Raw genomic sequence first — 144,179 nt, forward strand, 5'->3', positions numbered from 1 at the left:
GATGTCTGCGCTTCTGGATCATGTTTAGATACGGCTTCTTCTTTGGACTATAAAGTTTTAGCTGGCAACGGCAGATGGCACGGTGAATTGTGTTCACAGATAATGTTCTCTGGAAATATTCCTGAGCCCATTTTGTGATTTCCAATACAGAAGCATGCCTGTATGTGATGCAGTGCCGTCTAAGGGACCGAAGATCACGGGCACCCAGTGTGGTTTGCCGGCCTTGACCCTTACGCACAGAGATTCTTACAGATTCTCTGAATCTTTTGATGATATTATGCACTGTAGATGATGATATGTTCAAACTCTGCAATTTTACACTGTTGAACTCCTTTCTGATATTGCTCCACTATTTGTCGGCGCAGAATTAGGGGGATTGGTGATCCTCTTCCCATCTTTACTTCTGAGAGCCGCTGCCACTCCAAGATGCTCTTTTTATACCCAGTCATGTTAATGACCTATTGCCAATTGACCTAATGCAGGGGTGTCAAACCTGATCCATAAAGGGCCTTGTGGCTGCAGGTTTTCATTCCAGCCATGCAGCAGCACACCTGACTTGGCTCATTCAATCAACTGAACTGTCTTCACACAGTCAAATACTTGCAGCCACACCCACCCTTGATTAAAGGGTGGGTGTGTCAGTTGATTGAATAAGCCAAATCAGGGTGCTGCTGCATGGCTGGAATGAAAACCTGCAGCCACACGGCCCTTTATGGATCAGGTTTGACACCCCTGACCTAATGAGTTGCAATTTGGTCCTCCAGCTGTTCCTTTTTTGTACCTTTAACTTTTCCAGCCTCTTATTGCCCCTGTCCCAACTTTTTTGAGATGTGTTGCTGTCATGAAGTTTTAAATGAGCCAATATTTGGCATGAAATTTCAAAATTTCTCACTTTCGACATTTGATATGTTGTCTATGTTCTATTGTGAATACAATATCAGTTTTTGAGATTTGTAAATTATTGCATTCCGTTTTTATTTACAATTTGTACTTTGTCCCAACTTTTTTGGAATCTGGGTTGTATAACTGAAGTCAGTCAAGTAAGCGGTTCTTTCCTCTGGCCCAGCAGAGAGTTGGTGCTAGCCTGGAACCAGTTTTTCTGGCCCCAGAGCCAGTTCTTTGTCAGTGGAAACAGAAAACCCGGTTCCAAACTAAGCACTGGCCCTGAACCAGCCCTGGAAATGCTTTGGTGGAAAAGGGGCATCAGTCATGTTTTTGTTTGTGTACATTAGCATTTGAACTATTTGTTTCCTGTGTCTGTTAGTTTACGATTAGCATGCTGCTAGCTAACTAACATCACTTGTCAGTGTTAGCTGTGATTGCTGATGCAATCTTGCTAACCGTGATTGATGTTCCAACATTCTGTTCCTGTCTTGTGGGCTTGTCCTTGAGGCAGCAAAGTGCATTAATTCAACGTTATTTTGACATTGGAAGAGTCAGTAATGTGTGTGGTATATTTGTATAAGTTAAAGGTTCTGACTGCAAAGTTGAATTCTCGGCCAAATTTTCTATTTCTATGGCTGTAGGAGTTTTGATATGTTGCGCTGCTGCACACATACACACTGTTACCCCTTTTTCACCAAATCAGTTCCAGGGCTGGTTCAGGGCCAGTGCTGGTGCTGGTTCACAACTCGTTCAACTTGCGAGCCAGCTGAGAATCAGTTTGCTTTTCCATAGCTCGTGGTGCTAAGGGAAGCCACATCATTACATCGCTGTATACGTCAGTTACGTCGTTGTATACATCATTACGTCGCTGTATACGTCAGTTACGTCGCTACGTTTGCATAAACCTTGGCGCAAATATCGAAGCAAAAACAACACGGAAGAAGCAGCAGCAGCAACAACAACAACAATAATAATAATGGATGACTTCACATTTGTACAGCTGCTGCTTCTCGGCGCTTAAAAATGGCGATCTTTCACGGTCTTGTTATTGTTGTTGGTCTTAACAACTCCGCCCCCCCGCTGACGTAAGCGGTTCTTTCCTCTGGCCCAGCAGAGAGTTGGTGCTAGCCTGGAATGGGTTTTTCTGGCCCCAGAGCCAGTTCTTTGTCAGTGGAAACAGAAAACCCAGTTCCAAACTAAGCACTGGCCCCGAACCAGCCCTGGAACTGCTTTGGTGGAAAAGGGGCATGTGTATCCTGTGTGGAAATGTTTTGCTGATTAATAAATGTAAATGTTTTGTCCTGCATTTTACGATTCTGGAGATTGCCAAAGCAAGTGAGCAACAATATCACATGACCACTGTGGGGCATGTTTGACCTACTTTAACCAAAACAAGTCGGTGTGGGCAAACATGACAGACTCAGCTCTCCCTCCAGCTAAAAGTCAGCGGAAAAGAAAAGAAAAGGAAAGCTTGCCTAGTGAGTGCAACTGCAAAATAGTGCAAGGTTAGATAACATAATTTTTCTGGACAGATAACTAAATCTTTCTAGCTAGCACTTAGCTATCTTAGCCTTAGAGTGCATGGGCTTGACTCCACAGTAGCGAGTATGGAGTTACACACCTAATGTTTTTATCCTACAGAGAAAGAAATGAGAACACAAAAGCAGGAACAGAGAAAAGATATAAATATTTGTCTTTTGTTTCATGGATCTACTCATGAATATCAACCACAAATTACAACCCCGATTCCAAAAAAGTTGGGACAAAGTACAAATTGTAAATAAAAACGGAATGCAATCATGTGGAAGTTTCAAAATTCCATATTTTATTCAGAATAGAACATAGATGACATATCAAATGTTTAAATTGAGAAAATGTATCATTTAAAGAGAAAAATTAGGTGATTTTAAATTTCATGACAACAACACATCTCAAAAAAGTTGGGACAAGGCCATGTTTCCCACTGTGAGACATCCCCTTTTCTCTTTACAACAGTCTGTAAACGTCTGGGGACTGAGGAGACAAGTTGCTCAAGTTTAGGGATAGGAATGTTAACCCATTCTTGTCTAATGTAGGATTCTAGTTGCTCAACTGTCTTAGGTCTTTTTTGTCGTATCTTCTGTTTTATGATGCGCCAAATGTTTTCTATGGGTGAAAGATCTGGACTGCAGGCTGGCCAGTTCAGTACCCGGACCCTTCTTCTACGCAACCATGATGCTGTAATTGATGCAGTATGTGGTTTGGCATTGTCATGTTGGGAAATGCAAGGTCTTCCCTGAAAGAGACGTCGTCTGGATGGGAGCATATGTTGCTCTAGAACCTGGATATACCTTTCAGCATTGATGGTGTCTTTCCAGATGTGTAAGCTGCCCATGCCACACACATTAATGCAACCCCATACCATCAGAGATGCAGGCTTCTGAACTGAGCGCCGATAACAACTCGGGTCGTCCTTCTCCTCTTTAGTCCGAATGACACGGCGTCCCTGATTTCCATAAAGAACTTCAAATTTTGATTCATCTGACCACAGAACAGTTTTCCACTTTGCCACAGTCCATTTTAAATGAGCCTTGGCCCAGAGAAGACGTCTGCGCTTCTGGATCATGTTTAGATACGGCTTCTTCTTTGAACTATAGAGTTTTAGCTGGCAACGGCGGATGGCACGGTGAATTGTGTTCACAGATAATGTTCTCTGGAAATATTTCTGAGCCCATTTTGTGATTTCCAATACAGAAGCATGCCTGTATGTGATACAGTGCCGTCTAAGGGCCCGAAGATCACGGGCACCCAGTATGGTTTTCCGGCCTTGACCCTTACGCACAGAGATTCTTCCAGATTCTCTGAATCTTTTGATGATATTATGCACTGTAGATGATGATATGTTCAAACTCTTTGCAATTTTACACTGTTGAACTCCTTTCTGATATTGCTGCACTATTTGTCGGCGCAGAATTAGGGGGATTGGTGATCCTCTTCCCATCTTTACTTCTGAGAGCCGCTGCCACTCCAATATGCTCTTTTTATACCCAGTCATGTTAATGACCTATTGCCAATTGACCTAATGAGTTGCAATTTGGTCCTCCAGCTGTTCCTTTTTTGTACCTTTAACTTTTCCAGCCTCTTATTGCCCCTGTCCCAACTTTTTTGAGATGTGTTGCTGTCATGACATTTCAAATGAGTCAATATTTGGCATGAAATTTCAAAATGTCTCACTTTTGACATTTGATATGTTGTCTAGGTTCTATTGTGAATACAATATCAGTTTTTGAGATTTGTAAATTATTGCATTCCGTTTTTATTTACAATTTGTACTTTGTCCCAACTTTTTTGGAATCGGGGTTGTACATTCCTGCGACTTAAAACTCTCCGAGGTTGATGCAGAGTCATGATGTTTTCCACACGTCGCCATCTTGGTGTGACGCAGTTCCATAGTTATGCTAATTAGTTAAAGCTCCTCCTTCGCATTTGGCTGTTTCCTGTTTCTGTAGGCCTGTACTATTTACCTCAAGAGGGAGGAAAACAGTCCCAAAATGGAAAAAAGTGATCCTCAGCACATCAAAATGATCACATCTCGTCTGCATGATATTGCTCTTGCAGGACAGAGGAATATGCCATGCACAATAAAAAAAAAAAATTCAGATGACTTTGCAGTACCTTTAAGTGTGTGTAGGTTATTAATGTAGATGTTGTGGCAGTTCATGATGTATTTGTGCAAGTTTGAGTCCCAGTGAGACACCAAATTCCTCTTCTCATCTCATCTCATTATCTGTAGCCGCTTTATCCTGTTCTACAGGGTTGCAGGCAAGCTGGATCCTATCCCAGCTGACTACGGGCGAAAGGCGGGGTTCACCCTGGACAAGTCGCCAGGTCATCACAGGGCTGACACATAGACACAGACAACCATTCACACTCACATTCACACCTACGGTCAATTTAGAGTCACCAGTTAACCTAACCTGCATGTCTTTGGACTGTGGGGGGAAACCGGAGCACCCGGAGGAAACCCACGCGGACACAACATGCAAACTCCACACAGAAAGGCCCTCGCCGGCCCCGGGGCTCGAACCCAGAACCTTCTTGCTGTGAGGCGACAGCACTAACCACTACACCACCCTGCCGCCTAATAATAATAATAATAATTGCTAGCACTATGATGACCTCTATTAGCCCGCTTGTCATGGTGTTTCCTGCCAAAGCTGACTATTTTTATTTCCACCCAACCTACATAACTATGAGTAGTGTGTGTGTGTGTGTGTGTGTGTGTGTGAGAGAGAGAGAATGAGTGTGTGTGTGTGTGTGTGTGTGTGTGGCTGCTGCTTCTTCTGTAATTGGAGCCGCTCCTGAAACACACACACTTGAAATGAGCCGCCGTGCCGTGAACAGCTGGAGTTGAGGGGTTTGCAGCGCGCGCGCAGTCACCGGGTTTCTCCTTTAACGGGATTTGGCGGAAGCGGATTAACGGATTTAAACTCGTCTAAAACACCTGTTAATAACTCGTTTCCGGTTCCGTTGGTGTGTGCTCGTGTGCCATGGAAGCGCTGTTCGAGTGCAGGGTTCAGTTCTTGGACGACACCGACCCGTTCAACAGCACCAGCTTCCCGGAACCCGCGCGCGCGCCGCGCTACGCCTTCCGCCGGGACGCAGCGCTCGGAGACCAGCTGGCCGCCGTGCACGCGCTCCTGCGCCCCCCGCACAAGGTCAGAGCGCGCGCGCAATAATAATAATAATAATAATAATAATAATAACTAACAACAATAATAATAGATTGTGTTGTAATAAATCTAACGGTTAATCCCTGTACCATATAAACAGCATTATACAGGAGGCTAGATCATAATGTCATTAAAATAAGGTGGTTGTTTTTTTCTGGACTTAATATAGTGCACTACAGATAGTTGATCAGTGGTGTAGGGGTTAGCGCTGTCGCCTCACAGTAAGAAGGTCCTGGGTTCGAGCCCCGTGGCCGGCGAGGGCCTTTCTGTGTGGAGTTTGCATGTTCTCTCCGTGTCCGCGTGGGTTTCCTCCGGGTGCTCCGGTTTCCCCCACAGTCCAAAGACATGCAGGTTAGGTTAACTGGTGACTCTAAATTGAGCGTAGGTGTGAATGTGAGTGTGAATGGTTGTCTGTGTCTATGTGTCAGCCCTGTGATGACCTGGCGACTTGTCCAGGGTGTACCCCGCTTCTCACCCAGAGTCAGCTGGGATAGGATCCAGCTCGCCTGCGACCCTGCAGGACAGGATAAGCGGCTACAGATAATGGATGGATGGATAGTTGACCAGATTTGTCCTTGTTTGTTAATTTTGATATCACAATCTAAAAATATCATCCGGTTCTACAATATTAAAGACACACAATATATTCAAAAAAATCAACCCGAACACAAATAAGTTTGTAGACCTCAGAGCAGGTGAGTGCTCTCTCCTGATGAGGACATATCTGTGTGGACAGCGAGGAAATGAAGGACTGAGTAAAGTTTTCTGACATCTTCAGGACACAGGAGTTTCCACTTCTTCATGGTTTCTCAGGAACATGACAAGCTGCAGGGATTTGGGTTTTTTGTCTTATTAACTGAGGGCAGCACAGTGGTGTAATGGTGAGCACTGTCACCTCACAGCAAGAAGGTCCGGGTTCGAGCCCCGTGGCCGGCGAGGGCCTTTCTGTGCGGAGTTTGCATGTTCTCCCCGTGTCCGCGTGGGTTTCCTCCGGGTGCTCCGGTTTCCCCCACAGTCCAAAGACATGCAGGTTAGGATAATTGGTGACTCTAAATTGACCGTAGGTGTGAATGTGAATGGTTGTTTGTCTTTATGTGTCAGCCCTGCAATGATCTGGCAACTTGTCCAGGGTGAACCCCGCCTCTCACCCATAGTCAGCTGGGATAGGATCCAGCCCTCCCGCGACCCTGCACAGGATAAGCGGCGACAGATAATGGATGGATGGTCTTATTAAGTGCACAAGAGACTGGTAAGGGGACGACTGTTTATAGCTGCTATAACACAAGTGACAACATTTCACCAATGTTCCACGACCAGAGAGTGGGGATGAGTTTCTGATTTTGTAGACTGTGTGAAATTCGTTGCAGGTCACATCACGTTCATACTGCATTGGAGAGTATTTACTCTACCCTCTTACCACAACGTGAGTTTCTCAGCTTGGCACATATACTGACCTTCAGACTTCACTTTTTCTGTTAGTATTTTTTGCAAGGAGACATGAGACACTGAGGGGAAACATGGGACACAAATAAAATCCCTAGCTTAATCCTACATGTTTAATTTTTATTTATGATTAACCCCTGTCCCATATAAACTGTATGAACACACAGTGGTGGTACAGCGATAGAAACATGTCAGTTTACCCTTAAGCTGACTCAACTAAACAGTTCTATTCTCAAGAAGGGATGAAATCAGTTTAATCCTCATGCAGGGACACGCCCACACATCTAACAAACATTTTAAACAATTTTATATTTGTAAACCTCAATAAAAAAAAAAAAACTGTAAAATGAGAATTGTCCCAGCTCTCCCCATTTGGACATTTTGGAGAAAAAATCCTTAAATGTTTTCCCCCAGAATTTCTCATCTCATCTCATTATCTCTAGCCGCTTTATCCTGTTCTACAGGGTCGCAGGCAAGCTGGAGCCTATCCCAGCTGACTACAGGCGAAAGGCGGGGTTCACCCTGGACAAGTCGCCAGGTCATCACAGGGCTGACACATAGCCCATGTTTACATTAGACCGTATCAGCGGATCATCAGATTAACGTTTTTAAAATGATTAGTGTGCACACAGCAACGCCAATACACGATTTGCGTGCACACAACAACGCCAATACACTGATACGCTCGGCTCCGCAGGCATCCTGCGCTCCAAATCACTCCGCCCTGAACAGCGAGTGCCCTCTGGAGGGTGCGCACTCCGACCCTGCGCAGCTCACAGAGCGCGCGAGTGAAGTGCACAGCTTGTGATTCGGGACTGAGCCGCTGTGTGTGTGATCCCAGCGCATATCACTCATCACTTGCAAGTGGAAGGATGGCAAGCCTAAAGACAATCATAACTACACATTGGGCAGTATTTGCATCAGTATTTGCAGTATTTTCATACTTTTATACTCTTTAATGAAAGGTGATACAAGGCGGAAGTCCGCACCGTTTTTCAGCAGTCGCGTCACATGACCAACGCCAGCGAATCAGGAAGGTGGATGTCACAGTGACGTTGTCCAATGACGACGCCAGCTACAGCTCAGCACAGTGTATCCGTGTATCTCAATGTTTACACAGCACCGGATCAGACACGATCTGGATTGAATACGTGGACGCTGGCGGATTCCCGTTTCCCGGCGTTTCCAGGCGGTTTAATGTAAACGGACAGTGCATCCGCGAAGAAAACGAGACAGATATGGTCTAATGTAAACTTAGCCATAGACACAGACAACCATTCACATTCACACCTACGGTCAATTTAGAGTCACCAGTTAACCTAACCTGCATGTCTTTGGGGGAAACCGGAGCACCCGGAGGAAACCCACGCGGACAACATGCAAACTCCGCACAGAAAGGCCCTCACCGACCACGGGGCTCGAACCCGGACCTTCTTGCTGTGAGGCGACAGCGCTAACTACTACACCACCGTGCCGCCCCCCCCCCCAGAATTTAAGTTTAATAAATAATACTATATCTGGTAGCTCGAGGCTACAGACTTTAATTCCTAACAAATCCCCAATTCTCCAGCGTGCATTACACCATAGAGTGGAGGTGGAGGAGAAAATACATGTTTTGGTTGATAAAATATTGAACTGCATGAACCTTACTGCAGTGTCCAACTTCACGGCTCCAAAGGAAGGAGGTCACTCTCAGGGGAAAATCAAATTTCTAATGGAATCTAAAATGTGATTGGGAGAAAATAATTTATGGGAATATAAACTGTCCCAAGTCTCCCCGCTCTCCCTTCACTTTAAACAGATAAAAAAAATGATGTGTTGTTCTTTAAAGGGGGCATGCCATACACATTTGGATTATTCTATATTAGTCCCTGAAATGCTTTTGTAAAGTTTTTTTTTTTATTGAAAAACACCTTGGTTCTTTTTCTCGTGCAGTCATATCCTGGTATAAAACCCTGTCGGGTAAGACAGGCTGATTTTACAGGTGTGCCATTTTAAATTTAAATAAGTAATTGCTCTGATTGGCTAACTTGTTTAAAAGAGAACTGTGTTAGCCACACACTGTCCACCAACATGTGGGATTGTAACTGACCTCTGAGGGGCTTCTCTGCAGGATTACCACCGTTTCAGAATGATTAATTTAACTCACTTTTGAACCTCATGTTTTAGTGACAGTGTTCATTTTCTTCACAATACTTTCGCAAAACAACAGTGGATAAACTATCCTACTCGCAGCAGGGCTAACATGTAACATAATCTATACCATCGAGGAACTGGCTTGCGAGCATAGTCATGAGTTTACACTTTAAAAACCTCAGGTTTACAGCTGACTGGATATGGCTCGGCACTGCTTTGACAGTAAGCCTGTTGACGTGCTCAGGTTACGATGGAGTTGGTGGAAGGTGATGGTGTAAACAGTAAACAAACTGTTGTGCTGTGAAATTAGATGTAAAGCTGAATATGCTGGCTGTACTCATGGACTACCTTCTGATGTTACATCTTCACTGAGTTAGCTGGAGGGTTTCTTAGTTTCATGACATTAGCATATTTATACTTGCTGTCAAAAATAGGATTAACTTTAATTTACACCAGCTTTGATGGAAAACAATCCAAACAATGTTCTGAAGCATACCTTCAAGATTGATTATTGCTTTCAGGCAAAACAGACTTTTCCAAAAGCCTTTACACAGATACTTGCCACAAACATTCAGGTTGAATCACAGCGAGATTAATGTTTTTCTACCAAAGTGACACCAAAAGACTGTAAACAATTAACACTCGAAATGACATGAGCTAGTTTAACTGCTTCCCAGGTTTTAGCAGCCTGTTCCTGAGCTCGCCCATTAGATACCATAACTATGACATGGAGTAAAAGAAATGCCATGGAATTGTTTTGCTACAGTTTTTATGTTGACATCCAGGTGCTTGGGTACATATGAAACAAATATTCACAAATTATATTCATATCATACTAACATAGCCTGTGTGCCTGATAACATTGCTAACACTGGGGAAGCTAACTTGCCAGGCTAACCTGAACTAGTAACTGATAACTACCTGAAGTTTGGGAGTTGTTTATTACTCTAAGGCCGAATCCCATTTCACCCCTTGGACAAACCCCTTGGCCCTTCCCCTCCATTTTGCGCGTTCACGTGAAGGGGTAGGGGTATCCCAATCCCAGTTAACGCGGAGGGGTAGGGGAAGGGGTAGGGCTTCTGTACCCCTCCAAACGGAGATTTTCCTGGAGCTGACTCCGAACGAAGGGGTTTGAGTGATTTCCCACAATGCCATGCGGATTTCAGCGAGATTTCATGCGGATTTCAGAAAGATGGCGGTTCCCGTGGCGAAAGATTGTCATAAATGTATTTTCTCCATTATTTACGTGTTTTAAGTTGTTATCCAGAGGAAACACGCCGCTTGATTTGCTTTCGAGCTGAGAATGAGCAGCGATTTCTGAAATCCAAGCTGCTGCTAAAAAGCTTTGGGAGTGAGTATTGTTTTCGGTTGCTTGACTGCGTACGTTTTGTTCTGTTATTCTCGCTTTTATTGTTTACATGAGTGTTCTGACACCTCGTTCTGTCGGATGTGGTGCACGAAGCGCCAAATATCCCATTCAGTGGTGTTAGTTAACAAATCACACCCTGCCAGCAGAGATCTCTGGCTCTGACTGTAGCGGCTGGTCGCAGCCAATGACGCATTTGGTCGCGTTTTGCTAACGTAAACGCTGACGGAGGTACGCGATGACGTATGCGATCGTTGAAGGGCTATCCCAATACGTAAGGGTTGAATTTCAAGCCCTATCCCTTGTAGCTCAGTTTCAAGGGGAAGGGCCAAGGGGAAGGGGGAGGGGTAGGGGTAGAAATTAGAATTGGGATTGGGCCTAATACTGTGGTCAATTCAGATAATGTAGCCAAGCAAACTGTGTTTATCAAACTACATGTTTTATCTAAGTTTAGCGTCATGAAAAGACTGTTAATGTTAGCTGACTGGCTAATGTTATCTTAGGGTTCAATCCAAAAGGAGAATTTTATTACAATATTCAATACAGTGTTTACCATTTAATGTTTTGGACTTTTGACCATTTTACTTATGGTTGGTGGACTGGAGCTTGACTCCACCAGAGTCTGCACAGCTCCGTCTTTCAATATCAACTTGTAGCAAAGCTCATCTGAAACGGCCCAAAGGTATTAAAAACTTAAACTGTCTTCAGGGAAGTGCACCAAGCACAACACTAATGTGAGGCTGAACTTATCAGGGACGGCCCCAAAAATAAAGTTCAGTTCCTCTTTTCAAGTATTAACTTACTTTGGAATTCTGTGCAGACTCTGATTTTCTTTTGTGCATCCTGGAACAGCACATTGCACTTTCTCTCCATGTCTCCACTTCTTCTATCCAAGGAACCTTTTGCTGAATGATTAGATTGCTCCTCCCCATCAGCTTGCTGTGGGCAGTCATATGTTAATGAGGGGTGGTACCAGGGAAGTTTCTACATAGGAATAAGACACTTTTCTAACTGGTCTGCTCTTTGTGAATATTTTATTTCTATGGCCTTTACAGACTGGGAAGGTAATAGTCCACTTTGAGAGTGTCACACGTGCACATGTTGGCTGACTGTCATGCCCACCTTGAACAGCACGTGCTACGAATTGACTCACATGTGCGCATCTAATGACTCACACCGACAGCAGATTAAGGTGCAATCAGCGCGCATAGATAAGGATGCTTAAGATTGACTCACTTTGTGAAGTATTTAGTTGTTGTGACACATTACTGAGCCATATTTACATACTGTTCTCCTAGTTTCTGATTCCTGTTCCTGGTATTTGGTTCTGTTTTTGTCTGTGGTAGTCTGTGCCTTACACAGCCTATTACTTGTTTACCATTCAAGATTTATGCCTGCCATTTTGGATTGTTTGCCTGATTTTGTCGTATTCTTAATAAATATCTTCTGCACCTACATCCGTCTTCACCACCCATCCCTGACAGAATACATTGCTGCTATATGGATGTCGTGGAAGATAACCAGCATGCCCCTCTATGCCATGCCTGGATTTCCGTGTCTCAGCCCCTAGCCGTGTTTTTCCGACAGTGACTTGGTATAGACACCCCGGCACCCTATGATGGGGTGGAATATCACCCAAAGGGATTCACCTTGCAATGTGCCTTTTTTATGCTGATCTGCAGGAGCCCAAGCCTCCAGAGCCAGTCTGGGTCAGCTGCATGATTAACGGGCTCACGGGACGAGCACACCAATGGGACAGTTTCCTCATCAGAGTAGAACACCCTTGCCTATGAAACTCCCAGTCATTTCAGGTCATTCTCTGGTACCTGTATGAGGTGTTGGAGAAGGAGGACCCCCATGAATTTTTTTTTTTGGGGGGTCTACAGTTTTAGAGGCCGATGCAGTGGAGAAGGCCATCGCTCCAGAGCCAGTTCCATAGCTAGTTCTAGAGCAAGAGTTGGTGCCAGAGGTAGAGCCAATGCCAGAGCCAGTACCAGTGCCAGTGCCCGAACCAGAGCCAGTGCAAGAGCCCGAGCCAGAGCTGGAGTCAATGCCAGAGCCAGTGCCAAGGCCGGCACCAGTGCAAGAGCCAGAGCCCTCACCAGAGCAAGTGCCCAAGGCAGCACCCGAGCCATAGCCAGCAGCTGAAACAGAACCAGAGCTGGAGCCAACATCAGAGCCAGTGCCAATGTCAGAGCCAGTGCCAATGCCAGCACCAGCACAAGAGCCAGAGCCAATACAAGAGCCAGTGCTCAAACTAGAGCCAGAGACAGTGCCAGAGCCAGGACAAGCACCCAAACCAGAGCCAGAGCTGGAGCTATCACCAGTGCCAGCACCAGAGCAAGAGCCAGCACCAGAGCCTGTTCCAGAAGCGGTACCAGAGGCTGACAGGGTGGCCTCTGCCCCAGACTTCAATGAAGATGTCATCCATGTCCACTCTGGAGCTCAAGTCCTGCCCAGAGTCCATGTCCAGTCCCAAGCCAAAGTCTTGCCCAAAGCCCATATCCAGGTCCTGTCCGGAGCCGAGCTTAGGTTCAAGCCCATGTCCAGTCCAGAGTCCAGGTCCTGTCCATAGCCCGAGCCTGAGCCAAGAATCCAGTGCCATGTTGGCCCAGAGCAGAGCGCTGAAGGCATGGCATCCAACGTCAGGCCCTCATCCCTGGGGCCATTAAGGATGGATTTAATTTTTTTTTTTTTGGGGGGGGTTCTGTCACACCTGTGCTCATTGGCTGACTCTCATGTGCACTCTGGATAGCACGTGCTACGGACTGACTTGCGTGTGCACTGCCAATGACTCACACCGGCAACAGATTAAGGTGCAATCAGTATGCATATATAAGGATGCCTAAGACTGACTCACTTTGTGAAGTATTGAGTTGTTGGGACACATTACCAAGCCATATTTACGTAACATTCTTCTAGTTCAGTGGTTCCCAAACTTTTTGGCTGGGGACCCCCTTTTGGACTTCAGAATATTTTTGGGACCCCCTGACATCGACCCCCCCCACCACCACCCATTATGCAGTGTGTAGTATAGTAATAATAACCATAATAATAATAATAATAATAATAATAATCAGACGGATATTAAAGTTGCTATTTTTTATTCACAGAAGAGCATTATCCACAAAAGAGCATTGCACATCATAATAAAACAGAACATTACACAGAACATCAGAATATTTTTTCAGTGACTTGTGTGTGCTTGCTTTTCAGTACAGAGTTTTTCAAATCTTGGTGATAACTGTGAGATCGCCACCCTTAGTTCGTTTTCAATGTTCAACTTTGCCCTGTATTTGGTCTTGATGGAGGCCACTGCAGAAAAGCCCACCTCACAGAGGTAGGATGTGGCAAAAGGGAGGAGTATGGCCACAGCCTTTCCACCCAACAGTGGGTAGTCTTTTTCCACCCCAATCCAAAAGGTAGACAGTGACTTGGCCCTAAACTGCTGTTTGTATCCTATGTCTGAGGTCACATCAATGAACTGTTCCTGTTCAGTAACACTGAGATGAGCAGGTGGCCTTGTATTGAAGGGGTCTGTGATCCATTCATAGTGTGCCAAATCCATAACAGGAAAGTACCTCTGAAAATGTTGTTGGAGGGCAAAAATGTGTGAACGAATGCATGGCATGATTGTGTTGTGACTGTTGGTGTTATGGAGAAATGAATGCAAGTTCTGAAAGCAATCTGTTGTTCCCTCCTCAATCATCTTTCCCCACAGTTCCAATTTCCTTGTAAATGACTGCATTTTAGCGACAAGCTGAGGGAGATGGGTGTTGGGTCCTTGCATTTGCAGATTCAGTTCGTTCAGTTTTTGGAAAATGTCACTGAGGTAGGCAACTGTCATCAGGAACCGTTTGTCGTTGTAACAGAGTGCCAGTGCATGATTCTCCTCCTTGAGAAAAATCCGTATCTCCTCTCGTAGCTCAAACACCCTGTTCAATACCTTCCCACGTGACAGCCATCGCGCTTCGCTGTGAAACAGAACTGCCGTGTGTTTGGAGCCCATTTCTTCACAGAGAGCAGCAAAGAGTCGAGCTTTAACAGGGCGCGTTTTGATATAATTGACAGTGGCGATTGCGTCCGTCATCACCTTGTTCAGTTCGGGACTCAGCTGCTTCGATGCCAACGCTTCTCGGTGAATCATACAGTGGGTCCACTGCACATTGGGGGACACACGCTTTATGAGCGCTTGTAGCCCACTGCGCTTCCCAGCCATAGCCTGAGCCCCGTCCGTACACACTCCAACACAGCACTCCCACTTCAATTTTGCCTCTTGCAAATAAGTGTCAATCACTCGGAACAGTTCATCAGCAGTGGCTCGTGTTTTCACCTCCTTGCAGAATAGCAGATCCTCTCTCATGTCCTCTGTATCAACGAAACGGATGTACGTGATTAATAAACAGTCTCGGTTGCTGTCAGTGGCTTCGTCGACCTGCAGAGCAAACCGGGTGCTTGCACGTACTCAGTCGGTGAGCTGCTCCTCAATGTCGCCAGCGATGTCATGTATGCATCTTCCAATCGTATTATTTGAGAGGGGGATCGCCCGTAACTTGTTTGCTGTTGCCTCATCGACCATGGACCCCCACTTTGGGAACCGCCAAAGTGCAAGAAGCCACACACAGAAGCGGAGGAGGTGATCCTGCCCTGTGCCATTGAAATGGTGAGGACCATGGTCGACGAGGGACCATCTAGTTCATCACTGACCTTGGCATAATGGTCTCCAATGATTTGTCCTGGTCAAAGCACATAGAAGTCACTGTTTCTAAAGCAAACAAAATTCTTGGTCTCCTTAAGAGAATCTGCTGGGACATACGACACTTCAGCATCAGAAAGCTGCTATACTGTGCACTGGTCTGGCTGAAGCTGGAATATGGTAGTAGTTTGTGGTCACCTTACACTACTAAGCATCGAGCCCTCTTAGAGAACGTCCAGTGAAGAGCAAAACATCCTATCCTCAAAACATGACATATGTTACTGTTGCCACTATGGAGGTTGCATGCTTGCGTGATGTGTCTGTGGGAATGGGTTTGTGAGCCAGAATGTGTTTTGAACAGTGTTCTGCATTTTTGTTTAGTGCTATTGTGGTGAATGGGAGATGTCTTTTATTTTTCCTCCAGGTGCTCTGGTTTCCCCCACAGTCCAAAGACATGCAGGTTAGGTTAACTGGTGACTCTAAATTGACCGTAGGTGTGAATGTGAGTGTGAATGGTTGTCTGTGTCTATGTGTCAGCCCTGTGATGACCTGGCGACTTGTCTAGGGTGTACCCCGCCTTTCACCCATAGTCAGCTGGGATAGGCTCCAGCTTGCCTGCAACCCTGTAGAACAGGATAAAGCGGCTACAGATAATGAGATGAGATGAGTATTGGGGAAATTAAGGGACCTTCATAAAAATGCATGACATGCACAGTGTTGAAGATGCATAGATTCTATACTTGTCTACTTCCCAGGATGTATAACGTACTGCAGTGTTAGGATTTAGTACAGTGAGATTATCAAGTCTACTCTTGTTTTGTTGGTAAGAGGAGATGAAAACTGAAAGTAGAGATTAAATTTCAGAATTACATGAATTAAGTATCCATTAAATCTGCCTGCATTCTCCACACAGTTATGTCTGGTGGGACTCGAGCTTATAATTCACTCGCCTATGGCACCAGAACTGCCTCTGTCCCTGTGTCACATTGATATGTTTCATAAACAGGAAGACACATCCACAACATGTCCTCTTTCATCAATAAAACCTGTACTCATCAGATCACAAGACTCTAGGCCGTTCACACCCAGCCCCCAGTGACCCACACCAACAGGGTAACTCAACGACACCTTAGGATTGCTTTTCATCCATGAGAGGATAAATACCTGATACTCCCTATTAATCAGACAGAACTGAAGAAGCCTTTTGGATGAGAGGTGAAACGTCTTCAAGAATCTTCAAGCAAGTCCAGTTGCTCTCTTTTACCACCCACAGATCACTGTGGTATCAGAGGAATAAAATACTTGGGTACATACTTTTATAGGAAAATAATCAATACTGATGTGATAACATGAGCTCCACTTCATTACCCCACCCTGGTACTGATCATTTTCTTGTAAGCACATGACTCCCAGAGGTTTGTTTCCTACGGTGGTATTCAGTGTGCGGTATTTGTGCTGATAAACAGAGCTTAATTCTGACTCTGTGGAATTAATTACTCAACTTGAACTCAGTGACTGCATCCTGTCAGAAGTCTTGAAGAGCAGGAAATCTGCACTGCTCCAGCCCCTGCATGAACTCCTCTGCCTCTGCTGGGAACAAGGATACATCCCCCAGGATATGCATGATGCTAATAACTACAGGGGAATCTCCCTCCTTAGCACTGTCGGGAAGGCATTCGCCCATGTTGCTCTGGCATGCCTGCAGACCCTAGCCTCCCAAGTCTACCCAGAGTCCCAGTGTGCCTTCTGAGCTGGCCGGTCAACTGTGGACATGATCTTCTCATTACACCAGCTGCAGGAGAAGTGTCAAGAGCAGCAAATGCCACTCTTCACCATCTTCATCAACTTGACAAAGGCGTTTGACCTGGTCAGCTGGAGCGGACTCTTCAGACTACTGCAGAAGATTAGTTGTCCTCCCCAACTGCTTGCAGTTATCACTCCATTCCATGAAAACATGCACAGCACAGTTTGCTTCAGTGGTGCAATATCTGAGGCCTTCCTGGTCAGCAGTGGAGTAAAGCAAGGTTGTGTCCTTGCGCTGATGCTCTTTGGCATCTTATTCTCCATGCTCCTCCAGTATGCCTTCAATGATTGCAGCAAGGGTTCTACATTCACACCCAGGCTGACAGCAAGCTTTTCAACATCGCCCGCCTTCGTGCAAAGACCAAAGTCACAGAGGTACTCATCCGTGAGATGCTTTTTGCTGATGACACAGCTTTGACATCACACACTGAAGATGGTCTGCAGCAGCTTGTCAGTCGCCTCTCCCATGCCTGCCAGGAGTTTGGATTGACCATCAGTCTGAAGAAGACAAACATCATGGTGCAAGGCACATTTGCTCCTCCAAACATCGCCATCGATGTGCAGAGCCTGGAAGTAGTTGAGAGCTTCACGTACCTCGGGTCTAGTGTCCCCAGTTCGCCCTCCATTGATGCAGAGGTGAACAACAGGATCGCCAAGGCAGCAGCAGTTATGGCTAAGCTAAACCAGAGAGTCTGGAAAAACCCCAGCCTCACCGAGAAGACCAAACTGCGAGTCCATCAGGCCTGTGTGCTAAGCACACTCCTCTACAGTAGCGAGGCATGGACCACATATGCCAGCCAAGAGAGGAAATTCAACAGCTTCCATCTGAGGTGCCTCAGATGTATTCTACATATCCGATGGCAGAACTAGGGGCCCAACACAGAGGTCTTCAAACACGCCAAGATGAGCAGCATGCTCGCCATTCTCAGCGAGAGGCATCTTCGTTGGCTCAGCCACCTCAGGAAAATGGACTCAGGCCACATTCCCAATGACTTGATGTACGGCGAGCTGGCAGAGAGTTCACGACGGGCGGGAAGACCACGCGTGAGCTACAAAGATGTCTGCAAGAAAGACATGAAACTGTGCAGCATCAACATCACCACCTGGGAACAATGTGCAGATGATAGTGCAGCTTGGCACCTTGCCATCAGAAAGAGCATATAGAGAGCAGAGGAGACAAGAAACAAAAACCTCGAGGACAAGAGTACGAGAAGGAAGGAGAGAAAACAACAGCCTTAGCAGGCATTGCCGTTCATCTGCAGCAAATGCAGCAAAGATTGTCATTCATGGATTGGACTGCACAGCCACTCGTGAAGATGTAAATAAAAACATATCTGGACACTACACCATCAGCAATCATAGATGGAAGGATGCCAACGACTTTTATAGGATCAATCAACGTTGATGTGATAACATGAGCTCCACTTCATTACCCCACTTTGGTACTGATAATTTTCCTGTAAGCACATGACTTCCTGAGGTTTATTTTCTACCTATGTAAATCACGGTGGTATCCAGTGTGCGGTATTTGTCCTGAAAAACAGAGCTCATCTCCGACTCTGTGGAATTAATTAATCAACTTTTAAAGGTGTTATCTTAAAAATATCCATCCATCCCCTGTAGCTGCTTATCCTGTTCTACAGGGTTGCAGGCAAGCTGGAGCCTATCCCAGCTGACTATGGGCAAGAGGTGGGGTACACCCTGGACAAGTCACCAGGTTATTGCAGGGCTGACACAGAGACAAACGACCATTCACACCTACGGTCAATTTAGAGCCACCAACTAGCTTGACCTGCATGTCTTTGGACTGTGGGGGAAACTGGAGCACCCGGAGGAAACCCACGCAGACACGGGGATAAAATGCAAACTCCACACAGAAAGGCCCTCGCCGGCCACTGGGCTCAAACCCAGGACTTTCTTGCTGTGAAGCAACAGTGCTAACCACTACACCACCGTGCCGCCTCTTAAAAATATGCATTTTTAAAATATTTCTATTTTTTCGAGTCCTAATTTCCTGTTACTTTCTGTCATAATCCTTCTTTTCCCAGTTTCATTTTCCACTTTTTCCCCTTCGTATTCTCACTTTCTTCGCTTTTCTTTATTTCTGTTCAAGTTTAATACTGCATGTGTTAATTCATCTACTGTTTCAATTAGTTTATGTTGGAATCGTGTGCGTGTGTTATATGCTGTCAGTGCACTCTCATGTTTGTGTGTGTGTGTGTGTGTGTGTGAGATATGCTGTCAGTGCACTCGTGTGTGTGTGTGTGTGTGTGTGTGTGTGTGAGAGAGACAGGTGGGGGTGTGATCTGAGATTTGAGAAGAGCCCGATATAACCCCAGGCGTCACATTTCCTGACTGAACACAGTTTAAAGTGTTCACAGAGCTCGTGAGTCAGCTCACACCATTACACCATCTTTATTTTTAATACAAATATAAAACAGTTCACACATTTTACAGAGTTAAATGAGGTAGGACCAAAATTTAATGGGTCTCTGTTCGTTACAGAGTGTTAAATAAGAGCAAGGCTGAGTGCTTCAGTGAAAGTTTCTCTGTACGTGGATCAGTTTTAATTTCCCTGAGGGAACCTGCCCAAAGGGATCAATAAAGTTCTAATCTAATCTAATCTAATCTAATCTAATCTAATCTAATCTAATCTAATCTAATCTAATCTAATGAGTGCTCGTGCAGATTATCCTTCACATCATCGACATGTTTATAGGAGAGTTTCCTATTTTCATTAGTTTTATATTTTCCCCTAATGTTCCTAAAATTATTGTTAATTATTTATTACCTTGTAGAGAGACCCGGATGTGGGTGGAGCACAGAAGCATGACAGGCGGTTATTTGCGTTCTTAATTATTTTCTTTATTGCTGCTTTTCAGCACACAACTCAAAACTCTCTCACACACACAGGCTATTATCGAGCCCTCGGCGCCGACCTCCCCTTCTCACTCTCCCTTTATCTGGCGCGGTCACTGGAGGAGACACACAAACACATGTTAATTGACAACAGGTGTAGTGACACGACCACTCACCTTCCCTGACTCCGCCCTCCATTCACAGACTGATGCTTGGCCACGCCCCCGCTGCCACATACCCCCACCGCCCAACTCAGGCCAGGGAGCCGTCCGGCCTGAAGCTGAATCCCCCCCCGACAGGACAGGAAGTCCGCCACCACCATCTGCGCCCCCGGCCTGTGGACCACCTCGAATTTAAATGGCTGGAGGTCAAGATACCAACGGGTGATCTGCGCGTTGGCATCCTTCATGCGGTGGAGCCACTGGCGGGGCATGTGGTCTGAACAGAGGGTGAAAGGGCATCCCAGTAGGTAGTACCGGAGGGCGAGGACTGCCCACTTGATGGCTAGGCACTCTTTCTCTATCGTGCTGTACCTGCCTTCCCGTATTGACAGCTTCCGGCTAAGGTACAGCACAGGATGCTCCTCCTCCACCGTCTGGGACAGAACGGCCCCCAGCCTTCTCCGATGCATCTGTCTGTAAAATAAAGGGGAGAGAAAAGTCAGGGGAGTGTAACAGTGGCCCCCCACATAGTGCAGCCTTTACCCTAGAGAAAGCCTGTTGGCATTGCTCCATCCACTGGACTGGATCTGGTGCTCCCTTTTTAGTGAGATCCGTCAGCAGGCTGGTGATGTCTTAATAATTAGGTATGAACCTACGATAGTAGCCAGCCAGCCCCAGGAACTGTCTCACCCCCTTTTTGGTCTTGGGCCTCAGGCAGGCCGCAATCGCTGCCGTCTTATTAATTTGCGGACGCACCTGCCCATGGTCTAAGTGGAAACCCAGATACCGTACTTCCACCCGCCCAATTGTACACTTCTTTGGGTTATCTATGAGACCCGCCCGCCTCAGCAACTTTAGGACGGCCCTAAGGTTTTTGAGGTGCCGCGGCCAGTCATTGCTGTATATGATAATATTGTTGAGGTACGCGGCTGCGTAGGTGCTGTGGGGGCGGAGGATCCTGTCCATAAGCCATTGGAACATAGCAGGTGCCCCAAACAACCCAAAAGGAAGTGTGACGAACTGCTGTAAGCCAAAAGGTTTGGAAAAGGCTGTTTTGTCTCGGGATAGAGGAGTCAAGGGGATCTGCCAATATCCCATCATTAAATCCAGTGTCAAATAAAAACAAGTAGTGCCTAATTGATCGAGCCACTCATCAATGCAAGGCATTGGGTATGCATCGAATTTAGACACCGCGTTGACTTTCCTATAGTCCACACAGAACTGGACCAACCCATTGGTCTTGGGGATCAGGACCACTGGGCTGCTCCAGTCACTGTGGGACTCCTCGATTATTACCACCTTTTTTTTGTGTTCGGGCAGGCGGTAAGGGTGGCTGCGCACTACCACCCCCGGGGGCGTCTCAATGTGGTGTTCTATGAGGTGGGTGCGGCCGGGCAGGGGCGAAAACACGTCGGAAAATTCTTTCTGCAACTGGGCTACCTCCGTGAGTTGGGCCGGGGAGAGGTGGTCTCCACAGGGGACCGGAGTGGTGGGCGATGCCAATTTTCTTTTTTGAACCTCCGGCCCCAGCTCCGCCTTCTCCAGGATTACTGACACCAATGCCAAAGGGGCCTCCTCATTCCAACATTTTAATAGATTGAGGTGTTAAATTTGCAATACCCCACCCTTGTCCATTTGCCTCACCTCAGCACCTCTGCAATACTGCATGCTGAGATATTGCGCAGAGGCACTGCTTCTGGGTATCGCATTGCATAGTCCACCAGAACTAAAATAAAGCGATATCCCCATGCTGACCGATCTAATGGCCCAACGAGATTCATCCCGATTCTTTCAAAAGGGGTCTCGATTAAAGGGAGAGGGCACAAAGGTGCTTTTGGAGTGACCGCGGGATTTACTAATTGGCATTCGCGGCACGCCGCACACCACCGACAGACATCCCCGTGAATCCCTGGCCAATAGAACCAGGCCATTATTTGGGCTAGTGTCTTATCCTGCCCTAAGTGTCCAGCAATTGGATTAAAGTGAACCACCTGGAATATGAGTTCCCGGCGGCTCTTTGGAATTAATAACTGTGTTACCTTTTTGCCAGTTTGAGTATCCTGTGTCACTCAGTATAACCTATCCTTAATAATAGCAAAGTAGGGGAAGGCCGGCATCGCATTTGGTTGGAGAATTTGACCATCGATTACTCTCACTTGATCAAATGCATGCCGCAGAGTCCCCTCTCGTGACTGCTCTAATGGGAAATCCCCAAGGGAATCCCCGAGAGAGGGAGGAGGGGTGGGGCACTTCTTACTCCACGTATTGCCCTGACACGGTGCTACCATAGATGGCTCTGTGACAGCTTCTCCCTCCAAGGCTACTCCGGGGCTTTCCCCAGACAGATTACTGCAGGACCCACTCCTTACTATGTGCATCATTAACTCCTTAAAACCTGGCCAATCAGTCCCCAAAATCAGCGAGTGGGTGAGACAAGGGTTAACCGCCACCTTTACACTATGCTTTTCCCCTCGAAATAGAATGTGGGTGGACACCAAAGGGTAGTTGTGAACATCCCTGTGCACACACAACACCTTCACCACTCGTGCTCTCTCCAATGCCTCACCTTGCACCAGGCTTTGGTGGATTGAGGTCTGATTACAGCCGGAATCCACCAAAGCCTGGTACGTATCCCCTTGGACACTTACCGGTATACAATACTCTCCGGCCCGATCGAGGGCAGTTTCTGGTGCATCAGGAAACCCGGACCACCTCTATCGCGGAGCACTGATGTTGGAGATGTCCCGGCTCCCTGCAGTGCCAGCACACCGAGCCAGGCTTTCCCTCTGCACCGGTGTTATGGACATCACTCACCTGGGGGGAGGAGACACAGACAAGGAAGGGGAAAACGGGAGGACACCACAGGTGCACCAGGCCGGCTGGGGGGGAGCCGGCCCCTGCCTCCGTGGTGGGGGAATGGGGCAAGGACGGGAAGCAGAGGGAGAGGGAGAGAGAGAAGAGAGAGGAGAAGAGGAGACATGCCTTCCTGCCATCTGAACTGCCACCATGTGTTCCTCTGCCACTCAATAGCTTGGTCCAGCGAGGCCGGGCAATGACACTGGACCCATTCCGCCATTCCTTCCGGAAGTTGCACGACGAATTGCTCCAGTGTCACCAGGTTAATCACTCCCTCGGTGTCGCGGTCGTCTGCCCTCAGCCACCGCCGGCAGGCGTCCCGGAGTTGTTGCCTGAACGTGAACGGTTGGCCGACCTCCTCCAAGCGCAGCGAGCAGAAGCGCTGCCGTTGTTGCTCTGGGGAGCGGCCAACATGCTGGAGGATGGCTCGTCGGAGGTCCGCATACACGAGCCAGCTGTAGGTGGGGAGCTGCAGTGCGGCCAGCTGTGCATTGCCCGTCAGTAGGGGGAGGAGGCACGCTGTGCGCTGGTCGACCGGCCAACCCCATGCCTTCGCTGCTTGCTCGAAGAGCGCGAGGAAGGCTTCCGCATCATTGTGCGGACCCATCTTCGTTAGGGTGAGGTGGGGAGGGTCCACTCCGGTGGCGGTCATGGGCCTTGCCGACGTGAGCAGGTGCCGGAACGCCTGGTGGTCTTCCTGTTGGGCCAGCACCAAGGCTTTGAACCATTGTTCTTGCTCCTTTCGGAGGGCGACCAGTGATTGGTGTTGGTTCTGCTGGGCTATGGTGAGGGCATGGATCAGGTCCTTGAATGGCAAGGACTCCATGGGGCTGTTCCCTTCTGCACTTGTCCCTGGTTTCAGCACCACTGTAGAGAGACCCAGATGTGGGTGGAGCACAGAAGCACGGCAGGTGGTTATTTGCGTTCTTAATTATTTTTCTTGGCGCTGACCTCCCCTTCGCACTCTCCTTTTATAGGGTGCGGTTATTGGAGGAGCCACACAAACACACGGTAATTGACAACAGGTGTAGTGACATGACGATTCCCCTTCCCTGACTCCGCCCTCCATTCACAGACTGACGCTCGGCCATGCCCCCGCTGCCACATACTTATTTATTCTGTTACTGGGGGCAATGCTGGCTTACTGCTTAAAGGTTCTGGGTTTCTGGGGGATCAAAACCCAGATATGTGAAGAAAAGAATTTCACAGTGCTGTAATGTATAAAAGGGCAGCACGGTGGTATAGTGGTTAGCACTGTCACCTCACAGCAAGACGGTTCTGGGTTCGCGCTCAGCGGCTGAAGGGGGCCTTTCTGTGTGGAGTTTGCATGTTCTCCCCATGTCTGTGTGGGTTTCCTCCAGGTGCTCTGGTTTCCCCCACAGTCCAAAGACATGCAGGTTAGGATAATTGGTGGCTCTAAATTGACCGTAGGTGTGAGTGTGAATAGTGCTTTGTCTCTATGTGTCAGCCCTGTGATGATCTGGTGACTTGTCCAGGGTGTACCTCGCCTCTCACCCATAGTCAGCTGCACTTCAAAAAACTGAATTTGAGGAGAAAATTACTTAATACTAGTGAAATGATCTTGCTGCAGGCGGCATGGTGGTGTAGTGGTTAGTGCTGTCGCCTCACAGCAAGAAGGTCCTGGGTTCGAGCCCAGCGGCTGGCGAGGGCCTTTCTGTGCGGAGTTTGCATGTTCTCCCCGTGTCCACGTTGGTTTCCTCCGGGTGCTCCGGTTTCCCCCACAGTCCAAAGAAATGCAGGTTAGGCTAATTGGTGGCTCTAAATTGACCGTAGGTGTGAGTGTGAATGGTTGTCTGTGTCTCTGTGTCGGCCCTGCGATAACTTGATGACTTGTCCAGGGTGTACCATGCCTCTCGCCCATAGTCAGCTGGGATTGGCTCCAGCTTGCCTGCGACCCGGTAGGACAGGATAAGCGGCTATAGACAATGGATGGATGGATGGATGGATGATCTTGCTGAATGGACGGATATTTTTACTTGATAAGACATCTCAGAATAAGTTGGTTGCAATCTAGAACTTGGTTTAATAATCTCAGAATTGGTGTCTTGTATTCTTCTAATAGGGAAATGCTAGATCATTTATACTATTTTCAAGATATTTTCCCTTCCTAAGATATCATTTTTTTGCAGTGTGGGATAGGCTCCAGCTTGCCTGCGACCCTGCACAGGATAAGCGGTGACAGATAATGGATGGATGGATGGATGGATGTAATGTATAAAATAAAAACAAGAAATAAAAGCAAACATTCAACTGCCTGTGTTGAAGACACACTGAGTCACACACACAAACGTGTGTGTGTGTGTGTGTGTGTGTGTGTGTGCTTGCTTCCCACCCTGCTATTTGTGACATGAGTAATTGTGTGTTATGGTTAAATCTGTAAATGTAGTAAATATAACGCTGTAAATATCTGTACATATGATAAACATGTGTCAGTGCTATATACGATCAGATAAAGTCGGTTAATTCAGTGAGATTTTCATTTCTATGCCTGTGACGGTTAGAACTTTCACTCAGTTTGGATTGTAACTGATGGCCAGAGTGGCACTGCTGCAGTTGAGCTACCGACTGAAACATCACCCATGTACTGTTTACATTAAGGACACACACTGCAACATACAGCATGAGGAGTGCATTCTGTAGGATTTCTGGATAGGAATTTAAAGGCAAGAAAGGAAACCAGCAAGTGGAAGTAAGACTGTGACATTATCCAACCCAAAAACCCCATCCCCTTCCTTCAGGCTTCTTTCCAAAACCACTCCTCCAAACCACATGAATGCGCACCGCCTGACTACTGCTGAAGGGCAAGTCCATGAGAGAGAGAGAGAGTGCTATGGGGAGGAGCTTAGAATGTCATTGTCATATCCAACTACCTTATATCTCATTCATTTGCAAGAAAACACAACATCATCATAATGAATGTAAACAATGAACATTGCTATTGCTAGTACTCACCACTGTTGACTAGCTTGCTAGCTTTTGCGATAGTGTGCAAGATGTGTGCCCCGCCTTGTGGAAGATCTCAGCCATGCACAATGAGTGCAGCAACAGAGTGCGCAGGTAGACAGGCAGCTGTTCCATCTGATTTCATTCAGACTGAGTGAAATAGGTGGACACACATTTTACAGTCCTGTGACTGACACAGATGACAGATTTTTTTTTTTTATCAGAGCATTTGATTTATTCATTTCAGCTGGGATGTAAAGATAATTTCAAAAAATATTACAAAACAATGATTTTAAAAATACTTAAAATACTTAAAAAGGAAAGAAAACATTCCTTGCCTTTAAATCTAATTGTATGCTGATTATTTTTTTAAATATCTGCTCTGTGGGCTGTGTAAAGGTCACTGTGATTAACATGACAGTGTGACGGATGTCACTGAATTAAACCTTCCATTAGTTTTAGTCTGAGCTGGAAGAGGTCATGAGATCTCCCAGTGCATTATGGGCGAAATGTCATGTACACCTGTCTCTGACACTCAGCACACCTGTCACCCTGCATACTGAACTTGGGAATGGTGTTGGTGTGATAATTTGGACACGTCTGCTGCTAACAACCACATTTACCTCTGTACAGGGCACAAAGTTACACAGGAACTCATGTTTAGGGTCATTTAACACACACAGGTGTTTATTAGAATTTATTAAATTTATTATTCTCTCTCTCTCTCTCTCTCTCTCTCTCTGCAGTTAGATGACTGTGCTCTTCAGCTATCCCATAATGGCACATATTTGGACTTGGAATCATCTCTTGATGAACAGATAGATGAGCTGGAGGGGTTTGAGCAGGACGACTGTGGAGTGTAAGACACACACACACGTGCGTGCGCACACGCACACACACACAAATGAACCCGAACCTATTCTTTTATCCATCAAAATGCATAATGGTGATGGCAATGATGGTGATGCTGCTGAGGATGATGGTGGCAATGATTTAGTTCAGTTCAATTTTATTTGTATAGCACTTTTAACAATGCACATGATCGCAAATAAGCTTTACATAAATATAAAAATTCCAGATATAATTTTTAAACATTTTTAATAAATGTATAAATTTATGCCTCATGAGCAAGCCTGAGGTGACGGTGATGAGGCAAATCTCCCTCACACTGCAAAAAATGCCCTCTAAAAAATAAGAAAAATGTATAGTGTTTTAGGGGGAAAATCACTTATTTTAAGCAAAATAATCTGCCAGTGCAGCAAGATAATGGGACTTGGTAAGATTTCTTAAAACAAGAAAAAAATATGCAAGTAGTAAGCATACCAAAAATCTTAAATTAAGCATAAAAAGCTAGTTTTTATTTTACTTGTTAAGATTTTCTCTCTTATTCTAAGCCATTTCTTCTGATTTTCAGTAATTATTGCTTAGAAACCAATTTCATCTGAGCAAATATTGCTCAAAATAAGCATTTAATACGCTTAAAAACAAGGCAAATGTGCTTGATTCCAGCTTATTTAAAGGCTCAAAACAAGTTTGTTTTTCTTAGCTAGAATACTTATTTTCTCATCTCATTATCTCTAGCCACTTTATCCTTCTACAGGGTCGCAGGCAAGCTGGAGCCTATACCAGCTGACTATGGGCGAAAGGCAGGGTACACCCTGGACAAGTCGCCAGGTCATCACAGGGCTGACACATAGACACAGACAACCATTCACACTCACATTCACACCTACGCTCAATTTAGAGTCACCAGTTAACCTAACCTGCATGTCTTTGGACTGTGGGGGAAACCGGAGCACCCGGAGGAAACCCACGCGGACACGGGGAGAACATGCAAACTCCGCACAGAAAGGTCCTCGCCGGCCACGGGGCTCGAACCCAGGACCTTCTTGCTGTGAGGCGACAGCGCTAACCACTACACCACCGTGCCGCCCTACTTATTTTCTTATCTAGAATAAATTTCTTGTTTAGGTGTGATGAATATAGGGGAAAAAATAGACTTGACAAGAACTTCAGATCTGCATTTTTATTTTTATTATATCAACAAAATGCTGCAAAACACAAGTTAGCATGAGAGGCATAGCAGGCTATGGGACAGCAAGGAATTAGAAGAGGGCCTTCAATGAACACAAAAATAAAACTTTGTTCTGTTTCACACAATGAATGTCTCAGGCATGCACACCTCACTCACATGCACTAGCTAAGAAAGGCCTACCAGTCAGCTTTGGCACATTTAAAGGCCGTGGTTTGGTCTTTCTCATGAATCTCATCACCCAAGACCAAGGTCAGACCTCGGTCTTGGGTGATGAGATTCATGAGAAAGACCAAACCACGGCCTTTAAACGTGCCAAATCAGGCTAATCAGCTTTGATTGCATACAAATTCAGAATAGGCCTATTCTGAATTTGTATGCAATCAAAGCTGATTAGCCTGAATATCTTAATGAGATGGGGTCAATTCCTAAAACAGGTTAATATGGCTTGTCGTATTCTCTTGAAACAAGTAAAAATGTACTTACAGTCTAAACGTTAAAACAACTCCGTCACCAATGTGGCCAATTTTAAGAAAAAAGCTGCTCAGAATTAGTTGTATTATCTAGGTAGGATGCTACAAGATGAATTTTCTTGAAACAAGTCAAATAATCTTTACAATATTCAGTCTTACTAAGAAAATACATTCAAAAACAGGTTAATGAGATTAAAATGCTGAATTCAAGTAAATTAGACTTGTACAGATTTTCATTTTTTGCAGTGCAGATGAATCTGTATGTGCTAAAGAGGGCAACTGGACTTGCTTGAAATTCTTGAAGACGTTTCACCTCTCATCCGAAAGGCTTCTTCAGTTCTATCTGACTAGTGGGGAGTTTCAGGTATTTATCCTCGAGTGGGCCAAAAGCAACCCTAAGGAGAGTCATTGAGGTCACATGGGTTGTTGACCTCAGTCATCCTGTAGGTTGTTAGGGTCACTGGAGGCCAGTTGGTGAATGGTGTTAGCAGCCTAGACGGTCGTTAGGGTCATCTATGGGTTATTGGCTCTCTCTGCCATCATGCGAGTCATTGAAGTCAGCTGAGTCTTGGTGTGGATGTGTATTCAGTTTTCTGGGAAATGTCCCAATGACTGCATTGTAGGTGGCTGATAAGTGGTGTCTCAGACCACCTCCTCTGTTCAGTGATGGTTGTCCCAGGTTGTCAAAAATGGCTTCTTTTATTCCTCTTTCAAACCACCGGTCTTCTCTGGCTAAAATGTGTATATTGCAGTCCTGAAGTGAGTGTCCTTTGTTATTGAGATGAAGATAGAGTGCAGAGTCCTGGCCTGAGGAACTGGCTGTCCTGTGTTGAGCTACAGTATGTGCCTGTGAAGCGGTTGTTTCGTTTCCCCAATATACAGGTCAAATCAAATCAAATCAAGTTTATTTGTATAGCGCTTTTAACAATAAACATTGTCGCAAAGCAGCTTTACAGAATTTGAACGACTTAAAACATGAGCTAATTTTATCCCTAATCTATCCCCAGTGAGCAAGCCTGTGGCGACGGTGGCAAGGAAAAACTCCCTCAGACGACATGAGGAAGAAACCTCGAGAGGAACCAGACTCAAAAGGGAACCCATCCTCATTTGGGCAACAACAGACAGCCTGACTATAACATTAACAGTTTTAACAGGTATAACCCTCAACTGTCCTCATGGGGCAGTCCTTCACAGGAGCGGTGCGATAAAACTCCGACCAGACACAGGGCACCAGGATGGATCAAGCAGGTCCGAGGGGCAGAAGAAGCCAGCATCTTAATCCCAGGATCAACATGTAACTCAGAGGGACAGATTGGGGGGGGGAAGAGAGAGAGAAAGAAAACACAGGTTGTTAGGTATGCCCTAAAAATGACAAGTATTAAATCTGTGTGGTAGGCTCGCAGAGACGAGAGTCTTTACATCAGGCATAACACACAACAATGGCATGTTAATATGGTAAAAAATATCATGACCTGCTCTGGCTGGATGCTTGATTGGGTGATGGGAGCACACTCCTCAGCAATGATGAGATGCAGATGGGACCCTTAGGGCTGGCCAAGACAATTCAGTTACATTTCACCGGGTCTGGGACATGCGACATAATGTCTGACGGCCGATTCCCTGCAGGCTACGATAGCCAGTCGAGGTCTCCACCCTCTCCACCAAAAGATTTCCTGTTGACTCCATGTAACTCAGAGGGACAATTTGGGGTGGGGGGGGAGGGAAAGAAAACACAGGTTGTTAGGTATGCCCAATGTCACCTGAATAAGTAGGAGCAGTATACATATTGCACCGAGTACAAGCAGGGACTCCGGCAACTAACTATGACAGCATAACTAAAAGGAGAGAGCCAGAAGGTAACACAGGCATGAGGGAGCCCCGGGACATAAAGCAGCCAGCCACTACACCGTCAACAAACTCGAGTGAGCAAGCGAGTGGGGACTGACAGCATCCATACATCCCAGTTTACCAAAACACTCTGTCTGAGGACCCTCCAGATCTACTCCTTTACCTCATAAACACCATTAACAAAAGGCTTGACTAAACAGATATGTTTTCAGCCTAGACTTAAATGCTGAGACTGTGTCTGAGTCCCGAACATTACTTGGAAGGCTGTTCCATAACTGTGGGGCTTTGTAAGAAAAGGCTCCGCCCCCTGATGTAGCCTTCACTATATGAGGTACCAGCAGATAGCCTGCACCTTTTGATCTAAGTAGGCGTGGCGGGTCATAGAGGAGCAGAAGTTCACTCAGGTACTGTGGTGCGAGACCATTTAGTGCTTTAAAGGTCAATAGTAGTATTTTATAATCAATACGAAATTTGATTGGGAGCCAATGCAGTGTGGATAAGACAGGCGTGATGTGGTCATATTTTCTAGTTCTAGTAAGGACTCTTGCTGCTGCATTTTGAACTAACTGGAGCTTGTTTATGCACTTATTGGAACATCCAGACAGTAAGGCATTACAATAATCCAACCTGGAGGTAACAAAAGCATGGACTAATATTTCTGCATCATGCAATGACATTAAATTTCTTATCTTTGCAATATTTCTGAGATGAAAGAAAGCTGTCTGGGTGATGTTATCAATGTGAGTTTCGAATGAAAGACTGGGGTCAATAATCACTCCGAGGTCTTTTACTGCTGCACGTGAAGAAACAGAAAGGCCATCCAGAGTTACTGTGGAATCAGAAAACTTACTTCTAGCTGTATGTGGTCCTAGCACAAGTACTTCAGTCTTGTCAGAGTTAAGCAGAAGGAAATTAATAAGCATCCAGTGTCTAATGTCCTTAACACATTCCTCAATTCTATTAAGCTGGTGTCTCTCATCAGGTTTTGCAGAGACATACAACTGTGTGTCATCAGCATAACAGTGGAAACTAATACAATGTTTACGAATAATATCGCCCAGAGGTAACATATATAGAGAAAAAAGCAGTGGACCCAAGACAGAACCTTGTGGAACACCAAACTTTACCTCGGTACGTCTAGAAATATCACCATTTATATCAACATACTGATAACGATCAGTTAGATAAGACCTGAGCCAGGAGAGGGCCATTCCCTTAACTCCCACAACATTTTCTAGTCTATCCAGAAGAATGGAATGATCAATGGTATCAAATGCTGCACTAAGGTCAAGCAACACAAGCAGCGAGACACAGCCCTGATCAGACGCCAACAGTAGGTCGTTTACTACTTTAACCAGAGCTGTCTCTGTGCTATGATGAGGTCTAAATCCTGACTGATACATTTCATGGATGTTATTCCTATGTAAATATGAGCATAACTGCTGTGCCACAGCTTTTTCAAGGATCTTGGAGATAAAGGGGAGGTTTGATATTGGCCGATAATTGGACAGCTGACAGGGATCAAAGTCAGGTTTTTTAATCAGGGGTTTGATAACTGCTAGTTTAAAGGATTTGGGTACATAGCCAATCATAAGAGAAGAATTTATTATTTTTAGAAGCGGTTCAATTACTCCAGGCATTATCTGTTTGAATAGATGTGTCGGTAAGGGATCTAGTACGCAAGTTGAGGCTTTTGATGTAGAGATTAATGAAAGTAATTCAGTTTCTTTTAGGGGAGTAAAACATTCTAACTGATGATCTGATACAGTTATATTGTTAACTACAAGGTCACTTTCATTGTCTAACCTTAAACTAGTAGTTTGAATTTTTTGTCGGATATTCTCAATTTTGTCATTAAAAAAAATTCATGAAGTCGTTGCTACTACATACTGCAGGTGTGCATGTGTTGATAGTGGACTTATTCCTGGTTAATTTTGCTACAGTATTAAATAGGAATCTAGGATTATTTTTGTTATCTTCTATTAGGGAGGAGAAATATGTTGATCTCGCAGCACTAAGAGCTTTTCTATACTTCAGGAAGCTCTCCTTCCAAGCTAATTTGAACACTACCAATTTTGTTTGACGCCATTTACGTTCCAATTTTCGAGTGGTCTGTTTTAATGTGCGAGTGTCATCATTATACCAGGGTGCTAATTTTTTGTCTCTGACCATTTTCCTTTTTAGAGGAGCTACATTATCTAAAGTATGGCGGAATGTTGACTCTAAGCATTCAGTTGCCTGATCAATATTCTGCAGGGGCTGACAGTGACCCAGTCAAAGTTGATAACTCTGGGAGATCATTCATAAAGCTCTGTGCAGTAGTTGACGTGAAAGTACGTTTAATACAGTAGCGTGGTGAGGTGCATATATTATTACTCAGACATATTTTGAATGAGATGAGACAATGATCTGAGATAACTTCAGACTGTGGAAGTATGACTATATTGTCTACGTTTAATCTGAATGTTAGTATTAGATCAAGGGTGTGACCACCATTATGGGTCGGTCCTATGACATTCTGCTTAATCCCGACTGAATCTAAGATGGACACAAACGCTGTTTTTAAAGGGTCTTCTGGGTTATCGAAGTGAATATTAAAATCTCCGACAACTAAAGCTTTGTCTAAGGAAATAACCAGATCTGAGATAAAATCTGCAAATTCAGAAAGAAACTCAGAATATGGCCCCGGGGGCCTGTAAATAATAAGCAATGGAATTAACTGGGTAGACTTATTTTTCGAGGCTACATACATTATATGAGTATGAAGAACTTCAAATGTATTAAATTTATAACCAGGTTTGTGTGTTACACCTAGATAATCGTTATAAATAACCGCGACGCCGCTTCCTCTGCCAGTTAGACGAGGCTGGTGTATATAACTGTATCCAGGAGGACTCGCTTCATTTAATGCTATATATTCATTTGGCTTAATCCATGTTTCTGTTAAACACTTTACATTAAACTCCTGATCAGTAATGAGTTCATTAACCATTAGCGCTTTAGATGTAAGAGATCTAATATTTAATAGCCCCACCTTTAGATCAAAGGTGCTGGCAGCAGCTGTACAGTCAGTATGATCTAATTTTATATTGACTAGGTTACTGGAACAAACTCTCTGAAAATTTCTACCTTTTTGTTGAGCTCAGGGAACAGACACAGTCTCGATGTAGTGGACCCTGAGTGACGACTCTGTGCAGCTAGCAGACAGTCGGTTTAGCCTGTTTGTCTGCTCCCTGGCCTTGGCTCTGGATTGTCAGAAATTAACTAGGCCTGTTCTGAGACTATGACCTATGCTGCAGGAAATGAGAGCAGCACCTTCCCGAGTGGGATGGATACCGTCCCGCCCTAACAGGCCAGCAATGCCCTCAAAATTAGCCCAATCATCTATAAAGCCCACACTGTTTTCAGAGCACCACCTGGACAGCCAGCAGTTCAGCGACCATAACCTGCTGTAAGCTACATCGCCACGCTGCATTGGGATGGGGCCAGAGCATACTACAGCATTGGACATCGCCTTCGCTAATTTAAACACCTCTACAAAGTTACTCTTAGTAACCTCAGACTGACGAAGGCGTATATCATTAGCTCCTGCATGGATAACTATCTTTGAGAACCTGTGCTTGCCTAGGACCCTAAGATTACCTGCTATGTCCGGCGCCCTGGCTCCCGGTATACACCTGATACACAGGTCTGTGCATTCCTCACTGCCTTGAATTGCATACACTACATTGTCCTGTTTGTGTCTGGGTATTCTATCCTTAGGGTGGACCGATTTCTGCCTCAGAGTATTACTGGGTCTGATGTGTACACGGATGTTATGTTTGTGATCCTCCTGAGTTTCTCAGATAATCCAGAAATGTAGGGGATGACAATGTTCTTGCGTTTGTTGCTGTTTTCTTCCCTGTCCATTATCTTTCTTTTTCTGGTCTTGACAAAAGCTCAGTTGGGGTACCCACACTTCTAAAGTGCTTCCTTGATGTGCTTTTGCTCCTTCTTTCTTCCCTCTACTGTTGTGGGAACGTTCTGAGCCCTGTGATGTAAGGTCCTAATGACCCCCAATTTGTGTTCCAGTGGGTGGTGAGAGTCAAACAGTAGGTACTGGTCTGTGTGTGTGGGTTTCCAGTCTACCTCAATGCTAAGGCTTCTGTCTTATTCAATTCAAAAAGGCTAGGTTGTTTCTGCTGACATCCTCCCGAGTGAATTTGATGTTGATATCCACTGCATTGATGTGCTCTGTGAAGGCTTCCACCTCATGGGTTTTGATTTTAGCCCAAGTGTCATCCACATACCTGAACCAGTGGCTGAGAGCGACTCCTGAAAATGTAGTCAAAGAATTGGTTTTCCACTTCCTCCATGTATAGATTGGCCACTATAGGGGACACCAGTGAGCCCATGGGGCATCCATGCTTCTGTCTGTAGAAACATTGGTTGAACTGGAAAGAGTTGGTGATCAGGCAGAGGTCAATCAGGGTGCAAATGTGGTTTGTGGTGAGGTTCATTCTGTCTGGTAAGGTGCTGTCTTGAAGAAGTTGTTTCCTAACCAATTTGACTGCTTCTGTGGTGGAAATGCAGTTGAAAATAGAAATGACCTCATAGAAAACCATGGTTTTATCTGAGTCTAACTTTAGGTCTGCAACTTTAGTGGCAAAACCTTGGGAGTTATTGATGTGATGTAGCATATTTCTGACAGGAGGAGCCAGGATGGTGGCTAGGTGTTTTGCGATGTTATAGGTGACCGAGTTTATGCTGCTGCTGATGGGTCTGAGTGGAGCTCCTTCCTTGTGAATCTTGGGGAGACCATAAATGAGAGGAATGGCTTCCCCAGGGTACAGTCTGTAGTACAGAGATCGGTTGATGACATGGTCCTTTTCTAGTTGCTATAGCAGCTCACAACTTTCATTTTGTAACTGCTGGTGGAACACTGCCTCAGGGTTTTGTAGGTGGTTGTGTCGCTGATGAGACTGGTCACCTTTGAGTGGTAGTCTGCTGTGTCTAGCACCATTGTGCATCTCCCTTTGTCAGCAGGAAGGATGGTGATGGTCCGGTCTTTTTTGAAGCAATGTAAACGCCTTCCTTTCTTGGATGGTGAAGTTGGAGGGGGGTGCTTTCGAACTGGTGAGGGCAGCTGATACTTTCAGTCTAAGTTGTTCCACTTCTGTGTTGTTCAAATTGTTGTTCCTGATGGCTGACTCTATGGCTGTGATGAGATCTACCACTGGTATCTGCTCTGATGAAACTGCAAAGTTTAATCCTTTGGATAAAACATCCTTCTTTGGTTGGGTGAGTTCCCTGTCAGATAAGTTCACCCACTTCTCTTGGATGTCAGGTTGCTTTGCCTGGTCAGATTTCTTCCTCCAAGTCAGCACTTCTGTTTTGTGGGAAGAGGTGGTTTTAGACAGCAGTGTTTGAAATTTGCATATCTGTCATTTCCTTGCATTTGTTGTGTTGTGAGAATCGTGCCTTCTCAATTAACACGGAGACCCATTCCAAAACTTCACTGGGAAGAAGTTCGGTCAATTCTTCAACCAGTTCTGTCTTGGCTTGGAGGGCATCGATGGTGAAATGTACTTGTCTCACTCTCACATTAAGAAGCTGGTTCTGGGCCCTCTGGAGGATCCTTTCTACTCTGTGTCCTTTGATGGTGGAACCCAGGCCTAGGCTTGTGAGGATAATCTTGGATTGTCGGTATCTTAGGTTGAAACGCAGATGGCTCCTGCAATCTGCAAGTTTTCTGGAAGTCCTCTCATACTCCTGCACCAGTCAAAGGGTTATCATCTCAAAGTGCATGGAAATATGTCTGTGAAGGTTCTCAGTCATCCAGGTCATCGTCATCTGTAGGTGCTAAAGAAGGCAACTGGACTTGCTTGAAATCCTTGAAGACATTTCACCTCTCATCCAAAAGGCTTCTTCAGTTCTGTTTGACTAGTGAGGAGTTTCAATGATTCATGTGACCTCAATGACTTCCTAGGGTTGCTATTGGTCCACTAGAGGATAAATATCTGGGACTCCCCACTAGTTAGACAGAACTGAAGAAGCCTTTTGGGTGAGAGGTGAAACATCTTCAAAAATTTCAAGCAAGTCCAGTTGCCTTCTTTTAGCACCTATAGATTATGATGACCTGGATAACTGAGAACCTTCACAGACATATCCCTCAGATGACATGAGAAGAAACCTTGAGAGGAACCAGACTTAAATAGGAACCCATCCTCATCTGGGTGATAACAGATAACATGATTATAAGTAACTCACTTCTATAAAAGTGCTATAAAAATTAACTTGACTTGACTTCTATAACTGTGTCCTATAGAGTCACAAAGTACCACTCTGTACCCAGAAAATTCATTATAGTTTAGCATGAAGTCTGTTTTGTTGACGTTATCAACTGTTCATTGATAAAGACTTGAGTGTAAAACTGTTCATGACAACTGCAGTCCTAAAGTTATCATGGTGATTGCAATCCTAAACCATCATCGCAAAACTGTTTGTATTAACTGCAGTCCAAAGCCATCTTCATGGTTTCTAAGTGGTTTCTATCTTTAGTCTGTCCATATGAGGCCATCATCAGTCAGAGCAAAGTGATGAGATTCCACCCAGAAGTAGGGCATCAGGATGGATCAGGCAGAGAGGAGATGATGATGATAATGATGATGATGATCTCATCTCATCTCATTATCTGTAGCCGCTTTATCCTTCTACAGGGTCACAGGCAAGCTGGAGCCTATCCCAGCTGACTACGGGCGAAAGGCGGGGTACACCCTGGACAAGTCGCCAGGTCATCACAGGGCTGACACATAGACACAGACAACCATTCACACTCACATTCACACCTACGCTCAATTTAGAGTCACCAGTTAACCTAACCTGCATGTCTTTGGACTGTGGGGGAAACCGGAGCACCCGGAGGAAACCCACGCGGACACGGGGAGAACATGCAAACTCCGCACAGAAAGGCCCTCGCCGGCCATGGGGCTCGAACCCGGACCTTCTTGCTGTGAGGTGACAGCGCTAACCACTACACCACCGTGCCGCCCGATGATGATGATGATAATGAATATTCTCTTTCTCTCTTTCTGTCTTTCAGGAAGGGAAAGAAACACAGTATTATCTTGAGGACTCAGCTGAGTGTTCGTGTTCACGCCTGTATTGGTGAGTCTCGTTTTACTCATAATCTAAGACATAATCTAAATCCCTTACTGTCTGTCTCTCTACCTGATTCTCTCTCTCTCTCTCTCTCTCTCTCTCTCTCTCTCTCTCTGGATGGATGGATGGATGGAAAAATGGATGAATGGACAGATGAGTAGGAAGGATGGATGGATACATTGACAGATGTATATGCAGGGCGAGTAATTGGATTAATGAGCATGGTGTATGGATAAATTAGAAGGATGGATGAATAAGGAAGATGGATGGATAGATGGATGATGACACGGAAGGGAATGTGATCATGGAATAACAGAACTCTCACTAAGCAGACACTTTTCTTCCTTTTACATTCTCATTCCTTGTGTGTGTGTGTGTGTGTGTGTGTGTGTGTGTGTGTGTGTGTGTGTGTTCTGTGGTAAATGTGCCTGTTATAACTCTCAGCTGCTTCTCTCTCTCTCTCTCTGACACACACACACACACACACACACACACACACACACACACACACACACACACACACACACACAGAGTGCTGACTGTACAGTAGAGAAAGACAGAAACATCAGCATGTTTTCTAATTTTAGTCTCAGTGGAGACGTTTTCTTTTTGAAACTGAATTAGGAGATTGTCTTACAATAAACACACACACACACACACACACACACACACACACACACACACACACACACACGTAATTTCCTCTGTAAACCTTTGTGTCAATTTGCAACTGAACTTTTCATCTTTTTCTCTGTGTGTGTGTGTGTGTGTGTGTGTGTGTGTGTGTGTGTGTGTGTGTGTGTGTGTGTGTTAAATTTGAGATGTTTTTCCTCTTTGAATAAGATAAGCAATATAAAGAATAAATGAAAGAAAATAATAGAATACAAATAACAAAAAACCCACATCTTTCTATTTGAGCACATGGTGTACAAAACAACACAAGCTGTTTTTATGTTTTTATTCCCAAAACCAGTGTGTTTTACACTGTATAGTGAGTCATTCTGAGCACTGCATGCTCAAAAACAAAACTGTAAAAGTCAGAGATCTATTGAAGAAGTGAACACACACACACACACACACACACACACACACACAGAGTTTCTGACACTGTTCTAAAATTGCAGGGTGTCAGGAACAAAGATCCAAACCTGCCACAGAAAAAAAAAGTGTGTGTGTGTCTTGAGTACAAGCAAACTCACACATATACAACCCCGATTCCAAAAAAATTGGGGACAAAGTACAAATTGTAAATAAAAACGGAATGCAATAATTTACAAATCTCAAAAACTGATATTGTATTCACAATAGAACATAGACAACATATCAAATGTCGAAAGTGAGACATTTTGAAATTTCATGCCAAATATTGGCTCATTTGAAATTTCATGACAGCAACACATCTCAAAAAAGTTGGGACAGGGGCAATAAGAGGCTGGAAAAGTTAAAGGTACAAAAAAGGAACAGCTGGAGGACCAAATTGCAACTCATTAGGTCAATTGGCAATAGGTCATTAACATGACTGGGTATAAAAAGAGCATCTTGGAGTGGCAGCGGCTCTCAGAAGTAAAGATGGGAAGAGGATCACCAATCCCCCTAATTCTGCGCCGACAAATAGTGGAGCAATATCAGAAAGGAGTTCGACAGTGTAAAATTGCAAAGAGTTTGAACATATCATCATCTACAGTGCATAATATCATCAAAAGATTCAGAGAATCTGGAAGAATCTCTGTGCGTAAGGGTCAAGGCCGGAAAACCATACTGGGTGCCCGTGATCTTCAGGCCCTTAGACGGCACTGCATCACATACAGGCATGCTTCTGTATTGGAAATCACAAAATGGGCTCAGGAATATTTCCAGAGAACATTATCTGCGAACACAATTCACCGTGCCATCCGCCGTTGCCAGCTAAAACTCTATAGTTCAAAGAAGAAGCCGTATCTAAACATGATCCAGAAGCGCAGACGTCTTCTCTGGGCCAAGGCTCATTTAAAATGGACTGTGGCAAAGTGGAAAACTGTTCTGTGGTCAGACGAATCAAAATTTGAAGTTCTTTATGGAAATCAGGGACGCCGTGTCATTCGGACTAAAGAGGAGAAGGACGACCCGAGTTGTTATCGGCGCTCAGTTCAGAAGCCTGCATCTCTGATGGTATGGGGTTGCATTAGTGCGTGTGGCATGGGCAGCTTACACATCTGGAAAGACATCATCAATGCTGAAAGGTATATCCAGGTTCTAGAGCAACATATGCTCCCATCCAGACGACGTCTCTTTCAGGGAAGACCTTGCATTTTCCAACATGACAATGCCAAACCACATACTGCATCAATTACAGCATCATGGCTGCGTAGAAGAAGGGTCCGGGTACTGAACTGGCCAGCCTGCAGTCCAGATCTTTCACCCATAGAAAACATTTGCGCATCATAAAACGGAAGATACGACAAAAAAGACCTAAGACAGTTGAGCAACTAGAATCCTACATTAGACAAGAATGGGTTAACATTCCTATCCCTAAACTTGAGCAACTTGTCTCCTCAGTCCCCAGACGTTTACAGACTGTTGTAAAGAGAAAAGGGGATGTCTCACAGTGGGAAACATGGCCTTGTCCCAACTTTTTTGAGATGTGTTGTTGTCATGAAATTTAAAATCACTTAATTTTTCTCTTTAAATGATACATTTTCTCAGTTTAAACATTTGATATGTCATCTATGTTCTATTCTGAATAAAATATGGAATTTTGAAACTTCCACATCATTGCGTTCCGTTTTTATTTACAATTTGTACTTTGTCCCAACTTTTTTGGAATCGGAGTTGTATGATGGAAGAGACAAAGCAGTGCAGAAAAGAACACACAAACACTACTGAAGATAAATACACCAGAGAACTGGATTTACTTCAGGATCTGGAGACGTTTACAAGCTGAACACGTAGCAGCCCATGTCCCTACATCAGTGTTAATGAAAGGGACACAGGTACAGGTCATATTTCTGTGTCTCCAGGAGGTTTCGAGGAGAAATGGGACGTCCTGGAGGACAGGGATATAACGGAATACAGATATATTATTAAGAATGAACATATAATGTGTTTTTTATTCCATTTTTAAATTGTCAGTGCTTTTCTGTAATAGCCGTGCGTAAACACTGAGCTCCAAAGAAGACAAGTTTTCTGCATATACTGGCTTAATTCACAAAAATATGTCTGCTTTTATTTATAAAGCTGCTGCTGTGAATCACCGCTGTAGATTTCCCAAACAATCTCCAAAACATGATAATTCAAGTCATTCTTAATATTTTATATGTTCATTGTGTATTTATTTATTTATTTATTTATTTATTTATTTTTATTAACCTCATGTACTCTTCCACTGTTGTAGTCCATCCACTGCAAGGTTTGGTGCGTTGTGCGTTCTGAGATGCTTTTATGTTTAACACTATAGCAATGAGTGGTTATTTGGATCACTGTAGACTTTGTCAGCTCCAGCCAGTTTGGTCATTCTCCTCTGACCTTACTCTTCAGGCATTCACACCCACAGAACTGTTGCTCACAGGATGTTTTTTGTTTTTCTCACCATTCTGTCAGACTATTGTGTGTGAAAATCCAAACAGTTCAGCAGTTTCTGAAGAACTCAAACCAGCCCATCTAATACCAACAACTATCTCACAGTCAAAGTCACTGAGATCACTTTGTTCCACCTTCTGGGATTTGATGTGAGCATTAACTGAAGCTGGTTCTGTGTTTGCATGATTGTGCTGCTGTTGCATGATGAGGGAGCGGAACATGGTGAGAAAATGGTGTACTAGACGATGCACTGAAGGATTATAATCAGGATGGAATCAGTGTCTGGGATTAATAGACACATGAAAGAGAACTAGACTTGAGGCTGAAATAACAAGAGACTCATGGGTCAAGTGTAATACTGGTTAAGGTTTCTCTCAGAGTTTCTTCTTCATGTCTTCTCAAGACTCATCCCTGCTCATTAAGGATCTAGTTTGAGAACTGGATTTCTGTAAAGGTAAACTGCATGAGAGAATTAAAAAAAAAATTAAAGTAGAGAAAATAAACATACCCAGACCCCATATGGCCATGTGTTCTGTTCACTGGGTCAGCTGCTCATTCCAGAGTGGCACTTCACTTCTACAGCGATAACATTTTGTGTGTGTGTGTGTGTGTGTGTGTGTGTGTGTGTGTGTGTGTGAGAGAGATATGATACACCAAGGTCACACCATACTTGAGTTAAGAGAAAAACAGTGATAAATCTCTATTCTTATAAAGAACCACATAACCCCCTGCGTGTTCCTGGAATCATATCCATGAAGAGTTTTAGTGCCAGTGTTGACTTCACTTAGTGTTATCCCAACACTCCTGATAGCTCAGTGCAGCTGATAGTGGTGTTATTGTTTATAAATGATGATGATAATGATGAGTACTGATGATTTCTGCTTTGAGAGCTATTGTGATTGGCTGGATATGTGATATCGTTGAGCTCAGTGGACTGATGTGATTGGCTCACATGACTCAGGCAGAGTGTGGTGATTATCAGCAGATGATGCATGGATGGATTCCACCCCACAGGAAGGTGACCCGGAACAAACTGGAGTGAGTACTCTGGGACGGTATCATTAAAGAAGTGAGAGGTCTTTTTATTTCAGAATCAGAATGTAGTTTATTGCAAGTATATTCTCACATGTACTTGGAAGAGAAATTAACATATTTAAAGAGTATGTACAATGGATTATTTAGATGTCCAAGCTGTACAATGTGTGCCAGATTGTGCAATAAAAGATCACAGAATGAAGACGGAATGTCATGTCATGAAATGTGCAAACTGCAATCCGGAGGGGAAATGTGATAATGTGATGCATTGGGAGTGTATGTGAGTGTGTGGCAGAGTGGGCAGAGTCACTGGGGTCTCTGACCTTGTTGATGAGGACAACTGCAGTGGGGAAAAAGCCGAGCTTGTGGCGTGAGGTTTTGGTCCTGATGGACCGCTGCCTCCTGCCAGAGGGAAATGTCTCAAAATGTTTGTGTCTGGGGTGGGAGGGATCAGCCACAATCCTTTCTGCCCTCCTCAGGGTCCTGGAGGGCAGAAGTTTTAGGTCTATTAACCTGTTTATTAGGTCTGTTTATTTTACATTTCTGGAAATGTTGCTTTTGGTGTCAGGGCAGCTGCATCACAACATATGTTACACTGCACACATTACACTGTATACATGTTACACAGTACATATGTTACACTGTACACATTACACTGTATACATGTTACACAGTACATATGTTACACTGTACACATTACATTGTATACATGTTACACATTACATATGTTATACTGTACACATTACACTGTATACATGTTACACAGTACATGTTATACTGTACACATTACAAAGTACGTATATTACACTGTCAACATGATATACAGTACATACATTACACTATGCGTTACACAGTACATATGTGATGCTGTATGCATGTTACACTGTATACACATTACACTGTACATGTTACATGTTACACAGTACATACATGTATGGTACACTGTACACATGTGTGGCAGCAAGGGTGTGGTCAAGCATCGGCTGTGAATGGCGAGGAGTCAGGTTGAACTGGTAGGTAGTGTGTGATGAGGTGCACCTGTGTCTAATTACTGGCTGTTTATTAATCTGTGTCTCTGTGTGATTTACAGACAGCCAGGAATGAGAAAGAGAGCTGTGACACCCCGTCGAGTGCATGTCTAGCATGCAATAATTGTGAAAGTCACTAAAAAGTGCTAATAAAATTCAAGCATACATTGAATTACAGTGCCTGCTTCCAGTTCCTCATTGTCCACTTACACAAAGTTGTTACACTAGTGTTGAAACCCGGGACTGAGGAATGAATGCCACCATGGAGTCCGAACCAGTCAGAGAGCTCCTCCAGACGCTCGCCAATGACCTCCAGCACCAGCATCATGCCCTCGTCGCTCTATCAACGGATCAGGGCAGCGCTTCCAGCCTCTGCTCGAGGCACAGGCAGAAGACCAGCAGGGAATCTGGAGCTGGGTACAGTCAACGGGTGCTCCAGTGGTCATCCTTGTGGCCACTGTGCCCGTCCAGCAGGCCAAGGTGGGGCCCCAGGATGACCCTGAAGCCTTCATTGAGCTTTTTGAGCATGTTGCGGAGGTGAGCTCATGGCCAACCTCACAGTGGGGAGCTCACCTATTGCCGCTCCTGTTGGGGGAAGCCCAGCTTGTTGGGGGAAGCCCAGCTCAGCAGCTCCTGGCCACCAGCATCCTGGAGCACCCCAACCTGAAGTGGGCCATCATACAGCAGGTTGGCTGTGGCCCAGAAGAGCAGTGCCAGTGCTTCCGCTTGCTGGTATACAGCAAAGTGGGTCTGCTGTTTGCGTTCACGCAACAGCTCCGGGACCCCTGCCGACAGTGGCTGCTGGCTGGCGAATGGGATGTCGAGTCCATCATCAAGTGAGTAACACTGGAGCAGTTTGTCACCCAACTGCTGAGTGAAATGTCAGTGTGGATCTGGTGTCACCAAGCAGCATTGCTGGAAGAGGCGGTCCGGTGAACTAGGACCATCTGATGGCATTTCTGGGAGCAGGTGCTCCCACAGCTTCTCAGGTTATTAGGTTGCAGGAGGAATTCTCTGATGTGTTCTCACCCTTCCCTGGTCACGCAGAACACATAGAACACCACATTGAGACTCCCTCAGGGGTGGTGGTGTGCAGCCACCCGTATCGGCTCCCCGAACACAAGAAAAATGTGGTTCGGGATGAACTCCAGGCTATGCTTAAGATGGGAGTAATTGAGGAGTCACACAATGACTGGAGTAGCCTGGTGGTCTTGGTTTCCAAAACCGATGAGTCAGTTCAGTTCTGTGTGGACTATAGAAAAGTCAACACGGTGTCTAAATTTAACACATATCCAATGCCTCGCATTGATAAACTGCTCGATCAATTAGACATAGCTAACTTTTACTTGACACTGGATTTAACAAAGAGATATTGGCAGATCCCATTGACTCCATTATCTTGTGAGAAAATGGCCTTGTCCACTCTGTTTGGTTTACACCAATTTGTCACCCTTCCTTTCAGGTTATCTGGAGCCCCAGCAATGTTTCAGCATCTCTTGGACCAAATTCTCTATCCCCACAATGCATATGCAGCAGCCTATCTAGATGACATAATCATCTCTAGTAATGATTGGGAGCAGCATTTACAATATCTCAGGGCAGTCCTGAGGTCGCTAAGGCATGCTGGCCTCACAGGAAACCTGAAAAAGTGTGCAATTGGACAGATGGAAGTACAGTATCTAGGCTTCCACTTGGGTCATGGGCAGGTGCTTCCCCAAATTGATAAGACTGCAGTGATTCCTGCTCGATCAGGGGAAGCCTGTGGTGTGTCAGGAATGTGAATCAGTATCCCCATCTCCTTGCGGAAGTGCTGATTCTGGGAAGTCCCAGTCTTCCCTCTGCTCCAACAGGTCTGCCCAGGCTTGCTCCTGTTTCTGGTGGGCATGGATGAGTCTACCTGTGGAGAGAGGGGGGGGGGGGGGGTTAATGGCAGCACAGACATGGAAGGAGACGGGAGAGGAGAAACACAAGGACAGACACAAGTGCAGGGAGTGGGTTTCGGGGGAATTAGCCCCCATTTCCATGGGGCTGGGGTAGGGGAGAGGCAAGGACAGAGAGGGAGAGGGAGGAGGAGAAAATGAAAAAGTGAGCAAGAGAGAGGAAGAGAAGCTGCGGAAGCACCTGCTCCCGGAAACTCCATCAGGTGATCCTCTGCCAGCTGGACTACCTCCTCCAACGATGCTGCATGGTGACACTGGATCCATGTCGAGGTCTCGCTCAGCAGTTGAGCAATGAACTGCTCTAGCGTCATGCAATTGATGATGTCCTCCACATCACACTAGCTTGTCTGCAACCACCATTGGCAAGCATGTCAGAGCTGCTGCATGAACGTAAATGGGTGGCTGACTTTGCTGTAGGCCAGTGCATGGAACCACTGGCAATGTTCTTCTGGGCCACAGCCGACTCATTGCATTATATACCACTTTAGGTCCGGGCACTCCAACATGCTGGTGCCCGGAAGCTGCTGAGCCACAAGTTGTTCTTCCCCCGACAGGAGCGGCAGTAGGCGCACTGCCCACTGTGAGTTTGGCCACAAGCTCGCCTCCACAATGCACTCAAACAGCTCGAGGAAGGCTTCTTTGTCATCCTGTGGCCCCATCTTGGCCAGCTGCACAAGAACGCTGGTCACAGGGGTGACCACTGGAGCACCCACTGATCGGATCAAATTCTGCATCACCTGCTGGTCCTTTGCCTGGGCCTCACAGAGGACCTGGAAGTGCTGCACCTGCTTGTTGGACAGTGCGAGCAGGTCTTGGTGCTAACATTGGAGGTCAGTGGTGAATGTCTAGAGGAGCTCCCTGACTGGTTTGGACTCCATGACAGCGTTTGTTCCTCAATTCCCAGGTTTTGGCACCAGTGTAACAACTTTGAGGAACTGGAGCCAAACACTGCAATTAAAGGTGTGCTTTTTATTTTAACTGTACTTTTCAGTGATTTTAGACCTGTACAATTCAGTTGAAAAACAAACAAATCTGTTAGGGGGAAAAACATAAAAAAAGTACAATAAGCTGGTTGCATAAGTGTACACGCCCTTAAACTAATACTTTGTTGAAGCACCTTTTGATTTAATTACAGCATTCAGTCTTTTTGGGTAGGAGTTTATCAGCCTGCCACATCTAGTCTTGGCAATATTTCCCCACTCTTCCATGCAAAAGTGCTCAAACCTGTCAGATTGCGAGGGCATCTCTTGTGCACAGCTCGCTTCAGGTCACCCCACAGATTTTCAATTGGATTTAGGTCTGGGCTCTGGCTGGGCCATTCCAAAATGTTTTGGGGTCATTGTTGTGCTGAAAGATGAAATTCCTCTTCATCTTCATCTTTCTAGCAGACACCTGAAGGTTTTGGGCCGAAATTGACTGGTATTTAGAACTGTTCATAATTCCCTCCACCTTGACTAAAGCCCCTGTTCCAGCTGAAGAAAAACAACCCCAAAACATGATGCTGCCACCACCATGCTTCACCGTGGGTATGGTGTTCTTTTGGTGATGCGCAGTGTTGTTTTTGTGCCAAACATACCTTTTGGAATTGTGGCCAAAAAGTTAAACCTTGGTTTCATCAAACCATAACACATTTTCCCACATGCTTTTGGAAGAGCTGATGTATTTTTTTGTAAAATTTAGCCGGGCCTGGATGTTTTTCTTTGACCCTACCTCATAGTCCAGACATATGGAGCATATGGGAGATTGTTATCACATGTACTACAGATTGTTATCACATGTACTACACAACCAGTACTTCCCAGAAATTCCTGCAGCTCCTTCAGTGTTGCTGTAGGCCTCTTGGCAGCCTCCCTGACCAGTTTTCATTTTGTCTTTTCATTAGTTTTGGAGGGACGTCCAGTTCTCGGTAATGTCACTGTTGTCCCATATTTTCTCCACTTCTTGATGACGGTCTTCACTGTGCTCCATGGTATATCTAATGCTGTGGAAATGTTTTTGTCCCCTTCTCCTGACTGATACCTTTCAACAATGAGATCCCTTTGATGCTTTGTAAGCTCTCTGTGAACCCTGGCTTTTGCTGGAGGATGGAACTGAGTAAATGTCTGAACTTTATTTGGGGTTAATCAGAGTCATTTTAATTGATGGCAGGTGTGAACCCAAAAAGACTGAATGCTGTAATTAAATCAAAAGGTGTTTCAACAAAGTATTAGTTTAAGGGTGTGCACACTTATGCAGCCATCTTATTGTACATTTTTTATTTTTTATGTTTTCCCCCCGAACAGATTTGTTTTTCAATTGAACTGTACAGGTTATAGATCACATTAAAAGTGGGAAAAGTTTTCAAATTATTTATCGTGGTGTAATTTTTTTTTTTTTTACATCAGAAAAAACGATAATTTTAACGGGGCGTGTAAACTTTTTATATCCACTGTACATGTTACACAGTACATATGTTACACTGTACACATTACACTATACACATTACACTGTATCTACATTATACAGTACATATGTTACACTGTACATTCGTTATAAAAGGTCAGTTTGTGTGTGTTTGTTTAGGTCTTTGTTCCACTCTACATGCTTGCTGTGGTTGTGTAGGATGATGGACTGACCAGGTTCATAAAAGCATTCCTGCATTGTTTTCATCACACACACACACACACACACACACGCAGCATTGTGGAACGCTAATCATTCTTGGGCTAAGGCACACTAGGAAGTACTTCAGGCAACATGAAAATAGTGCTATGTGGTTATCTGACTTTCTGTTTTTGTGTATCTTTTTTACACACACACACACACACACACACACACACACACACACACACACACACACACACACACAGATTTGGTGGGCCAAAGGGACAGTGTGGACATCTCATTTCAATTCTGGCTGAAGTATAACATTATCACCCTTTCTCTCTCCTCAGAGAAGCTGTACAACTGTAATGGCCGAGATCTCAGAAGGGCTTTATTCTCTCTCAAACAGATATTTCAGGTCACACACACACACACACACACACACACACACACACACACAGTTACAGTTGTCATAGTGTTGATAAACACACACACACACACACACACACACACACACAATAGTAGGTGACCCAGTCTGATGTCCAAATCGTCCTGGCAGCTGTGTGTTTCCATGACGACAGGCTCCACATGCTCGAACAAGTCTCTCTCTCTCTCTCTCCCTCTACCTGTGTGTGTGTGTGTGTGTGTGTGTGTGTGTGTGTGTGTGTGTGTGTGTGTGTGTTCCAGGACGATAAGGACCTGGTCCATGCATTTGTGATGGCAGGGGGTCTCACTTGTCTGATTAAAGTTGGAGCTGATGCTGACCAGAACTACCAAAACTACATCTTGCGAGGTTTAATAATAATAATAATATGGTTTTATATTATGTTAATCACTCTCACGCTCTCACTCACTCCGTGTATCTGCAGCTTTAGGTCAGATCATGCTCTATGTGGATGGCATGAATGGGGTCATAGGTCATCAGGAGACCATCCAGTGGCTCTACACTCTGATTGGTTCAAAGGTGAGATGACAGGGTAATGGGTGGGGCTATGTTGTAGCAACTAGGCAGGATTGTGGTCCAAGTAAAAATCTCACCTCATTCGGAGACCGATCAGAAACCATGTACTAACTTGAAAAACAGGACGGCACTTGAGTTCTGCTCTCTAACAGGTCGTTACCTGAATCTGGTAGCACCAAATAAGGCAATTACAGTCAGCATCACACCTGGAGTGTCAGTACACCTGGTGACAACAGCAGATTCCAGTAGAAATGGCAGAATTTGTTGCTGAATCTCTCAAGGTCTGATGGTGATTAGCAGCACCCTAGTGACTCCTGTTGTCTCTTTCGCCTGTCAGGGTTTGTCGTTTCTTGATATCTCTGGAGCTGATAAACTCTTCTTCATTCTGCACTCACAAGACCAAAGCATGAACACTTTCTTTAAGGGACATCAGGTACTGAATGCGTTTATGCCCTGGTCTCTGGAGAAGCTGATTTCATGAATCAAATTGAAGGAAACTGAAGATGATCAGCCACCCCTCTGGATGTGAGCTCATCTCGCAAGGCATCACAATGTCCATGTAGAAAAGTGGCTCCTAGTGTTCACGAGACTTCTGCTGAAACAGTGATACACTGGCAGCCACTGAAAGGACCGGAAGCCCTGCCCCTTCTAGCCATCACACAGTCATGTTTTCAGCTATTGCTCTTGTCTCAACTTGATTTTTTTTCCTACCTGAAAGATGAGCTGAATGTTTTAAGTTCATTAATGTGAAATAAAATCTGTCACTATTACATTTTGACAAGTATACAGATAACATCAGTTAACTACACTCCCTGGCCACTTTAATAGGAACTTGTTGATTGTAAGATCCCTGTTCTTGGCTGCAGGAGTGGAACTCAATGTGTTCTTCTCCTGTTGCATGCTGAGATGCTTTTCTGCTCACCACGGTTGTAAAGAGTGATTATATGAGTTACTATATTCTTTCTGGCAAAAAAAAGCTCAAACCAATCTGTCCATTTCCCTCTGACCCTCTCTTATCAACAAGGCGTTTGTTTCCACCCACAGAACTGTCGCTCACTCACTCAGTGTTTTTTGTTTTCTGCACCATTCTGTGTAAACTCTAGAGACTGTTGTGTGTGAAAACCCCAGGAGATCAGCAGCTTCTGAAATACTCAAACCAGTCCATCTGGATCAAACCAACACCCAGACCACAGTGAGAGAAAGTCACACTGTGAGATCACAGTTTTTTCCCATTCTGATGTTTGAAGTGAACTTTAACTGCAGCTTTTGATTTGTATCTGTGTGATTTGATGCATCGTGCTGCTGTCGAGGGATCGGCTGATTACAGAACTGCAGAAAACAGCAGGTGGATGTAGGGGTGTTCCTAATAAAGTGGCCGGTGAGTGTATATTTATTTGGGATGACACTGAAAAAAAAGACACTTTTTTCAGCTGAATGAGAAAAAAAAGGCCAAACATTTTGCCAGAAATAAAGATTGTATACAACTGGAAAACTTTTTATTCTTCCTTGTTCAAAAATTCCCATCCACAGGTTATAAAATTTCTGTCTGTATGAAAATGCAAATGAATTCATTCATTGAATGAACATGAAAATGCTCAGATGATCACGATCGTCCCAGTAGGAGGCAGTGGTGTGTCATAAACTGTTACATTAAACACCACAAGAATAATGTGAAGAACTGATCGACCTCTGGAGAAGGTGAAATGGAGAAAAACGCCAACATGGCTAAAAGTTCTAAAAGGAAAATCTTCAGACAGGAGGATTCATGTGGACTAATGATGAGGTGGAACTACTATTTCAAGTTCCACTCAGACAGTCAGTGAGGTCCAGGAGAACGTGGACTGTGAGGTGATTCAGGAAGTGATGCAGTACAGCATGGATAGTATTCTGGTGCCTCCACACAGCTAAACAATATTAAACTGCAAACACGTTATCAAATACGAAACGACAGAGTACAAATTAAAAACCTGATCATCAGCCATGATGATTCAGAAAATCATACAGATACAGGTAAAGAGCTTCCATTAAGGTTCACATCAAACATCAGAATGAAGAAAAAGTCTGATCTCTGTGACGTTAACTGCATCAGGGTTTGTTCGCACCAGATGGGCTGGTGTGAGTTTTTCAGAAACTGTTGATCTTCACACGCAGCAGTCTCTGGGGTTTACTCAGAATCCAGTACCAGTCAGAAGTTTGTACACACTGATATATGGACAGAACCTGAGTGTTGGTGTTATGGTTAGCAGTAGTTACAGATGCTAACTAATTTAACAAAACAGTGGTGGACAGAATCAATCCTGGTTATCATTTATGGATTGTCTCCCTCTGGTGGTCAAAAGTCGAACTGCAGCTGGTCCTGACAGTTTGTGTGCTTTACAGTTTCGTCTTGTAGTCAAGACTGTGCTGAAGCTCCTGCTGGTGTTTGTAGAATATTCAGAGTCCAACGCCATGCTGCTTATTCAAGCCATCAATGCTGTTGATGCAATGAGAGGTATACACGCTCTCTCACACACACACACTTATAATACATTCAAAGACACCATATGTTGGTTAATTAATTGATTAATGAATCAATTAGGACGGAAGCAGTGGTCTAACACCATGGAGATATTAAATGAGAAAGATGGAGTGGACACGGAGCTGCTAGTGTACACCATGTCCCTCATTAACAAGGTATACACACACACACGCGCGCGCACACACACACACACACACACACACACACACACACACACCCTTACTCCCTCTCTCTGTGTGTAGACTCTAGCAGCTCTGCCTGATCAGGATTCATTCTATGATGTTGTGGATGTTCTGGAGGAGCAGGGTATCGAACTCATGACTTCACGCTACAGTACACGCAGGAGCACTGATCCTGAACTCCAGGAGCAGATCAGAATCTACGAGGTACAACACATGCACTCTCTCTCTCTCTCTCTCTCTCTCTCTCTCTCTCTCAGACCATCCAATTTTCAGGTGAGCAAAAATATATGAACTGATCGTCTTAATTAAAAGTCTTAAGTACATTAAAGTCTCATTTCATCATCTCTAGCCGCTTTATCCTGTTCTACAGGGTCGCAGGCAAGCTGGATCCTATCCCAGCTGACTACGGGCGAAAGGTGGGGTTCACCCTGGACAAGTCGCCAGGTCATCACAGGGCTGACACATAGACACAGACAACCATTCACACTCACATTCACACCTACGGTCAATTTAGAGTCACCAGTTAACTTAACCTGCATGTCTTTGGACTGTGGGGAAAACCGGAGCACCCGGAGGAAACCCACGCGGACAACATGCAAACTCTGCACAGAAAGGCCCTCGCCGGCCATGGGGCTCGAACCCGGACCTTCTTGCTGTGAGGCGACAGCGGTAACCACTACACCACCATGCCACTCCTACATTAAAGTCAATAACACTTAATATTCAACTGCACATGTCATGTTTACAATAACTGCATCAAGCCTCTGACATCACCAAACTGTTGGTCCTCCTTATGACACTTTTCCAGTCTTGTAGTGCAGCTCCTTTCAGTTGTTGTGGGTTTTGGAGTTTTCTCCATTCAGTCTTCTCTTCAGGAGGTGAAACGCTGCTTAGTTGGGTTCAGGTCTGCTGATGGACTTGTCCAGACTAAAACCTTCCACTGTTCTCCCTGATGAAGTCCTGTGTTGTGTTGCAATGTGTTTTGGATTGTCGCCTTGATCCATAATTAAGTTCCTCCCAGTTAGATCGGATGCATTTCTCAGTAAATTATCAGACAGAATGTTTCTGTAGACTTCTGAATTTATTCTGCTGATACCATCATGAGTTCATCATCAATAAACATTAGCAAGTCTGTTCCAGAAGCCCAAGCCATGACACTACCTCCACCATGCTTCACCCATGAGCTCGTATGTTCTGGATCATGAGCAGATTGTTTCTTTCCCCACACTTTGACCTTTCCATCACTTTACTAGAGGTTCATCTTGGTTCCAGAACTTTTGTGACTCATCTCTGTATTTCTTTGTGATTTCCAATCAGGCTTTCTGATTCTTATTGCTGATGAGTGGTTTGTATCTTGTGGTATTTCCTCTATATTTCTATCCATGAAGTCTTCTTTGAACAGTGGGTTGGGATCCCTTCACTCCTGCTCTGTGGACAGGCGTTGGTGATTGTTTTTCTTCACAGCTCTCAGTGTTTTGTTGCTGTTGTTTTCCTTGGCCTGTCTGTTCCATGTCTGGTTGTTAGTACACCAGTGGTTTCTTTCTTTTTCAGGAAATTCCATATTGTTGTGTTGGTTATACCTAATGCTTGTGCAGTGATTGATTTTTCCCTCAATATCTTGCTTTTCTCCAATAGACAGCTCTCTGGTCTTCATGCTGGTTTATCCTTTTCAACAACAAATGCAGTTTTCACAGGTGAAACCCAGGGCTAAAACTAAGAGTATGTATTCAGAACTATTATTTGATTAAACAGTCAATCTATCAAGACACACCTGGGCAACAAGAAACACCGGTCAGGCACGCATTCCAGTATTTCTGATCACTTGGAAAATGGATGGGTTCAAATAAATGATGTTCTAAGTTGTTTTATTCTGATATGTAAATATCAGAAAACGAAAGCTGAACTTCTGATCGATTGTCTCATTTTGATCCTTTGATCTCAAACTCCAGTGTCTTCAGCATATAACAAAAACAAATGAATTGACCTTGCTCTTCTAATATTTTAGGTGAAGACTATACATTTCATCATTTTTCGACACATTTCAGTTTCCTTTTGATCCTCCAGGTAACACTTCAGCACGAGGATGGAGATGATGATGGTCAGGCTCTACCCACAGGCTGCTGTGGAAACCTCAGGTCCACTGTGGGCAGGGCTAAGGGGCAGGGTTTAGAGAGACGCCGCAGTCGCAGACACTCACTGGGCAGGACGGGCCACGACTCATATAGGACAAACTTAAAGAGGTGTGAGGAGAGGTAAGAAATACACACATTACATACAAATCCCCCACAACCACACACACAAAAACTCTTATTCTTACAATCATGGGTTATTTTAAGTCAAAACTCTTTCTAACTCCAGAAATTCAACAGCATTATGTCAGTATGTGTACAGATGTGTGTGTATCAATATGTGTGTGCACTTCAGAGCAACAGCAAGTGCATTGAAACCTCTGTCTGTCATGTAAGTCCATGTGTGCTGTGTACAACTAAAGTACACCCTCTCCTCCTCCACCCTTCCACACACATTAAATGATCTCATGGCACCACACGAGAGTGTTATTTAGAAATTTCACCCCATTCGGAGAAGAACACCTGCTTGCATTCACCCAATCTGATGCTAATAACCCTGATGGACTTTGAGGGTCACTCTAGCTATTTTTCCACCAACAGGAAACGGGTTCTTGAACCGATTCTGTCCAGGATTCTTTGAACCTTGGCGCCAGCTAGAGAACCAGCTTACATTTTCACCAGTTTTGAGCGAAATGGTTGTAAACAAGAATGCATCATGAACAGAGGGCGTGGCACAACAGAAGTAAACAGTGGTAGCAAGATAGCGGAGCGCATTGATTACTTTTTGAGCTTTTGTTCTGTTATTGCAGATATGTTTTTGCATCACAGTTTTTCTGAAGATGTTTCCTTTTCTCCTGTATTCTCCATTACTGCACTCTGCTTCCTCCCCAAACTAGTGATGCACCCACTGATGTCATGGTTTGTGGTGGAAAAATCAGCTATGTTTTGACTCCATCTGGGAATAAATTGGTTCTGAACCAATTTAGTTTTGGTTGAAAAGCTCTAAACACTGTGTGACCCAGAAGAGAACCCATTCCCTGTTGGTGAAAAAAGGGGTACCTGTTACCAGAACTCAGACTGCAGAGAAATGTGTGTGTTGACTGGGAGGTGTTTATGAGTCTCTTGAGCATCAGATGTGTTGTGATTTTGCTCTGATGTTCACTGCTTGCCATATTCTCATTCAAATATCATCATATCAGTCTTTTTGTTTTGTATTTTAAAATAATCATGTTACATTACATTAAATTTTACGGCAAAGAAATAAATGCCATTTCTTTCTTCAGTCCACATTTTCTTATCATTGGAGGTTTTCAGGTTTAAAGGTGAATGTTTGTGTTTAAGGGTGGCACGATGATGTAGTGGTTAGTGCTGTCACCTCACAGCAAGAAAGTTCTGGGTTCAAGCCCCGTGGCTGACGGGGATCTTTATGTGTGGAGTTTGCATGTTCTCCCCGTGTCCACGTGGGTGTGCTCCGGTTTCCCCCACAATCCAAAGACATGCAGGTTAGGATAATTGGTGGCTCTAAATTGACCGTAGGGGTGAATGTGAGTGTGAATGGTTGTGTGTCTCTGTGTGTCAGCCCTGCGATGATCTGGCGACTTGTTCAGGGTGAACCCCGCCTCTCACCCATAGTCAGCTGGGATAGGCTCCAGCCTGCCTGCGACCCTGTACAGGATAAGTGGCTACAGATAATTGATGGATGTTTGTGTTTAAAGGTGGTGGTCTAAACACTACCAAAAAAACCCTGACCTCAGAGATGTGAATTTGTCAAGGCCTAGGGGACACCGTGGCAATAAAGGAGGACGGAGACGTGCGCAGAATTAATTACATTTATTTAAACAGCAAAAATAGCAATAATAAAGAGAGAAGAAAAAGAACAGCCACCTGGATGTTAGAAGCCGAGCCAAAAAGAAAAGAGAAAACAAAGGAGCCTCATCCTTGGAACGTCAGTGGGGCGCTACTTATAGGAAGGCAACACTGCGTGCTGGTGCTGCTAATTAGATGTTAAGAAGACACGCCCACAGATGCGATACCTGTAGTAGAAACTGAGAACAATTACAAGTAGCCCGCTAGGGCCGTCACCCCCCCCCCCCCCCCCCCATAAAAGGGATCCTCCAGGATCAAAGAGGGTTAACGAACAACATCAGCAACTGCTCAAATCATTAAAAACATCAACTTGAATACTTAAATCAGTATTCAATAAATTCAATTACACTATTCAATATAACATTAAATATTCAAAAACATTAACCATTTTTTTTTAAAGTAGGTCTACACAAAACAAACATCCAATAACCAACACCCGTGCCACCACCAACATTTCAAACATATTACCCTTCTAAAGGGACACAACCATATGCATATTCAATATAACAATTCCAAATCTGATAAACACAATTTACCAATACCATTTTTCCAATAACTTATCCCATCCAAATTACCAACCAAAAATGTTGAGTTTACCCAACCTATAAACTGCTGTCCAAAATTCTGGGCCCTGAAAAATGGACACAACAGAATAACACATTACTCACACAAACACTAGGGGGCAGGAACACGCGACAGCGTGTCCGCTGTCACGTTAGCCTTGCCCTTGATATGAATAATCTGAAGGTTATAGGGCTGGAGAAATAAACTCCAACGCATTAAACGTGCATTCGGGTTTTGGAGGGAATTAAGAAAAACAAGTGGGTTATGATCACAAAATACAACAATGGGTGTCGTACTACCTCCAAGGTATACTTCGAATATTTGCAAAGCCCAAATCAAAGCTAGGGCTTCCTTTTCGATAATCAAGTAATTTAGTTGGTAAAAATTGAACTTTCTCGAAAAATAGCAAACCGGGCGTTCAACGGCATCATCATCATCTTGCAGTAAGACGGCGTCAGCACCGACCTTACTCGCGTCTACTTGCCACACAGAATCAAGACCACTACGAGATAGATGTTTTCGCAAAAGTACTCCCTCTTTAATTACATAGCCATGGGTAATATCCCCACTCTTACTGTTGGTTTTATCAAATAAAGGTTGTAACGAAGTATCTGCTGTCTGTGCGTCCATTAACTGCTTACGCGAGATGGAATAGGGCAAGCCATTTAATAGTGACAGCACAGAACTGTCACTAGCTGCCTGGGCCGCAGCGCGCTCAGCAGCACGCGTTACAACCGACACTGGTGACTCACAGGGAATCTGCTCCTCATCGCAAAAAGGCAGTAGATTAAGTTCCCAAGCAACCTCACCTTCTAGAGGCGAACTCTCCGCCCACACCAAAGATTTGGCCCAACCATTTCCCAAAAGCATTGAAACACCATATAGTGGAAGCGCAGGCCGCACTCCCACCAACACTTCTCCATTGATTAAACCTGAGGATATATGCACTTTATGTAACGGTACAGACACCACATTCATATCAATACCACGTACATAGACAAATTGGCCAGAACCAGATTTGGACGAAAACGGTAATACCGATTGCAAAATAAAAGACTCAATGGAACCAGTATCCCTTAATATTTTAATCGGCATCTTTTTACTGTTGGCACTTAGTGACACAGAGCCAGATGAAATAAAAGGAGCAAAACTAGATTCGAAATTATTTCCAAGTTTATAACCAAGTGGACCAGACGTCGATACCGCCAGCACAGAAGGATGGACTGCATCCCTGGCTGGTTTGCGGTATCTAAATCTGTTTCCATTTTTCTGTTTCAACTTCTCACACTCAAATTTCCAATGCCCCACTCCAAGACAATAGTTACAGGTTCTAATGGGGTCCACGGTGGTCGAAGGACACCCAGAGCGAGGGTTAACGGGCGAAGTGGCAACTGTATACGGAACTTGGCGACCCCTGTACGTGCGGTCACTGCGGATTGTTGGCGCATGCAGAAACTTAGTTTTGTGGATCAGCGCATAATCGTCGGCCAAAACGGCGGCTTCGGACACAGTTGCAACCTGATGTTCGCTTACATAAGTTGCAATGTCTTCGGGAAGGCAATTTTTAAATTGTTCAACCAGGATCAGATTGGACAAGTCTTCCTGGGATTCGACCTCCGTGGCCGTACACCAACGCTTGAACTGAATGGACAACTCATCTGCGAATTCCACATAACTTTGACTGGATTGTTTACGCATACCCCGGAATTTTGGCGATATGCCTCCGGCACCAACTCATACGCTTTCAATACCGCTTTTTTAACACATGAGTAGGTACGGTTCTCAGGAGCGCCAAGTGCTGAATAAACCTGTGCTGCTCAACCGCTTAAAGTACATTGCAACAGTAAACAGCGCGTCGCATCCTTCCAATTATACAGATCAGCCACTCACTCAAAGAGATTGAAAAACGTATCAATGTCGGACTCATCAAATTTAGGCAAAAGTCGAATGTTTTTCGTAATGTCGGAATTACCCACGACAGACTCGATTTTACCCTCTTCAATTAAACCTAGACGCATACGTTCAAGCGCCAATCTCTCTCATTCAAGTTCTTGTTTCCCCAGCTCGATATCGCGTTCCAACCTGCCTTTTTCAGCGAGAAACTCTTGCTTCTTCAGATGTTGCTTGCTGTTATCAAGCTGGAGCAACAAGAGTTCTTTCTGCTGTTCGAATGTTAGGGCACTGGAAACTAATTCATCAAAGGGAACTGGAGGGAAAACTTCTCTTTTCACCAGTTCCTCGTGAACAAGTGTTTTCACCACCGGCTTACTCCTTTTATCATAGCTGCTCAAGGGTACTCCATAGTGCTCAGCTAGGAGGATCAACTGGTCCTTAGTAAAGGCATCAAACACCTCCCGAGTGGGAATGGCGACAAAAATGTCAATTTCTGACATGGTCACTAATAACGCCCCAAACAAATTCTACCCAATAATAAATAAAAAAAACTGAGAATCCCCCGGACACCCAAATTACGCCCACTGTTCAAAATTAGACCCATGAGTATACAACCCCATCTATTATAGCTACGAAAAAAAATTAACTAACCTACGTAGACCCTAGTCTTCGACAGATACCGGTAGGGGGTTGTTACGCACCTGAAACCAGGAGAACAAGACACTCCAAAACTGCAGCCTCTCGAATCTCTGGACGTGCTCCCGAGACAAATCGCTCTACCTACCTTCCCCGTTTGACCATCACAGGTCAAAACAATAAATGAGATCCCCAGAGGTGTCTCTTATACCTACCAGGGAAGATACTCATAAGCCAAACATGAACAAAAAAAGGGCCTAGATTAACCGATGGTATTACACGAGGGTCCGAAAATTAATATACAAAACAAACAAAAAAAAAAACATAACCAAACTAAGTGCAACGCACGCCCTACGCCCCCACAAAAAGCAGACTGCTACAGACGCAAAAGGAGCGAGCAGTCAGCCACACAAATGAAATAAAATACTCAATAGCAATTCAGGCATACTGCAAAAAAAAATAACCAAAAATAAACGAATCAACGAAGTTACGGCTGTTTAGACGAGCCCCCATATGGTCAAGGCCTAGGGGACACCTTGGCAATAAAGGAGGACGGAGATGTGCGCACAATTACTTACATTTATTTAAACAGCAAAAATATCAATAATAAAGAGAGAAGAAAAAGAGCAGCCGCCTGGATGTTAGAAGCCGAGCCAAAAAGAAAAGAGAAAACAAAGGAGCCTCATCCTTGGAACGTCAGCGGGGCGCTACTTATAGGAAGGCAACACTGCGCGCCGGTGCTGCCAATTAGATGTTAAGAAGACACGCCCACAGATGCGATACCTGTAGTAGAAACTGAGAACAATTACAAGTAGCCCGCTAGGGCCGTCACAGAATTACACACAGATAAATCTCAGAAATTCCACCTCAGCAGCTGTGTAGCTGTGAAACTATCAATGATGTAACTTCTGGAGTTAAGTTGCTCAATTATTAATAAAATGCTTATCTTTGCATGTCTATGAATGAATTCAGTGGATTTTGCTACTTATTATTAACACACACACAGGGGACTAAATTCGCTTGAATCCTTTCCATGCTAGCTCACATGAGCATTAATGTTCATTCCATCTTCCTGTTTATATTCACATCATTATATTGAAGTCTGTAGCATGTCTGTTACTTCCTGCTCTTCTATCTCTTTCTCTATAAACCTCAGTCTTTTTATTTTATTTATTTCTCTCTGTGTGAATTGTTCTGGTCATCTCCTACTTCTTTCTACCCTCCACCCATCCATATGTGCCCTTCCTCATTCCTCCATGCACAGAGAGGAGGAGGGTGAGGAAGGGGAGGAGGCTCCATGTACAGAGTCAAACTCGGAGGATGATGATGATGATGAAGAGAAAGAAACTAAACTCTTTAGTCAGAGTGTGATCAGGTAATATATAGTGAAAGACTTACTGAAAGAGATTTTAGAATTCTCAATTCACTTTACTTTGGTTCTAAGTATTTTTAGAATTCTCTACCCACTTGAGTTCATTGATGCAATTCTAATCTAACACTCTGGTATGTTAGTGAGTGGTCAGATTTTCCAGAAGTTGCAGAAGAGAACTTGCAGAAGGTTTCTGAGGACTATGTCAAGCCACCATCTTTGCTAGCATCTTTACTAGCCCAGCGCAAGTCCTCGGTCACCGTTCCACCCTGCTCTAAGATGACTCCGCCTCTCTGTGGCTCCACCCACACACAGAGGCTCCTCCCATACATCCCTCACTCTCCGTTTCATCTCTTTTCCTATGACATGGAGGAGGAGGTGGAGCTAAAACAGAGGAACAGTGAAAGGTACACAGCTCCGGGAGAGAAGAATGAGCACAGTCGAGTGCTTGTCACTGATGACGCCGAGTTCTTCACCTGTGACCTTTGACCTAAACATCTTTATGTCCCACCACCTTGTAACTTCAAAACTGCTTGAAATGAAACCATTTTATTAAACTCACTTTGAGAATGTGTCTTGTTTGTCTGCACTTTCTGCTTGTTTTAATTTTTTTTGTCCTTTCTCATCCTCACAACACACCAAACTTTCGACATCTTGGTTAAACCCTTTCTTTTAGAATCCCTGTCTTTATCTTTTTTCTTTCTCTTAGGCAGGCAAGATCATTTTCCACTCTTAGTGCTCCATCTACTCCCACCAAACAGCAGAATGATAGGTAAACACAGACCTATACACACTTCACCATTCTGATCCTTCTGAAACTCTCATAATCCCTCTTTCTTCTCCATCTCAGGCCTGCTCTTCTTCTGTCCTCCTCCTATCGGCAGCATCAGGAGTTCCTGGCAGCAGAGAGAGAGAGACGGAGGATTGAACGGGAGGAGAGACTACAGAGGATAGAGAGAGAGGAGAGGAATCGACACAGGTAAGCTCTTCTCACTCCCTCTCTTTACTTTAATAGCAATCACTGATTTAATACCTGTCCTTCATCCTGTTCTTCATTTAAGGTTCACTGTTGTTGTTGTTGTTGTTTTTTTAATGACAATAACCTACAGGATCTAAACACAGGTTTATTCTTACATTATTCAGAATTCAGGGTCAGCAAAAGGCCAAAATTCAGACTGAGCCAAAGATCAAGACAAACTCCAACTCCACTTATTTAGGTGGTTAACAGTAGCTTTGTGTCCCCGAGCTTTCTTCTGAAATCACAGCCCTTAACAGAATCAGTAAGAGGTTCCACTAAAAAAGTTATACTGAAGAACTGCTTAGTGTAAAACTGGATACAACAATCAATTTGCAGATCCAGAAGTCAGCTCATGCAGAAATTGGGTTTGCATCAACACACACATTCTTCACAGTGAGCTTGAGGTAATAAGGAAATGTCTTTCTGTCCACTAGCATGTTTTGTTTGTTTCTCCATCACTGCTACCATATCTGTAGCTGTCTCGTGAGTTTGCCATCTGGATTTTTACTGTCAAGTCAAGTTTATTTGAATTGCACTTTTAACAACAAACATTGTCACAAAGCAGCTTTACAGACAATTAAAGACTTTAAACATGAGCTAGTTTTGTCCCTAATTTATCCCCAATGATGAAGCCTGTGGTGACGGTGGCGAGGAAAAACTCCCTCAGACAACACGAGGAAGAAACCTCGAGAGGAACCAGACTCAAAAGGGAACCCATCCTCATCTAGGTGATAACAGATAGTGTGATGATAAATAAATCACTTCTATAACTGTGTCCTATAGAGTCACAAAGAACAACTGTGTAACCAAGAAATTCATTATAGTTTAACAGGAAGTCTGTTTTGTTGAAGTTATAAACTGTTCATTGATGGAGACTTGAGTGTAAAACTGTTCATGATAACTGCAGTCTTAAAATTAGCAAGTCCTCAGACATACGTAAAAGCATGACTGTAAATATCCAGAGCATCTTCCAAATGTGACTTTCAACTGTCCATATGGGGCCGTCCTCCACACAAGCGATGTGATGAGACTCCAGCCAGACATAGGGCATCAGGATGGATCAGGCAGGTCTGAGGAGCAGAAGAGGCCAGCATCTTACTGGTGCCTCAGGATTGACATGTAACTCAGAGGGACAGACAGGGGGGATGACACAGGTTGTTAGGTATGCCCAAGGTCACCTAAAGAGTCAGAACAGTATACAAAGTTGTGTAAGTTGCGTCATAGTAACACTGACAGATACTTTGCCGTCAGCTGTATTTGGTTGCATTGTCCCTCACCTTTGTTTCAAGGACGTATGCAAATGGAACATTACGTCCTTGCTGGGTATCAGCATAGACAGCTGGGTGGAGTGTGCCAGTGACCGTGCTCACTGGAGGAAGGAGATCCAGAAAGGGTCAAGAAGACAGAACTAAACAGAGGTGGAGAAGAGATCATGACGAAAAGCATCATAGACATCAAGAGCAGGCAACAGCACCTTGAAGAGTAGTCATTGCCACAGAGACTGCCATTCCATTGTGGAACTTCACAGCCATACCAAATGCTGCTCTGTCTGAAATAAGTTGCACCTGAATTTTGTTGCTGGAATGCGCTGAGCCTGGATAGACCTATTACACTAAATCAAATAAGATGATTTGAAATAAGCCCTACTTTTATTAGCTCACTTTGTGGAATAGCCCCACCCCCAACCCCAGGTTGAGATTAGTGAAACAAGTCTGAACAGGAAAATATCTCTCTAACTTCAAAACTATATTTTGATTGTTTTTTTTTAAATCATCAAAACAGGGAACAACAGCAATATATTATTATTATTATTATTATTATTATTAAACTAGAGATGCATTTCCATGAGAAAATGCAAAGTGTGATTAAGATGGTGCAAAAAAGATGAGTGTGACTTGTGACGGAAGGACGTTTGTGTTGGGTGAGTCAATCTGAGCCATGCAATGAAGTTTGGTGGCTCTCTGACGCAGTGTGACGCAGCAGGATGACTTTGATTCCAAACCCCCATTCATTTCAATGGGGCCAAAAATGAATTGAAGTTAATGTGGGGTAAAAAGGGATGGGTGAAAAATAAGAAAAAGATGAGTGTGGGTTATACTGTAGCTGATTTCATGGACGCGCCAGGTGAGTTGGTCAGAGGCATTGTATGAAGTTTGGTGGCTCTCTGACAAAGCATGGCCAAGCAGGAATACTTTGATTACAAAACTTTGTTCATGTCAGTGGAGCCAAAAAAAATGACAGAAAAATGACAAAAACAAGAGAACGAGTGCATCTTTCCAAAAGCTGTACACTTGCATGAACTTGCAAATAAAAATATTGAACCATAAATAGAAAATGTACCTCCAAATGTCAGGTTACTGAAATGTACACAAAATATTTCCTTCCTTTCCAAAGTTAATCAGTTACCGTTCAATAATTAAATACAACCCCAATTCCAAAAATATTGGGACACTGTAAAATGTAAATTAAAAACAGAATGCAATGTAATGCAAATCCTTTTTGACCTACTGTAGCACCTGTACTCTTTTACTATGAAGCCACACTGATGTAATGTGTGCAGAATGTGGCTTGGCATTGTCTTGCTGGAAAAAGTACAGATGTCCTTGAAAAAGACATTGTCTGGATGGCAGCATGTGTTGCTCCAAAACCTGTATGAACCTTTCAGCATTAATGGAACCTTCACTGATGTGAAAGTTACCCATGACATAGACATTAACAGACACACCCATACCATCACAGATGCTGGATTTTTGGCGGGGCTGGTAATAATCTGGATGGCCTATTTTTTTGATGATACCATTTCCATGATTTCCAAAAGCAATGTTAAATATGGACTTGTCAGACCACAGCACACTTTTCCACTTTGCCTCAGTCTGTCTCAGATGAGCTCGGACCTAGAGAATTCACCAGCATTTCTGGATGTTGTTTATATATGGTTTTTGTTTTTCATGGAAGATGCAGTGATGAACCGTGTTTAACAACAGTAGTTCTCCAAAGTGTTTCTGAGCTCATGTAGTAATGTCCTTTATACAACCATATCAGTTTTAATGCAGTGCTACCCGAGGGGTCACCTGAAAGATAACACTGAAGGAGCTGCAAAGATCCACAGCAGAGGTGGGGGTATCTGTCCATAGGACCACTTTAAGTCATATACTCCACAGAGCGTATGGATGCATACTCTTTATGGAAGAATGGCCAGAAAAAAGTCATTGCTTAAAGAAAACACCTTTGGAGTTTGCCCAACAGCATGTGGCAGATTCCCCAAACACATAGAAGAAGGTCAAATGAGACTAAAATTGATCTTTTTGGCCATCCTGGGAAATGCCATGTATGGCTCAAACACAACACTTTCCATCACCTTGAGAACACCATTCCTACAGTGAAGCATAGTGGTGGCAGCATCATGCTGTGGGGATGTTTTTCATCTGCAGGAACAGGAAAGCTGGTCAGGATTGAAGGAAAAATGGATGGCAATAAATACAGGGCAATTCTGGAGGAAAACCTGTTTGAGATGGCCAGAGGTTTGAGACTGGGACGAAGGCTCCCGTTCCAGCAGGACAGTGACCCTAAACATACTACTAAAGTCAAGTCAATGATTTTAAACATGAGCTAATTTTATCCCTAATCTATCCCCAATGAGCAATCCTGTGGCGACAGTGGCAAGGAAAAACTCCCTCAGACGACATGAGGAAGAAACCTCGAGAGGAACCAGACTCAAAAGGGAACCCATCCTCATTTGGGTGATAACAGGCAACATGATTATAACATGTTTAACAGTTTTAACATGAAGTCTGTTTTGTTGATGTTATAACTCTTCATTGATGGAAACTTAAGTGCAAAACTGTTCATAACAACTGCAGTCCTAAAGTTAGCAAGTCAACTGGAGTCCTCAGCTATAAAGCATTACTATCAGTATCCAGAGTATTTTCCAAGTGTGACTTTCAACTGTCCATATGGGGCCGTCCTCCACACGAGCGATGTGATGAGACTCCAGCCAGACATAGGGCATCAGGGTGGATCAGGCAGGTCTGAGGAGCAGAAGAGGTCAGCATCTCGATCTCAGGATTGACATGTAACTTAGAGGGACAGACAGAGTGGGTGGAGGGGAAGAAAAGCTACAGCTACACTGGAGTGGTTTAAAGGGAAACATTTAAATGTCTTGGAATGGCCTAGTCAAAGCCCAGACCTCAATCCAGTTGAGAATTTTAAAATCATTGTCTTCTGTTTTACATGTGATCATCATTTCACAAGCTCAAAATCTTTTTTGTATTAATTTGATCCTATAGCTGCCTTCATCCTAAAAAAACACTCATACTCCTAAACAGAGGTGGGTAGAGTGAGCAAAAACTGTACTCAAATAAAAGTACTCATCAAAATAATGACTTGAGTATGAGTAAAAAAAGAACATCATAAAATGACTACTCAAGTAAAAGTAACTTCATATGATGATTTATGACATCTATGATGTATTATAACAGGAGGACAGAGGACGGGAAGGAGCAGTAGCCTAGCCTGACTAAAAGCAATACTCGACAATGTCTCCTGCTGGACTTTTTTCATATCTTTTTTTTGTATCTTATTTTTTTATATTTGTGTAAATACTTAATTTATCTAGAAGTTTTTCTCTATTTTCTATTCTCTGTTTATCCTGTGATGATGATGCTGGAATGTTAATTTCCCTGAGGGAACCCTCCCAAAGGGATCAATAAAGTTTTATCTAATCTGATCTGATCTAATCTATTATATTCAAATGCATCATAGAGATTGAGAGAGAGAGAGAGAGAGAGAGAGAGAGATTAAATGCACTGCACCTCATTTTGGGTTTATTTTTGTCAATGAGTTCCACACAAAACTTTTTGATGTTTTCATGGCCCTTAATGTGTTATTCTTCTGTTGATTTGTGGCGACAGTCATGCGTTACTTACTACTGGGTATGTTGGTGCTGGTAAAAACAAGAGAAAATATGTACTAACCCCATTTCCAAACCTTTATTTAACTAACCAGAGTACAAAGAAAAGATTTTCAATAGTTTTACTGACCAGCTTAAATGTATTTTTTAAATATAAACGAAGTTAGAATTTGATGCCTGCAACACACTCAAAAAAAAACAACCAAACAAAAAAAAAGTTGGGACAGAGACATTATTACCATTGTGTTACATCACCTTTCCTTCAATAACACTTTTTAATCATATGCGATCTGAGGATGCTAATTGTTGCACTTTTGTAATTAGAATTTTGTCCATTCTTGCTTGATACAAGACTTCAGCTGCTCAACAGTCTGTGGTCGCCGCTGTCTGAGTCTCCTCTTCATGATGCTCCATACATTCTCAATAGGAGGCAGATCTGGACTGGTAGCAGGCCAGTCAAGCGCATGCACTCTGTGTCTACGAAGCCATGCTGTTGTAGCCCATGCAGAATGAGGCCTGCCATTGCCCTGTTGAAATAAGCATGGACTTCATGGGAAAAGACATCACCTTGATGCATATGTCTCTCTAAAATCCCAATATATTCCCCAATATATCAGTGGTACCTTCACACACATGTAGCTCACCCAGGCCGTGAGCGCTAATGCCCTCCATACCATCACAGATGCTGGCTTTTGTACCTTTTTCTCATCTGACCACAGCACACGTTTCCACTGTCTTTCAGTCCATCTGAGATGAGTTCAGGCCCAGAGAAATCGTCAGTGTTTCTGTATAGAATTGATGAATGGCTTCCTCCTTGTGTAATACAGTTTCAGGTTGCATTTCTGGATGCAGCGGTGGACTGTGATAAGTGACAGTAATTTTCCAAAGTCCTCCCGAGCTCATGTGACTGTATTTGTCACGTTAGCATGACGGTTTCTCAGCCAGTGCTGCCTGAGGGCTTGAAAGTCACACCCATTCAGCAGTGGTTTCTGACCTTGCCCTTTACGCACTGAGATGTCTCCGAATTCCCTGAATCTTTTCACAATCTTCTGTTCTGTAGATTTTGAAAGACCTAAAATCTTTAATTGAGAAATGTTCTTTTTTAACTGACTAACAATTATTTCATGAATTTTGGTACAAAGCAGTGAGCCATGCCCCATCCTTACTTGTAAAGACTGAAGCATTGGTGCTGCTCTTTTTATCCCCAGTCATGTTCTCAGTTAACCTGCTTATTGTGGAATCTTCCAAAATTGTGTTACTTGAATATCCTATAAACTTTTCAGTCTTATTTGGCCTCTGTCCCAACTTTTTTTGAGTGTGTTTCAGACATCAAGTTCTAACTTCCTTTATATTTACAAAATACAATTAATTTAAATGCAAGTAGAAACCTGCAGTTGAACCTCCAAATGTATAGTGTAGAAGCATTGAAAATAAGATGCAGAAGAGGGTAAGAGCTAGTACACATCCCTGCTTCATGCTGCTGCTGACTGGGAATGGGTTAGATGATCAGATGCCATCATAAATGACAGTGCTGTGCAGGTTCATGTGGAAGGACTTGATCATTTCTCACAGAGTTGGTGGTCATTCCAGCTTTTGGAGTAGCTTGAACAACTTATCCCTGTTCACCCTATCAAACACTTTTGTTAAATCAGTAAAGGTAACGAGGAGAGGATGGTGTTGCTCATGGGACTTTTCCTATAGTTGATGTAGAGAAAATATCTTATTCACTGTCAATCTCCCTGATCTGAAGCCACACTATGATTCTGGGTAAACGTGCAATGCTAAGGTTTGAAGTGTTGGTAGGAATAGGATATGATAAATAGGAGCAACCTTCCCCTAAAATTATCACAGTTGTCTTTATTTTTGTATAGCGTTATGATGTCTGCATCTCGCATATCCTGGGGGACAGATCTCATCTCCCAGCAGACGCAAAGGAGCTTGTGCAAGTGGGGGATGAGGACAGACTTCCCAGTTTTAATGATTTTCAAGGGGATACCATCACTTCCTGGGGCTTTACCTAATGACAGATGGCCGATAGCTTTGCTGAACTCTTCCAATGTAGGCTTAGCATCGAGTTCAAACAAAATGGGAAGCTCCAGCACCTGAGTTCAGTGCATGTTCTTGTAGCCTGGGCAAATGCTATGGAAGTCCTGGGTTACCCATGTGGCAGGACTCCCCTCTCAGCATTACTGGTAGGAACCCAAAAGAAAGGATGAACCAGTACGTTGGTATCAGTTAAGCTGCAGGAGTTGCCGGGAAGCTGCCAGAGTGTGACAGCAGACCACCTGCAGGGCTCCACTCCGGTTTTTCTGTCGGGGTTTTCTCCCTTAACCTTTGCTCACCATGAGCTAAGCACTAGGTAGTGCCACACCAGAGCTCCGTTAGCTTGTCCAGCCACAAGGCCAGACTACCCAGGGTGCACCTGCTAATACAGTTTGCGGAGGTGGAGTTTGCACAGGTGTCGGAGGTGGTGAGACTTGCTGGAACTTATAAATGCCTTCCAAGCCTAGTGAGATAGCAAATGTGAGTTGTGCATCACACCATTTTACACTCAATAATAATAATAATAATAATAATTCAATGATCTCTTTGTAGTCGGGACTATGCTATGAATATGGAGGAGGCTCGATTAGCTCGAGAGAAAAGGTGAGTGTGTTCCTATTTCAGGTGGCAGAATTTCAAACAAATAAAAACTGTGGAATTCATAAATAATCTCTGATTTCCTTTCTATTCTATGCTCTATTCTTTTGTCACTCAGATTTAAAACTGCAGAAAGGTTAGCAGCAGAGGAATATCAGCAAGAACAAGTGCGGTCAGCATCTCATCGTCTCTCAGACATCTGTCAGTCATCTCAGGATGAGACACAAACTTTTGTCATGTCACAGGAGCACCTGGACATACCCTCTACATCACACCTGCCAGGTATTTGTTTATTGATGGATGTGGATGTTATTCCTTGGATAGCCTAAAGACTACACTTGCCAAAAAAATTGCTCTCAAGTGTCATTCACTGAACAGTCGTGACAGATGTAAAGTTAAAACTCCTAATGAAATCAGAAATGACTCTGATGCTCATACTCAAGTTCTTTTCAACATACTTAGCACTGCTTGACTATATAGTATACAGTTATAGAAAAGAAATTACTTATAATCACACTATCTGGTGGCAACCAGATGAGCAGGGAGCTTTCCCTTGCCATCATCGCCTCTGGCTTTCTCATTAATAATAAATATAAATTTTATCCAGACTTTTGTAAAGCTGTTTGCAACAATGACCACTGAACTGAATTGAATTTATTGTCATCAAACATCAGACTTGTGAAGGGTTTCTGCACCATTATATCACCAAACACTTGTTTGTTCTCTTTGGCTTTCCCACAGATGATGAGTCAGAATCAGACTTGCTTGCCAACTCAGAACCTGAACAAGAACAACAGGAAGAGGAAGAAGAGGAAATCAGTGCTGAACTGGACATGGAAGAGGCAGCAGAAGAAAAGGAGACTGTAGAGGATGGGGAGGACTCTGCAATAGTAGTGGAAGAGCTAGATAACATTAGTCAGGATGCAGAAGTGGAAGACAGTGGAATCTTGAGTGATAAAGAACGAGAGAATGAAGAAGTGAATGAGAAAGATAACTGCTCAGCATCTAGTATCTCATCATCCAGCAGCACTTTGGAAAGAGAAACAGGTAAGAAAAGATGTATTCGGATGAAGAAGGTAAAGGGAGAGAGACAGGTGACAGGAATTGTTATAGATAATTGGAGGAGGAATTTAGGAGTAAGTGGTAAACAGCAAAAGACAAGGGAGGAAGGAAAGGCAGGTGATGAAAGAGAGACGTGCAATTACATATCAAGATGTACTTGTGTAAAACTGATAAAATATTTAAATAATATTGGCTGGCATTGGGTGGTCTATCAGATATATTCCATTCAACTAGCATGATACTGAACAAGTCGAAGACGAGTAGCTGAATAGAATAGGGCGGCACGGTGGTGTAAGTGGTTAGCACGGTCGCCTCACAGCAAGAAGGTTCCGGGTTCGAACCCAGTGGCTGGTGAGGGTCTTTCTGTGCGGAGTTTGCATGTTCTTCCCGTGTCCGCGTAGGTTTCCTCTGGGTGCTCTGGTTTCCCCCACAATCCAAAGACATGCAGTTAGGTTGACACGGGGCGGCCTTGGGCTGAGGTGCCCTTGAGCGAGATACCGAACCCCTGACTGCTCCCCGGGCGCTCTGGTGTGGCTGCCCACTGCTCTGAGTGTGTGTATGTGTTCACTGCTTCAGATGGGTTAAATGCAGAGGATGAATTTCACTGTGCTTGAAGTGTGCATGTGACAAATAAATAAAGGTTTCTAAATCTGATAGACCATGAAAAAAAGCCTCCCAATATTATTATTATTATTATTATTATTATTATTATACGTACACATTCCTTTTGAGTGTTTGATGCATCTTTCTCTTTCAAAATTCTCTCAAAATCTTCCATATTTAATGAAGCAAAGTTGGTGGTGATGTTTGTTTACCAGTTGTCACAGTCGCTCGCTAGCACGGAAGTTTTATGGCTCCGACGTGTGATGTCATGTTGTCTTGACAACCACGCAATATTGTAAACCATATTCAATGCTCATTCTCCATTGGGTAGAGTGACGTAAGACACGTCGGATAAGTGATATGCTAACAATATTGCATGCTATCGAACCAAGTGAAGAAACCCGCTAGAAGGGAATAGAACACATTTTTATTTCATTGAAAAAGTGTCCTGTATAGATAACAGTTGTTAATAATGTATGTTCTATGCAAAAATAATCAAATAATATAACTAATATGAATATTATATAGTTAACATAGTTAATGATTTTATTATTATTATTATTATTATTGTTATTATTATTATTATTATTATTATTATTATTATTGCAGGTCCAAGCAGTGAGCAATGTACTGACATCCTCAATAGCAAACTCTTCATGCTGGACATGCTTTACTCGCAGAGCATGAAACCCAGTGAGGAAGAAGAGGAAGAGGAGGCAGACCTTGAAAAGGAAGCTTGTGCACAAGGAAATGAAAGTGTTGAGTCATTGGTAGTGGACGAGTCTAATATGAGTGAGGAAAACTGCAGTGAGAAAAAGCTTGACAGTGGAACAGTGCAAGATTTTGCTGAATGCTTTGGAGACCTTGTCAAAGGCCTGAGCTCTCCACCAGTTGAAATGCAAGAAGAGCAGAAGCCCCTTCCTCAGCTACCAGCCCCACCCCCCAAAAAAGAGTCTGACAATATATGGGATGAACTAATGGCAAAGCCTCATGAGCTGCGCATCAGAGACATCGACTTCACTGATTTGGGTGATGAGGATGACCAGGACATCCTGGTTTCAGGAGGTTTGATTGGGTCAGGAGCTCTGGCTCCACCCCCACCTCCCCTTCCTCCATGCCCCTTCAACATGACCCCACCTCCACCCCCTCCAGCCCCTGGAGTTGGGCCAGCCCCACCTCCTACCCCTCAGCCAGAGTGCCCACTTTTCCAGAAGAAGAAGAAGACAATCCGTTTGTTCTGGAGTGAGGTGAGGCCAGATGATTGGAGGTTTCTGGGACTAAGACGGGGACACCTGTCCCTCTGGTCAAAACTGGAACCAATGAAACTAGACATGGGCAAACTAGAGCACCTGTTTGAGAACAAGTCCAAGGAAATGAATGTCACAAAGGTAACATTCTATAATTTTATTTACGTTCTGTCACTTTCCATCTGCAGAATGCATGTGTTTAATGATGAATGAATGTTGGTGATTGATGAGAAACTTTGATGTTCGTTAGTGAATGTTGCTGAATGTCCATAGTGCCAATACCCTGTAAAGTGTTCTTGGGTTGGTGAATGGTGCTATATAACTTAAATTGGTTTTTGTTCTGTGTCAAGAATATTTAAGTTTGGGAAATTTTAGACAATGTTGGTGCTTGGCAGAGAATATTGGTGTGTGATGTGTCAGTAATGCAATAGAGAGTGCCACTTCCAGTCAGACTACAAACATGGCCGATCTGAACTACAACACCCAAGAACCACAGCGCCTCTATCACCTGTCTATTAATTACACCGGTCACTCATTTCCTGGTTAATCAGCCTATGCTATATAAACACCTCTCCCACACTCACTCAATGCAAAGTATCATTTGGTGTCTTACCTGTCATACCAAGCCTTGTTATTCTGCCTGCCTTATTGTGTTCTCAACCCTTGTTATTGTCTCATTATTGTTACTCTTTAGTCTAGCCCTAATTACTCTGTCTGCCAATCGATCGACCCCTGCCTGTCCCTTGACTTCGATTTCGTCTCGCGTTTTGGATTTGTTTGCCAGTCTGCATTCCCCACTCTCCCCTGCACATACATCCAGAAGTGCTTTCATACTTCGCCACATATGGATGCAGCAGAGGAGGCATAGTAGACTGCTTTGATCGCTCAAGAGTGCTTCTTAGGAGAACATCAGCAGATGCTCACCGATCTCAACATCAAGATGGCTCAGCTCACTGCTATGATGCCACAGGCCCTCCTAATGTGCCCCGAAGCTCCTCCGAGTCCCGCGCTCCCACTTCCACGCCCCGAGAAGTATGCTGGGGATGCACTCAGCTGCAAGGGGTTTCTACTTCAGTGCTCCATGTACTTCTCCTCGCTCCCAGTCATCTCAGATGAACGCAAGATCGCCGGATTTCTTTCGCTTTTAACTGCCAAAGCACTACAATGGGCCAGCGCAGTGTAGAGGAGTGGAGGCAAACGCACCACCTCCTATGATAGCTTTCTGGAGTTATTCAAGCGTGTGTTTGATCATGAACTGGAGGGAATTGAAGTCAGCGAGAGCCTACTCACCATCACCCAAGGTTCGAGGAGAGTTGCCAATTATGCCTTAGGTTTCTGGACTCTTGCAGCCACCAGTGGATGGAATGAGCCAGCATTAAAGGCGGCGTTTCACCGAGGACTTCACTTCTCAGTATTGAGTGAACTAGCATGCTGCGATGAACATCTCACTCTGGATGCTCTCATTGATCTCACCATTCAGCTAGACCATCTTCTCTCCAGTTGCCCATCCCTCTGGGAGGAAGCCAAGCCTGTCATGACCTCTGATTTTCCCTCTCCCATGGAAGTTTTTCATGCTCGCCTGAAACGCTCCAAACTAGATCAGAGAAAGAAGGAGGGCTTGTGCTTCTATTGCGGGAGCTCCAGTCACCCTATCATCCAGTGTCCAGTCCGCCTGCCATGTACCAGCTCCGAGGAGACCAAGGCTGATTCGGTGAGTCCCATGAGATCACTAAGAGCTTGATCTTTCAAGCCTCCAATATTACTGAAACTGTCTTCCTCTACCCACGTGCTGTCTAACGTTTATCGACTCAGGGGCAGAGGGAAACTTCATTGCCAGCTCAGTCGTCCAGAGGTTCAATCTGCCCACAGACTCACTGCAGAGCCACTCAGCATCCGGTCCATCGATGGAGGCCCCATAGGGGAGGGCCTTGTCACCTCCTGGACCGCTCCCGTGCATATTCAGGTGGGAGCTCTTCACTCTGAACAAATCTCACTCCTCATCACAGCTACCAAGCATCATGACATCATTCTGGGCTACCTGTGGCTACAGCTTCATGACCCACTCATCTCCTGACAGAAAAAGGAGATTCTCCAGTGGTCCCCGACATGTTTCCAGAACTTCCTCCTCAGTTAAATCTTTCCTCCACCTCTGTAGAGAGTCCTCACCCTGACTCCCTGGAAGGGATCCCCATGTGCTACCTGGACCTAGGGGAGGTCTTCAGCAAGGGCAAAGCATGCGGCCTACCCCCACATCATCCATATGATTGAGCCATTGACCTTCTGGCTAGTACTTCTCCCCACACAGCCACATTTACCCTCTGTTCCAGAACGAACAAGCTGCTATGGAAGAGTACATACAGGAGGCCCTCAAGCAAGGGTACATACACCTGTCCACTTCACCAGCATCAGCAGGATTCTTTTCATGGAGAAGGTGGGGGGGGCAGACTTCGTCTATGTATAGACTTTCAAGGACTCAATCAGATATCAGTGAAATACCCATATCCACTTCCACTTGTGCCGTCCACATTGGAACAGCTCTGCAGCACCACAATCTTCTCCAAGCTTGACCTACATAGTGCCTACAACCTGGTCTGCATCCACGAGGGTGATGAGTGGAAGACCGCCTTCAGTACCAGCACCTGCCATTTTGAGTATCGGGTCATGCCTTATGGCCTCTCTTTGGTGCCAAGAATGTTCCAGTGCCTCGTTAAAGACATGCTGCGAGACATGTTGGGGAGGTATGTCATTGCTTACATCAATGACATGCCGATCTACTCCCCTGATGAAGAGAGTCATCTTAACCATGTTTGATCAGTACTCAAGTGCCTGTCTAAAAACCATCTCTATGTCAAGGCTGAGAAGTGTGACTTTCACATGCATAAGATCTCCTTCCTGGGGTACATCATCAGTCCTGAGGGGGTCTGCATGGACCCCTCCAAGGTAACTGCAGTCACATCCTGGCCTGTACCCACCTCAGTGAAGGAGCTCCAACGTTTCCTAGGCTTCGCAAACTTTTATCGTTGTTTCATTAGAGGGTTCAGCACCCTCGCAGCACCCTGACCTCCCTCCTGAAGAAGGGACCCAAATGCCTCCACTGGAACCCCACAGCCAAAGAGGCCTTTGACAGCCTAAAAATGACTTTCACTACAGCCCTATCCTTCAGCATCCGGACCTGACCTGACCTTTCATGGTTGAAGTGGATGCCTCCGAGATTGGTGTACGAGGGGTTCTCTCCCAGTGCTTCAATGAAAGGCCCAAGCTCCACCCGGTTCTTCTCCAAGAAGCTCACTCCAGCAGAGAGAAACTATGACATTGGGAACTGAGAGCTACTGGCCATCAAGCTCGCCTTAGAGGAATAGAGACACTGGTTGGAGGGGGCCACACACCCCTTTGTCATTTTTACTGATCATAAAAACCTTGAGTATCTGAAGAAGGCAAAGAGACTGAACCCATGCCAAGCCCGATGGGCACTGTTCACCCATTTCAACTTCACGATATCCTATCATCCTGGCACCAAAAACACCAAGGCTGACACCCTGTCACACATCTTCAGCCCATCTCTTCACAACCAGGAACCTCATCCCATCCTGACACCTAAATGCTTCATCCAGGCAATCACTTGGGACCTCAACAAAGAGGTAAGAGACTCTCAACCACATAATCCTCCAGTCAACTGCCCACCGGGCTGCCTGTACGTCCCTAATCATCTCAGGAGCAGACTCATCACTTGGGCACACACTTCTCCTGCCACTGGTCATCCCAGCAGCCATCGCACCCACCAACTGCTGTGAAATAAGTACTGAAGAACATGCTGACTGAGATCATTCATTTCATCTCTTCATGCACTGAGTGTGCTCAAGCCAAGGTCCCTTGAACTCCTCCAGCTGGCAAATTATGCCCTCTTCCTTTGCCTCAGAGACTATAGTCCCACCTGGCAATCAGCTTCATCACTGACCTGCTGCCATCCCAAGGCAACTCCACAGTTTTGGTCATCATCTGCAGCTCAACACTTCGAAGACCAAAGAGCTGGTCATTGACTTTGGGAGGTCCAGACCAAGGTCACGACCAGTTCTGATCAAGGGAGTCGAGGTGGAGGCTGTGCATTCCTACAAGTACCTCGGGCTGTGGCTGGACAGCAAGCTGGACTGGACTTGCAACACCAACCACTTGTACAGGAAGGGACAGAGCAGGCTATACCTCCTGAGGAGGCTGTGGTCCTTTAACATCTGCAGGAAACTCCTGTGGATGTTCTATCAGTCCGTGGTCGCCAGTGTCCTGTTTTACATCATGGTGTGCTAAGGGGGCAGCATGTCCAAGAAGGACACATCCAGGCTTGACAAACTGATCAGGCGGGCCGGCTCTGTGGTCAGCATGAAGCTGGACTCTCTGGTGGTGGTGGCAGAGAAGAGGACTATGGACAAACTACTGAACATCATGGACGATGCCAGTCACCCTCTGCACACCATCATCAGCAACCAGAGGAACCTGTTCACTGACAGAATGCTCCTTCCCAAATGCAGGACTAACAGACTTAAAAACTCCTTTGTCCCTCATGCCATCAGACTGTACAACTCCTCTCTGGGGAGGGAGGAGGGCTAGCAGGAGGACAGAGGACGGGAAGGAGCAGCAGTAGCCTAGCCTGACAAAAAGCAATACTGGACAATGTGCAATATAAATGTGCAATACCTCTCCTGCTGGCCTTTTTTTTCCATATCTTATGCTTTTTTATATTTGTATATGTAAATATTTAATTTAATTTATCTAGAAGTTTTCTCTATTTTCTATTCTCCTGTAATGATGCTGCTGGAATTTTAATTTCCCTGAGGTAACCCTCCCAAAGGGATCAATAAAGTTCTATCTAATCTAATCTAATCTAATCTAATCTAATCTAATCTAATCTAATCTAATCTAATCTAATCTAATCTAATCTAATCTAATCTAATCTAATCATTGACCGCTTCTCCAAGGTGCTGAGATTCATCCCGTTATCCAGCCTACCCACAGCATTTCAGACCACCAAATTATTGTTCCAGCACATGTTTGGATACTTCAGCATCCCAGAAGACATAGTCAGTGACCATGACCCTCAATTCATCTCTCCTTTGTGGGCCAGCTTTATGGAGCGGCTAGGGGTCACAGTGAACCTCACTTTGGGATATCATCCCCAGTCAAATGGCCAGGTAGAGAGAGCCAACCAAGAAATGGGATGTTTCCTCAGTATCTTCTGCATGCAAAACCAAGGGGACTGGGCCCGCTTCATCCCATGGGCCGAATACACGCAAAACTCTCTCAAGCACTCAGCCACACAACTTGCACACTTCCAGTGTATGCTTGGCTACCAACCTTCCCTGTTTCCTTGGGATGACTCTCCAGCATGGGTATAGGCCATGGAAGAGTGCTTCACCCGTAGCCAGTTGATTTAGGAGGGAGTTCACCAACACGTCACGTCATTTAATGCCAAGTACAAGGAATACGCCGATAAGCACCGGAGCAACAACCCTAAGTACTATCCTGGCGATCGGGTATGGGTGTCCACCAGGGACCTTAGGGAACACAACACATGCCAAAAATTACAGGTACACTACATCGGACCATACAAGGTGCTCCAGCGCATCAACAAGGTTTCCTATAGACTTGAGCTCCCGCCTCACAGTCGTCTGTCACCCACCTTCCATGTCACCTGCCTCATATCCTCCATCCAGGGTTCCCTGTCTGAGAACATGCCCACCCCCGACCACCCATCTCCTGACCCAGAAGGAGAACCCATTGTAGCAAGACCCTGGTGTGGGTGGAGCACAGAAGCACGGCAGGCGGCTGTTTGCGTTGAAGTGGGTTCTTTGTTTTATAGCTTTTCAGCATAGGGCTCAAGAAACTCTCACTCTCTCACACACGCACGCACGCACATACATAGGCTGTTAACAAGCCCTCGGTGCCGACCTCCCCTTCTCACACTCTTTTTATCGAGCGCAGTCACTGAAGGAGACACACAAACACACGTTAATTGACAATAGGTGTAGTGACACAACCACTCACCTTCCCTGACTTCGCCCTCCATTCACAGACCGCCACTCGGCCACGCCCCCACTGCCACACCCATCTACCAGGTACATCGGATCCTAGACTCTAGATGTAGAAGAGGTCAGCTAGAGTACCTGGTAGATTGGGAGGGCTATGGACCAGAGGAACGAAGCTGGGTGGGAGCTAAGGACATCGTAGTGCCTCTCCTTACTCAAGAATTTCACAACCAACACCCTGACAAGCCTGCACCCAGAAGGAGGGGGCGTCCTAGGAAGAATGTAGCTTCTGGAGGGAGCTCCTTGGGTGGGGTTGGGTGTTCTGGCAGTAACACAATAGAGAACGCCACTTCCAGTCAGACTATAAACATGGCCAAACTGAACTACAACACTCAAGAACCACAACACTCTCTATTGCCTGTCTATTAATTATACCTGTTGCTCATTTCCTGGTTAATCAGCCCACGCTATATAAACACCTCTCCCACACTCATTCAATGCGAAGTATCATTCAGTGTCTTACTGTCATACTAAGCCTTGTTTTATACTTGCCAAAATAACAACATAATATCTTGCATATCAGATATCTTCTTAATCTCAGGGTGTCCAGCCTTGGCATCCTCTCGCTATCCTGGCTACCTTCACATGTACACGTTTACAATAACCTTGCAAAATAAAACAGTGTGATACAAAATGACATTCTTCATCTTCTATAAACACGAGACACAGTGTCTGACCTAAGAATCTGAGAGGCACAGATTCTCTAAAAATTATATTTTTCCTCTACACTGTGTCTCTGAAGCTTACCTTTCTAAAGCTCACTAAAGTCATAAGAATTGTTTAAAAATTAAATTTTCCTCTACACATGTTTGATGGATAACATTGGTGTTTAATGGTGTTTGTTGTTTTTATGATGGTGTGTGTTGGTAATTGAGAGTGTGTTGTTTGATTGAGAATGCTGTGTTAGACAAAATTGCTGTAAGATAGAAATGTTGGTGTTTGTATGCAATTTTTTGTAACAAATTAATTTGATAATGCTTACTAGAGATGGTTTTGTTGACATGTTTCTTTGTATTGTTTTCACATTTATGTTGCGTTGGTTAGAAAACAGTAGTGGATGGTAAAAGGCAAGAGATCATTGTCCTGGATTCCAAACGCAGTAACACCATTAATATTGGGCTCACTGTACTCCCTCCGCCACGAACCATCAAATCTGCCATACTCAACTTTGATGAATATGCACTCAACAAGGAGGGCATTGAGGTGAAGAGTCTATAGTCACGTGTACTCACAATCACATTTGAAATATTATAGTAAAGCATACACTATATCGAGTATATTGCCCAATCATTACTCTTTGTGTCTATTCTGCAGAAGCTCCTGATGATGGTTCCAAGTGAAGAGGAGAAGCAGAGGATTCAGGAAGCTCACATGTTGAATCCTGATGTTCCTTTGGGCAGTGCTGAATCCTTCCTCCTAACTCTCTCTTCCATCAGTGAACTCTGTGCTCGCCTCCACCTCTGGGCCTTCAAAATGGACTATGATACCATTGAGAAGGTGTGTGTGTGTTTTTGATGGTTTTGGATTTTGGTTTTCCCTGTGAGGGCCTTGCTGAAGATCCCTGCGCAAACTATTAAACTAGCAGAGTTGTTTCCTGTTTGAAAGTGCTTGGGAGCTAACTGTTTAATTGGGGGTGGTGTTTTCTGTTTGACAGGAAGTGGCAGAGCCTTTACAGGATCTGAAGGAGGGCATGGAGCAGTTGGAGAAGAATAAGACATTCCGCTACATCCTCTCAGCCATACTTGGTGTTGGCAACTTTCTCAATGGATCGAAAGTGAGTGATGAGTATTGTGGTACCGTTAATGGCACTAATATTTGTGAGCAAAATAAATTTGTTTAAGGTATGTGGTGATGCCAGTGTTGCTCAACCTCTTATTTTTACTTTAGTTTTATACATCCAGTGTCAAAACTAAAGACAAATCCAAGTAAATCAAGTGACACGTATGATCCCTCATGTTGCTTAATTGTATTTGGGAATTTGTGTCTGTTTGTGTGTGTAGGCAAAAGGTTTTGAGCTGAGTTACCTGGAGAAGGTTCCAGAGGTGAAGGACACAGTCCATAAACAATCTCTGCTGCACCATGTCTGCTCAGCAGTAGTGGAAAACTTCACAGATAGTACAGACTTTTACTCAGAGATTGGCGCAATTACACGCTCTGCTAAGGTACACACACACACACACACACACACACACACACACACACACACACACACAGAGAGTATACACACAGTCAAAAACTGGTGGTGTAACAGCTTCCTTCTGAGGTAGAGGCCTTCAAAATGATGTGATTCCATGCACCAAATTCTGGGTTCCAGAGTTCAGAAGAATGTCATTTGCTAGGATGGGATCAGAAACCACAGAGGTCAATAGGATCAAGATCAGCTGAGACTCTGGGGAAAAAAAGATGCAGGTGCCACAACAGTATGGTGATGGGAGAACCCAGAATCAGAGAAGCAAAATTCTGGGAACTGAGGCATAGCAGAGAAGGCAATCAGTAAAAAACTTACATATATAATTATATTCCAATTCAGTAACCGCTTTATCTTGTTTAGGGTAGTGGTGGATCTAGGGTGACCACCTGCTCATAAGCCCAAGGGGGGACAAGGGGTATGTTTTTGAGGGACAATGTGGGACGCCGCCCCCAATGCGCCGCGCCGGCCGCTGGAAGACTCACAGATAGTGGTTTACCCATTTCTAGCACATCCTACCTTACATGGTATATCAATAATACCCTATTCTGCTGTTATTGGTGATGTATGGTCATGAACAGGCCACCAAATGTGTTTTTTTTTTCATAAACATTCATAATATTTTGACCATTCAATGACTTGACAGACACACTTCCACTTATGATTTACTGAAGCTACTCAATTTTATTTATTTTCCATTACAATTTATTCACTTTAAATCAATCATAATATAATATTGAGTCTGAGGCTTTGCAGTGCATCAGTACAGCAGGAATAGTGACAAGTCTCCATTTAGTTTTCAGTGGATTAACAGGAATTGTAGTGGCTCAGCACCACAGAAACAGTAGAAAAAGTCTCTTAACTCACAACCGCAGTCACTTTGTCAGCTAGAGAGTCGTTTTTAGGTCGGAGGAAAGCATCCATAGATTTAGACGTTTCTTTCCGTTGCACACGTTTCTTGTGAGTCTCCGCGAGCCTGTGTCGTTTCACATCGTATTCCCCGCCATGGAACTAAGATCCATGCATGCATGTCCGATTGAGAAAGATGTTTTGCAAAGGTCAAAGAAAGCCCTCTCGGTATCCCCCTCAACCCCTTTCAGCCACAAATATTCATTTTCCCACTCTTTCCTGTACATACACCTTCTCTTTTTAACTGGAGGTGGGGAGCCTCACCTGCCATCTCCCCGGTACCTTTCTCCATTTTTTAATATGAAAGCAATGCATGCGTTGCACCTGCGTCCCTCGTCACTGTCTGTGCACGTGAGTGCGGTGTCATGGCAACAACAAAAAGTTGACAACAACCAGTCAGTTGTGAGGGGTGTGTGTGTGTGTGGTTTTGTTCTACAGTCTATAGTGGCGACGGCGGTGTGCTGAAATGTCAAGTAATATTCGTTTGGCTGCCTGGGTGGCCCGGGGAGAGCGACATCCCCCTCAGCAAGCATCGATTATGCAGGACACGTTCTGAATTTGCGGGACGCATAAATTCGGCTTCAAATGCTGTACGCGCACGCGCTATGCGGGACAGGTGGTCACCCTAGGTGGATCTGGAGACTCTCCTGGAACACTGGGTTGGAAGTGGGAATATACCCCAGATGGGACACAAACCCATTGCAGGGCACCATGCGCACACACATTCACACATTCATGCACACCTAGGGATAATTTAGCATAGCCAATTCAGCCACTGGCAAGTTTTTGGGAGATTCAATTCAATTCTGTTTTATTTGTATAGTGCATTTAACAATGGATATTGTCACAACGCAGCTTTAAAGAAAAGTATAAAGTCTGGATATAAAATTCAACATATAAATTTATCCCCAATGAGCAACCCTGAAGCAACAGCGCCAAGGAAAAATTTCCTGAGATGACATGAGGAAGAAATCTTGAAGGGAACCAGACTCAAAATAGAACCCATCCTCCTCTGGATGACACTGGATAGTGTGATTTATAAATAATTAACTTCTGTAACTGTGTGCTATATCCATCTATCCATTATCTGTAGCCACTTATCCTATCCCAGCTGACTATGGGTGAGAGTCGGGGTACACCTTGGACAAGTCGCCAGGTCATCGCAGGGCTGAAACATAGAGACACACAACCATTCACACCTACGGTCAATTTAGAGCCACCAATTATCCTAACCTGCATGTCTTTGGACTGTGGGGGAAACCGGAGCACCCGGAGGAAACCCACGCGGACACGGGGAGAACATGCAAACTCCACACAGAAAAGCCCTCGCCGGCCGCTGGGCTCGAACCCAGGACCTTCTTGCTGTGAGGTGACAGCGCTAACCACTACACCACCGTGTCGCCTACTATGTGCTATATTTAAAGTCAAAAAGTACAATTGTGTAACCAGGAAATTCATTATAGTTTTCACATGAAGTCTGTTTTGTTGAAGTTATTAACTGTTCACTCACTGACTTGAGTGCAAAACTGTTCATGGCAGTTGTAGTCCTCAGCCATTGGAGTAAAACCGTTTCTCTAAATTGCAGTCCAAAGCTGTTTTAATGGTTTCTAAGTGCATGTTTAGCCTGTCCATATGGGGCCATCCTCAGTTGCAGCTAGTGGTTTCCAAGTGATGAGAACTCCAACCGGGCGGCACGGTGGTGTAGTGGTTAGCGCTGTCGCCTCACAGCAAGAAGGTCCTGGGTTCGAGCCCCGGGGCCGGCGAGGGCCTTTCTGTGCGGAGTTTGCATGTTCTCCCCGTGTCCGCGTGGGTTTCCTCCGGGTGCTCCGGTTTCCCCCACAGTCCAAAGACATGCAGGTTAGGTTAACTGGTGACTCTAAATTGAGCGTAGGTGTGAATGGTTGTCTGTGTCTATGTGTCAGCCCTGTGATGACCTGGCGACTTGTCCAGGGTGTACCCCGCCTTTCGCCCATAGTCAGCTGGGATAGGCTCCAGCTTGCCTGCGACCCTGTAGAAGGATAAAGCGGCTAGAGATAATGAGATGAGATGAATGAGAACTCCAACCACTAGTAGGGCATCAGAATGGAACAGGCAGGCGTGCAGAGCAGAAGGGCTAACTGGTATCTCAGGAGTAGCATGTGAAATAATGAGATGAAAGGAAACATGCAGGACATGCTCCGGACACAGGGAGAACATGTGGCACTCTGCACAGACAGCAACTCAGGATCCCGCTGCACTGTGCCACTCTATGATCATGAAAAAAAAGAAAGTACACCCTCCTTCAATTCCATGTTTTTATTTACCAGGGCCTAAATAACAATTGTGTGATCCTCACCAACTTCTATAAATAAACTAGTAATCTCACTTGACAACTAAACAACAGAGCAGACATTAATATATGTATGTGTGTGTATGTGTATATATACAGTGGTGCTTGAAAGTTTGTGAACCCTTTAGAATTTTCTATATTTCTGCATAAATATGACCTAAAACATCATCAGATTTTCACACAAGTCCTAAAAGTAGATAAAGAGAACCCAGTTAAACAAATGAGACAAAAATATCATACTTGGTCATTTATTTATTGAGGAAAATGAATCAATATTACATATCTGTGAGTGGCAAAGGTATGTGACCCTTTGCTTTCAGTATCTGGTGTGACCCCCTTGTGCAGCAATAACTGCAACTAAACGTTTGCAGTAACTGTTGATCAGTCCTGCACACCAGCTTGGAGGAATTTTAGCCCATTCCTCCGTACAGAACAGCTTCAACTCTGGGATGCTGGTGGGTTTCCTCACATGAACTGCTCGCTTCAGGTCCTTCCACAACATTTCCATTGGATTAAGGTCAGGACTTTGACTTGGCCATTCCAAAACATTCACTTTATTCTTCTTTAACCATTCTTTGGTAGAACGACTTGTGTGCTTAGGGTCGTTGTCTTGCTGCATGACCCACCTTCTCTTGAGATTCAGTTCATGGACAGATGTCCTGACATTTTCCTTTAGAATTCGCTGGTATAATTAAGAATTCATTGTTCCATCAATGATGGCAAGCCGTCCTGGCCCAGATGCAGCAAAACAGGCCCAAACCATGATACTACCACCACCATGTTTCACAGATGGGATAAGGGTCTTATGCTGGAATGCAGTGTTTTCCTTTCTCCAAACATAACGCTTCTCATTTCAACCAAAAAGTTCTATTTTGGTCTCATCCATCCACAAAACATTTTTCCAATAGCCTTCTGGCTTGTCCACGTGATCTTTAGCAAACTGCAGATGAGCAGCAATGTTCTTTTTGGAGAGCAGTGGCTGTCTCCTTGCAACCCTGCCATGCACACCATTGTTGTTCAGTGTTCTCCTGATGGTGGACTCATGAACATTAACATTAGCCAATGTAAGAGAGGCCATCAGTTGTTTAGAAGTTACCCTGGGGTCCTTTGTGACCTCGCCGACTATTACATGCCTTGCTCTTGGAGTGATCTTTGTTGGTCAACCACTCCTGGGGAGGGTAACAATGGTCTTGAATTTCCTCCATTTGTACACAATCTGTCTGACTGTGGATTGGTGGAGTCCAAACTCTTTAGAGATGGTTTTGTAACCTTTTCCAGCCTGATGAGCATCAACAACGCTTTTTCTGAGGTCCTCAGAAATCTCCTTTGTTTGTGCCATGATACACTTCCACAAACATGTTTTGTGAAGATCAGACTTTGATAGATCCCTGTTCTTTAAATAAAACAGGGTGCCCACTCACACCTGATTGTCATCCCATTGATTGAAAACACCTGACTCTAATTTCACCTTCAAATTAACTGCTAATCCTAGAGGTTCACATACTTTTGCCATTCACAGATATGTAATATTGGATCATTTTCCTCAATAAATAAATGACCAAGTATAATATTTTTATCTCACTTGTTTAACTGGGTTGTCTTTATTTACTTTTAGGACTTGTGTGAAAATCTGATGATGTTGTAGGTCATATTTATGCAGAAATATAGAAAATTCTAAAGGGTTCACAAACTTTCAAGCACCACTGTGTGTATATATATATATATATATATATATATATATATATATATATATATATATATATAATACACACACCTGTGAGTGTTTAGTCTGTCTATTTCTTATCTAGAGTGTTTAGTGTTTATACTGTTTATATTGTTTATTTCATATTATTGTATATAAGCTCCCCTAATAAAGCCTTGTTTCTTCTGACTGTCTCTCATTTATTCTGACCCTTTCGCTATGTTTTCGCTCTTACCTTATTTACTCTGTGTTGTTCGCCGATCGCCCGACCCTTGCTTGTTTACCGACACTGATTCTTGTCCCTCGCTTTGGCTTCGTTGTCAGTCTGCATCTCGCTGTCCTCTGCGCATACATCTGTAAATGCCTGCATTCTAACAGGATACTTCGCCACAACATGGATGAACACAGATTTTAACACGGATTTGAAACCGACTGCTCTCAATGCACAGGGGTGTTTGCTAGGGGAACATCAGCAGATGTTCGCTGACCTCAATATGTGGATGACACAACTCGCAACTGTGATGTTGCAGGCCCTCCTAGCATGCCTCGAGTCTCCTCCTAGCCCTGTGTTACAACTGCCCATGCCAGAGGAGTTTGCTGGAGACGTCGTTGTATGTAAAGGTTTTTTACTTCAGTGTTCTATGTATTTCGGCACCATGCCTAATCTGTCTGATGAGTGCAAGATCACAAAGTTTTTGTCCTTTCTCACTGGCAAAGCACTCTGCTGGGCTACTCCTGTTTGGAACAAGGGCAGGAAATAAACCACATTATATGAGCAGTTCCTCTCCCTATTCAAAAGGGTTTTTGATCATGAACCTGAAGGGAATGAAGTGGGAGAGAGTCTATTCACCTGTTCTCAAGGATCTCGAAGTGTTGCTGAGTACACCTTGGACTTCAGAACACTAGCAACAGCCAGTGGATGGAATGACCCAGTGCTTAAAGCATTTTTCACCAAGGTCTGCACCCAGAGATCATCAGTGAACTGACCTGTAGAGATGAGAACCTCACGCTGGACTCCCTCATAGACCTAGCTATTCGTCTGGACCAACTGTTAAAACACCAACCCTCCATTCTCGAGGGAACTAGGCCCGTTCAGCCATCTGAAGATAGCTTCCACATGGAGGTAACCCGTACCAGGTTAACCCGCACAGAACATGCTCGATGGTGCAGGGAGGGTTTATGTTAATACTGTGGGAGCGTTGAGCATAACATTCGGCAATGTCCAGTCTGTCTGTCCTGAGGGCCTCCAGCAGAAATTCCTGCCAGATCTACGAGTCCGGTGAGAACTCAGCTCTAAATCCTTTAAGATTCCAGTTTTACCAAAGACGGCATCGTCCACACATGTCCTATCCGCTTTTGTTGATTCAGGGGTAGAGTGGAACTTTATGAGCAGCAACATCGTACAGAAGCTCAACCTGCCTACAACCCCTCTGCACAGCGCACTCAGCATTAGAACCATCGATGGAGGACCCATAGGTGATGGGCTCGTCACCACTCACATCCAACCCATCCAAATTCAGGTAGGAGCATTATACAAGGAATTAATTTCTCTATATGTCACCTCATGATCACGATCATGACATCATCCTTGGATATCCCTGGCTGCAGTTACACAATCCGTTAATCTCATGGCAAAGTAAAGAAATTATGCGGTGGTCTCCCATGTGTTTCCAGAGCTGTCTTTCTCATCCTCAGGTTAGGGTGTCTTCCACCTCAGTAGAGAGTCCTCAGCCAGACTCCATAGACAACGTTCCTGACTGCTATCGGGACCTTCTGGAGGTCTTCAGTAAGGGGAAGGCCTGCGGGCTACCACCACACCGGCCGTATGACTGTGCGATTGACTTACTACCAGGTATATCACCGCCACATGGTCATATTTACCCTCTATCCCAGAAGGAACATGTTGCTATGGAGGAGTATATTCAGGAGACCCTCAAACAGGGATATATCTGTCCTTCCAAGTCCCCTGCTTCTGCTGGTTTCTTTTTTGTGGAGAAACGAGGTGGTGGTCTAAGGCCTTGCATTGATTATAGAGGTCTCAACCAGGTTACTGTTAAATACCCCTATCCTCTTCCATTGGTCCCTGCAGCGCTTGAGCAACTCAGGTCCGCAAAGATCTTCTCGAAGCTTGATCTCCAAAGTGCTTATAGCCTGATCAGGATCAGAAAGGGGGATGAATGGAAGACCGCCTATACGTAGCATGACCACGGGGCACTTCAAATACCGGGTAATGCCTTATGGCCTTTCTTTGGCACCCAGTGTGTTCCAGTGCCTTATCAATGACGTGGACAAAGAAATTTTGCTATTTCTCTCACATTTTCGCTCTTGCCTTATCTACCCTGTGTTGTTCACCGATCGCCTGACCCTTGCTTGTTTACCGACACTGATTCCTGTCCCTCGCTTTGGCTTCATTGTCAGTCTGCATCCCGCTCTCCTCTGCGCATACATCTGTAAGTGCCTGCATTCTAACAGCAGTCATGTGTCACTAATGAAATGCCCAAGATTCGTTAATCATCAAAAAGTGTGACTACCTCTATAAAACCAGAACATTTGGCAGTTTGGTGTTCTGGAACACTCGGATGTATGTCTACATCATGCCAAGGAGAAAAGATATCAGTTATGATCTCAGAGAAGCAATTGTGGCTGCTTATCAGTCTGAGAATGGTTATAAGGCCATCTCCATCGATTTGAAATCCACCATTCTACAGTAGTAAGAATTGTTTAAAATTGTCAGTCTTACCAGGAGTCAGCATACCAGCAAATACAGTCCATGGTCAAACTTTTCATGCTATCCATTATCTGTAGCCACTTATCCTGTTCTACAGGGTCGCAGGCAAGCTGGAGCCTATCCCAGATGACTATGGGCTAGAGGCAGGGTTATGGCAGGGCTGAAACAGAGACAAACAACCATTCACACTCACTTTAGAACCACCAATTAACCTAACCTGCATGTCTTTGGACTGGAGGGGGGGGTAACCAGAGCACCCAGAGGAAACCCATACAGACATGGGGAGAACATGCAAACTCCACACAGAAAAAGCCCTTGCCAGCTGCTGGGCTCAAACTCAGGACCTTCTTGCTGCGAGACAGCAGTGCTAACCACTATACCACTGTGCTGCCCACTTTTCATGCTCGAAAATATTAAAATATAAAGAAAATATTTATTGTTTTAAAAAATATAAAGAAAAACCCAAGATGTGATCTACAGGGCTCTGAAAACACATTAAATGTTTGTTCATGACAACACAATCAGAAAAAGAGTGAACAACTATGGCTTTCCTCAAAGGGTGTATGGGGGGGGGGGAAAGCCCCTTCTCTTCAAAACGAATATGGAGCATGACTTAGGTTTGCAAAATTGCTTCTGAACAAACCACATAAATTCTGTAACAATATCTGATCTCATCAAACAGTGCACAGCACCATGTTTGGCAAAAACCAAATACAGAATATTCACAACAAACACTCCATACCAACTGTGAAGCATGCTGGTGGAGGGGTGATGATGTGGGTTTGTTTTGTAGCCACAGGACCTGAGAAACTTAGTCACTGAGACAACAATTAATGCTACTTTGTATTAGAATATTCTGGAGATAAACATGAGACCATCTGTCCAGCAGCTTAACCTGGGCTGAAATTGGATCATGCAACATGACAATGATCCCAAGCACACCAGCAAATCAACATCTAATGGCTAAAGAAGAAAAAAAATCAAGGTGTTGGAATAGCCAAATCAAAACCCACACCTCAAAACCACTGAGATGCTGTGGCAGGATCCAAAGATAGTTGTACATAAACGAATTCCCTCAAACATTAATGAACTGGGGCAATGCTGTAAAGAAGAGTGGGGCAAAATTTCTCCAAAATGGTGTGGGAGCCTGATAAACTCTGACAGAAAACATTTACTTCGACTTATTGTTGTTAAAGGTGGTTCTAAATGTTACTGTCATACTAGCGGAATATGGTGCAGAACTATGGTTCCCATCAGCCCCTGAACATCACCTGACCAAGACACTCACCACATCACATGACCGTATACACCTGATTCACATTTATGTTCAATGAGCACTGTATTTAAGCCCTGCTCTTTACACTTTACACTGTCTACTTTTTGTTGTCATGTGTATCTGTAGGTCTGTATTTTCCTGTAGCTGATAGTTTGTGCTTAACATTTACCTTGTGTTTTGTTTAAAAATAAACTCTAATCTGCACTTGCATTTGCCTCAACTACTAATACATGAAAATTATTGAATTATCGGGTGTCCTGATTTTTCCCCCACCTGGTTTCTGAAAGTTTATTTATTTATTTATTTGGGGGGGGGGGGGGATGACTACATATTGAAATCTTTTTTTTTTGTCACCTGAGGTTATTTGTTTATTAAAAGAAGTTGGTGAGGACCACACAATGTTTGTTTAAGTCTGATAAATAAAATCAGAGAATTATAGGAGGGTGTACTTTCTTTTTCCTATGAATACAAAACTTCTGTTTGTCTGGTGCATCTATCAGAAGTTATTTGTAACTAAAATACTTTACAAAACAAGAGTGAAAATGCACAATTAAAGGTTTTGTGTAAGGGCACAACAGGGACTCTTTGGTCGTCCTGCTATTTGAACTCAGTCTTTCTCTAGCATACAACAGTGATAGCTGAACTACCATTGACCCAACAAGAAACCTATCTAAGAGATGCCAAGCACAGGATATAAATTCCAAGAAAGCAAGAGTCTGTACAGGTCCCACCTTGTGCCCAGTGTCCCCAGAAACATCTCTGGATCAACCATGACCTTGACCAGGATAAAGCACTTAATGAAGAACCATTGGCAGTCTTTTCAACTGTAATGGTGGAATTCAGTGACTTGAGGAAGGGATAGTGTCAAACTTTGTCCCACTGATAAAACTTACCTCCAAAAAGGGCTGTAAACTGTCAGTCTTGCCTTGACTGTTTTCTTTCAGGATCCTAGTACATTAAATTTACAGTATTTGTCCAACATCCTTTTACACAGCAATTTACAGAAGTGCCTTTTTATGTCTGTCAACAACATAACTTCATGTTAGTAGAAATACTCCTCTCTCTGCGAAGACTCCTGCCTTATCAGACTAAAACCCTGTTAGAGTGGCGTGAGTACATCAACAATCATAGTACAAGTTAAAGTTTGCGTTTTATTTTTTCCCATTTTCTTTGATGGCTGGGGTGTTTGTGGAATTCAAACTTGCAAACTCCCAACAATAGGGCAAGCTCACTTCTGTTGCCCTTTTTTAAGGTGAAAAGTTACAGTATCAGTCGAAAATTTGTACACCCCCTACCCATTCATTGGTGTTTCTGTATTGTGACTATTCTCTACATTGTAGAACAATACTGAAGACATCAAAACAATGAAGTAACATCTGGAACATAGATGGAATTATGTGGGAAACAAAAAAACTGTTGAATACCCCCCACCCCCCCAAAAAAAAGTTTGATATTTTAGATTCTTCAAAGTATCCATTGTTTACCTTGATGATGCTTTGCACACTATTGGCATTATCTTAACCAGCTTCATGAGGGAGTCACCTGGAATGCTTTTCAATTAACAGTTGTGCGTTGTCAAAATGTAATTAGTGGACAAGTTTCTTGCCTTCTTAATGCATTTGAGATCAAATAGTAAATAATAAAAATACATTAAATCACCCTATTCCACAACTGTAGTAATCCATATTATCAGAATCAGAATTACTTTATTAATCCCTGGAGGGAAATTCAAAAAATTTCAAGAACTGAACAACTATGTAAAGAGAAACAGCATCCATCATTACTTTTAGACATGAAGTGACTTTTAGTTAATACAAATAAAAAAAACATTGATTTAGAAGGGGTGTCCAAACTTTTGACTGGTACTGTAGGTCTTTGTTTGAAGACAGCCAGTATCTTAGCAGTTTGGACAACAAGATGTACAATACAATATAATACAGAGAAGTGTCTTGATTCAGGTCTTCTTTGTATCTTGAGGCATGGTGGGTTCAGTTCAAGCAACTCAAATGCTGTTCCACTGAGCTATAATAAAATAAACTCGTCTAGATGGTTTCCTCCTATGTGGCTAAAGTAAAGCGAGTGCTGCAAGAAAGAATCTCTGAAAAACTGGGTGACCAGAGGAATTGGACCACTGCCAAAGACAGGGTAGGGACTGACTCATTAGACAGCAAGGAGACTGAATGCAGTGCAGGAGCTTGAACTGCAGTTAAAGGGGCCAGTTGTGATGGGAACTAGTGCTGTGGGGTCACTAGTAGACTGGACAGTAGTAGAATGGCTTTCTTCAGGAGCTGGAATTGGCACAGCAGGCACCAGAGGACCTGAGATGAAGAGAGACTGGTTGTTTTGGGTTGTTATGGGGAAGCCATGGCCTAATGGTTAGAAAAGTAGCTTTAGGACCAAAAGGTCATTGGTTTGATTCCCTACACCAGCAGGAATGGCTAAAGTGCCCTTAAGCAAGGCACTAACTCCTAACTGCTCCCCAGGCTGCTCTGGATATGTTGTATGTTACTCTGGATAAGAGCGTCTGCTAAATGTCTATAATGTAATATAATGTTTTTTAAAATAATTTATAAATAACTGTATTGCTATAAAACAGTGGAATAGGTGAATTTGAACATTAACCATTGAAACACTTTCTTCAGGGAAATCAACTCACTCTACTGAGAGAGAAATTTTACTGTCTCAAACATTCATGCACATCTACATACACTACAAATACAGTATTGTCTGAAGAGTGTATGAATTCCTCTCCAGGTAGACTTTGACTTGCTGCAGGAAAATCTGGCACAGATGGAACGCCGCTGCAGAGCATCATGGGAGAACTTGAAGCTGATTGCCAAGCATGAGATGAAACCAGCACTTAAGCAGAAGTTGACTGACTTCTTGAAGGACTGTGCAGAGAGGATCATCATACTGAAGACTGTCCATCGCCGCATTATCAACCGGTAATACACACACACACACACACACACAGATACTGTGTTTGTGGGCGAAACACATGCTCATGTTTTACACTCTGAGCATAATAACATATAAACACTTCAGAATTCATTCCCACCATCAATACATCTAGTTAGAATGGATTCTGTGAATTGTAGTGCTGGAGACTGTCTACTAGACACTTCAGTTACACATCAGTTCCAGAATCGGTGTCAGAATTTCTTTTATGTCCAATAGGAAACACTCAACTATTCACATTTTTCTTTTATAAATTCCCTTTCCTGCAGGTTCCACATGTTCCTGCTGTTTCTTGGACACCCAGCATCTGGAATTTGTGAGATCAGTGTTCATCGGTTCTGCAAAATCATTAGTGAATTCGCACTGGAGTACCGAACCACACGAGAGAGAATACTCCAGCAAAAACAGAAACGAGCTGACCATCGTGAGAGGAACAGAACGCGCGGCAAGATGATCATGGACATCAATCCAACAGTAAGTGACCTTAATCTGACCATCCTGTGACTGTTGCTGTATTTTTCTTAGGAGCATATATAATGAACTGAAATCAGTGTCCCCAGAAATGTTCTAATGCTTTGTTTTACTAGTATTGTGGACTCGAGTCATATGACTTGGAAATTTCCTGACTCTTGACTTGATTTTGACGTTGACATCAACATCAGCTTGGACTCAGGCCCGTTGATTTGGAAAGATGTCATAAATTTTCAAATAAAAATTAAACATTATGGGGCGGCACGGTGGTGTAGTGGTTAGCGCTGTCGCCTCACAGCAAGAAGGTGCGGGTTCGAGCCCCGTGGCCGGCGAGGGCCTTTCTGTGTGGAGTTTGCATGTTCTCCCCGTGTCCGTGTGGGTTTCCTCCGGGTGCTCCGGTTTCCCCCACAGTCCAAAGACATGCAGGTTAGGTTAACTGGTGACTCTAAATTGAGCGTAGGTGTGAATGGTTGTCTGTGTCTATGTGTCAGCCCTGTGATGACCTGGCGACTTGTCCAGGGTGAACCCCGCCTTTCGCCCGTAGTCAGCTGGGATAGGCTCCAGCTCGCCTGCGACCCTGTAGAACAGGATAAAGCGGCTACAGATAATGAGATGAATGAGAAAGAAAGAAAGTAAATACAGTATAACAGCAGTAAACATATAATAAAAGATGGAATATAACAGGAAGTAGGTATGTAACATGAGCAATAAAAACCATATGCTGTATATATTGCCATGGCTAATGATTAGAGAAGCAGCTTTGGGACCAAATGGTAGCCAGTTTGATTCCCTGGATCTACAGGAATGGCTGAAGTGCCCTTGAGCAAGGTACCTAACCCCCTACTGTTCCCTGGGCTGCCCTGGGTGTGTCATACGTCACTCTGGATAAAAGTGTCTGCTAAATGCCATTAAAGTAATATATAACTAGAAGAAAACAACAGAGAAGGTAAACAATACTGAAAGAAATTAGATGTATATCTAGAGTAAAAAAAGAAAAAGAAAGTAAATATAACAGGAAGGTTTAATATACTGTATATTAAATCAAACCAGATAACCATATGTGTGGGCTTTTAGCCTTAACCAATCAGAAAGCTGTAAACATCCAGGATCCATGCACATTAGATCCACTTATTGATTCAGTTCTTACTGTACTTCCTGTTCCTCTCCTCTGCTCTGTAGACTGATGAAGAAGAAGAGAATGGGGTATGACAGTGTGTCTACATTTCTGTGTGCATGTGTGAACATTGTCTCCACATGTTAACAGCCACATTGAGTGTGTGTTATAATTCCATGACTGCTAATTAACACTTTTCATTGATACATTAACACTAACACACGGAAATGTTTTAGTGTGCCACATGCAAATTGCATTTTCTAATGAAATGTGATCTGCATGTACTCAGCATGCACAACTTGTTCTGTCTGTGTGGTTTATGATGGATTTACTAATTGCTAATATAAATGGATTTAACATTTATAGTTTTTTCTATCTATCTATCTATCTATCTATCTATCTATCTATCTATCTATCTATCTATCTATCTATCTATCTATCTATCTGATAGAAAAATCTGTGATAACAGTAGTTATTTGCCCCCCCCCCCCCTCCCCACACACACATTTATAATTGAATGACACTACCTTTATTTATCCTGATGCAAATTGTCAGTATCTGGCCAACCCCTGATTTCATGTTGTTATCTTTGACACTTGCCTTTGCTATCTGATTCATGACATGTAAAGTTCCTTACTCTACCAGAGTCATTAAAAATCAGATGATCCACACCAAAGATTCAGTTCAGAGATGGCTATCTCCAAGATCAGATTTTATTTCAGCTGATATGAAATCCAGCATTTTACTCACTGGTTCCTAGTTAACCTAGTAACCTAGTTCTGACTGCATTAATGTGGTCATAAACTCTTTTTTTGTGATTTCTGTGTTTATTTTATCTACAGAGAAGTCAAGGAGTTGGAAGCAGCTGCACCAGTAGTGTCCCTACTATAAGAAAAAATGAAGTACAGGGACTGAACCATGAGGAAGATGCAGCAGAGCATGAAAATATGAAAGCAGTACTGAAAAAAAACCAGCGGGGTAGCAGCACAGAGATGTGTGGTGTACCGGGACTACGCACAAGGACAAGGGCAAGACCCAGCAGAAGTAAAAAACAAATGCATGCACTCATAAGCCATAGTGATACAACTCCGATTCCAAAAATGTTGGGACAAAGTACAAATTGTGAATAAAAACGGAATGCAATAATTTACAAATCTCAAAAACTGATATTGTATTCACAATAGAACATAGACAACATATCAAATGTCGAAAGTGAAACATTTTGAAATTTCATGCCAAATATTGGCTCATTTGAAATTTCATGACAGCAACACATCTCAAAAAAGTTGGGACAGGGCAATAAGAGGCTGGAAAAGTTAAAGGTACAAAAAAGGAACAGCTGGAGGACCAAATTGCAACTCATTAGGTCAATTGGCAATAGGTCATTAACATGACTGGGTATAAAAAGAGCATCTTGGAGTGGCAGCGACTCTCAGAAGTAAAGATGGGAAGAGGATCAACAATCCCCCTAATTCTGCGCCGACAAATAGTGGAGCAATATCAGAAAGGAGTTCGACAGTGTAAAATTGCAAAGAGTTTGAACATATCATCATCTACAGTGCATAATATCATCAAAAGATTCAGAGAATCTGGAAGAATCTCTGTGCGTAAGGGTCAAGGCCGGAAAACCATACTGGTTGCCTGTGATCTTCAGGCCCTTAGACGGCACTGCATCACATACAGGCATGCTTCTGTATTGGAAATCACAAAATGGGCTCAGGAATATTTCCAAAGAACATTATCTGTGAACACAATTCACTGTGCCATCCGCCATTGCCAGCTAAAACTCTATAGTTCAAAGAAGAAGCCGTATCTAAACATGATCCAGAAACGCAGACGTCTTCTCTGGGCCAAGGCTCATTTAAAATGGACTGTGGCAAAGTGGAAAACTGTTCTGTGGTCAGACGAATCAAAATGTGAAGTTCTTTAGGGAAATCAGGGACGCCGTGTCATTCGGACTAAAGAGGAGAAGGACGACCCAAGTTGTTATCAGCGCTCAGTTCAGAAGCCTGCATCTCTGATGGTATGGGGTTGCATTAGTGCGTGTGGCATGGGCAGCTTACACATCTGGAAAGACACCATCAATGCTGAAAGGTATATCCAGGTTCTAGAGCAACATATGCTCCCATCCAGACGACGTCTCTTTCAGGGAAGACCTTGCATTTTCCAACATGGCAATGCCAAACCACATACTGCATCAATTACAGCATCATGGCTGCGTAGAAGAAGGGTCCGGGTACTGAACTGGCCAGCCTGCAGTCCAGATCTTTCACCCATAGAAAACATTTGCGCATCATAAAATGGAAGATACAACAAAAAAGACCTAAGACAGTTGAGCAACTAGAATCCTACATTAGACAAGAATGGGTTAACATTCCTATCCCTAAACTTGAGCAACTTGTCTCCTCAGTCCCCAGACGTTTACAGACTGTTGTAAAGAGAAAAGGGGATGTCTCACAGTGGGAAACATGGCCTTGTCCCAACTTTTTTGAGATGTGTTGTTGTCATGAAATTTAAAATCACCTAATTTTTCTCTTTAAATTATACATTTTCTCAGTTTAAACATTTGATATGTCATCTATGTTCTATTCTGAATAAAATATGGAATTTTGAAACTTCCACATCATTGCATTCCATGTTTATTTACAATTTGTACTTTGTCCCAACTTTTTTGGAATCGGGGTTGTACTAATGCTCATACATTATAAAACAGTTTCTGAGGTAAAGACGGAAGAGGTAAGACAAGATTCTGAGGGATAGAAGGTACAGGTGAGAAAAGATTCTGAGATATAGCTGGTACAGATAAGACAAGATTCTGAGGTATAGATAATACAGGTAAGACAATATTCTGAGGGATAGATGGTACAGGTAAGATGATTCTGAGGGATAGATGGTACAAATGAAGCAAGATTCTGAGTCAAGATTTCAAGGTACAGATGGTACAAGTCATAATTTTATCAAATAAAGTTTTGATACTCCTTTTAAATTTTTGACACACCAGCAAAATATTCTTGTTACATCCAGGTCGTACTGCATTAGGAGCAGCGAATGAAGATGGCATGGCCGATGCTGCTGCTGATGAGATCATGGAAAGAATAGTACGTTCGGCTACACAGAATTCACAAGATCGCAACCAACCACGTGAACGGAGACGCTCGCGCACCAACCGTAAATCATGTATGTTAGGATGTACATACCAGCCAACCACAATTTACACATGATATGTCAGTACGAGCTGAATGGGAGTGGTAATAAAATCTCATTCTACATTATAACCTGATCCATCTCTTTCTCTCTCATTCTCTGTTTCTCTCTTAGTGAGGAGGACATTAAAGAATGATTTAACCTCAGAGGATGCACAAACCCTGGGCTTGGAGGCATCTGTGATACTGGTGTGAAGATATCACCTTACACAAACACGTACATCTAACCCCTACTGTAGCAATGTTACCATCTCTGAGTGTGGGATTTTGTATGAGTGTGCATGTTTAGATTTTGTATCTTGTACTGTTTTGGTTTTTGAATTCAGGATTGCAATGCACTAACGCTACGTTCACACTGCAAGGCTTAATGCTCAATTCCGATTTTTTTGTGAAATCCGATTTTTTTGTGAGGTCGTTCACATTAACAAATATATGCGACTTGTATGTGATCCTCAGTATGAACGAAAAGCGACCTAAAAGTGTTCCGCATGCGCATTGCAGGATACGACGACATCACACGCAGTGAGCATGGCCAGTGTTTACGGAAGTAAAACCGCCCGGTTGCGGTATGACCCATCCAGTCTAGCTTGAATAGCTGTATCCCCCCCAAATGGAAATCAGCTCCATAACCTCTGCGTCCTTCCATTGAGAAGATTCAGAACCTTCACAGCCCGAAGCGTCCCTCGCATTGACGTCATGCGCAGGGACGCAGATACGTTTTTTGAACTGGGGGGGACAAAAAACTGGGAGGGACAAAGCTGCCAGCAAACCAACCCCAACCCCGATATGCTTGTCAAACTTGTTGTTAGTAACCATAGCAACCAAGCTCGAGCTCGCAACCTGTGCAGTCTGCGCAGCTCAACCAACCGAATATCAGTCTTTGTTTTGTTTTATGTGAGTTGTTGCAACTATGTATACACTGCTGTGCACCTCAATAAACCGAATGGTAATTAGTCTTTTGATTTTTCCGTGAGGTTTGCCTTATGCAAAGAAAGACAGCATAGACGTTTTTTCCTCCCTATAAGTGGGGGGGACCGAACGAGGTGAATTTAAATCTGGGTGGGACGAGTCCCCCCCCCTCTATCTGCGCCCGTAGTCATGCGCCATGTTGTTGTAACTTTTTTTGAGAGACCCGCCGCCTACTTCAGCGCAGAATAGTGACGTTTGTGGCTTGTTGATGATGTGTAAGTCGGATGAATGCGACCTGGCGGTTCAGACTGAAGTCGCATATGAAAAGAGCGGATAGGAATCGGAATTAGGACCACATATCCAAACGGCCTGGGTCGGATTTGAAAAAATCGGATCTGTGTCGTTCATATTGTCAATAAAAGATCGGATACAGGTCACATATGGGCGAAAAGATCGGATTTGAGTCACTTCAGCCTGCAGTGTGAACGTAGCCTAATAGTCTTTTTAGGTTTAACTTTTTTTTGTTGTCTTTTTCTTTTTTTTCAGGTTTTCTGGTCCTAACATTTGTTGGTTTTTTCCTTTTGTAGTGATGGATTCAGTGACATCATACAGTCAAAGCAGACAGCAAAACAAGCAAGACCGTATTGTTGTTTGCAAGAATCTCTGTTTTCAGAAAACTTTGGTTGAATATAATTATATATACTCCAGAAACCCTTTAATAATATTACTTTTACTTTGTGGAATGCACCCACTTTCAGCAGCTCTTTGCTGATTTTTATTTTTATTTGATGGATTTAACACAAGGATTTTTGTTTGTTTTTAGGGATTTTCTTTACTTTGAAAAACAAATGTCCTGAAAGCACTAGAAAGTGTTCAGCTTTAAAACTCAGGGAAAGTAATGAAATGACCCTTACAATGACTGAAGGGATTCAATCGAGGGAAAGTGACCGAGAGTGCATTAAAGTGAGTCCTGAAACACAGCCTCTTTTTCACTCTCTGCAGTATGTGGATTTTAAGCAGTGCCTTTCATTAACAGCTGTAATTCACCATTTATTTTTCTATGCTTATTTTATTTTACTGTTTATTTTTATCAAGCACATTTGACCATGTTTATGTTCTAATTCATCAAAAAGAAGAACCTTGTATGATATTACTGTAATAATGTTTTGGACAATAGGATTGAGCTTAACCATCCTGTGCACATTATTTTGAAGATTTTTGGTAGAAATTAAAGATTTATATTGGTTATGTATGGACAAATATATAATGAACGAACTATATAGAAGTGTAAGTTAACAGTTGGCATTTCATTTCAAATCATCCTGAAAAGAAAACTTGTAATGTTGTTGGTTTTATACAAAATTTCCAAATGCCCTTCTTTAAAACTGTTATGCAGTATGTTTATATTTTCTGTGTATTATATGCTGTTGTAATGTAAAAATGTATTACATTTTAATTTAATGACGTTTAAAAAAATCCCTTGCACAGTCCTAAACTCACAGCTGTGCTTTCTGTTTACACACAGCACTTGATAATGTACTACAGTGCATGGCTTTTATTTATTTATTTATTTATTTATAAAAAATAAAAATTTGATTTTGTGCAGCTAAGCCTATGTTTTGTTTTCAGTGGATGAACATCTCATCTCATTATCTCTAGCCGCTTTATCCTGTTCTACAGGGTCGCAGGCAAGCTGGATCCTATCCCAGCTGACTACAGGCGAAAGGCGGGGTACACCCTGGACAAGTCGCCAGGTCATCACAGGGCTGACACATAGACACAGACAACCATTCACACTCACATTCACACCTACGCTCAATTTAGAGTCACCAGTTAACCTAACCTGCATGTCTTTGGACTGTGGGGGAAACCGGAGCACCCGGAGGAAACCCACGCGGACACGGGGAGAACATGCAAACTCCACACAGAAAGGCCCTCGCCGGCCCTGGGGCTCGAACCCAGGACCTTCTTTCTGTGAGGCGACAGCGCTAACCACTACACCACCATGCAATAATTTATTTTCTCTGCATTTCTAAATCCTGGAATGGGAAAGAAATCCCTTATCGAAATACATACATGTTGACCTTATGCTTGGCTTGAGAGGCAACCCCACTGGTCTCAGGCTTGAGCTGGGCTTCACCTCCATCTCTCCCTTCAGTGCAGCAAATTACATTTGTCCAACTGGATTTGGCCAACAGGCAGGCTATACCTCGCCATCAAAATATTTTCTTGGGGGAGGTTCATACCTGGACAGTGGAAACACCTGTCTCAGGAGGCGTAAAAAGGAGGCTTGGGTGACCAGGTTTTCAACCTTTTGATGTGCTCCACCAGTAAGCTGTGATGACATAAATCTCACTTTCTCTTTCTCATTTGCATTAGGTTACTTGGTGAACCCAAGTCCATCCAATACAGTGTGCACTGCAAGATTATTCCATCCAATGGAAACTATATTTTCTCAGTGCAATCCCAGGAACTGGGAACAGGAAATTCATGGAGTCATATGCTGGTATAGAAGGACAAGGTTCACCGAACTTTAATTCTTCAGTGTGAAAACCTTTTTTTTTTACTACACACTGCTTTGCTGCATCCTTTCTGGGCAGAAAACACAGGTTGTTAGGTATGCCCAATGTCACATAATGAGTGAGAACAGTATACATTTTGCGCTGAGTGCAAGCAGGGACTCCAGCAAAACTAACTATGACAGCATAACTAAAAGGGGAGAGCCAGAAGGTAACACAGGCATGAGGGAGCCCTGGGACATAAAGCAGCCACCCACTACACCATCAACAAACCAGAGTGAGCAAGTGAGAGTGGGGGGGTGACAGTATCCATACATCCCAGTTTACCAAAACACTCTATGCTTGAGGATCCTCAAGATCGACTCCTGTACCTCATAAAAACTATGAACAAAAGGCTTGACTAAACAGATATGTTTTCAGCCAAGACTTAAATGCTAAGACTGTGTCTGATTCCAAGCCTCCGCCCCATGATGTAGCCTTCACTGTACGAGGTACCAGCAGATAGCCTGCACCTTTTGATCTAAGTAGGCGTGGTGGGTCATAAAGGACCAGAAGTTCGTTCAGGTACTGTGGTGCGAGACCATTCAGTGCTTTAAAGTTCAATTGTAGTATTTTATAATCAATATGAAATTTGATTGGGAGCCAATGCAGTGTGGATAAGACAGGGGTGATGGGGTCATATTTTCTAGTTCTAGTAAGGACTCTTGCTGCTGCATTTTGAACTAACTGGAGCTTGTTGGTTCTCCTACTGGAACGTCCAGACAGTAAGGCATTACAATAATCCAACCTGGAGGTAACAAAAGCATAAACTAGTTTTTCCATGTCATGTAGTGACATTAAATTTCTTATCTTAGCAATACTTCTGAGATGAAAGAAAACTATCCAGGTAATGTTATCAATATGAGTTTCAAATGAAAGACTAGAGTCAATAATCACCCCGAGGTCTTTTACTACTGCGTGTAAATAATAAGTAATGGAACTGACTGGAACCCTGCGATGACCTGGCAACTTGTCCAGGGTGTATCCCACCTCTCACCCATAGTAAACTGGGATTGGCTCCAGCTTGCCCATGACCCTGCATAGGATAAGCAGTTACAGATAATAGATGGATGGGAATTGACTGGGTCAACTTATTTTCCGAGACTACGTACATTATATGAGTATGAAGAACTTCAAATGTATTAAATTTATAACCAGGTTTGTGTGTTACACCTAGATAATCATAATAAATAACCGCGACGCCTCCTCCTCTGCCAGTTATTCAATTCAATTCAATTCTTTATTCCAGACCCAGGGGGATCCATATCACAATAAAAACATCACAACACAGTAAAAAGTAAAACAGACAGACAAAAAGAAAAAAAAACATGTTGCATAGCTCTCATTAGTCATTGTCCCACATACAGGCATGTTCGCCAGTGATTCCACATGCTAGAGAACAGTCTCACAGAGCTACGTCCAGGGCTAGCCAAAACAGCAATTAAGTTGTTTCGTGACTCAGATGCCCTGCACATAAATCTATACATCAGATTACGCAACACAGCTACACAAGTAGGTACCCCAGCACTGACAAACATTTGACTTGCACTAGACCTTCTTGGAATTCTCAACAGCAGCCTCATGCTGTCATTGTAAGCCACCATAAGTTTCCTAATGCTGCCTTGTTTGTAGTGGCACCACAGGTGTGCAGTATACAATGGTGTACAGTACGCTTTAAAGACGAAGCTGGTGTATATAACTGTATCCAGTACGCAGTTAGACGAGGCTGGTGTATATAACTGTATCCAGGAGGACTCGCTTCATTTAATGCTATATATTCATTTGGCTTAATCCATGTTTCAGTTAAACACAGTACATTAAACTCCTGATCAGTAATGAGTTCATTAACCATTAGCGCTTTAGATGTAAGAGATCTAATATTTAATAGCCCCACCTTTAGATCAAAGGTGCTAGCAGCAGCTGTACAGTCAGTATGATCTAATTTTATATTGATTAGGTTACTGGAACAAACTCTCTGAATATTTCTACTTTTTTGTTGAGCTCGGGGAACAGACACAGTCTCGATGTAGTGGACCCTGAGTGACAACTCTGTGCAGCTAGCAGACAGTCGGTTTAGCCTGTTCGTCTGCTCCCTGGCCTTGGCTCTGGATTGTCAGAAATGAACTAGGCCTGTTCTGAGACTATGGCCTATGCTGCAGGAAATGAGAGCAGCACCTTCCCGAGTGGGATGGATACCATCCCGCCCTAACAGGCCAGCAGTGCCCTCAAAATTAGTCCAATTATCTATAAAGCCCACACTGTTTTCAGAGCACCACCTGGACAGCCAGCAGTTCAGCGACCATAACCTGCTGTAAGCTACATCGCCAAATCACATTGGGATGGGGCCAGAGCATACTACAGCATCGGACATCGCCTTTGCTAATTTAAAGAAGAAGAACAAGAACAACTTTATTCATCACACACTTGTGAAATTCCTCTCTGCATTTAACCCATTTGAAGAAGTGAACACACACATGAGCAATGAGCACACACACATACCCAGAACAGTGAGCAGCCATGCTAACAGCACCCGGGGAGCAGTTGGGAGTTAGGTGCCTTGCTCAAGGGCACCTCAGCCCAAGGCCGTCCCATATTAACCTAACCATATGCAGGGCCGCTGACAGCTTTGGCTGGGCCTGGGACAAAATGCTCTGAATGGGCCCCCCCCCGGGCCAACCCACACACACATCCTTTAACCGAATGCCACTAAATGTATTCCGTTACGCCCCAAGCCTGCATGCGACAGCCCCCGCAATGCCTTCCTAAACTCGTGGATAGTCTACTATAATCACGCGATTGGGGTGCTCTTGAAGGAGCAGCGATGGACGGGGGATTTCGGGCAGGGCTGGGGGCGAACATAGTATACTGTGCGTGCATACTGTCCAGTGTGAAAAGCAGAGAAGAACACACCGCTCGAGAAACGGCGGGATATGATTGCGGGCTAATGTGAATATTCTTAGCTTCAATCAGATATATGAAATACAATGTTATTAAGCCGTTGTGGTTATGAAATGATTCAATGCCCTGTGTGTTTGATATGGTGTTCAGTGTGACTTGCTCTCCCCTCATTTGTAACATGAATTGTGTGCCGCGCGTGCCTTGGTTGGGGTTACTTTATGGGGCTGGAAAAAGTTGGCTGTGCCTTACCTGTAGGGTGACCACCGACATGAGTCTGTAAGTTAGGACACTTGTGTCCAAAAGTGAGGACAAAGGCCCTAAAGTTAGGACACCGTCGCGTTACAGGGGGGGTAAGAAAAACTTATAAAAAAAGTATGAAGTCAATATATATTTATTAACTTGGAACACCTATCAAAAAGAGAAATGTGGAAAATGATGGTCAAGACCATGTCAACAAGAAACAAAACATCACTGTAAAGTCACTGTAAAGAGTTGTGTCCATCTATAGACCCCTTCGCATGTTTGTAAACAAACCAACCGTTGCTAGGATGCGCGCGCAGCCTGGACCCAGAAACAATGGCGCTGCCCATAGACCGGCATTATGAGCTGTCAGATTATGCAAAACAATTGTCGTTACAAGATCGAGAATGCTACATAAATAAGTTAACTCTAACAAGTGGACATCGCCTACCGGATCCGTATTTAATTAAAGAGTGGACGGACAATGTTAGTAAGTTCCCTGGTATACAATGGCCAGATATATACTCGTACCTTATTGACAAGACTTCAGTGTACACCCACGAAAAACTTCGTGCCTACAAGTCTTTAGACGCATATGATTATGTTATGTGCGGGCATGTACAACTTGATTAACAATGGGACATTCATATTCATTTTGCTTTAATCAAATTATGCCAGTGATGTGATGGCAATGTGGCTTTAGCTACAACAGCAAATACCAACACTAAACAGCAATTTGCAGGAGGTGATGGCATGAAAGGAATGATAGTGTAAAGAGTGCAGCTAAGAGAAATCAGAGCTGCGTAAAAAGCGAGACGCAGAGAGCAGAAATGAAACTGAATGGGGCGGGAGCTAGGTTAGAGCAGTCAACGTAAGTTGGCATTTAGAGTGAGGGCACGCAATTTCTGCTTACGTATGAATGACGTTTACTGCGAAGGGGTCTATAGACACTGAAAAAACAGTCTTTGCCATGCCATAGGCCAACATATTTATTCACTTGAAAATAACCATCAAAAAGAAAAAAAAAATGAAAAATCGAAAAATGAGTCAAGAAACATGTAGGCCTACTGTCATTTAGCCTACTATACTGGCCTTGGCTTATCCACAGGAACTAAACTAAAAACAAAACATTGTTGTGTTCATTTATGCTCATCCAAAAAAATACCAAAAAAAAAAAAACATGATCTGTGGCGGTCTGTGTCCGCGTGTCTGTCTATCGCACCTTTCCCTCTGCTCCCCACATCAATGTCAATGTGACAGAGCTTGCAGAAGGCGAAGTGTTCTCCTTTTTGGCTCTTGCCGACAAAACGATGCTCTAAGCACCAAGCATTTTTAAAGGATGTCTTTGGTTTCGGCATGAGTATTGTTCAACAGCATGCGTGCCAACATTCATAGGTTTTTCCGTACAAACATTCGCACTGCGCGCGCAGCTCGGAGGAGCAAAAATCAGCCAATCGCGTGAGCGCAGCTTTTGAGTGACAGCAGCTTCCAGACAATCAGAGGCTGCAGAGGCTCCATCAGCTGCGCGCGCAGCGCCAATGTTTGTATACGAGAAATCCCTGTAGGCTCTTTGCCTGTATGTCATCGCAGAATAGCAAGTGTAAATAATGGGCAGGGATTTGTGACGATTGATGCAACGGTGGCGGCTGAGGGTCCGAAATGAGGACAAAATGTAAAAAGTGAGGACGCGTGACAGACGTCTGGACAGACGGCTCTAAAACCGGACTGTCCAGACGAAATCCGGACGAATGGTCACCCTACTTACCTGGCTCAGCTGCCCCACTGCCTTTGCTAGTACCTGCTGCATCATCCGAATCTTTTTAAAAATATTTATGCAGTGAGCCCCTGAGTCTCTTGGTTTCTTCCTCTCTTTTTCTCTTTTCTTTTCTTTTCTTTTCTGTGCTCCTGACTTGTGCATGTTGGCAAATGGCACGCACGCTGATTGTCGAAGCGCTATGATCGAACGATGTCATTTTTTTCCCCTTAATCAAAGAGTCAGACCAAACCATTTTTGCATTAGAGGTGGTAGGGGGTTCTTGACGCCTTTTTCAAAGACAATAAAGGCAAAAGATCTAGAAATCATTTATTGAATGCAAATATAGCACATTTCTCCCCCAAATCAACACATTTTGAAATGAAATAAAATAATCGCAACTTCATGAGAGCCCAGTTCTGGGCCTTCCCCATTCCTGGGCCTGGGACAACATACCCGTTTGTCCCCCCATCGGCGGGCCTGACCATATGTCTTTGAACTGTGGGGGAAACCAGAGCACCCAGAGGAAACCCACGCAGACACGGGGAGAACATGCAAACTCCACACAGAAAGGTCCCCGTCAGCCACTGGGGTTGAACCCAGAACCTTCTTGCTGTGAGGCAGCCGTACTAACCACTTACACCACCGTGCTGCCCCCAAAGTGCTAACTACTTACACCTCTACAAAGTTACTCTTGGTAACCTCAGACTGACAAAGGCATATATCATTAGCTCCTAAATGGATAACTATCTGTGCTTGCCTAGGACCCTAAGATTACCAGCTATGTCTGGCACCCTGGCTCCCAGTATACACCTGACTAAATCTGCTGGTGCCCCTAAAGGCCTAGCTAATTTCATGTGCCATATGATAGACTCTCCTATAACCAGAGCTCTTTCAGGTTTCTCAGTGGGTGCTTCACTGAGGAGAGCAAACCTGTTTGATATGTGAAGTAGAGAGGAGTGGTGCTCCCTTGGGTGAGCCTCAGTGGTAGCTTTGGCTCTATGTTTATGCTGCCAAGCTGTCACCCATTTGCCCTGCTGTGTGGACTCTAATGCTGGAGTTGGGGGATTACTAACTCCACCTAGGGCATCCAGACTTTCCCCTGCAGAAACTACACTGTTCTCATTATCACTAACCTTCTATAAAGTCAGTATACTCACCTTTAACGCTGCAATCTTCTCCGTCAGAGAGCTAACTAATCTGCACTTGTCACAAATAAAGCTATCACTAGTGACAGAGGAAGAATGACTAAACATCCTGCACTCAGCACACTGAACAAGCTGAAGGTGTGCCATGATGAATGGATTCAGGTACCTTAATCGAAGATCTGTTGATATTAAAGCAGATTCAGTGTGGATGGCCTTCGCTTGTGGTCTTTGTGCGGGAAGAAAAAAACTTCCGGTCTTGTCATTCTTCTGAAAAAAATTTAAAATGTGGGAAAAGGAAAGTGAAAAAGGATACTGGAAAATTATTTGTAGAGAAGATAAAAAGATTAGTGATTAATGCCAATGCTCATGGAAAAAAGACTCGTTGCAAACAACTCGGAAAACAGGAGGTACATCACACAGAATGCACATGCACCTTCAGCAGCCAATCAACCAAATCTGTTCCTGTCCTGTTACTGTAATGCCTTGCTCTCTGGATGTAATAGTAGGTGTATAAATAAGCACCATTTAGTCCAGAATGCAGCAGCAAGAGTCATTACTAGAACTAGGAGATATGACCACATCACCCCTGTCTTATCCACACTGCACTGGCTCCCAATCAAATTGCGGATTGATAATAAAATACTCTGTGGCAGCGGGGGCGTGGTCAAGCGCCGGTCTGTGACGGGGGGCGGAGTTGGGGAAGGTAAGTGGCAGAATCGCTACACCTGAGTGTAATTAACCTGTGTTTTGTGTGTGTTCTCCCCAGTAAACCGCGCCCTATTTAAGGAGGGAGAGTGAGAGCGGAGGGGAGTTGGTGCCGAGAGGAGACTACAGTGTGTGTGTGTGCGAGTCAGTCTCTGAGTGTTGGTTTTGAGTGTTAGACTGAAAAGTTTGGCAATAAAGCCTATATTGCATCCTGATCTCTGTCCTGCCGTCTTCTGTGCTCCACCCACACGTTGTACCCGCTACATACTCCTTTTACCTTTAAAGCACTGAATGGTCTCGCACCACAGTACCTGAGTAAACTTCTGGCTTTCTATGACACAACACATATACTTCGATCAAAAGTGCAAACTTTTTGTTGGTATCTCAAATCATGAAAGCTATAGCAGTGGTGGAGTTTTTTCTTACAAAGTTCCACAGCCTCACAGTTATGGAACTTCCAAGTAGTGCTCAGGATCCGGACACAGTCTGTGTTTAAGTCTACTTTGAAAACATATTTGTTTAGCCAAAACTTTTGTTAATAGATTTAACAAAATCTATTAACAAAAGTCTGTTGTAAGAGAGCAGCAGATCTGGAGGATCCTCAGACATAGTGTTTGGGTAAACTTTGGATATTTTGATGCTCTCTCATGTGTTCACACAGAATTGTTGACAGTGGAGTGGTTGGTCACTTTATATTCCAGGGCTCCCTCATGTCTGTGTTACCTTCTGGCTCTCCCTTTTATTTGTGCTGTCATAGTTAGTCTTGCCAGACTCCCTGTTTGCACTCAGCACACAGTATATGTATTTGTAAACCATTCCAGGGAAAGAGCATAATCTGTATTCTGCCAACCCCCCTCCCCAGTCAAGCTACACGTTACTCCTGCTGCCTGATGAGGTGCCAGTGATCCAGACTCTTTCTGCTCTCTGGACCTGTCTAATGCATCCTGATTCCCCACATTTACTTGGAGCCTCCTTCACCTATGAACCACTTGCTGGTGCTGAGGATGACCCCACATGGATGGGCTAAATTTTGCTGTGAGTTTGCTGTTGATTGTACAACACAAAAATATCCTAAAGATAGCTCTGGATGTTACTTCGATAGCCTTAAACTGCAATTTCTAAGAACAGTTTATACTGAAGTTCCCATTATTTGAATAATGAATAACTGCACTTTGATATAATAGATTTTAAGTTAATACTCAAATCATGCGGCGGCACGGTGGTGTAGTGGTTAGCGCTGTCACCTCACAGCAAGAAGGTTCAGGTTTGAGCCCCGTGGCCGGTGAGGGCCTTTCTGTGTGGAGTTTGCATGTTCTCCCTGTGTCCACGTGGGTTTCCTCCGGGTGCTCCGGTTTCCCCCACAGTCCAAAGACATGCAGGTTAGGTTAACTGGTGACTCTAAATTGACCGTAGGTGTGAATGTGAGTGTGAATGGTTGTCTGTGTCTATGTGTCAGCCCTGTGATGACCTGGCGACTTGTCCAGGGTGAACCCCGCCTTTCGCCCGTAGTCAGCTGGGATAGGCTCCAGCTTGCCTGCGACCCTGTAGAACAGGATAAAGCGGCTACAGATAATGAGATGAGACTCAAATGATGCTTATATTCACACATAGTCACACTATCCAGTGTCACCTAAATGAAGACTGGTTCCCTTTTGAGTCTGGTTCCTCTCAAATTTTCTTCCTAATGTCATCTCAGGGAAGTTTTCCTTGCCATGGTTGCCTCTGGCTTACTCATTAAAGATACATTTAAATCTATATCTGCATTTCTGCAAAGCTGATTTGTGACAGTCAAAAGTGCTATCTATCTATCTATCTATCTATCTATCTATCTATCTATCTATCTATCTATCTATCTATCTACTGACATTAAACTGAATAATACCACAGCTACTCACAGAAATGAGAATAGGGAGACAAACACTGGAACTCATGGAAAGCTACTGTCAAGAAGTGGTAGTAGAGCTGGTTGCAAATGCAGGTAATTTTTTTTTTAAATGTGTGGAAGGAAACCAAACCATACAAACAGTGAAAACAAGAACCATCAAAATGAACTGTGGATACAAGAAACCTATACACTGTAAGCTATAATGTGGCACACATGACAGCAAGCCAATTCCAATGAGCATGGAAAGAGAGCCTCCTGAACTATGGAAAAGCTCTTAGTGCTGCTAGATCAACGTATCTCTCCACACTAATTAAAGGTGAAGATAATTTTCTTATTTAATACTGTAGCAAAATTAACTAGGAATAAGATTACCACAGAAACATGCACACCTACAATATGTAGGAGCAATGACTTTTTCCAATAGCAAAATTGAAAATATCAAGAAAAAAAATCAAACTATTCATTTAAAGCCAGACAATTTGATAACTAACCTTGCAGATAATAATATAACTGTATCAGATCAGTGATTAAAATGTTTTCCTCCCTTTTGAGAGACCAAACTAGTTTCACTAATTTCCTCATCAAAATCATCAGCTTGTGTCCCAGATTCCTTATCTACAGGATTCTTCAAACAGATAACACCAGAAGTAATCAAACCTCTTCTAAAAATAATCAGTTCTTCCGTGAGCTGTCCAAATATAGTCCAATATCAAAAGTCCCCTTTATTTCCAAGATTCTAGAAAAAGCTGTGGCACAGCAGTTATGCTCATATCTACATAGGAATAACATCCATAAAATGTATCAGTCAGGATTTAGACCTCATCATAGCACAGAGACAGCTCTGGTTAAAGTAGTAAATGACCTACTGTTGGCATCTGATCAGGGCTGTGTCTCGCTACTTGTATTGTTTGACTGCAGCCTTTGACACCATTGATCATTCCATTCTCCTTGATAAAATAGAAAATGTTGTGGGAGTTAAGGGAATGGACCTCAAACAATACAATACAATAAACTTTATTTAAATTCGAATTTAAAATAGCAAATACATGCTAATATCTCCGAATATAATAAAAATATACACATAAATGTAATAAATAAAAAAACATAATACAATTATTAATAAAATTAAATAGATAAAATTTATTTCTCCTGGCTCTCCTGGCTCAGCTCTTATTTTGCTGATCATTATCAGTTTGTAGATATAAATGGTGACTTCTCTATGCATACTATGGTGAGGTTTCACCTTCCACAACGTTCTCTTTCTGCTTTTTTTCTTTAAATATGTTACCTCTGGGTAATATTATTCAAGGTAATATTATGGTATTAGTTTCCACTCTTATGCTAATGACACACAGCTGTATGTTTCTGCAAAACCAGATGAAAGGCACCAGCTTAATAGAATTGAAGAATGTGTAAAGGACATTAGACACTCATCTCATCTGATTATCTATAGCTGCTTTATCCTGTTCTACAGGGTTGCAGGCAAGCTGGAACCTATTCCAGCTGACTACAGGTGAAAGGCGGGGTACACTCTGGACAAGTCGCCAGGTCATCACAGGGCCGACACATAGACACAGACAACCATTCACACTCACATTCACACCTACGCTCAATTTAGAGTCACCAGTTAACCTAACCTGCATGTCTTTGGACTGTGGGGGAAACCGGAGCACCCGGAGGAAACCGGAGCACCTGGAGGAAACCCACACGGACACGGGGAGAACATGCAAACTCCACACAGAAAGGCCCTCGTCGGCCACGGGGCTCGAACCTGGACCTTCTTGCTGTGAGGCAACAGTGCTAACCACTACACCACTGTGCCGCCCCCATTAGACACTAGATGCTTATTAATTTCCTTCTGCTTAACTCTGACAAGACTGAAGTACTTGTACTTGGACCCCATGCAGCTAGAAGTAGGTTTTCTGATTACACAGTGATTCTGGATGGCCTTTCTGTTTCTTCACATGCAGCAGTAAAAGACCTCGGGGTGATTATTAACTCCAGTTTTTCATTTGTAACTCATATTGATTACATTATGAAGATAGTTTTCTTTCATCTCAGAAATATTGCTAAGATAAGAAATTTAATGTCACTACATGATGCAGAAAAAAAGTTCATGCTTTTGTTACCTCCCGGTTGGATTATTGTAATGCCTTACTTTCTGGATCTTCCAGTAGGAGCATAAACAAGCTCCAGTAAATCCAGGATGCAGCAGCAAGAGTCCTTACTATAACCAGAAGATATGACCACATCACCCCTGTCTTATCCACACTGCATTGGCTCCCAATCAAATTTTGCATTGCTTCTAAAATACGACTATTAACTTATAAAACACTGAACGGTCACGTGCCTATGCAAATTTTTTGATCCTTTGTGACCCACCATGCCTACTTAGATCAAAAGGTACAGGCTATTTGTTGGTACTTCAAATAGTGAATGCTACATCAGGGGGCAGAGCTTTTTCTTACAAAGCCCCACAGTTATAGAACAGCCTTCCAAGTAATGTTCGGGACTCAGACACAGTCTTAGTATTTAAGTCTTGGCTGAAAACATATCTGTTTAGTCAAGCCTTTTGTTAATAGTTTTTATGAGGTAAAGGAGTCGATCTTGAGGATCCTCAAGCATAGAGTGTTTTGGTAAACTGGGATGTATGGATACTGTCCCCCCCACTCTCACTCACTCACCCTGGTTTGTTGATGGTGTAGTGGGTGGCTGCTTTATGTCCCGGGGCTCCCTCATGCCTGTGTTACCTTCTGGCTCTCCCCTTTTAGTTATGCTGTCATAGTTAGTTTTGCTGGAGTCCCTGCTTGCACTCAGTGCAATATGTATACTGTTCCTACTCATCAGGTGACATTGAGCATACTTAACAATCTCTTTCTCTCTCTCTCTGCCAAGCTGATCACTGTGATGCTGATCTCACCTGCTTTCTGAACCTTCCTGATTCATCCTGATGCCTTTCATCTGGCTAGTGTTCTCATCACTTCACTCATGTGCAGAATGACCCCATATGGGCAGCCGAAACATACACTTAGAACATGGTTTTGGACAATTAATATGAACAGATTTTGCTGTAGTGGTTTGGGAATACATTTGTCATGAAAACTTTAGGACTATAGTTGTCATGAACCACTTTTTGTGGTCAAGTCTCTCAATCAACAGTTGATAACATCAACAAAACAGACCTCATATTAAAACTATAATGAATTTCCTGGTTACACAGTTGTACTTTGTGACTCTACAGGACACAGTTATAGAAGTGAGTTATTTATAATCACGCTATCTGTTATCACCCAGATGAGGATGGGTTCCCTTTTGAGTCTGGTTCCTCTCAAGGTTTCTTCCTCATGTTGTCTCATGGACTTTGTTCATGTCACTGTCACCACAGGCTTGCTCATTAGGAATACATTTATAAATACAGATGTTTAAAATGTACATCTGAAATGTATATATTTCTGTGAAGCTGCTTTGTGACAATGTCTGTTGTTAAAAGTACTATACAAATAAAATTGACTTGACAACAACTGATGACTACAACAAAACCTTGACACTGAGACACTTAAACTAGGATGTAAATAGTGGCACAACAACGCATGACAAGACACAGGTGAGAGTGATTTGTGAGGCATGTGACATGACAGCTACATGTCAAGTCCAGTCAACTTTATTTCTCGAGCACATTTAACAAGTAACAGGAATTGCTCTAAAGTGCTGTAAAATAAAACAATAATAAAAGAACATAAAAGAGTTAAGGACAAATAGAGTATAAACTAGAATTACCACTTGTATTTAGTTGTATGCATCCATGAACCAGTTCAGTTTCAAATTCCCTCAAGGTGTTCCTGATATATTGTGTTCACAAGAACATGAAGTCACAGTGAACTTGACCTTTGCCCTTTGCCCACCAAAATATAATATGAAGATCATCTTTAAGTCTAAATGAACATTTCTACCAAATTTGAAAAATTCCCTCAAGACGTTTTTGAGATATCGTGCTCACGAAAATTGAACTTATGAGGTCACAGTGACCTTGACCACCAAAATCTAATAAGTTCATCTCCGAGTTCAACTGAACATTTATACCAAGTTTGAAGAAATTTCCTCAAGGGCTTCTTGAGATATTGTGTTCAAAATAACGGGGCAGACAGACATATGTATGTGCGTATGTACAGGTGGACAGACAGGCAGATGGATGGACAGACAAGCTGAAAACATTATGCCTTTTGCTATGGCTGTTGCTGGTGTGGTGGCATAAAAATAAGATAGACAGATACCAGTTAGATAAAATTGTCTTTTGACTGCAACACAGATGCAATCAGTAAAAAACGCAACCAGAGCCTGTTTAGTCCATTTTAACTTTTGACCTTGTGATCTGGTAGGGCAACCTAAACCTGAAAAAAGTCATTAATTGTGCCAGCAAGATTATTCGTGATCAGTCTAAATCACTATCTGAAATCAACAGTATGGGGTTAAGTTCAAAGAGCTGTTTTCTCAGAAACCGTGAGTCCAGCAAACTGGGTGTACTTGTGGCGTTGTACTAGTCTGTAAAAGTATTTCAAATGACGACAGGTTTACTTAAAAATAAATGCAAATGAAAACACAGGTTTGAAGGATGAACACAAATGAATGCAAAAAAAAAAAAGTTTTGCCCTGAAGGACGAAAGAGAATGTTCTGAGAAAATGAGCAATGCAAACTTTATACCACTGTGTTTCAACTGCTAGAAAAATCATTGTTCAATGTCGATATAACAGCCGTGTGATTAGTCAACATCTGATAGGTGGGGTGTTACTTCACAGCTTAACTAAATGATTTTATTATGATTTGTGTCTGAGTCTGCCTCTTTTGACACTAACTTTCTTAGAAATCATTCAAGAAAGTAAGAGCAACACAAGACAGATATCAGAATTGCAAGACTTCATGACAAAGCACGTCATACAAACAAATCATGTTTTTACATGAGGAAAAAGTTTACAGAACATGTAATAAATTACAGACACCTGAGTTACTCAAATTGGCTCACAGAGATCATTGCACTTCAGACCAACAAGTTTGTTCTTTGTCCTTTGTTGTGAGAATCCAGTTTGTGTATACAGAATAATTCACTAACAATCACAGACTGGTAGAATATCCATATAAGAAAATGTCACCCACTAAAGCCATAAAAACATTTGACCTAGGGTGCATTTCCCGTACAATGACGAAGACTAGCATTGATCTAACGTGGTCTGAGCCATCAGTAAATTAACATCTGAAGTATGACATCTTCTCAGAACTGTCATACTTTGTTTGTACTGCAGTAGTGTGAAACATGTTGCTTTGAACCATCTTAGTTTGACCTACAATGCGTTTGGTCTGACCTTCACCGTAGAAAGCATGCAAAATCTCATAAACAAAGCGGGGGGCATGGTTTTGGGACTTGACTTGTTTTGCATTCATAGAACTTTAAACAGATTTCATTTTGAGAATGATGACTGCTTTCAGTATTTCACATTTTATGTCAGCTTTAAAGCTGAATACTATTGTATTATGAAATGTTTTGAAAAAGCAAGTGTTTGGATAAAGTTGTCTTGGTTCACCTTCTTTGTGTTGCTTAGTCAAGTGTATGGTGTGCACACACACAAGTTGGTTAATTCATCATCTTGGTTTTGTCAGGGTTTTTTTTTTCTTTATGAAAACTGGTGTTATTATACAACCCCAATTCCAAAACCATTGGAGCACTGTGTTAACCATAAACAAAAAACACAATAGGCCAATTTGCAATTCATGGAAACCCAGTATTTCATCGAAAATAGTACAAAGACAACATATCAAATGTTGAAAGTGAGAAATTTTGAACAGGTGGGAAAGGTGTGAGAAAACACCTGCTGCTTTTTAGTGCTGTACACAATTTAAGCCTTGTGTTAGTGGCAAGACTAACCAAAGTCACAGTGTCATATTAAAAACAAAAAAAACCTTTCATAGCACGATATCGCATGATAGAACTTTCATAAAACTCGAGCAAATCATGGAGAGGGCCATAGGAGTGCAGAAGCATTGTTTCTGGTGTCTGAGCAAGTCTGCTGGTGACCTTCAACTGCAGCCTACAAAATGCTGTGCTTTGGTTGTGTTAACAGCTCTGCTGCACAACATGGCCCTGACAGAAAACATCCAGCTGCCTGAAGGTGAGGAGATGTTGGAATATATGCATGTAGGTTATATGAGATGTTCTATATCCATGTTTATCTTTGCTATATGATAGAATTAACTGTATAATGCATTATATATAGCAAAGTTAAACAGATTAACATGGGTATGCAGCATCTCCCATCCAATATATAGGTGAATACATGAAGTTTCAGAACAGGAGCACGTGTGCTCCTTAATTATTAGCTACCGAAAGCTTCCTTCTTTCATGATTTACCCTACAACCATACCACAGTCTTGAACCCTGAATCCTCCATATGTACTTAACCATTTCCTACTCTACCACTTGCACCACAGAACCACCTTGGTATAAAATGATATTGGAAAGTTTATATGTATTTGACAGATATAACTACACGCATGAGAAATACACAATTATTCTTGCAACTACTTTTTCAAAGCACTTGACTTTATATATGTTTGTACAGCAACATTATTGAATATTTTCAGCTTAATGACATGGTGGCTACCAGAGGTGGAAAAACTGGATTGACAAAGTAAAAGTCCTGCTTAGGTTTTCCTTCTGCTTGTGCTCTCAACACAGGTGATTTCACCAATTAGCTCATCAACCTGGCTTAAGGCCCGGTCCCACTGGCCGATGGACACAAAACGTATGCAAAAAGGACACAGCGGACGAGCAAAATTTCGGGGGTGGCTCTATCCGTTTTCATCCGCTCCAGAAATGGACAAAATTGGCGAAAATTGGCGAAAACAGAACGGAAAAGAACGGACGTGGGTAGTATATAGCGGGGATGTTAAACGCATGTTCATAGGAAGCCTAGCGGATGAAAGCGGATGGAAGTGGATGACAGCTCCGAAGGGGTTACCGGTGATAACTGAGAAGCGGACGCATAGCAGAAAGAGCGGATGCATAGCAGATGAAGGGGATGCATCACGTACGCCTAACGGAAACAAAGGGGATGTTGCGCGGATGTATATCGGATGCAGACCGTTCACTGCGCATGCGGGGGGTATGAATTGCGTCTGCTCCGCGGATATAAAGGGATGCAGCACGCACGCCGTCAGCATAAAGCGGAAAGACATGCTGGCGGCTACATCGATACATCTCTACTACTAGATGATTTTCTCCCCCTTTTTATACAAAATATCGATTGTCCGCTAGGTGTCCTTCTACATACTCTAGACATACTCCAGACATCCTAAATATACGAGATACATCCCAGATATAAACGCTTTGTCCGTTTTGAATACTTTATATATACGAGATGCATACGCTTACATCCTTTCTATTTCCGTGCTACTAACGATGAATAGACGTTTCATGTACCTTATCTTTCCTCCCTCTTTCCGTTTTCAGCTGCAGCGGATGTGAGTTGCGAGGATGCAGAGAGGATACAGCAGACGTTTAACGGATGATAACGGACATAGAACGTTTTTTGCTCGTATATGTCGCGGATTTACATCGTACACGGCGGAAAGTTCATCCGTTCTAAAAGTTTTGTGCAGCTCAAAACTTTTTGTGCGGATGAAATCACAGTGGACGGATGCTCGATGGATAGAGCGTATGAAGCACGTATGCAATGAGTACACAACGGATGCATAGCATTTTCCAACGGATGGCAAAGATTTTTTTACATTTTACATCCTCTTTGCATCCGTGAGTGCAGTGGGACCGGGCCTTTAGGGGATGTGGTAATTAGGATCAGCTGGTTCACTGAATTGGCTGGAGCAAAAATGTGGCAGGGTTTTTACTTTCTGCACCCGGGTTTTTCCACCTCTGGTGGCTACACTCCTTCCACTGAGTTTCCACCATAGAAGATGTAGTCATCACGCCATTGATGACATAGCCACCAGGAACTAACATTCTAACCAGTTCCAAATACACAACTTAATGACAGTGTTTGCAAAAGTTCATCCAAACAATGGTTTGGGGAAACACCTGTGTTGTTTAATGATGCTTTGTACAATGCAAGTTCCCAGTGTAGTTACCTCGATAGTTTGACTATAGACCCTTTTCACGTGACGTCACAACAAACGCGGCCGCCATTTTGGACATGTACTACCAGTAGTTTACCATAGCCAACATTGAGGAATGGCAGCAAAGAAAGTTTTTACTTTCAGCAAGACTTCCATCATGCCACTATATTGTTGTGCACCTGGATGTAGTAACCATCAACAAACAAGGCAAGGGTTATCATTTTATCGGATCCCGACAGAGAAGATGGATAGCGGCCATTAACAGGAAAGACTGGCAGCCCTCGGCATACCAACGCTTGTGTAGTGACCACTTTGTTGGAGGTAAGACGAATAAAATTAGCCAGAAAAGGCATTACATTGCTGTTAACATTCTGTGGCGGCAAGTGTGTAACCAAATAGGATAAAATAACCCATTGTAACCTCTTTGTTCTTCTGTAGTAGCTATTGTTGACTAGCTAATGTCAACAACATAGTAGCTAGTATGTTACTGTAGCAATGTTTACGTTCAGTCATTTGGATGACTGTTAAAACCTTTCAGTCTCAAGTTTTTCCTTTACTGTATTTACTAGTTTACTGTAATTATGATCCGGCAGCTATTTACACCGGATCCAGTATAAATAGCTGCCGGAGCCAACGTCCGAGGTTCCGGAGCGCGCTCCGGCTTGCTCCCCCTCAAATTAAGCCCTGTACGCTTAATTTGAGGGGGAGCAAGCTGGAGCGCGCTCCGGAACCTCGGACGTTGGCTCTGGCAGCTATTTACACTGGATCCGGTGTAAATAGCTGCCGGATCATAATTACAGTAAACTAGTAAATACAGTAAAGGAAAAACTTGGGACTGAAAGGTTTTAACAGTCATCCAAATGACTGAACGTAAACATTGCTACAGTAACATACTAGCTACTATGTTGTTGACATTAGCTAGTGCTAACAGCTAGCTGCTAGTGCACTGCAACAACACAGACACCGACCCTAATAATACAGTTCTTGGTCATTGCCTGGTAACAGCAAATTTATAACGGGCCATGTCTCAACAGACTAAGAAGTTATTTCAATGACATTTAATAACATTTTGTTTATCCTGAGGACCGAAAGTAAATGAAAATGTGAACAAACCTTAGCTGTAATAAGATGGCGACCACCGGCTCCAGGGACGACCTGCTGATGTAGGCATGTTACCCAGCCTGACACAAAATATTTGTAGGCATCCAAACTCTTATACGCTTTCAGATCAATACCTGTGTATGGCGATGGGTTTTTAACGACATAGGTATACAGATCATGTGGGCCGAAGTCAGGTAAAGACGAGGGCTTCGTGTACTTCCGTACGTCAGTGAACAATCCTGGTGGAAGCAGGTAAACATCGTTCTCTAAGCCTGCTAACCTCAATTTTTGCAAATACCTCTCCCTCTGCTCGCCCTGTAAATGCCCTACGTCGCTGGATAGTGAAGGTGTTTTCTGCATCTCGCTCCTTTTTCTTTTATGTTTTTCGTTTGTCGCCTTCCTCGCATTCAAACCGATTCGAGCCGAAGTCCACTACATGTCCAAAATGGCGGTCGCGTTTACGAAGGTCACGTGACTGAAAAGGGTCTATAGTTTTGGGAAATGATTGCAGCACAGCTGCATGGTTCCAACTATGTAGGTTGCTATCATTTTTAGCAACTGTACTTTTGGGAAATGCACACCTAAGCAGGAACCAGGCTGGAGAATGAAAAACAAATCCCAGTGATGCATTTTTTCCCATTTGCATGAAGTTTGCATTGCTCATTTTCTCTTATCATCGTTCAAACCTGTAAAATATGGTTTTGCATTGGGTTGTGTGCTGCTTTCTGAACTATTTAAAGATCTTCACAGCTTCAGAACTTAGCTCAAACACACCAGAGTGAGATGAAGATGAAGACTGTTCTCTCTGTCCTCCTCTTTCTAGCTCTGACAGGACCATCTACAGCTCTGTTCTTGAGATCATTAGTTTATGTGAAACAATATCTGAACTGGACTGAAGCTCAGACACACTGCCGGAAATACTATGAAGATCTAGTAACCATTGAAGTCGACACTGAACTATATAGATTCAGGAAACATTTTTCAACTTTTCCGTCATGCTGGATTGGCCTTAGCAGGAATTCAACAACACTGAAATTTACTCAGTGGTCTGATGGAAGTAGATTCCAACTATCAAATTGGTCCTCTGGTGAACCATCGAGTGATCATGATAAAAACTGTGTCTCTGCCAATTATGCTCAGTGGGTTAGTGAGAACTGCGCAAATCGCCAACCCTTCATCTGCTACGACTGGTGGCCTAAGATTATTGTGGTGCAGGAGATGGGTAATTGGGAAGAAGCTCTGCAGTACTGCAGAACAAACTACACTGACCTAGTGATGTTCAACAACAGGCTTGATTATTTTGCAGTCAACAGTCGGATCGGTGAAATTCTGACACCCAGTTTCTGGACCAGTCTGCGCTTCCTGGATGGATCATGGTTCTGGGTGAACAATTACTTCATTTATAAAGTAATGCTGGCGAACCAGAACTCGATGCCCTCATGCTCTGCTGAACGCTTCCGTTGTGGATCCCGAAATACCACATCGAATGTTCTGAAGAACAGAGACTGTGATGAGAAAATGAACTTCATCTGCTACTGGTAAGTTATTTAATTCCTGATATGAACTTCTTCAATGATCAGAGCAATTATGCATTTAACAAATAAGATGTTCTTTAAATTATAATCACATACAAATTAATAATGCCCCTTTAATGCATTTGAAGGTTTCAAAATGATGTTGACAGTCAAGACCAGGACAAGATGGAGAAGAAATGAATGGCAGAGTTGTGACGCATGTCGATGTTTCATATTTTCACTAGATTACTATTAACATTGTAAACACTGTCTGATTTTACTAGAATCATAAACTATATATTCAGATTTGATCTGCGCTATGAAACTTAGAACACACATCACTTCTTTAAGGCTTGCTTCCTTCACTGATCTAGCATAAAGGAATATATATATATATATATATATATATATATATATATATATATATATATATATATATATATATATATATATATATGTTACATGTTTTAACTATCAGATATGATGTAAAATATGAAAAATGCTGTGAACAGTTTCATTATAGTGAAAATAAACAAGAAATAAATGTTGGAATGGTACCCAAATGTGTGATTTGTCTTAATGATTCACAGTAAACCTGAATAATAACACAAAATAAAAATTGAAAAAGCTTGCTTTTCTTAGACAGCGGCTCACTATATCCTCATCATGATTGTGTGGTACTTTTGCAAAGTAGCCCTATGACTGTTGCTCTGTTTTCACAAACTAGTGTTAAATTACTCAGCAGAGTCTGAAACCCAATAACGATCAGACATTTTGAGATTTATAAACAATATGACTGCCACATTGAAAGCAATCAGTGCAAGATGGAGCTTAATTTACTCAAAAGGCTCTAAGTTGGGGTTATCATTGAGTCAGGTCAAGTCAAGTTTCTTTGTATAGTGCTTTTAACAATAGGCATTGTTACAAAGCAGCTTGACAGAATTTTAATGACTTTAACATGAGCTAATTTTATCCCTAATCTATCCCCAATGATGAAGCCTGTGGCGATGGTGGCAAGGCTGGCAGATGACATGAGGAAGAAACCTCGAGAGGAACCAGACTCAAAAGGGAACCCATCCTCATTTGGGCAATAACAGACAGCATGACTATAACATTAACAGTTTTAGAATAGAATAGAATAGAATAGAATGCCTTTATTGTCACTATACACATGTACAATGAGATTAAAGCATCTCCAATAACAGTGCAAAACAGCGTGTAGAGTGAGAGAGACAGAGAGAGAGAGAGAGAGAGAGAGAGAGGAAGGGGGAAAAAAAGGGGGGGTGTAAGGGGGGTAAGGTGCACAGTCCTGAGGTGTATGTGTTAGTTTCTCACACGAACAAAAAGAACAGAGCACATTACTCCAATTCTAAGGTCCCTTCACTGGCTTCCAGTAAGCTACAGAATTGACTTTAAAGCATTGCTGCTGGTGTACAAATCTCTAAATGGTACAGGGCCCAATTACCTCTCTGATATGTTGCAGCGGCCTAACCCAATCAGATCTACCAGATCGCAACAGAAAAATTTACTATTAAAACCAGTTGTTAAAACAAAGTGTGGTGAAGCAGCTTTTAGCTACTATGCAGTACAGCTATGGAACCAACTGCCAGAGGACATTAAAAATGCTCCTGCTGTTGGCAGCTTCAAATCTAGGTTAAAGACCAAGTTGTTTTCAGATGCTTTCTGTTAAATAATTAATATTGTCTTTTTTTTTTTTTTATAATTTTTACTTTCTCTGCATGTTTTAAATTTACTTTAATTTTAACTCTATTCTATTTTATTCTTTATTCTATTCTGCTGGTTTCCTTTTTTTCTCCTCCTCCTATTTCTACTTTATTTTATTTTATTTCTACTATTGTTTAATTCTTATTATTTTTTAAAATTCTTTTAATTCTTTTAATTAATTGTTACGGAGCCATAGAGGGGACATGGTGAATAAAAAAATAAAGCGTGGGAACGACTTATAAGGCGTGTGCACGAGATGTTTTAGAATAAAAATAAAATTATTTTATGTAATTTTATTTCTCTATTGTTTACTGTTTTTGTTTTTACTTCTGTAAAGCACATTGAACTGCCATTGTGTATGAAATGTGCTATATAAATAAACTTGCCTTGCCTTGTGTTGTGTTACACATTATGGAGTGAGGTATTGCTCATTGCACATATAAATTATTGCACAGAGAGAGTCACATTATAAATTATTGCATGAGAGATTCACATTATAAGGCAAGGCAAGGCAAGGCAAGTTTATTTATATAGCACATTTCATACACAATGGCAGTTCAATGTGCTTTACAGAAGTAAAAACAAAAACAGTAAACAATAGAGAAATAAAATTACATAAAATAATTTTATCTTTATTCTAAAATAATTAATTAAAAGAATTAAAAGAATTAAAAGAAAATAATAAGAATTAAACAATAGTAGAAATAAAATATTAAAATGCCAAAAAGAAAAAGGAGAAAGAGAAAGAGAGAAAAAAAAACCGAGCAGAATAAAATAGAATAAAGTTAAAATAAATTTAAAACATGCAGAGAAAAAGATTATAAAAAATGTAAAATATTAATTATTTAACAGAAAGCATCTGAAAACAGCTTGGTCTTTAACCTAGATTTGAAGCTGCCAACAGCAGGAGCATTTTTAATGTCCTCTGGCAGTTGGTTCCATAGCTGCACTGCATAGTAGCTAAAAGCTGCTTCACCACACTTTGTTTTAACAACTGGTTTTAATAGTAAATTTTTCTGCTGTTATCTGGTAGATCTGATTGGGTTAGGCTGCTGCAACATATCAGAGAGGTAATTGGGCCCTGTACCATTTAGAGATTTGTACACCAGCAGCAATGCTTTAAAGTCAATTCTGTAGCTTACTGGAAGCCAGTGAAGGGACCTTAGAATTGGAGTAATGTGCTCTGTTCTTTTTGTTCGTGTGAGAACCCTCGCCGCTGCATTTTGAACCAGCTGAAGTCGTTTGATGGTCTTTTTTGGCAGGCCTGTGAAAAGGCCATTGCAGTAATCAACCCTACTAGAGATGAAGGCATGTATTAGTTTTTCCAGATCATGTTTTGACATAAGTCCTCTTAGTTTGGAAATGTTTTTTAGGTGATAAAATGCCGTTTTAGTGATTGCTTTCATGTGACTGTCAAAGTTTAGCTCGCTGTCAATGAAAACACCAAGATTTTTAACCATTTCTTTAGTTTTAATCCCTTTTGTGTCAAGAATAGTGGTAATCCTGAGTCTTTCATCTTTTTTTCCAAATAGAATTATTTCTGTTTTATCTGTGTTCAGCTGAAGAAAATTTTGTGACATCCAGCTATTGATTTGATCGATACACTGGTAGAGACATTCAAGGGGGGCATAATCATTTGGTGATAGAGCAAAATAAATTTGGGTATCATCTGCATAGCAGTGATACAGAATTGAATTTTTATTGATAATTTGCCCAAGTGGGAGCATATAAAGGTTGAAAAGTAATGGTCCAAGAATCGACCCCTGGGGGACACCACAGGTCAAGGGCATTGACGTTGAGGAACAATTTCCCAGGGTAACAAAGAAGCTTCTATCTTTTAAGTATGATTTTAACCAATTGATAACTTTACCAGTCAATCCAACCCAGTGTTCAAGTCGATATAGCAGTATGTTGTGATCAACAGTATCAAAAGCTGCACTGAGGTCCAGTAATACCAGGACCGATGTTTTGCCTGCATCAGTATTAAGACGTATGTCATTTATAACTTTAATCAGCGCTGTTTCAGTGCTATGATTGGCACGAAATCCTGACTGAAAATTATCAAAACGGCTGTTTGATATCAAGAAGGCAGTTAATTGATTGAAGACAATTTTTTCCAGGATTTTCCCGATAAATGGTAGATTTGATATTGGCCTGTAATTATTTAACACTGAAGGATCCAGATTATTTTTTTTAAGAAGGGGCTTTACAACAGCTTTTTTTAGGGACACAGGAACAACACCAGTCTCCAAGGATGTATTTATGATTTGAAGCACATCTGTAATTATAAGATGAAGAACAGACTTAAAAAAGTTGGTGGGCAGAATGTCCAGTTCAGATGTTGAGGAACTGAGATTTTGTACAGTTTTTTCAAGAGTCTCATAATCAACTAAACAAAATTCTGACATTGTGTTAAAGTTATCTATCTGTGTCATTGGTGATTGCAGTTTTTCAATTTTTTGCAACTGAGATATATTATGAGAAATATTCTGCCGTATTTTATCAATTTTACCTTTGAAGAAGGATGCAAACTCATTGCATTTATTAACTGAGAGAAGTTCAGGTGCTAATTGTGGTGGGGGATTAGTTAGCTTCTCTACTGTTGAAAATAGCACACGGGCATTGTTCATATTCCTGCTGATGATATTGGAGAAGAAAGACTGTCTTGCTTTACGAATTTCATAATTATAATTACAAAGCATCTCTTTATGGATTTGATAATGGATGTGAAGTTTAGATTTGCGCCATTTTCTTTCAGTCTTTCTACATTCTCTCTTTAGCAGTTTAACAGCCGGGTACTGCTTCCATGGTGCTTTCTGCTTATCATTGACTCTTTTGATTTTGAATGGAGCAATATCATCCATAATTTGGGTCATATTTAAATTAAAAAATTCCAGTAAATCATCTACAGAGTCTGACATTTTGGTTGAGTTCTGAGAGAGAGCTTGCTTAAAAAGAGCACATGTGTTGTCGTTTATGACTCTCCTGCCTATAGTCGTTGAGCTATTCTGAATGTGAGGAGACATAGAAACTTCAAAGAAAACACAGAAATGATCAGATAAGGCCAGGTCAACAACAGTATAAGAAACAGTAAGACCCTTTGTGATGACGAGGTCAAGAGTATGACCACGAGAGTGGGTCGGTCCCTGTACATGTTGTACCAGGTTAAAGTTATCAATAATTGCAAATAGTTCTTTGGCATAAATGTTATCAGTATTATCTACATGTAAGTTAAAATCCCCAGATATAATAAGACAATCAAACTCTAAGCAAATGACTGATAACAATTCACCAAACTCTTCAAGAAAGACTTTGGCTGAATGTCTCGGAGGCCTGTAAATAGTTAATAATAATATGTTAGGAGAGCATGTAACAAGTGCACATAAGTGTTCAAAGGACATAAAATCACCAAGTGAGGATTGTTTACATTGAAAAGAGACTTTGAAAATATTTGCGATCCCTCCACCTTTCCCTTGTCGGGTAACATTCAAAAAATTAAAATTTGGGGGAGCTGCTTCGATAAGGGTGGTAGCACTATTTGCTTGATCCAGCCAGGTTTCAGTTAGAAGCAAAAAATCAAGATTGTGTTTACAAATAAGATCATTAATTAAAAATGACTTGTTTAAAAGTGATCTAATGTTCAGAAGGGCTAGTTTTACAGTAATATTTGATTGTGCACTCTGATGCTGTTTTAAAACAGGAAGGAGATTAGATTGGTTCACCCCCAGGGTTAAATGTGCTCTATGTTTTCTGTTTCTTATCAACACAGGAATAGTGTCAACATCGGATCCCTGCTTTTTTCTACATCCATTTGCAGGGACCCAGAGTACATCAAACAAGACTTTCTAAATGTTCCATTTGGTTTGAGGGTGAAAGGACTGGAGATGACATGTATCTTTTGGATGGTGAAAAAGATTTGTAGCCAGCTGAAAGTCCTGGACGAACACAATTTTGATGAACTGGGTACACTGCTTGTCGCGACAAATTTGGACTAGAAAAAGAGAGCGTAGCCATAGGAAGCAGTTTTTTCATGCTATTTGGGAAATCCATCCGAGGAGAAGTGGAGTCATCTGTCTTTGAATGTTGGGAGGCCTGCAAGTCAGATGTTTGTGTGTCCTTGATGACGACTTGCAAAGATGATTGTTTAGGCTTTGTAACTATGTCAGTCTGCGACATCTTATCAATTGTTTTCCTCAGTGCTGGCTGAGAAAAGATTGCAAGTTTGTAGTGGTCTGCTAAGACTTTGGCTCCAATCCAGCTGAGTTCAGTGCTATTTGGCTTGTAGAATTCTTTGCGATTCCAAAAAAGATTAAAATTGTCTATGAAATTCATACCAAATGAAGAACAAGTTTTTCCAAGCCAGGTGTTAAGACTGAAGAGTCGAGAAAAAGCAAAACTTCCTCTCGCTGGGAGTGGGCCACTGATAAAAGATTGAATTCCAGTCTTATAGAGCTCAGAAAAAAGTTTTCTGAAATCATCTTGGACAAACAGCTGTTCTCTGAAAACATCATTTGCTCCCACATGTACAACGATACGCTTAATCGTTTTATGCTCGGACATGAGTTTCAAAATGCTGTCTTTGGTGTCAGAGATGGATGCATTTGGAAGACAACAAATAATCATCTCATAACCTTTTAATTGTCTTACAGTGGAATCACCAAGAACAAGGGTTGTGGGATCAGGTGGTGTTACGAGCTGCTTTTTGCCTCTTCTCACAGCTCTTCGATCTTGGTGCGATCTCTTTTTACTATGTGTTTGTCCACTTGACAAATCCTCTTCCACATCCCTGAGGCATTCAAATTTGTTCTGAAGCTTTATGGGCTGTGGATTTTCCATAGGATTGTAGATCCTATTGTAATTTGTAGAACGAGCTGGTGTTGAAGTAATTACTCTTCTGTTTTTGTTTTTAGGCTTAGCACCCATCATTTGCCAGTTTTCAGTACTCACATTTTGTACAGCTTGAGTTATGAATTCTTCCACTTGGTCTGTAATGTCCTCAGTCTGTCGAAGCGCAATCTCTGCATTCTCAGCCACTGTTTCTGTACTCCTTTCCTGAGATATCGCTTTTAATTCGTCCGTTTTTGGCAAAGCATTAATCTTTGATTCCAGAATAGAAATCCTCTGTTCTAATTCCATGCATTTTCTGCAGGATTTTTTGCTTCCTGGCATTTAAAAAAAAAAAAAAAAAAGTGGAAATTAAAATTAAATATAAAAGCTTATAAAGATGAAGAAAAGAGAAGAGAAAAAAAAAAGTGGAAATTCAATGAGAAAGTAAAGTATAGAAATAAAGATTAAGAAAGCAGGAGCAAAGCAAAGAAGCGTCCTACTCGCTTGAGTAGGAGGAGCAAAAAAGCCTCAAATAAAAATAAAATAAAATATTACACATTTATGAAGTATTGCAAGGTAAGGTAGGTGCACAGACTTGAGGTGTGTGTAAGGTGCACAGTCCTGAGGTGTGTGTGTTGTGTGTAAGGTGCGCAGTCCTGAGGTGTGTGTGCTGTGTGTAAGGTGCGCAGTCCTGAGGTGTGTGTGCTGTGTGTAAGGTGCACAGTCCTGAGGTGTGTGTGCTGTGTATAAGGTGCACAGTCCTGAGGTGTGTGTGCTGTGTATAAGGTGCGCAGTCCTGAGGTGTGTGTGTTGTGTGTAAGGTGCGCAGTCCTGAGGTGTGTGTGTTGTGTGTAAGGTGCGCAGTCCTGAGGTGTGTGTGCTGTGTGTAAGGTGCGCAGTCCTGAGGTGTGTGTGCTGTGTGTAAGGTGCACAGTCCTGAGGTGTGTGTGTTGTGTGTAAGGTGCACAGTCCTGAGGTGTGTGTGCTGTGTGTAAGGTGCACAGTCCTGAGGTGTGTGTGCTGTGTGTAAGGTGCACAGTCCTGAGGTGTGTGTGTTGTGTGTAAGGTGCGCAGTCCTGAGGTGTGTGTGCTGTGTATAAGGTGCACAGTCCTGAGGTGTGTGTTGTGTGTAAGGTGCACAGTCCTGAGGTGTGTGTGCTGTGTGTAAGGTGCGCAGTCCTGAGGTGTGTGTGCTGTGTGTAAGGTGCACAGTCCTGAGGTGTGTGTGCTGTGTGTAAGGTGCACAGTCCTGAGGTGTGTGTGCTGTGTGTAAGGTGCACAGTCCTGAGGTGTGTGTGTTGTGTGTAAGGTGCACAGTCCTGAGGTGTGTGTGCTGTGTGTAAGGTGCGCAGTCCTGAGGTGTGTGTGTTGTGTGTAAGGTGCACAGTCCTGAGGTGTGTGTGCTGTGTGTAAGGTGCACAGTCCTGAGGTGTGTGTGTTGTGTGTAAGGTGCGCAGTCCTGAGGTGTGTGTGTTGTGTGTAAGGTGCACAGTCCTGAGGTGTGTGTGCTGTGTATAAGGTGCGCAGTCCTGAGGTGTGTGTGTTGTGTGTAAGGTGCGCAGTCCTGAGGTGTGTGTGCTGTGTGTAAGGTGCGCAGTCCTGAGGTGTGTGTGCTGTGTGTAAGGTGCGCAGTCCTGAGGTGTGTGTGCTGTGTATAAGGTGCGCAGTCCTGAGGTGTGTGTGCTGTGTATAAGGTGCGCAGTCCTGAGGTGTGTGTGCTGTGTATAAGGTGCGCAGTCCTGAGGTGTGTGTTGTGTGTAAGGTGCACAGTCCTGAGGTGTGTGTGCTGTGTGTAAGGTGCGCAGTCCTGAGGTGTGTGTGCTGTGTGTAAGGTGCGCAGTCCTGAGGTGTGTGTGTTGTGTGTAAGGTGCGCAGTCCTGAGGTGTGTGTGTTGTGTGTAAGGTGCACAGTCCTGAGGTGTGTGTGCTGTGTATAAGGTGCGCAGTCCTGAGGTGTGTGTGTTGTGTGTAAGGTGCGCAGTCCTGAGGTGTGTGTGCTGTGTGTAAGGTGCGCAGTCCTGAGGTGTGTGTGCTGTGTGTAAGGTGCGCAGTCCTGAGGTGTGTGTGCTGTGTATAAGGTGCGCAGTCCTGAGGTGTGTGTGCTGTGTATAAGGTGCGCAGTCCTGAGGTGTGTGTGCTGTGTATAAGGTGCGCAGTCCTGAGGTGTGTGTTGTGTGTAAGGTGCACAGTCCTGAGGTGTGTGTGCTGTGTGTAAGGTGCGCAGTCCTGAGGTGTGTGTGCTGTGTGTAAGGTGCACAGTCCTGAGGTGTGTGTGCTGTGTGTAAGGTGCACAGTCCTGAGGTGTGTGTGCTGTGTATAAGGTGCGCAGTCCTGAGGTGTGTGTGTTGTGTGTAAGGTGCGCAGTCCTGAGGTGTGTGTGCTGTGTGTAAGGTGCACAGTCCTGAGGTGTGTGTGTTGTGTGTAAGGTGCGCAGTCCTGAGGTGTGTGTGTTGTGTGTAAGGTGCACAGTCCTGAGGTGTGTGTGCTGTGTATAAGGTGCGCAGTCCTGAGGTGTGTGTGTTGTGTGTAAGGTGCGCAGTCCTGAGGTGTGTGTGCTGTGTGTAAGGTGCGCAGTCCTGAGGTGTGTGTGCTGTGTATAAGGTGCGCAGTCCTGAGGTGTGTGTGCTGTGTATAAGGTGCGCAGTCCTGAGGTGTGTGTTGTGTGTAAGGTGCACAGTCCTGAGGTGTGTGTGCTGTGTGTAAGGTGCGCAGTCCTGAGGTGTGTGTGCTGTGTGTAAGGTGCACAGTCCTGAGGTGTGTGTGCTGTGTGTAAGGTGCACAGTCCTGAGGTGTGTGTTGTGTGTAAGGTGCGCAGTCCTGAGGTGTGTGTGCTGTGTGTAAGGTGCACAGTCCTGAGGTGTGTGTGCTGTGTGTAAGGTGCACAGTCCTGAGGTGTGTGTGCTGTGTATAAGGTGCGCAGTCCTGAGGTGTATGTGTTGTGTGTAAGGTGCGCAGTCCTGAGGTGTGTGTGCTGTGTGTAAGGTGCACAGTCCTGAGGTGTGTGTGTTGTGTGTAAGGTGCACAGTCCTGAGGTGTGTGTGCTGTGTGTAAGGTGCACAGTCCTGAGGTGTGTGTGCTGTGTGTAAGGTGCACAGTCCTGAGGTGTGTGTGCTGTGTGTAAGGTGCACAGTCCTGAGGTGTGTGTGCTGTGTATAAGGTGCGCAGTCCTGAGGTGTGTGTGTTGTGTGTAAGGTGCGCAGTCCTGAGGTGTGTGTGCTGTGTGTAAGGTGCACAGTCCTGAGGTGTGTGTGTTGTGTGTAAGGTGCACAGTCCTGAGGTGCGTGTGCTGTGTGTAAGGTGCACAGTCCTGAGGTGTGTGTGCTGTGTATAAGGTGCGCAGTCCTGAGGTGTGTGTGCTGTGTGTAAGGTGCACAGTCCTGAGGTGTGTGTGTTGTGTGTAAGGTGCACAGTCCTGAGGTGTGTGTGTTGTGTGTAAGGTGCACAGTCCTGAGGTGTGTGTGTTGTGTGTAAGGTGCACAGTCCTGAGGTGTGTGTGCTGTGTGTAAGGTGCACAGTCCTGAGGTGTGTGTGCTGTGTGTAAGGTGCACAGTCCTGAGGTGTGTGTGTTGTGTGTAAGGTGCACAGTCCTGAGGTGTGTGTGCTGTGTGTAAGGTGCACAGTCCTGAGGTGTGTGTGCTGTGTGTAAGGTGCACAGTCCTGAGGTGTGTGTGCTGTGTGTAAGGTGCACAGTCCTGAGGTGTGTGTGTTGTGTGTAAGGTGCGCAGTCCTGAGGTGTGTGTGTTGTGTGTAAGGTGCACAGTCCTGAGGTGTGTGTGCTGTGTGTAAGGTGCACAGTCCTGAGGTGTGTGTGCTGTGTGTAAGGTGCACAGTCCTGAGGTGTGTGTGTTGTGTGTAAGGTGCACAGTCCTGAGGTGTGTGTGCTGTGTGTAAGGTGCACAGTCCTGAGGTGTGTGTGCTGTGTGTAAGGTGCACAGTCCTGAGGTGTGTGTGCTGTGTGTAAGGTGCACAGTCCTGAGGTGTGTGTGTGCTGTGTGTAAGGTGCACAGTCCTGAGGTGTGTGTGCTGTGTGTAAGGTGCGCAGTCCTGAGGTGTGTGTGCTGTGTGTAAGGTGCACAGTCCTGAGGTGTGTGTGCTGTGTGTAAGGTGCGCAGTCCTGAGGTGTGTGTGTTGTGTGTAAGGTGCACAGTCCTGAGGTGTGTGTGCTGTGTGTAAGGTGCACAGTCCTGAGGTGTGTGTGCTGTGTGTAAGGTGCACAGTCCTGAGGTGTGTGTGGTGTGTGTAAGGTGCGCAGTCCTGAGGTGTGTGTGCTGTGTGTAAGGTGCACAGTCCTGAGGTGTGTGTGCTGTGTGTAAGGTGCACAGTCCTGAGGTGTGTGTGCTGTGTATAAGGTGCGCAGTCCTGAGGTGTGTGTGCTGTGTATAAGGTGCGCAGTCCTGAGGTGTGTGTGGTGTGTGTAAGGTGCGCAGTCCTGAGGTGTGTGTGCTGTGTGTAAGGTGCACAGTCCTGAGGTGTGTGTGCTGTGTATAAGGTGCACAGTCCTGAGGTGTGTGTGCTGTGTATAAGGTGCGCAGTCCTGAGGTGTGTGTGCTGTGTGTAAGGTGCACAGTCCTGAGGTGTGTGTGTTGTGTGTAAGGTGCACAGTCCTGAGGTGTGTGTGCTGTGTGTAAGGTGCACAGTCCTGAGGTGTGTGTGCTGTGTGTAAGGTGCACAGTCCTGAGGTGTGTGTGCTGTGTGTAAGGTGCACAGTCCTGAGGTGTGTGTGCTGTGTGTAAGGTGCACAGTCCTGAGGTGTGTGTGTTGTGTGTAAGGTGCACAGTCCTGAGGTGTGTGTGTTGTGTGTAAGGTGCGCAGTCCTGAGGTGTGTGTGTTGTGTGTAAGGTGCGCAGTCCTGAGGTGTGTGTGTTGTGTGTAAGGTGCGCAGTCCTGAGGTGTGTGTGCTGTGTGTAAGGTGCACAGTCCTGAGGTGTGTGTGTTGTGTGTAAGGTGCGCAGTCCTGAGGTGTGTGTGTTGTGTGTAAGGTGCGCAGTCCTGAGGTGTGTGTGCTGTGTGTAAGGTGCACAGTCCTGAGGTGTGTGTGTTGTGTGTAAGGTGCACAGTCCTGAGGTGTGTGTGCTGTGTGTAAGGTGCACAGTCCTGAGGTGTGTGTGCTGTGTATAAGGTGCGCAGTCCTGAGGTGTGTGTGTTGTGTGTAAGGGGCACGGTCCTGAGGTGTGTGTGTTGTGTGTAAGGTGCACAGTCCTGAGGTGTGTGTGCTGTGTGTAAGGTGCGCAGTCCTGAGGTGTGTGTGCTGTGTGTAAGGTGCGCAGTCCTGAGGTGTGTGTGCTGTGTGTAAGGTGCACAGTCCTGAGGTGTGTGTGCTGTGTGTAAGGTGCACAGTCCTGAGGTGTGTGTGTGCTGTGTGTAAGGTGCACAGTCCTGAGGTGTGTGTGTGCTGTGTGTAAGGTGCACAGTCCTGAGGTGTGTGTGTTGTGTGTAAGGTGCACAGTCCTGAGGTGTGTGTGTTGTGTGTAAGGTGCACAGTCCTGAGGTGTGTGTGCTGTGTGTAAGGTGCACAGTCCTGAGGTGTGTGTGCTGTGTGTAAGGTGCGCAGTCCTGAGGTGTGTGTGGTGTGTGTAAGGTGCACAGTCCTGAGGTGTGTGTGCTGTGTGTAAGGTGCACAGTCCTGAGGTGTGTGTGTTGTGTGTAAGGTGCGCAGTCCTGAGGTGTGTGTGCTGTGTGTAAGGTGCGCAGTCCTGAGGTGTGTGTGCTGTGTGTAAGGTGCGCAGTCCTGAGGTGTGTGTGTTGTGTGTAAGGTGCGCAGTCCTGAGGTGTGTGTGCTGTGTGTAAGGTGCGCAGTCCTGAGGTGTGTGTGCTGTGTGTAAGGTGCACAGTCCTGAGGTGTGTGTGTTGTGTGTAAGGTGCGCAGTCCTGAGGTGTGTGTGCTGTGTGTAAGGTGCGCAGTCCTGAGGTGTGTGTGTTGTGTGTAAGGTGCACAGTCCTGAGGTGTGTGTGCTGTGTGTAAGGTGCACAGTCCTGAGGTGTGTGTGCTGTGTGTAAGGTGCACAGTCCTGAGGTGTGTGTGCCGTGTGTAAGGTGCACAGTCCTGAGGTGTGTGTGCTGTGTGTAAGGTGCACAGTCCTGAGGTGTGTGTGCTGTGTGTAAGGTGCACAGTCCTGAGGTGTGTGTGCTGTGTGTAAGGTGCACAGTCCTGAGGTGTGTGTGCTGTGTGTAAGGTGCACAGTCCTGAGGTGTGTGTGCTGTGTGTAAGGTGCACAGTCCTGAGGTGTGTGTGCTGTGTGTAAGGTGCACAGTCCTGAGGTGTGTGTGCTGTGTGTAAGGTGCACAGTCCTGAGGTGTGTGTGCTGTGTATAAGGTGCGCAGTCCTGAGGTGTGTGTGCTGTGTATAAGGTGCGCAGTCCTGAGGTGTGTGTGCTGTGTGTAAGGTGCGCAGTCCTGAGGTGTGTGTGTTGTGTGTAAGGTGCGCAGTCCTGAGGTGTGTGTGCTGTGTGTAAGGTGCGCAGTCCTGAGGTGTGTGTGTTGTGTGTAAGGTGCACAGTCCTGAGGTGAGTGTGCTGTGTGTAAGGTGCGCAGTCCTGAGGTGTGTGTGCTGTGTGTAAGGTGCACAGTCCTGAGGTGTGTGTGTTGTGTGTAAGGTGCGCAGTCCTGAGGTGTGTGTGCTGTGTGTAAGGTGCACAGTCCTGAGGTGTGTGTGTTGTGTGTAAGGTGCACAGTCCTGAGGTGTGTGTGCTGTGTGTAAGGTGCACAGTCCTGAGGTGTGTGTGCTGTGTGTAAGGTGCACAGTCCTGAGGTGTGTGTGTTGTGTGTAAGGTGCACAGTCCTGAGGTGTGTGTGCTGTGTGTAAGGTGCACAGTCCTGAGGTGTGTGTGTTGTGTGTAAGGTGCACAGTCCTGAGGTGTGTGTGCTGTGTGTAAGGTGCACAGTCCTGAGGTGTGTGTGCTGTGTGTAATGTGCACAGTCCTGAGGTGTGTGTGCTGTGTGTAAGGTGCACAGTCCTGAGGTGTGTGTGTTGTGTGTAAGGTGCACAGTCCTGAGGTGCGTGTGCTGTGTGTAAGGTGCACAGTCCTGAGGTGTGTGTGTTGTGTGTAAGGTGCACAGTCCTGAGGTGTGTGTGTTGTGTGTAAGGTGCACAGTCCTGAGGTGTGTGTGCTGTGTGTAAGGTGCACAGTCCTGAGGTGTGTGTGCTGTGTATAAGGTGCACAGTCCTGAGGTGTGTGTGCTGTGTGTAATGTGCACAGTCCTGAGGTGAATGTGCTGTGTGTAATGTGCACAGTCCTGAGGTGTGTGTGCTGTGTGTAAGGTGCACAGTCCTGAGGTGTGTGTGCTGTGTGTAATGTGCACAGTCCTGAGGTGAATGTGCTGTGTGTAATGTGCACAGTCCTGAGGTGTGTGTGCTGTGTGTAAGGTGCGCAGTCCTGAGGTGTGTGTGTTGTGTGTAAGGTGCACAGTCCTGAGGTGCGTGTGCTGTGTGTAAGGTGCACAGTCCTGAGGTGTGTGTGCTGTGTGTAAGGTGCGCAGTCCTGAGGTGTGTGTGGTGTGTGTAAGGTGCACAGTCCTGAGGTGTGTGTGCTGTGTGTAAGGTGCACAGTCCTGAGGTGTGTGTGTTGTGTGTAAGGTGCACAGTCCTGAGGTGTGTGTGCTGTGTGTAAGGTGCACAGTCCTGAGGTGTGTGTGCTGTGTGTAAGGTGCACAGTCCTGAGGTGTGTGTGCTGTGTGTAAGGTGCGCAGTCCTGAGGTGTGTGTGTTGTGTGTAAGGTGCGCAGTCCTGAGGTGTGTGTGCTGTGTGTAAGGTGCACAGTCCTGAGGTGTGTGTGTTGTGTGTAAGGTGCACAGTCCTGAGGTGTGTGTGCTGTGTGTAAGGTGCACAGTCCTGAGGTGTGTGTGCTGTGTGTAAGGTGCACAGTCCTGAGGTGTGTGTGTTGTGTGTAAGGTGCACAGTCCTGAGGTGTGTGTGCTGTGTGTAAGGTGCACAGTCCTGAGGTGTGTGTGCTGTGTGTAAGGTGCACAGTCCTGAGGTGCGTGTGCTGTGTGTAAGGTGCGCAGTCCTGAGGTGTGTGTGTTGTGTGTAAGGTGCGCAGTCCTGAGGTGTATGTGTTGTGTGTAAGGTGCACAGTCCTGAGGTGTGTGTGCTGTGTGTAAGGTGCACAGTCCTGAGGTGTGTGTGCTGTGTGTAATGTGCACAGTCCTGAGGTGAATGTGCTGTGTGTAATGTGCACAGTCCTGAGGTGTGTGTGCTGTGTGTAAGGTGCACAGTCCTGAGGTGTGTGTGTTGTGTGTAAGGTGCACAGTCCTGAGGTGCGTGTGCTGTGTGTAAGGTGCGCAGTCCTGAGGTGTGTGTGTTGTGTGTAAGGTGCGCAGTCCTGAGGTGTATGTGTTGTGTGTAAGGTGCACAGTCCTGAGGTGTGTGTGCTGTGTGTAAGGTGCACAGTCCTGAGGTGTGTGTGCTGTGTGTAAGGTGCACAGTCCTGAGGTGTGTGTGCTGTGTATAAGGTGCGCAGTCCTGAGGTGTGTGTGCTGTGTGTAAGGTGCGCAGTCCTGAGGTGTGTGTGCTGTGTGTAAGGTGCACAGTCCTGAGGTGTGTGTGCTGTGTGTAAGGTGCACAGTCCTGAGGTGTGTGTGCTGTGTGTAAGGTGCGCAGTCCTGAGGTGTGTGTGCTGTGTATAAGGTGCGCAGTCCTGAGGTGTGTGTGCTGTGTATAAGGTGCGCAGTCCTGAGGTGTGTGTGCTGTGTGTAAGGTGCGCAGTCCTGAGGTGTGTGTGCTGTGTGTAAGGTGCACAGTCCTGAGGTGTGTGTGCTGTGTGTAAGGTGCACAGTCCTGAGGTGTGTGTGCTGTGTGTAAGGTGCACAGTCCTGAGGTGTGTGTGCTGTGTGTAAGGTGCGCAGTCCTGAGGTGTGTGTGTTGTGTGTAAGGTGCACAGTCCTGAGGTGTGTGTGCTGTGTGTAAGGTGCACAGTCCTGAGGTGTGTGTGCTGTGTGTAAGGTGCACAGTCCTGAGGTGTGTGTGCTGTGTGTAAGGTGCACAGTCCTGAGGTGTGTGTGTTGTGTGTAAGGTGCACAGTCCTGAGGTGTGTGTGCTGTGTGTAAGGTGCACAGTCCTGAGGTGTGTGTGCTGTGTGTAAGGTGCACAGTCCTGAGGTGTGTGTGCTGTGTGTAAGGTGCACAGTCCTGAGGTGTGTGTGTTGTGTGTAAGGTGCACAGTCCTGAGGTGTGTGTGCTGTGTATAAGGTGCGCAGTCCTGAGGTGTGTGTGCTGTGTGTAAGGTGCACAGTCCTGAGGTGTGTGTGCTGTGTGTAAGGTGCACAGTCCTGAGGTGTGTGTGCTGTGTGTAAGGTGCACAGTCCTGAGGTGTGTGTGTTGTGTGTAAGGTGCACAGTCCTGAGGTGTGTGTGCTGTGTGTAAGGTGCACAGTCCTGAGGTGTGTGTGCTGTGTATAAGGTGCGCAGTCCTGAGGTGTGTGTGCTGTGTATAAGGTGCACAGTCCTGAGGTGTGTGTGTGCTGTGTGTAAGGTGCGCAGTCCTGAGGTGTGTGTGCTGTGTGTAAGGTGCGCAGTCCTGAGGTGTGTGTGCTGTGTGTAAGGTGCGCAGTCCTGAGGTGTGTGTGCTGTGTGTAAGGTGCACAGTCCTGAGGTGTGTGTGCTGTGTGTAAGGTGCACAGTCCTGAGGTGTGTGTGCTGTGTGTAAGGTGCACAGTCCTGAGGTGTGTGTGCTGTGTGTAAGGTGCGCAGTCCTGAGGTGTGTGTGTTGTGTGTAAGGTGCACAGTCCTGAGGTGTGTGTGCTGTGTGTAAGGTGCACAGTCCTGAGGTGTGTGTGCTGTGTATAAGGTGCGCAGTCCTGAGGTGTGTGTGTGCTGTGTGTAAGGTGCGCAGTCCTGAGGTGTGTGTGCTCTGTATAAGGTGCGCAGTCCTGAGGTGTGTGTGCTGTGTATAAGGTGCACAGTCCTGAGGTGTGTGTGCTGTGTGTAAGGTGCACAGTCCTGAGGTGTGTGTGTTGTGTGTAAGGTGCACAGTCCTGAGGTGTGTGTGCTGTGTGTAAGGTGCGCAGTCCTGAGGTGTGTGTGTTGTGTGTAAGGTGCACAGTCCTGAGGTGTGTGTGCTGTGTGTAAGGTGCGCAGTCCTGAGGTGTGTGTGTTGTGTGTAAGGTGCACAGTCCTGAGGTGTGTGTGCTGTGTGTAAGGTGCACAGTCCTGAGGTGTATGTGTTGTGTGTAAGGTGCACAGTCCTGAGGTGTGTGTGCTGTGTGTAAGGTGCGCAGTCCTGAGGTGTGTGTGTTGTGTGTAAGGTGCGCAGTCCTGAGGTGTGTGTGTTGTGTGTAAGGTGCACAGTCCTGAGGTGTGTGTGCTGTGTGTAAGGTGCGCAGTCCTGAGGTGTGTGTGTTGTGTGTAAGGTGCGCAGTCCTGAGGTGTGTGTGTTGTGTGTAAGGTGCACAGTCCTGAGGTGTGTGTGCTGTGTGTAAGGTGCGCAGTCCTGAGGTGTGTGTGTTGTGTGTAAGGTGCGCAGTCCTGAGGTGTGTGTGTTGTGTGTAAGGTGCACAGTCCTGAGGTGTGTGTGTTGTGTGTAAGGTGCACAGTCCTGAGGTGTGTGTGTTGTGTGTAAGGTGCGCAGTCCTGAGGTGTGTGTGTTGTGTGTAAGGTGCACAGTCCTGAGGTGTGTGTGCTGTGTGTAAGGTGCGCAGTCCTGAGGTGTGTGTGTTGTGTGTAAGGTGCACAGTCCTGAGGTGTGTGTGCTGTGTGTAAGGTGCACAGTCCTGAGGTGTGTGTGTTGTGTGTAAGGTGCGCAGTCCTGAGGTGTGTGTGCTGTGTGTAAGGTGCACAGTCCTGAGGTGTGTGTGCTGTGTGTAAGGTGCGCAGTCCTGAGGTGTGTGTGCTGTGTGTAAGGTGCACAGTCCTGAGGTGTGTGTGCTGTGTGTAAGGTGCACAGTCCTGAGGTGTGTGTGCTGTGTGTAAGGTGCACAGTCCTGAGGTGTGTGTGCTGTGTATAAGGTGCACAGTCCTGAGGTGTGTGTGCTGTGTGTAAGGTGCGCAGTCCTGAGGTGTGTGTGCTGTGTGTAAGGTGCACAGTCCTGAGGTGTGTGTGCTGTGTGTAAGGTGCGCAGTCCTGAGGTGTGTGTGCTGTGTGTAAGGTGCACAGTCCTGAGGTGTGTGTGCTGTGTATAAGGTGCGCAGTCCTGAGGTGTGTGTGTTGTGTGTAAGGTGCACAGTCCTGAGGTGTGTGTGCTGTGTGTAAGGTGCACAGTCCTGAGGTGTGTGTGCTGTGTATAAGGTGCGCAGTCCTGAGGTGTGTGTGCTGTGTGTAAGGTGCGCAGTCCTGAGGTGTGTGTGCTGTGTGTAAGGTGCGCAGTCCTGAGGTGTGTGTGCTGTGTGTAAGGTGCACAGTCCTGAGGTGTGTGTGCTGTGTGTAAGGTGCGCAGTCCTGAGGTGTGTGTGTTGTGTGTAAGGTGCACAGTCCTGAGGTGTGTGTGTGCTGTGTGTAAGGTGCACAGTCCTGAGGTGTGTGTGCTGTGTGTAAGGTGCACAGTCCTGAGGTGTGTGTGCTGTGTGTAAGGTGCACAGTCCTGAGGTGTGTGTGTGCTGTGTGTAAGGTGCACAGTCCTGAGGTGTGTGTGCTGTGTGTAAGGTGCACAGTCCTGAGGTGTGTGTGCTGTGTATAAGGTGCACAGTCCTGAGGTGTGTGTGCTGTGTGTAAGGTGCGCAGTCCTGAGGTGTGTGTGCTGTGTGTAATGTGCACAGTCCTGAGGTGTGTGTGCTGTGTATAAGGTGCGCAGTCCTGAGGTGTGTGTGCTGTGTGTAAGGTGCACAGTCCTGAGGTGTGTGTGTTGTGTGTAAGGTGCACAGTCCTGAGGTGTGTGTGTTGTGTGTAAGGTGCACAGTCCTGAGGTGTGTGTGCTGTGTGTAAGGTGCACAGTCCTGAGGTGTGTGTGCTGTGTGTAATGTGCACAGTCCTGAGGTGTGTGTGCTGTGTGTAATGTGCACAGTCCTGAGGTGAATGTGCTGTGTGTAATGTGCACAGTCCTGAGGTGTGTGTGCTGTGTGTAAGGTGCACAGTCCTGAGGTGTGTGTGCTGTGTGTAAGGTGCACAGTCCTGAGGTGTGTGTGTTGTGTGTAAGGTGCACAGTCCTGAGGTGTGTGTGTTGTGTGTAAGGTGCACAGTCCTGAGGTGTGTGTGCTGTGTGTAAGGTGCACAGTCCTGAGGTGTGTGTGCTGTGTGTAATGTGCACAGTCCTGAGGTGTGTGTGCTGTGTGTAATGTGCACAGTCCTGAGGTGTGTGTGCTGTGTGTAAGGTGCACAGTCCTGAGGTGTGTGTGGTGTGTGTAAGGTGCGCAGTCCTGAGGTGTGTGTGTTGTGTGTAAGGTGCACAGTCCTGAGGTGTGTGTGCTGTGTGTAAGGTGCACAGTCCTGAGGTGTGTGTGCTGTGTGTAAGGTGCGCAGTCCTGAGGTGTGTGTGGTGTGTGTAAGGTGCGCAGTCCTGAGGTGTGTGTGTTGTGTGTAAGGTGCGCAGTCCTGAGGTGTGTGTGCTGTGTGTAAGGTGCACAGTCCTGAGGTGTGTGTGCTGTGTGTAAGGTGCGCAGTCCTGAGGTGTGTGTGTTGTGTGTAAGGTGCGCAGTCCTGAGGTGTGTGTGCTGTGTGTAAGGTGCACAGTCCTGAGGTGTGTGTGCTGTGTGTAAGGTGCACAGTCCTGAGGTGTGTGTGCTGTGTGTAAGGTGCGCAGTCCTGAGGTGTGTGTGTTGTGTGTAAGGTGCACAGTCCTGAGGTGTGTGTGCTGTGTGTAAGGTGCGCAGTCCTGAGGTGTGTGTGTTGTGTGTAAGGTGCACAGTCCTGAGGTGTGTGTGCTGTGTGTAAGGTGCACAGTCCTGAGGTGTGTGTGCTGTGTGTAAGGTGCACAGTCCTGAGGTGTGTGTGTTGTGTGTAAGGTGCGCAGTCCTGAGGTGTGTGTGTTGTGTGTAAGGTGCGCAGTCCTGAGGTGTGTGTGCTGTGTGTAAGGTGCGCAGTCCTGAGGTGTGTGTGTTGTGTGTAAGGTGCGCAGTCCTGAGGTGTGTGTGTTGTGTGTAAGGTGCGCAGTCCTGAGGTGTGTGTGCTGTGTGTAAGGTGCACAGTCCTGAGGTGTGTGTGCTGTGTGTAAGGTGCACAGTCCTGAGGTGTGTGTGCTGTGTGTAAGGTGCACAGTCCTGAGGTGTGTGTGCTGTGTATAAGGTGCACAGTCCTGAGGTGTGTGTGCTGTGTGTAAGGTGCACAGTCCTGAGGTGTGTGTGCTGTGTATAAGGTGCGCAGTCCTGAGGTGTGTGTGCTGTGTGTAAGGTGCGCAGTCCTGAGGTGTGTGTGCTGTGTGTAAGGTGCGCAGTCCTGAGGTGTGTGTGCTGTGTGTAAGGTGCACAGTCCTGAGGTGTGTGTGCTGTGTGTAAGGTGCGCAGTCCTGAGGTGTGTGTGCTGTGTGTAAGGTGCACAGTCCTGAGGTGTGTGTGCTGTGTGTAAGGTGCACAGTCCTGAGGTGTGTGTGCTGTGTGTAAGGTGCACAGTCCTGAGGTGTGTGTGCTGTGTGTAAGGTGCACAGTCCTGAGGTGTGTGTGTGCTGTGTGTAAGGTGCACAGTCCTGAGGTGTGTGTGCTGTGTGTAAGGTGCACAGTCCTGAGGTGTGTGTGTTGTGTGTAAGGTGCACAGTCCTGAGGTGCGTGTGCTGTGTGTAAGGTGCACAGTCCTGAGGTGTGTGTGCTGTGTGTAAGGTGCACAGTCCTGAGGTGTGTGTGTTGTGTGTAAGGTGCACAGTCCTGAGGTGTGTGTGTTGTGTGTAAGGTGCACAGTCCTGAGGTGCGTGTGCTGTGTGTAAGGTGCACAGTCCTGAGGTGTGTGTGCTGTGTGTAAGGTGCGCAGTCCTGAGGTGTGTGTGCTGTGTGTAAGGTGCGCAGTCCTGAGGTGTGTGTGCTGTGTGTAAGGTGCGCAGTCCTGAGGTGTGTGTGCTGTGTGTAAGGTGCGCAGTCCTGAGGTGTGTGTGCTGTGTATAAGGTGCGCAGTCCTGAGGTGTGTGTGCTGTGTGTAAGGTGCACAGTCCTGAGGTGTGTGTGCTGTGTGTAAGGTGCACAGTCCTGAGGTGTGTGTGCTGTGTGTAAGGTGCACAGTCCTGAGGTGTGTGTGCTGTGTGTAAGGTGCGCAGTCCTGAGGTGTGTGTGTTGTGTGTAAGGTGCGCAGTCCTGAGGTGTGTGTGCTGTGTGTAAGGTGCACAGTCCTGAGGTGTGTGTGCTGTGTGTAAGGTGCGCAGTCCTGAGGTGTGTGTGCTGTGTATAAGGTGCACAGTCCTGAGGTGTGTGTGCTGTGTGTAAGGTGCACAGTCCTGAGGTGTGTGTGTTGTGTGTAAGGTGCACAGTCCTGAGGTGTGTGTGCTGTGTGTAAGGTGCACAGTCCTGAGGTGTGTGTGCTGTGTGTAAGGTGCACAGTCCTGAGGTGTGTGTGCTGTGTGTAAGGTGCACAGTCCTGAGGTGTGTGTGCTGTGTATAAGGTGCGCAGTCCTGAGGTGTGTGTGTGCTGTGTGTAAGGTGCGCAGTCCTGAGGTGTGTGTGCTGTGTATAAGGTGCGCAGTCCTGAGGTGTGTGTGCTGTGTATAAGGTGCACAGTCCTGAGGTGTGTGTGCTGTGTGTAAGGTGCACAGTCCTGAGGTGTGTGTGTTGTGTGTAAGGTGCACAGTCCTGAGGTGTGTGTGCTGTGTGTAAGGTGCGCAGTCCTGAGGTGTGTGTGTTGTGTGTAAGGTGCACAGTCCTGAGGTGTGTGTGCTGTGTGTAAGGTGCGCAGTCCTGAGGTGTGTGTGTTGTGTGTAAGGTGCACAGTCCTGAGGTGTGTGTGGTGTGTGTAAGGTGCGCAGTCCTGAGGTGTGTGTGTTGTGTGTAAGGTGCACAGTCCTGAGGTGTGTGTGTTGTGTGTAAGGTGCACAGTCCTGAGGTGTGTGTGCTGTGTATAAGGTGCGCAGTCCTGAGGTGTGTGTGTTGTGTGTAAGGTGCACAGTCCTGAGGTGTGTGTGCTGTGTGTAAGGTGCACAGTCCTGAGGTGTGTGTGCTGTGTATAAGGTGCGCAGTCCTGAGGTGTGTGTGCTGTGTGTAAGGTGCGCAGTCCTGAGGTGTGTGTGCTGTGTGTAAGGTGCACAGTCCTGAGGTGTGTGTGCTGTGTGTAAGGTGCACAGTCCTGAGGTGTGTGTGCTGTGTGTAAGGTGCACAGTCCTGAGGTGTGTGTGTGCTGTGTGTAAGGTGCACAGTCCTGAGGTGTGTGTGCTGTGTGTAAGGTGCACAGTCCTGAGGTGTGTGTGCTGTGTATAAGGTGCACAGTCCTGAGGTGTGTGTGCTGTGTGTAAGGTGCGCAGTCCTGAGGTGTGTGTGCTGTGTGTAATGTGCACAGTCCTGAGGTGTGTGTGCTGTGTATAAGGTGCGCAGTCCTGAGGTGTGTGTGCTGTGTGTAAGGTGCACAGTCCTGAGGTGTGTGTGTTGTGTGTAAGGTGCACAGTCCTGAGGTGTGTGTGTTGTGTGTAAGGTGCACAGTCCTGAGGTGTATGTGCTGTGTGTAAGGTGCGCAGTCCTGAGGTGTGTGTGGTGTGTGTAAGGTGCACAGTCCTGAGGTGTGTGTGCTGTGTGTAAGGTGCACAGTCCTGAGGTGTGTGTGCTGTGTGTAATGTGCACAGTCCTGAGGTGTGTGTGCTGTGTGTAAGGTGCGCAGTCCTGAGGTGTGTGTGCTGTGTGTAAGGTGCACAGTCCTGAGGTGTATGTGCTGTGTGTAAGGTGCGCAGTCCTGAGGTGTGTGTGGTGTGTGTAAGGTGCACAGTCCTGAGGTGTGTGTGCTGTGTGTAAGGTGCACAGTCCTGAGGTGTGTGTGCTGTGTGTAATGTGCACAGTCCTGAGGTGTGTGTGCTGTGTGTAAGGTGCACAGTCCTGAGGTGTGTGTGCTGTGTGTAAGGTGCACAGTCCTGAGGTGTGTGTGCTGTGTGTAAGGTGCACAGTCCTGAGGTGTGTGTGCTGTGTGTAAGGTGCACAGTCCTGAGGTGTATGTGTTGTGTGTAAGGTGCACAGTCCTGAGGTGTGTGTGTTGTGTGTAAGGTGCACAGTCCTGAGGTGTGTGTGCTGTGTGTAAGGTGCACAGTCCTGAGGTGTGTGTGCTGTGTGTAAGGTGCACAGTCCTGAGGTGTGTGTGCTGTGTGTAAGGTGCACAGTCCTGAGGTGTGTGTGTTGTGTGTAAGGTGCACAGTCCTGAGGTGTGTGTGTTGTGTGTAAGGTGCGCAGTCCTGAGGTGTGTGTGTTGTGTGTAAGGTGCGCAGTCCTGAGGTGTATGTGCTGTGTGTAAGGTGCACAGTCCTGAGGTGTATGTGCTGTATTTAAGGTGCACAGTCCTGAGGTGTGTGTGTTGTGTGTAAGGTGCGCAGTCCTGAGGTGTGTTTGTTGTGTGTAAGGTGCGCAGTCCTGAGGTGTGTGTGCTGTGTATAAGGTGCGCAGTCCTGAGGTGTATGTGCTGTATGTAAGGTGCACAGTCCTGAGGTGTGTGTGTTGTGTGTAAGGTGCACAGACTTGAGGTGTATGCGTTGTGTGTAAGGTGCACAGTCCTGAGGTGTATGTGCTGTATGTAAGGTGCACAGTCCTGAGGTGAGGTGAATGTGTTGCGTTTCACATTATGGAGTGAGGTATTGCACATTATAAAAGTATTGCACAGAGAGAGTCACCTTATAAAGTACTGCACATTATAAATTATTGCATGAGGAGAGTCACATAGTAAAATAAATAGACTAAAAAGTCAGAGTATATCCAAGTTCAGGGTGGTTATGGCTTTTTGGAAAGAAGCTGTTTTTGAATCGGTTTGTCTTTGTCCTGATGCACCTGTAGTACCTCCCTGAGGGCAACATTTCGAACAGATCATAGCCAGGGTGGGAGCTGTCCTTGATAATGTTTTTAGCTCTGCTAAGGCAGCGGGAGGTTTAAATGTCCATCAGGGAGGGGAGAGGCCAGCCAATGATCTTCTGTGCTGCTTTAACTACCCTCTGGAGCCTCTCCCTGTCTACAGCAGTGCAGCTGCCGTACCATACTGTAATACAGTACGTCAGCAGGCTCTCGATGGATGAGCGGTAGAAGGTCAGCAGCAGGTTGGAGTTTAGGTTGTACTTCCTGAGGACTCTCAGGAAGTGTAGCCGCTGCTGAGCCTTCTTAATGACTGCTGTGATGTTTACTGACCAGGAAATGTCGGCGGAGATGAGGACACCGAGAAACCGGAAGGTGTGGACCCTCTCCACATACACGTTGTTGATGTAGAGGGGGGCTAGGTTGGTGCTGTGCTTCCTGAAGTCAACAATGAGCTCTTTGGTTTTCTTGGTGTTCAGAGCGAGGTTATTTTCTGAACACCAGGCTGCCAACTTCAGGATCTCCTCTCTGTAGGCTGCCTCGTCTCCCTTTGAGATGAGTCCGACCACTGTGGTGTCATCAGCAAAATTGATGACAAGGTTGTTGTTGTGGGTCGAACTGCAGTCGTGGGTGTAGAGGCAGTACAGGAGGGGGCTCAGCACACAGCCCTGTGGAGAGCCGGTGCTCAACGTGCGGGTGGAGGAGAAGTGGGGGCCAAGTCTCACAGTCTGGGGCCGGTTAGTAAGAAAGTCCTTTAACCAGGCACATGTGAGAGGGGGGAGGCCGGGAGTGTCCAGTTTTCTAATAAGGATGTCCGGGATTATTGTATTAAAAGCTGAACTGTAATCCACAAAGATTATGCGGACGTAGCTCTGCTGCTGCTCCAGGTGATTTAGCGCAGAGTGGAGAGCTACAGCGATGGCGTCCTCTGTGGATCTGTTTGTGCGATATGCGAACTGGTAGGGGTTGAAGTCTGGGGGGAGGTGGTCCTTGATGTGCTGAAGAACTAGTCTCTCGAAGCACTTCATGATTACCGGGGTGAGGGCCACACGACGGTAATCATTCAGGCTGGTGATGGGAGACTTCTTCGGCACTGGGATTATTGTTGCAGATTTTAGGCAGGGCGGGATGACTGCCTGAGCCAGGGAGAGGTTAAAGATCCTGGTGAAGGTAGGGGCGAGCTGGTGGGCGCACGCTCTGAGCATTTTACCAGGTACACCATCTGGGCCGGCAGCTTTCTTGGGGTTCACTGCCAGGAGCACCCGTCTGACATCGTGCTCCTGTACAGTGAAAGGAGTGGTGTAGGAACTGTGTGGTGGTGGGGGCAGGGCAGGAGCAGATGAGTGCAGCTGAGATGTTTCAAAGCGAGCAAAGAAGCGATTTAGCTCCTCTGCTAGCGGCGCACTCCAGTCTCCTGTTGGTGCATCACAGTATCTGAAGTTTGTGATGTCCTGAATGCCCTGCCACAACCTCCCGTGTGTTGTTGCTGGACAGATGGGATTCTATGTGCAGCCTGTGGTCCGCCTTGTCTTTATTTATGCCTCTTTTCAGATCAGCTCAAGCAGCTCTGTACAGAGCTCTATCACCTGACCTGAAGGCAGCATCGCGAGCCCTGAGGAGTGAGCGGACCTGGCTGGTCATCCAGGGTTTCTGGTTTGGGAAGACCTGGATGTTTTTATCCACCATCACATTCCCGATGCAGAACTTGATATATTCCAGCACCATTCCTGTGAATGTCTCCAGCTCCTGGTGTTCAAATAAGTCCCAATCTGTCTGTTTAAAGCAGTCCTGTAGTTTGGAGAGTGCGTTGTCAGGCCAGGTTGTGATAGTCCTTGTGGTGGGCCTAGCTCTGCGTCTGAGGGGGGTGTAGGCTGGGGAGAGCAGGAGGGAAAGATGGTCTGACTGGCCAAGGTGGGGGAGGGGCATGGCTCTGTATGCATGCTTGATGTTGGATTAAACATGATCCAGAGTGTTCTCCCCTCT

At 44.4% G+C, this 144,179-nt stretch overlaps 1 protein-coding gene across 2 annotated transcripts; it reads left to right on the plus strand.

Moving 5' to 3' along the window:
* The first annotated feature begins 5,311 nt into the window (after positions 1–5,311).
* LOC132882272 (FH1/FH2 domain-containing protein 3-like) lies at positions 5,312–97,620 on the plus strand. Of its 2 annotated transcripts, XM_060915557.1 has the most exons (30): positions 5,312–5,582; positions 26,628–26,740; positions 37,316–37,380; positions 47,866–47,933; positions 48,203–48,308; positions 48,385–48,479; positions 50,856–50,967; positions 51,055–51,149; positions 51,237–51,380; positions 53,241–53,428; positions 53,601–53,636; positions 59,469–59,579; positions 59,717–59,980; positions 60,283–60,345; positions 60,424–60,552; positions 68,096–68,146; positions 68,259–68,422; positions 68,882–69,187; positions 70,415–71,193; positions 78,171–78,329; positions 78,441–78,623; positions 78,781–78,900; positions 79,127–79,288; positions 91,013–91,203; positions 91,486–91,690; positions 92,867–92,890; positions 93,644–93,845; positions 95,826–95,978; positions 96,120–96,193; positions 97,501–97,620. In XM_060915557.1, the coding sequence occupies exons 1-30, from the start codon at positions 5,415–5,417 to the stop codon at positions 97,501–97,503; spliced, it is 4,533 nt and encodes a 1,510-aa protein (XP_060771540.1). In that variant the 5' UTR covers positions 5,312–5,414; the 3' UTR covers positions 97,504–97,620. The 2 variants fall into 2 exon arrangements, with proteins under 2 accessions (XP_060771540.1, XP_060771541.1); XM_060915558.1 differs by lacking the exons at positions 53,601–53,636; positions 59,469–59,579; positions 59,717–59,980; positions 97,501–97,620 and having other exon boundaries at positions 96,120–96,199.
* Positions 97,621–144,179: the final 46,559 nt, after the last annotated feature.

Source organism: Neoarius graeffei, chromosome 2 (assembly GCF_027579695.1).
Source record: "Neoarius graeffei isolate fNeoGra1 chromosome 2, fNeoGra1.pri, whole genome shotgun sequence".
Classification (NCBI taxonomy): domain Eukaryota; kingdom Metazoa; phylum Chordata; class Actinopteri; order Siluriformes; family Ariidae; genus Neoarius; species Neoarius graeffei.

Bases quoted from the DNA above. Each gene is read 5' to 3' on its own strand.
- LOC132882272 (XM_060915557.1), top strand. From the start codon at position 5,415: ATGGAAGCGCTGTTCGAGTGCAGGGTTCAGTTCTTGGACGACACCGAC. The intron at 5,583-26,627 runs GTCAGAGCGCGC...CTCTCTCTGCAG, and splicing joins TCCTGCGCCCCCCGCACAAG to TTAGATGACTGTGCTCTTCA. The intron at 79,289-91,012 runs GTACACACACAC...ATTCCTCTCCAG, and splicing joins CAATTACACGCTCTGCTAAG to GTAGACTTTGACTTGCTGCA.